This window comes from Abrus precatorius, unplaced genomic scaffold, assembly GCF_003935025.1.
Source record: "Abrus precatorius isolate BTA unplaced genomic scaffold, Abrus_2018 Scaffold7, whole genome shotgun sequence".
NCBI classification, from domain to species: Eukaryota; Viridiplantae; Streptophyta; class Magnoliopsida; order Fabales; family Fabaceae; genus Abrus; species Abrus precatorius.
Window position 1 is genome coordinate 19,456,152 of NW_020874417.1, and position 144,179 is coordinate 19,600,330.

The following is a 144,179-nucleotide window of genomic DNA, read 5'->3' on the forward strand; positions in this document are numbered from 1 at the left end:
GTGTTTTTGAGTTTGATATCTTGGTGAATCTTGGATACATCCTCTCAACTTGAATATTTACTTTTTTAGGAAAAACAAAATCACTTTAAGGGATTTCAGAAAACTATGAAATGAAACTTTATAGTGGGTACTATGTTATCCTTTGCCATGTTTGGATTGAGTTAATTAAAGCTCATATTTTTAATAATTCTTCTCATCCCTTATATTTAATGTATAAATTTTAGGTCTTTTTTTTTGTGGTTAACCCATGGTCATGTTAAAGATAATAATAAGCTAAATTAGCTCATCTTAAGGCTAAATATGACTAATTATTTATGAATAGTTAGTTTCTTTTCAAACTTTCCTAAGACCAACTTTAAAGTCGTATATTTAAGTACCATTTTTTGTTATATATTAAAACTCAAAAAGTACGGAGGATTCCAACTTGTTTCAGAATGGAATTTAATAAAGAGGGTTTCTAAACTTAAAAGGTATAGAAAAATAAAGAAAATTGTAAATGAATAAGTAAGCAATATTATTAACTGAACTCTCAATTTGGTTCTTAAGATAGTAAGCTTTGAGCATTTTAATCTCTGAAATATTAAAAATGTTATGTTAGAGTTTAGATCCCTCTTTCCTAACTAAATATATTAGTTACATATAACAATACAAAGAAAAAGCACAGAAAAAGAAGAAATGAAGAGTGACTCCATGAAAATTGATGAACTAGGCACTTGATTCTCAAAGATGCAAGTTCATCAACCCAAGGTTTGCAAGGAGAGAGAAAATTTTCAAAGATGAAGGTACTGACTATCAAAAATTGTCTACATCTAAAATTTTCGTGTCATTTATAGCTTTCACAAATATTTTGCTGTTAATAACACCAGTTTGAGCGTTATCATGCTATGTAAGTTGCACCATTATAACCTTATAGCATTACTGATGCAATTCTAGTGTTGATAACACTAGAAATATTTCTTTTTAGAATTTTTATTTCAAACTTTTTTAAAATTCATGATTAAAATAAAGTAAGTATAAAACAATAAAATTAAGATCATTTAATACTAAATACTTTACAAATCTAACTTAATCTAAATTATAACGATCAATTAACAAAAATACTAAATTTACATAATAAATACTCTTATAATAAAATAAATAATTAATTTTTTCATCATTTACATTTAATAAAGTGTCGTGTTTAACACTTATCACACTCCCAAATTTTACTTGTCCCTAAGTAAAATAATTATTAATAGAAAAATTAAAATTTTTATTATTAATTTATCTCAATTCACATCATTTAAGACCATTATATTTCTCTTTCACATACAATTTAAAGCCTCATTGAGTTCAATTAAAGGATTTCTAAATTCATATCAAAATAATCAAGACTTCAACTTATGACAATATCAAAGTTGTGGATGCAATAACTTCATGTCAAAAAGTATGACTTAAATATGATAGCTCACTAGAATAAGTGTTTCAATTAATTCTTATTGTGTTTTAGGGCAAGTGTTTCTCTCATTGTCATCAAACCAAGATTAAACTACCATAGGCTTGTCCCTATTTTCTATCTCCACTGTTTATTTACAAACATACACAAATTAAGAAGACTTAATTTAGGTTGTAACTTGGTTAAGGTAAAGGTAGAAATAATATAGACCATAGGAAGAACCAAAATAATCTAAGGAAACATTGGGATATGAGTTCAAATGTGAAAATAAATTATAATTTTAACTCAACCCCAATGATAACTCACTATTGTATAATTTCTGTTTTGCATACCATTGTTATGCACCCCCAAACTTATGTCAGAACTCGACCACTTAATGAAATCAATATTCTCCAAGATTTTTCGGTTAGGCAAAATATTTTTCACTTATAGGCTTGAAATGAGCTTATAGAGAATATAAGGCTTAAGAAGTTATGCAAGGGATGATAATGTACGGTAAGCTATTCAAGCCTATAGAGAATATATGGCCAAGTAGCTACGTACAAACAAGAAAATGCCTTAATCATATTCATGCATGTATGAGAAACACAATTTTAATTAAGAAAAAGGAAAAGTTTTAGAGTGAACATTTCAATTTGTGACTAAACACATAAAAAAGAATTTATAATTGGATAGGTCCAAAATCTCATAGTTAATTGCTATCAAATCTTAATCATGTCTCTTCAAGTTCATTATTACATTCCATAACTCAAAATAGAGATAAAAATATACTCAATCATACCACAACATAAATCTAGACAAATGAGTTAATCTACTCAATACACGTTTGAATTATGCTCAAGAGAATACAAATAGGTCAAAAATCATGATCAAGAGGGGGAGTGTGCCATATATTATTCAGCATTAATGAAGTGAAGGTTGAACATACAGTGAAAGTACATAGTATAATAGTGACAAATTTATACATTCCATGAAATGTAATTGTGCAATTGTGAAGTATATGACTCAACCTGCATAATTATTAGGTATTAATCAAGCCTTGAATAAAGTGCAGACAATCAATATTAACATTACTAAATATATACACGAACTGGTCCTTAAATATTTAAATGATTAATACCATATTTGAACATATTTTTAGCCAATAAAAGTGCTAAATTTAAATCCTAAAAGTAGAGTAAGCAATCATAGTTACACTTAAGCTAACATTATCTAAAGAAAGCTAATATATATTATTCTTCCATTTCTTTCTCGAGCATGTCATGCTCTCTTGATGGTCTTGCTTCAATTGAAAAATTCTCAAAGTTAATCCATTGTAATATCTGCTCATCTGTGAGTTGAGATAAATTTTCCATTCAATTTTTTATTCTTCTTTGTAGTAATATGTATTAATTACGCCATAGAACCTCCACCTGAGTTGTCAACTTATTAGTTGTAACTTTTTGCTCAAGGAAAATTGCCTTTTGATCAGCTAACATCTGATAAATAGTAGGTGGAAGTTTAGGACTTAGGTCTCTACGTGGTGGTGGTTCATGACTAGCTAATACGTGTCTTTCAATATGAGCACCTAAAATATTAAATACGAATAGACAAATTTCAAAGTATAAACTATTCTCTAAAGACAAATGTTAGATGGTAACATTAACTTTAGTTGAAGACAACATATTGGCTTTGAAAGTTGGTAACAAAAATGGAAAGAGGGCCAAATCTTGATTAGAAAGATCTAAAAGATTATTGATGAATAACACAAGGTCCGTTTAATTTTTGTTATGAGCTTTCTATGTTCAAAAACTAACCGACCCAATTTAAATTGAACCATCAATTGTAATTTAGTTGGGTGGGTCATTCGATTGATTTAGATCCAAATCCTATTAATTGATACCAATGTGAATCATTTTTACTTTGCAATTTTAGCGAATAATAATTCTTTTGATAATATATTTTTTTATATTTGAACTTAAAATTATGAATTACATTAAATATATATATATATATATAATAGTTTAAAAATATATATTTTAATGAATATACTTAAGTATTAATTTGTAATAGTTATCTTTTTAAATGATTTTTATTAATATACAAATTCATTTATCAAATAAATATATATATATATATATATATATATATATATTATTTATAATCAACAGAGCTAAAATAAGCTTAAAATATAAAACTAACAAATCAATATAAAAAAAAATATTTCCATATCATTCTCTCTAAGTTATATTATCAACATTTAATCCTAATATGCTATCAATTTTACTTATATGTCTTATTATATTATTAACTCAATTTATTCAAAATTATAATAAAAAATAAAAATAGTATATAGTATATAATATATATATATATATATATATATATATATATATATATATCCAAAAGATTATTGATGAGCAATACTGAGCAATACAAGGCCGATTTAATTTTTGTTATGGTCTGACAGATCCGATTTAAATTGAAATATTAGGTGTAATTGAATTGGGTATATCATTCAATTGATTTGGATCTAAATCCTATTAAAAAATCCTATTAATAATATATGGATGAAGATCTAAATCCTATTAAAAAATCCTATATATATATTTTACATTCAAACTTAAAATTATGGATGAAGTTAATTTTATGATACTTGATCCACGCATAAACACAAGCAAAATTTTCAATATTATATATATAATAATAATTTAAAATATTAATATTTTCAACAAATATATATAATATTTTAAAAAGTATATTTTAATTAATATACTTAAGTATTAAATTTGTAATAATTACCTTTTTAAATAATTTTTATTAATATACAAATTCATTTATCAAATATATATATATATATATATATACTATAGTATTAATTTTATTTTTTAATTTATAAAAATTATTCATCTAATAAATGAATTTCAATTAATGAATATATCTAATTATTTTCTTCATACTTAATATAACACTTTTAATTAAATTAATTACATATTACATCTAATAAAGATAACAGTAAATATTAATGTGAAGATATAGTCAATTTTGCTTAGATATGTACATAAAATATTGATTTAAATACAAAATATATTTTAAAAATCTTGAAAGAACACACGGTATATATGGTAAATCTTTGAGCATGTGGACCAATTTTACTTAACGTACGTTAGTTAGCTCCAATACTCAGAACCAAAAGGACTCGGCTAACTTAGGTCTACACCCCATATAGGACAAATGCAACTATTTTTTAATTATTTTAAATTTAGAAAAGAAAACAGTGTTTTTCTATGTGGATGTAACAGCCTGAGCTTTATAATGTTTTTATTGAAATGTTCCAAATTCGCCTGTATTGTGCAACATTAATTCAGTAAGATTATAGATATGGTTGAATCAACATCGTGGCCGAGATAAAAGTCTTTCTCCATGAAAAATGAAAAATGACAATTCAACATTTCAGTAATAATTGTGGAAACATGTTGATTGAAAAAACATGTTTAGCCATTCTTTCTTCTAATAGTGTGACGTTTTATTCGTGAGTTATGATCAACATAAAATGAAAGGCTTCAGTTCCATTGCATATCATATGTGACATGCAATATATGCACATAATTGGCTTCGTGATAGTTGCAACAAGTGTCTTTGGTGTGACATGTGAGATTGTGAATTGCTATATGCACCATCCGGTGTGCATCAACAAGTATATGGATCCTTTTCTTTGAAATAAGTTTTAATTTGGAAGAAAAGTTTCACGTCAGAACACGATTCTTTACATATTACAGGAATAAAAGGAGTGGAAGCTGTTTATCTATAATGACCATTATAGGAAGTGTATAATTGTATATTCATTATTCTACCAAAAACGGCTTGAATAGAAATTCCATCACTTTTTTGTTGAACAAGTTTAATTATTTATTTTTCTCACAGAACACCTTCATAACTAAATTTTTTTTCGAAACTAAAATATTATTTGATATAGGAGAGTTTCACAAACCAGTTCTCTTTTGCAACGAAAATTTTTTGTCGTTAATATATTTTGAATTAAATTGTTCTTTTGAATGTGGTATATGACGAATTTTTATTACGAATTTCATTTTTTTTTATTTTGAACAAAATTTTTAAGTTAAAAATATCAGGATGTGACTAAATATATAGATTAGACGCTGCTGCTTCTTTGAAAATTCAAAGTCTTCTCTAGCGGGCTTGAATTCAAGGTGAAAGTTCCTGCTAAGAAGAGTCAATTCAACGTGATTCTTTATGTATAGTGGTACAGTGGTAAAAATAGTGAAAGGTGCTGATTTTGTTCTTGGTGGAAAAGAAATTCATATTTGGATGAATCAAAATTATGAGACTGTTGCTTACTTTTGACTACAAACCTGAGCTATTACATATTCGTTTATCAAATTAAATGACCATTTTCACATTCCTTTTTACCTCTAGCTCTTAGGATAGTGTTGGCTAGTAACATTAATCCACTTATTCTTCTTCATCATTGACCTCCAGCAGTTCAGGCTATCTTTGCATCTGAATGGAATATACAAATGTCCAAAAGGTAAGAAGATAATCAGTCAAAGCAGAAGATGGCCTTAATTTAGTCCACTGTGACTCTTACAAATTTTAATAGCAGCCAGCAAGTTCAAATTTCTGGTGATCTTCTGTACATGCTTATTTCAGATTAATTTGATTTGCAATTCTCCATGAAATCTTTCAAATTGTTTGTTTTGCATGTAAATATAAGTATTCAACATATATATATATATATATGTGTGTGTGTGTGTTAAACTAAAAGTATTGGAATAAATTCATGCATAACATACTGTTTTAGGGGAAGAGTTGCTACTAAATGCTAGGAGTTAATATACTCTTTTAAATATATTTTTTAACCTTTTTTTATGATTAGTCTATTTTTTTAAAAGTGAAATAACTTATTTTGTAAATTATTTATTATTTTAAAATAAATATCTAAAAAATAAACTAATAACAAAACATGTATTAGCGAAAAAAAAAATGATAACTGCAATTCTTAAAATTGAGTTTAAAAAAATAAAATTTTATTTAAAAAAACTTTTATTATATAAATTTGTAAAAGTACATTAAGTATTTTTTAATAAATTATTATTATTAATTAGTTGCTTAAAAATTATGTTATTATAATTTTTCTTTTATCAACAAGAACAAAATATCTCTAATCATTTAATTTTATCATTACAATTATAGTATGATACTTTGAAGATTTGACATAAAATCAATATTTTGAAAAGGTTGATTTTTAGAAATTAGATAGGACAAAAATTCGCAATAGTAAGTAAGAGTGCTATGGAATTATACATAGGGACCTTGAAAAGGTTGATTCGATGGAGGGCCTAAAAGGTAAAAACAATCGATTAGGAAACCCATGACAACCATCAAAAGGAATTTCTATGATATCCTAAGAAAGTGGAACCTTCACAAATATAGATGGTCACCATTCGATCCTGTAAATTTGTAGCAAAAGAGGATGTGCACAGTCGATGTATGGCATCACTATTGGCTGGTTTCCCTTTTTTCTTTTTTGGTTCTGAATCAAATATAAAAGAAGACACGACAAGGCAATGACGAATATCTAAAAACTACTGGTTAGTACGTGGATTCTTTCTGCCTTCAAATTCTGTGATGTTTACCTGTCTAAGTTGTCTTAATTTGTTCACTTTGGAGGGTGCATGGAACATGTTATGCCGTGAAAACTGATGTATGAGGATTGATGAAGCGATGGAAGGTAGTTAAAGAGAGAGCTTAAACACCACATACATAAAGGGTTTGTTCAGAATGTTTATGCTAAAGCCACTATTGTTCTCACTCAATCAATAAATGTTTATAGAATACTAGTGATATTTCTGATTTATGTTCCATCCACCATGATTTTTCTATAGGCCCCTCTTAAATGATTATATTATTGAAGGAATCTTCAAATCCTATCTGCTTTGCATTTTTACAAGTTTATTAATTAGAGCCAATTACATCAAATTTAACAAATACGTATTTTGTGTTATTGAAAAGAAACAAAATCTATTAAAATGTATTTTTTATTATTTTTTCTTAAAAATTAATTAATCATGACATTTTGAAATTAAAATACTAACGCACAATATATGGTTTGTTATAAATAAATAAAATAACTAATAAATGGGTTCTTACAATTTTTTGGCATTCTTTTTTGGTCATGGTATGTTTTATTAGTGTTATTATTATTGCCCTTGGATTCTGAACTTTGCATATACTATAGTAGGGCATTGATATTATCATAAGATGGCACCTGTACATTCTAATTTTGACTAGTTCTCACTAGACTTGTCTTTAGTATCCAACACTGTCTATGTCCAATTTCTGAAAATTGTGGGTCGTGGAGTATTTTTCTTATCCTCCATTCACGTTTACGTTCATTTCCAAGCTCGAATCACCAAAAGGTAAATAATATAAGCGAGGAATAAAGATGGGCTGCAAAGAAAAGGGACATTCTATTTAGAACTCAAACCTAAAAAAGGACGTGAGAAAGAAACATGCATGTAGAATGTACAATATTGTGCTTTCAGGATACACAATCCTCCTCCACCCGTGGAAACATGTAGGATTCCACAAGCTGGCAATCACTTCTATTCTTTCTCAAAGATCTTTATATTTTCATAACAATTCAAGGAGAAGTGAATTGATTCTTTAGTTTCACCTTAATAATTTCAAAGTATTATAAGTTTGAAATTTTCAATAAAATTTAAGTAATGCAATGAAATAAATAAAAAGAGATAAAAATATTTAATAATATACGTATACAAACTTCTTTCATTGTTTTAGTATTCAACATATTTATGATATTTTCAATGTTAGAAAATGATTCTTTTCTCAATAAATTAATTTATTTTTAATTATAAACTATGACGTTATTTATATTTTATTTATAAATGTTTGTATAAGAAACATGAAAAATGAAAACAAAATTTATTTTTAATATTTTTGCATAAGTTTTTATGAATTAAAAATAAAATTAAAAAGATGTCAGTTTTATCATTAAAAAAAATATTTTCTAAACTAAAATATTGTTCACACACTCCCTTTTTCACTAAAAGAAAACACTTTTATATTTGTACTAGAATAATATTTCAGTAAATTTGTACTATAAAGCTTCCAATAGTTGGCGATAAAAATTATAAGGATAAATAAAACTTATTTTCTAAAATCACGGAATGTTCACTCCCTAAAATAAATAAACTTTACTATAATTATCAAGTTGTTTTGTAGTAGTTGCTAATTTATTTAATAAATGCTACTAGTGATTTATTTTAGATTACTAGCGATTATTTTTTTAGTTTTCATCGTTTTAGTATGTAACATATTTATGATATTTTAAATTTTAGAAAGTGATTCTTTTCTCATTAAATGATATAGAAACATTATTTCCTTTATCATGAATATAACACTAACAAGTTTTATTGTTGTATGAAGATTTTTAATTTAAATAAAATTTACAAATTAAAAGAACATTAGATGATTTCTTTTATTATTAATAACTATTCTATTATATTAAGTGAAACTAAATCAAAGAAATACAAATTTTATAATTAAAGAAAAATTAATTGAAATATAATATTTAAATAAAGGCACACAATCTTTATTGATATAGTTCTTCAAATTTTAAATTTTAAAAATTAAATTCAAGTTAACATTGTAATAAATTAATAATTTTAAAAAATATTTTGTATTTGATGTAATGCATCAAGATCTAAAGTTTAAATTTAATTTAATTTTTTTTAAAAATAGCATTTAAAAGGAATAAAAATTATTTTTTTAAAACAGTATTTAAATTTTTTTAAATTCAACTATTAATTTTTTTTAAGAATTAAGACTTAAACTTATAAAACCCCTGGATGGATAATTAAATTCCAAACATGTCTTCCACATAATAATGGATTCAACTCATTACAATATCTTTAAAATCAAATTTGAAATTAAAAAAAAATATCTTCTGTATATATTAAAATTAATTACAACGAATTAGGTGATTTAAGTAAATTAAATTAAACTTATATAAATATATTTTTATATGACTTATATAAATATATTTAAAAAATGAATTAGAACTAATAAAATAATTTAATCACATGTAATTTATTCAAATAAATACATATATTTCTTCTTCTTTTTTTCTATTAATGGGGCTAAGAGCCCAAACAAGTCATATCATATATTTCATCAACATACCGGTAATACATGCTTATTTTTTCTTTAAGTTCGAATAAAATTGTTTCTTATAAAATTATTTATAATTTAAATAAAAAATTATGATCTATTTAATAGTTAAGATATGATAAAATAATTTATTATATTCTATTTCATTTTTAACGCTTATTGATTAATGGGATATGATAACTTATTTTTTATTTTATCTTATCATCATAAGATAACTTTTTAATGCAATTTTATCTATACTTTATTTTTTATTTTTTTTTACAAAAAATATTATTTTAAAAATATATCATTTTAATATTTCATTAAAAAAATTATACGATCATTTTGAAATAATTTTTTTAAAATTATATTTTATTAAAAATCTATAATTTTTGAAGAAAAGTATATATTCTTAAAAAATTGAAAAATAAATATTTTAATCATTTTGTAAAATATATTTTTACAGTTTTTATAATATTTTCTTCTAATTATAATTTCTTACCTAAAAATTTTTAATTGTAAAAAAAATTGAATAAGATTATTATAATTTATTATAATATTTAATATTACATATATGTTCATAAAAAATTTAAAAATTATATATAAAAAGTGAAAATTTTAAATAAATTTTTTAAAAAAAATTTATGTTAATTTTGATTAAAAAATTATATAAAATTATTTGTTTTACTATCTTAATGTACAAACATAAAATAAGATAAAAAAAAATTATTTTCTTATTATATCGAACGGACATATATATTTTTACATGCCAGATTTTGCTTATTATTTTTCACTTTTAATAGTAATAAAAAACAAAATATTTTCTCAAACCTTAGAAGTCTTGCTATATCTTCCTTTCATACAAGCCTCGTATTACTTAAAAGTTGGAATAGGCTATTCAAATAATAAAAAACTTTACGTGAATATATAATAATTCATATATGGTAATAATTAAGGCCAAGTAATACAACATGAACTTAATGCATAACTCTCACTCAAATAGGCGTGCAACCTGTATATATTTCCCACAAAAACCTAGTCATGTTATCTTTTACATTGGATGTTCAAACCGTAGAACTTAATGTGTGTGTGTATATATATATATATATACTTGCACATGAAGCCCTGGAGAAATAAACACCGGAGGTGGAGGAAGTGAGGTGAAAGAAGTTATTCACCCAATGTGGAAGTAATTTCATTCATGTTTTCTCCATTTTATTTACTTTTAATCACAAACACATAAGCAAGTGGGTGTATGAATTAATTGAGATCCAGGAAGGAGTTAATTTATACTACGTATGTAACATGTGTAATGGCAATGCATCAGAAAATTACTATAAGACCTTGTGAATAGAGAGAGCCGTGTTACAGAAGAACTAAATTAACACACGTAGTTGAACATGAAAAGAAGTTATTCATTATTATTTATTAACATATTTTTAACAATACTACAAACTAGAAGGAATAGTAGACTATAAATGACAATATAGAGATCAAAATAAACAAATATACATATAAAATATTATTAAATTTATATTAATTATGCATTTTCGGCAGCGGGATCAACTTGATAGAGTGCAGATTCTGAAATACGTCTCTTGTAATTAGCAATGAAAGCTTCAGCTTTCTTGTCAATATCGTATTCAGCAACACCCCAGTTACCTTTGTCATCATCGCTGCGCCAAACCTTGGGGCCCGAATCAGAAGCATCGTAGTACCCTCCTCCTCTAGTCTTCTTAGATGTGAAGAAGTTGAAAAAAGAGAAGAAACTAGAAGAAGACTTGTTCTGCCTATGACCTCCTCCCATGATGAAACTTTGGATGGGCTGTGTTGGTTTTCAATGGAAAAGGTAAAATGAGTGATTTTATAGGGGAGGAAGCTTCAAATGCATGATTTATGAACAGTGAAAGAATATGATAAAGGAGAGGTAAGACCAACATAAATGGTTCAAATCGTGCTGACTTGGCTGGGTATTAAACAAGAGTTTGTTTTGTAACATCTTTGCCGAGGCACAATTGCTGTGGTCCGCTAGTTTCGTACTTGACTTAAACAAGTTTTGTAAGGGAATTCCATCAATAATGCACGATTATTGGCTCTGCTTTTGTACTTTCGCTCCTCTCAAGATTCACTTATTATTGGCACTTTTCCACTGCTGGGTGCACCATTGTACTTTCAATAATCTACCTACTTGCATGCATATCTGTTTTACTCTCGTGTAAAAATAATTTAAAATTAAAAAAATATTGCACACGAGTAGGTGATATTAGAGTTGAGAAGCTTTTGTTCCATATTTATGGATCCTGTAGGTTAGCTGTGTTTAATTTTTGGATTCATATATAAAAAATATTTTTAAAAAAAAAAAAACAACACTAAAGGTAAAAGAAACATTTTGAATTCTTCCATCAAGTATTTTACTATAAACAATTAATATGCATGTGGACTACTCTACATATCAATATATCAATCTGTGTAATCATATAGACTTATGTAAACTTGTGCTGATTTCAAGCTTATATTAGAACTTAAATTCAAATACTTTTATGGTCATAAGTATGCGGGTCCTTTTTCTGAAAGAGTGGGAGAGTACATTTGTGGGCTTTAGCTTGGGTGCACTGTACTCATCAAACTCTTAAATACTTTTTAATATTATTTTTTTGCTATTACTTTTTAATTATTTTAATTTATTAATATGAGATTTATTTTATAACAACTTATCTAAACTTATTTAAATGCTGCTAGCACCGATCTTATTTATAAAAAATTTATTAATACTGTTTTGTTTTAAATATACGAAGTGTTGCAACTGACGGTCGCAACAGTATGACAAATATATATTTAAGAAAAACATCTTTTAAGAATAAAAAACTTTTTCTAAAAAAAATTAGAGGAGTCGCCACCAAAGTTTATTTTTAAAAAAATTTGAATTTTTTTTTGTAAAATAATATGATCTTTAAAACCAAAAATGAGTTTGAAAGTCATTTACATGTAGGTATTAGTATCCTACAGCTATAAAAACGGTTACCTTAAATTAATTGTGCAAATTTATTTAAATTTTAAAAAATATTTATTTAACCCCTAAACATTTATTATTTTCATTTTAGAAGAAGATAAAAAAAATTATTTATTTAGAAGTTAACACGATATCTTAAAAAATAAAAAATATTATTTTAAAAATTATTTTGATTTAATAGGTACGGTTTCGTTCCTACGTATCCCCAAGTGTAATGGAGAACTCAAGTTCTATCTGAAAATTATGAAATTGGTTGATTAAAATTAAATTTAGTAAAGAAGATTTATTTTAAGATTAATTTATAAAATAATATTTAGGATATGAGATAATGCAGTTATACACGTATCTTACTAGAAATAATACAGAAGATGAAGGAAGATCACACAACTATATTACAAATCATTAAAATATATTTTTATTTGTAAATGAAATATTTAAATTTATATTTTTAAATTATAATTAACGTTGAAAGAAAATTTAAGATAACATAAGCTATACATAAATCTCTTATAGTTTATTGAATAATCAAAGGCAATATAAATTACAAATCTATGTAGTAGAAATTTGTATAAATAAATAAAGAAATGTTTAATTATTTAATTTATTAAAATTAGAAGTATGACTTAAGAAATTTTAAAATATAAAATTAATTTTATTTTAATAAAAGAAATAAATTTATTTAAATTGATTAAAGAAAATACTTATTTAATAAAAAGATTAAAAATTTTATTTGATAGATTTATATCATATAAAACTTAAGGTAACGTTAGTACACATAGATTTTTTGACAATTTATAACGCATAAAGGTAGAGTCACTATACGTTAGCATTATAAATTATTTTATTAATAAAATAATTTAGATTTAAATTAGTTAATTTATTCATAAGTTAGTAATTAAAATGAAAATATATCTTGATTTATTATTAAGGTGGTTAACTAATTAATTAAAGAAAATATATGATAAATTAATATTGCATAAAGTCTTGGTAACATAGGTACATATAGACTTTATCAATTTATAATACATGATGATAGAGAAGTTATACGTTAGTATTATAAATTAATGTAATTATATTATTATTTATTAATTAATTATACAGAAAATAAATAATTTATTATTCACAATATAAGAGAAAGTAATCATAAATATAAAATTAAATCACATCAATATTCTACAAATATACAATAAATGAAATAAAGATAACAATCCTAAAGAAAAAATAATCAACATTATAATTAAGATATAAACAATAGAATATCCAAAAAAAAAATTGAGAAAAATTTATTGTTAATGTTAAGATGAGATAAATTAAAAAAAAATAACTCAAATATAATATTTTAAAGTAAATAGTATCAAGAGAATTAAAATAAATAAATAAATTAAAATCAAAACTTTTTATTTAAAATAGGCTAACATAAAAAAAATATAATAAGAACTCATTCATTAAACAAATTAATAATTATCATAATAATAAATAATAATATTACTAAAAATAATAATGATGAATAAATAAATAAATAAAACTAAAATAAGAAATTGTATGTTGAACTAAATAATAAAAAAAAATAATTTCAAACCAATTTTTTTTTTTAAAAAAGATAAAATGGTCCAAATTTTAAAAATTTTATATTTGAAGAAAAAGAACTTTAGGGTTAGGGGTGTGTTTTTCTCAAAAAAATAAAATAAAAGAGATTATGAGAGGGGGGAGGTGAAGTTAATAAAGGCCATAGTTTTAGGTGGTGGAGGTTAGTGTGAGAAAAAGGAAGAGAAAGGAAAAAAAGGTAAGGAAGAAGCTTCTATGATGAATTTTGTATTTGTGGATGATTATGGATAAAAGAATGCGTGGAGAGGTCGTGGGACTTGGATGTTTTAAGTGGTGATTTGAATCTTTTTTTTTTTTTTGCCATTTGGGATTGATTTGATATATGAAATGTTTATTCAAAATATAAATATGCATGAAGAAGAAAAAAATGTATAAAATACATAATAAAACTTACTTGATGTTCTTGAAATTTTTGTTTGCCTTATTCTTCTTTCTTTCTACTAGCTCTCTTTTTTCTATATTTTTTGAAAAATCTCCTCCTCTCAAAATTATTGAACCCATTTCTTATGATTTCTCTCTCCTTTTATTGCTAAGATTTTCATAAAATGTCAAAGATCTGAAAATTTCTTTTTTTATGTATAAAGTAACATTGGTTTAATAATTTGATTATTTGTCATATTTTATTTTCCTTTTAAAAATTAATTCTAAATTTTTTTTATTTTATTAAAACAATTTTTATTTTTCCTTAAAACTATTTATTTTCATTCTCCTTTTGTAATATTAAAATTCAGATTTTTTTTTAAAAAAAATTAAATCAAAATTTTAGTGTTCACAAGAAGCAATTAAAGATTTATTTTTCATATGCATTAATTGGTAAACTTCTTTTTATACTCTTCTGTGTTAATAAGAATATTTATTTTATCCATGAAAATAGATATATTTATTCAGTTAATATTTATAAATATTTATAGAATAAATTATAAATTTATAATAATAATTTTGTTCTTAATCTTAACATATTAAGTGTTTATTTCTTATGAATAGAACTTGAAGTAATATTGTATACGACTGGTTTGTTAAACTTAGATATCGAAGGATCAAATTTAGATGTAATATCTTAAGTATTTTTTGTTATTTTTATTTAAAATTAAAGTTTTATTTTAATAATTAATATAATAAAGACTGATATTAAATATTAACACTAATTTTTGAATAAAAATCTAATTTTAATTTAAAAGCAATACCTAAAACACCACCTATATATGATTATTCTAAGTTTTTTCTATAGGCAAATGGCTATGACTTATACTCGAGGCACTCCAACTTTAGTCATAGAATTATAAAGTGTGTCAATTTTTTAAAAAGATATATAATTGACGAAAAGTAAATGAAGATAACATCTATCATGAAATATTATTCTCATGTTGAAGCAAGAATTATAATTAAATTTTGGGGTAATTACATTTCCTTGGTTTCATCGAAGTTAATCACCTTCAATTATATCTCTTATCAGTATGTTCCAATTTATGAAAAAAAAATTATTATTTTTTATACTGATTTTTTATCCTATAATAACTTTTCTAAAAGTGTACTTGGTGGGCACGTAATCCATCCAGTCTCTAATGGAAGTGTGATACATTTAACTTCAAGTATAATTTTTTTATGCAGAACTTTTTATCTATGTTCAACTAAAAACTTCACCCACACTTGACTTAGATTAGAATCTGTTTTCGCTAGGCATGTAAATGTTCTGCGAAGAATGTGGTTTTGTGTTGAAGAGAGAATAAATACTCAAACCAAATGAAAAGGTTAGGAGATCTAGCTTACCTAAAACAAGAACCCAACCAGAGATTTTATCCCTTATTTGTCTTCTCGTAAAATCTAGTGAGTTCGAATGGTTCAAAAATATCTTTTTGGCATATAACATGACAACAACATTTTGTTATCTATAGAAACTGAGTTAGATGAAAGAAAATGGTAGTAACTAGTTAGGATGGAATATTAACATGAAAGAGGTTTAGAAGCAACATGTGAAACGTACACAAACTTTGTGGTAGTCTGTACTATGTAGGATTCCAAGAGCTGGCATTCACTTCACTCGTCACGAATATTGATTGGTTATTTGTTATTGCCATACAATTGATGAACAACTGATGTACCCAAGTGTCATGTCAATCGGTATAGATATAGCAAAGGACGAAGCTGTGCCTTATTTGATTTGAACTTTGAAGGATCAAATCAAACCACTTGTGCTACTCTCAGAATGTTCTAAACGTGCCTTCCTTGAAAAAGGGCTCAACAAGATAGTCACGAAAATACGGTTTAGCCCCTTAAACAACAATAAAAGTGATGTTAGAATAAAAGAAAGAAAATACGAGTAACAAAATTTTTTGTTTAGATAATGGAAAAATTGACAGAAAGGAAAAAAAATTGCTTTCTAAAAATACTTATAAATTTTTTTCCTTTTTATTCTTTTCAATTCAACTTTCAAAGTTGAATTTAGTAACACTTGTCGGACGGGTCAATGTAAGTTTGGGTAAAAACATTTCTCTGAGTTTGTCAGGTCATGTGAGAAGTTTTTTAACCGATTATGATCGACCCGACCAAAAAATGTTATTTCTCTCTTCTCACAGTAGAGTCTCTCTAACTTGTCTTATTATAATTTTTTTCTCTGACATTAGTTTAAAGCATCTCATTACTCTTTCTTTACTCAGAGAGAATGGATGCATTGTACGTCTACTCCGCACTTTGATTTTGAATTCCTCTTTCTTAAAGCAAAATTAATCAGTCCAACAATTTTGTACTTTTATTTTACCATCTTTCATCTTCTTTCTTTTTTTCAACCATTTATGGGTAAAAGAAGATGAGTGATTTTTTATTTTATAAATGTAATTATCATTCAAAGAAAAAGAAATAAAAGAAAACAAAGAAGAAGAGCGTTGAGAAAGAGAAACTCTTTGTAGTTGCTCCTTTCCACGCCACTCCTTCCCTTTGAAAGGTGATGGTAAACATATCATAACCCGATGTAACTCATCCAAATATTTTTGTATCCAAGGAACCTATCACTCGAAGAATTTAAACAAAAATGAATAATAATTTGCAACTTGACAAATTAAAGGAAACTCTTCAAGTATTTAATATTATTTAATAGACGAAAATAAGAAAATTTATAAACCTGATATATACAGTAATATCGTTTTAAATTCATTCTATTTGAATTGGCATTTTTTGGATCACAATTATTATGAAAAAACGTTTACAATAATAAGTCTTGGGCAATTTATTTGTGAAAATGTATGTATAGTGCAAACGAAAAATGCACCATACTTATCAAGATAATCATTAAACGGTTGCCTTTGAATTGAATGATTTTAGTTCAAACCCGACCACATTCAACTGATGCTCAACCCTACCAATAATAGAATTTGTTCAATTACGTATCTACAATTTAGTTTATGTTCAACTTATTTCGTACTTCTTTACGTTCAGTTTAATACTTCTCTATTATCCTACTTATGTTTTAATTATTTGCTTTACAACATTGATTACATTGATTCTACTGTTACGTTGAAAATACACTTAAAATAAACTCAAAAGAGAATTTAAAATTTAATCTTAAATTATTCTTAAATTTATTTATTTACTAGTTATAATTTTTACCGTAAACAATGTTACATGATATTTATACTGTTTAAGTTATAAATATTTTCAAATTAAGAGTTGACATCGTAGTTAGATTATTGAGTTAAAGAAACCTTATACGTTTAAGGTTTATAAATATAAGAATTTATTATGTTTTTTATTACAGCTCGTAACCATTTAGATATAGTAGAAATTTGAATAAATATGTATGTTAGATATTTAAAATTTTGTCAGTATAAAAATTATAATGGAGAATGCTTATAATTTTATCTAAACATAATTTATAAATTTATTTGTGATTTTGTACATGTAGGTAAAAAAAGAATTAAACTAAGTTAAATTTCTTCTTTTTCTTATATGAGTAATTTTAGGATAAACCACATGGATGATTTTATTTTTTTTTTAACAGAGAAAACTAACTATCATTTTTATACATCCAAATTTGAAATCTTACTTAAAGAAAATGAGATATAGGTCTTATTTGAATGAATTATGGATAAATTTTTGTAAAAAAAAAATAATATAAAAAAAATAATACGATGGTTTAATTATCTTAATTTGACTGAAAATTTATAACAAAAGCAATAATTTTAAAAAATATATATTGTAATGCTTAGTTCTGCTCTTTATATTGAAAGCAAAATTAGTGATTCGCGATCAAAATTCTTTAATGCGTAGGCAATTGTAAACTCAGGCATTCCGCTGCTCTTAACCTTCCAACGTTTAGTGCAAATTGACGAGAACATTGATGAGATGGATAACTGGATAAGTAGACTGAAGAACAGTGAAAAAAAGTAATAGTTGTTGGAAGCAATGGACAGGAGGAGAGAATAAATTTGAAAGATTAGCTGTACTTCAACAACAAAGACATAAACTTCAGCATTGATTTGACAAAGGTTTTATTATGATAGCATTACTTACTGTGTTTTACATGTTATAATTGATAACTATGTACTTGTTCCCAAGTTTCATATAACCTTATTACAGATGTTATTATGGGTTTCGAAGTTCTCAAGTAAAACCAGTAAACTTACTTAAAAAATAATTTAAATACCTTCTATCGTTCTTCACATTAGAAGAAGAATTAATATTCGTAATCAACATTAATTCTTCGGTGTTGAGGTAGTTGTAATTTCAGAGCAGCTCTTGACCCTTGTAAAAGTCATGTCGTTAGAAGCAAAAGACATGAAGAGAAAATAAAACTAGAAAATTTTAATTTGGATAAATTTACTAATAACTACTTATAAAAATGAAAAATTAAAGAGGTAAAATGAATTACACCTCTCGTATGAGTTAAAATTAACTTGTATATCTTAAAAAAATTTTAAAAATTAATCATTTAACTTTTCTAAAATCTAATTAAACTTTTGAGAAATGTTTGATTTAATTATTTTACTTTCTTATTTCTTCTTGTTTAAGTATTTATTAAGAAGTTTATTTTAATTAAATTTAAATATAATAGTACTAGATAACCCGTTCCACTTCAACAAACGAAGACAAACTTTGAACTCATAAAGGTGAAACTTTATTGATGTCTTATGAACATTACTTATGGTGGTTCAGATATGATAATCAATAACTAATTACAACAGCGGCACAAACAAATTAAAATCCACAATACAGCAGAAGTTCCCTACTGTTGAGCAACTTGAGCTTGAGTTTGCCAATGGATTTCAGACTCAGAAACACGTTTCTTGTATTGAGCAATGAAAGCAGTAGCTCTGATATCAATGACAGGATCAGCTACCCCCCAGCGACCTCTATCCTCATCACTAGGCCACACTTTGGTCCATTGCTTTGGCCCATCATCATAAGCATCTCTATACCCTCCACCTCTTTGCCTGTTGTTAGATTTGAAAATGTTGAAAACAGACTTGAAAGAAGAAGATTTCCTTTGCCTGTTCCCTCCCATGATGGCTCTTGGCTAATGGAAATTAGCACTTGAGGGTAGAGTGTAGTGAGTGAGTAGTGAGAATATTAGGCTTAGTGAGTAAATGATTTGAATTGTCTTGTGTTCCAAGTTGAAGGCTAGGGGGTCTCTATTTATATAGCACTACTAGACGTCTTATGTTATGTAGAGACAAGGGAATCTGATTCAAACCACCGGTAAGTCCAATATTCATGGTCCAAACAACCTCACATGGAACAGTAAACAATGATTCAACTTTTGGGCAAGGCACATTTTCTATGGTCCGCTGGTTTCTTGCTTGACTTGAATAGTCATGTGATTGGTGTTTGTTCTGTGTTTTCTTCAATGATGCACAACTGTTGGGCCTTTCATTCGCCTCTTAGTGTTTTAGTTTCCTGTTATTCTTTGCATTGTTTTATTTTGTAAGAAACATTTTACTGTTTTTGCATGCATTTTTGCACATGTTGAACTAGACAGATACCTAGCAGATATGATTTCTCACTAATTGGGACAATCAAATTCTTTCTCTGTTCAGTCCTTTACCGATTGGGTATTGGCAACTGTTGAAAATGTCACTTCTTTGCTAGATTTATCTAAGAAGCTTGATCTATGATCATACTAACTTTAACTATCCTATAAATTATAGAACTAAATGTCAGGTAAGATCTGCATGGATATTTTAAAACTAATGATCGCGATTATAATAAAATATATTAGTGATCATAATTTTGCAATTTACCTTTTAAAGTGTACCCTTTACGTTAGAGTAACTAATTCAGGTTTAATTCTAACCTTAGCTAGGTACGCAACCAAATAAGATAATAACAATCTCACAAACAGCATAGTAAACTGTTTGAGATGGCAGTGTCAAGATAAAATGAACAGTAAAAGCATTTATTTAAGACAATTACCTGTTCACATTAACATAAACATGGCTAAACAAAATATAATTAGTGTGAGGAATAAGATCAATGGGTTATTAACTAAATGAAGAATGAAGAAAGGTAGTCAAAAAATAGCTTTGTTGATTTGGTTCATGCATGCACATCACACAGGATAGGATGGTTTAGGTGTTTTTGAAATTTTATAAGAAGAAAAGAGTAAGATTAAAGTGATTTAAAATTATTTAAAAACAAAAGGTGATTCTTCTTTTCTTACAAGTTATTCTCATCCAGGGAAAGTCCTCAGTGGCTACAGACCGGTGGCTGCCAGCTGCAGGAAAGATTCATACTAAAATATATACTAAATTAACTAAAATTACAAGTTTTTACTTGCGGACTACTTAAACCCAAACAAGCAGTAAACAAGGGTATTGCTGCTGAAATAAAAAAGCTTTCCCTTTTCTTCTATCACTACTTGCAAGTTGTCAAGCCTGGGAATCTGGAAAAAAAAATATCTAATTTTAAATATTTTGTAAGGGCCAGTGTTTGGCATACCCAACTCCCACTCTTAGACACGGCCCTCTATATTATATTTATATTCTTTCTTTGCATTTGAACTGCTATTTTATGTCACCCTCATTATGCTCCCTTGCTGTAATCACATTTAAGCATTAAAAGTAATGTAGAACTGAAGAATAATGTGCGTTTTGTGTTTAATACTTAAATTACACGCTTTGCATAATTCTAGAACAATAATAACAAATACTCTTCTTAGGTGAGCACAAGCCCCAAGGCGGTGGTAGTTTGGAAAATAGGCAGCACCACATAAAGTTGGATGGAATATATATATATATATATATAGTATAAATTTTTAGTTCTCAAATTCATAATATATACATACATATATATACATGTTTTCCACCATCGAGAAAAACATTGAAATTTTACCTTTTTCATTTCTGCAGAAATATTCTTGACTGCCCAAATATTTGAAAAAAGGAAAATGAATGAGAACTTTGTAGTTTACTCTCTGAGCAATTAATCATGCTGTATATATATTTTACCGGTTGTCATGCTGATAAACGAGAATTTGCAACAATAATTATAGTGAAAGGTTATTTTGAATCTGAGATCAATATAGTTATACCCACCAAAGAAGGTTGAAAAGGACACTTAGATGTCTTGGGTTACTTTTAATCCAAAAATTTCAAGGTTTCAAGCCAACCAGAAGACAAAGGAGATTAACGTACGGATAATGGCTGTTTTCAATGTTGTAATTTATTGATTTCCTTTTGTATTTCCCTATCTGATATATATCCAATATCAAATTTGTACGGATCCTGTGATTTAACTTTGAAATATTCGCATCTTATATGATAAACATGTTAAAGATTATCTATTTGTTTTAAAAGTTTGGTGTAGCTTTTTGAAAGAAGATAGAGGTTAATTCTTTTACATATTATTTTGTCTGGTCGAAACGAAAAGGAAAAAGTTGAACCAAGTACCAACCCTATAACTCAAACTAATCGTCTAATCCCATTCAAAGTGATATATATCCATTTACATTTTTTCTATTATTGTTTGGATTTAATTGGCTTCAAAATTCGATTCACAAAAATAATTGTAAATATGATTAATTATCGAATCCAACCAAATTATTTGGTAATTACTTTTGAAAAATTCTCAATTCAATCCGAAGTTACACTTTGTCATTGTACTGATTCTTTAAAAATTTTGATCAATTAGTTTTTTCAAAAAATTCTTTGTGTTATCACAAAGATTTTAACATCAAATTAGTTCTTAAAAAATTGATCTATTGCTAAAATAATATCTTCACAACTTTAGTCCTCCGCAAGGACGAACATAACAACACTTTAACCCTTTTAGAGATTAATTATAAATGTATGATATAAATTTACATCTTAAAAGTGTATATATTGTATGAATAAAAGTTTGTTTTTGCAATTATTTTATTATTGAGTTAGATTATGTATACATGTTTTTATAATTTTATTTTTTTCTTTCTACTTCATCAACCATTTTATCACATGTTTCCCATTCTTCTAATACTATCTTCTTGTATGCATGTGTGTTGCATGCTTTTTATTATATGAACAATTAAATAAATATAATTCCTTTTCATTAACCTCTATTATATAAATGAGAATTTACTATTTGAAAAATAAAACATTAGTTGAATTATTCTTTTTACATTTTTACACGTATATATTTTAAAATTAAAATTAATTAAAAATATTGTGTGAATTATGCTTTCTCTTAGTATAATTATTTTTTCTAACTCATATATTTGTTAATTTCATTCTAAATTTTAAAAATTACCTTATGTATTTTTTATATTTTTTGTGAATATTTATTTTTATATTTATAAAAATTATTTCAATTTACTTTTAAGAGTCACATCTTTTAAATTTATGGTTATTAATATATATATATATATATATATATATACATATATTATTAATTATTGACATTTAATTCAAAAAAAAATTTTACCCTATACAATAAAAGTATTATTTTAAAATTATTTAATTTTATTATATGTTTATCATTGTAAGACATACTATTTATAGTTATAGTTATAGAGTTAAATTCAAATATTTTAAAAAAATTATTTAAAATAATTATATTATTTAATTATATAATAAAATAAAATACCTGTGCATTCAGGCTAAGGGAGTTTGAAGGTCATTTACCTGTGTAATAATTAAAGATGGTTTGTTTCATTATGAGATTTCAACTACTTTTAATCAAAAAGGTAAAACAATTCTCCCCACAAGATTCAGCTTGAGATCGATCCAATGTACTTTTTCTTAATTTAACCTTTATTGATAATCTCATTTCACACTACAGGATATATTCTAACATGATAAACCAACGCAACCAAACTAGCATGCAAATTAATTGGTATGCCGATAATTGGGTTGCCTCGTGAGTTGAGAACCAAAACAAACCTAATCTACTTTTAAAAATGTTTCTGAAAAACTTTTGGGTCAAAACCAACTTATCCACTGTTCTTTTCATGACTTCAACTATTGGGTTGGGTTTAGGTTGAGCTCGAAGGCAAGCAAACCAACCCAATGTCTGTCATCCATAAATTGATGACTATTGAAGTGTTTATTTGGTGAGGAACGATTGAAAAAGATATAGCGAGAATTAGATTGATAAGTGTACAATAAATTTGCATTTTATTTTATACTTGATGTATATTATTAAAATAATACATTAGATATATTATGTTATAATATTTTGTTTATTTCTAACCTAGATTCTCTACAGGATAAAATTTATACTAGATAATAGGATAAAAGAATAGAGTTATCATATCGTGCTAGTTGTTAAACAAATACTAACAATACAATATGAGAAAAAAAAATTCATCATCCCAAAACCTTCCTGGCACCATTTTATATTCATTTTGAACTTTTAATCTATGGTTGCACTAGCAACAAGCACTCAATGTCAGCAACGATGTTCACTTCTTCCATTGGCAACCCATAATTGACTAGAGAATCTAAATAGAGCAGAAATTTCAAATCATCCACCTATTCTCATTGATACAGCACATAAGAGTACATTAAATACATTATCTACGGTTCAGCACGGCATTAGATGAAAATGGTCCTTCAAGTACAACCACACAATACTTCAAGTGAATAGTTTCACGGGTGCATCTATGAAATCTATAATGTGAACCTGCCCATGCTAGTTACAGATGAGCTTATTTACAACACACTAACAAGCTCATTAAAACATGCTAGCATAATCTCCCAGATGTCTCTCATCAGGCAGCTTTTGCGAAACCAACTCGGAGATTCCCATAGTCAAAGATTGTGTGATATACCCTCATGAAAACATCGCCGAGAATCCTTCAGGCAGATAGTGATTGCGGTATCAGAAAAAAATAAATTGATAAAGGGCAAAGCTTAGAACGTGAGATATAAATTCATGCGTGGATGTTTTGTACTATGCATAAATAGAACAAATTGGTGAACGTAGTAAGAAAAACATACCAGAGAGGACCCCGTGGAGGAGCAATGTCAAAAGCAATAAACCCACTAAGACAAACTTCTGCAAAGCCTTCTCCAGTTTTCAAAATATACTGTAAAGTACAGAGCATTTTAAGAACCAGAAAAATAAATAAATAAATCAAGTGTTGGCATATAGATAATGGTAATATCATAAATCTATACTTCAACATGCTCTCCAATTCAATTATGTGTCAACATCTTTCGGAAAGTTTTTATTAGTTTTTCTTTCAATTATAATTCCATATATATATATATTTCTACCCAAAAGCGAAAATATTCACAAATTTATGAAGTAGAAACTTCCTGGCCCCAATGTTCTTTTGACACTTCGTATATTATGGAGTATAATCATGTACCAAAGCTGCATTGCAATTTAATTTAACAAAATCTCAAAACCTAACCTGCTCTGGAGTGAGGATGAAAGGTTTATGTCCAATAGTAATCGTGATGTTTGGTAAATGAGAAATGCTATTACAGTTTACTACTGACTCTCCATTTGGGCTTGGCAAGCTCTCGCACAGCTGCCAGCGATCGGGTGAAAAAAAAAAAATCAGCACACCATATAATGGGATAAATTTAAACAAGAATTGGATTTCAGGATGGGATGATTCAGAAGGCCTACTTGATTTACGTATTCAAATACTCTATCCTTGGTTGACTTTTGTTTTAGTTGATTTTGGACCCAAATCACAAGCATCTGACAGGAAGTGCACAAAGCAGTATCTTTAGCCGACAACTTTCCCTGTTCCTTTTCAGTCACCATCTCGATTTCATTTCTGCACAGTATTATTATTCAAAGTAAACTTAGGAGTCTATATCAGCCAAAATCTTCCAATGGCAAAAGAAGAAATTTATAAACCTAATTGTAACTAAGGGTATCAATCCCTGAGAAATGGATTGGTAATAGAGGTTCATTGACAATTCTTTCTTTAATAGAAAACTCCTGCATATTATATACTTGATTATACTTAGACATTGACTTGCAGCTCATAACCATAATTATCAATCATTCATCCAACGTCTTCAAATCACTTACACTATTGAAGTGTACTGAATCAAATATGACAAAAAGCGCATAGAAATATTGATATATAAAATTGGTTATTACAAATAAAAAAAGGAAAAAAAAAAACTAACCTCTCTGATTGACCCCTTTTGGCAAAACATAAACCAACCTGTGAGCATACATCACTAGGTCGTACCTGCAAATCAAGATCAAACTCATTTAGGTCCAAAGAGTGAAAACGCATAAGGGGAACAAGCAAAGAATGCTAATCAAAGGTGAAAAGAAAACCTAAGGAATCCCATATCAAGAAAACTTACCCCTGATATCAAGAGATCCCATATCAATTCTCCATAATCAGAAACAATTTCCTTACATTCTACACTTAAAATTCCTTCGGCTCCAATAGCATGATTGATTTCAGTTACAACAGTCTGAAATTAATTAGCAGTCAATAAAAAGTTATCAACAATAAATCACCAAAAAGTTGTCAGCACTCACAGTTGGACCAGCAAGCAATGATGTTCCTGAATCCACAATAGCAGCACAGCCACCCTCACAAACACCTAAAAATTGCATTGATATATTCCACAAATAGATTCACTTGCTAAGTAAAGATTCTGGCTAAAAAAAAATGCAAAGATACACTTTGTACCCAGATAACATTTCTTTAAAATATACTACAATAAGAAATAGTCTTAGTGGGATAAGACTTGGTTGTTATTGTTGTTATATAATAAGAAAGAAGGGGGAAAATACACTTCAAGTTTGTTCCTTATACCAATTATAAATCCTTTCAACCACTCACTTGCTCACTTATTTCCGAATAACTTCCAAAAGAGAACTATCCTACTGTTCAAGAACAATTAAGTCACCTGTTGAGAAATCTCCAATAAATAAATCTCCCATTTCAATCTGAAAAAGAAAATATCCATGTAAGCTGCTTTTCCACAATAAAAAATACATTTAAAAAGTTCCTGACCAAACTAAATTTTTGTTTCACTAACCTGCCAGTAACCTTTTTTAGTAACTGGAACATAAGTATGATTTCCTTTGAAGTGTTTTGGATCAGCACCTCCAAAAACTAGTTCACCGCCCTTTTTTGCTTTTGGATCCCCATTGAGCCAAAAAGAGAACACCTGCTCATCTACAAGATTTTGCTCCACCATATTGTACCTGCAATTTATAACGGATAAGTAAATTAAAGGACATAAAAGATTCACAATTTGTCCTAAGGATAGGACGAAACACACCATACTGGCACAGAATTTCCAACTGAGATCTCCTGAAACCCAAGCCCAAGTAATCCATCAAACTTCGCTAACACAAAGGAAAGACTTCCTTCTCGAGTAGCCTCAATGAAATCCTACAGTTAAAAGGAAAATATAATAGTGAGTTCTCTCTGAGTATTGCTGCAAAACTGTACAGTCTAGACGTGGGAGCTCATATATAAAGAAGCATTCACCTGATTCTTGACAACAAGAGTGCCAACATTAACATTATCTTTACTGAAAAAACCAGATATTGATCCAGATCCATATCTTATTTTACATGATGTTCCTGATTGACAAGTAGAAAAGCGAGTTTGAACATATTAAATGTCATCATATTAAATGGCATCTGAATAGCATACAGTACCACGTAATAAACGAGTTGCATCATTGCTTCTACCACTACAATGAATATGAAAAGAAGCCGGCATTACCATTTTTAGTATATGTTTTGGATTTCTTTGACTTGTACCATCGATGGGTATAGCAGGCAAGCTGTAAGATAACAATTGTCAATAGGACTCTAATACATACCATGTTTGTGAAGAACGAAGGCATAGGAGCTAATTTGAAAACTCACAGAAAAGTAGCACTTTGATGATGGAACCCAGAGGTTGGAACTACCGGTATCAAATATGACATCAAATTTCTGTGGGGGTGTGCCAATTCCAATCTCCCCATAATATTGAGCATCCAAATAATTCTTCAAAGGTACTATACCCTCATCGGTTGGTTTGTCAATGTACTGATCATATGCACCCAACACTGGTCTGGCAAATCTTAGCTTTTCTCTAACCATTCTAGCTGCTCTTATACTATCAAGATCTAGACCTCTCTTCTTCAAACCAATTCTCACAAGTCCAAAGGAGAAAGAAGGGAGCAGTGAGCATGTTAAAGCCCACAAACAAAAAGCCAACCACAAATATTTGTGCCCCATAGTCAGAGAAAATCTGTCAGACAGGATAATATGAAAGTGTGAAGAGATGGATATAGTCCCCTTGTTACAGAAAAGGAAGCAACCATGAATCAGGGAATGAAATGAACAGTAACACACTAAGTCCTCGCAGCCTAATTTCCGCCTTAACAGAACCACATATAATTAAATATTTAATCAGATAAACCAATAAGATGATATTATAAAAAATATTCTCAGGGGATTCAATTATTCTTGCAATAATTTTCTTGCCCCCTATTTAGAATAAAGCTTCCTCTATCTTCCGATAGTAATTTTTTACACACAATAACAACCTCTGTATGGTAAGCTTTTATTAGAATTTACAAAATATCACAAAATTTAATAATCAATAACATTAACTGTTAGATTTTTTAATAAAAACTAACTTTTTTCTTTTATTTCTTAACACATACCCTAGTGTAAAAAACATTAGAAAAACTAATTGTTTTTCTATACTAAAAAAAAAAAAAGACAGTTAAAAAATGGGAAAAATCCACTCAGCAGCAATATACCTTTCCCAGATTTGGTCAAAGTAAGATGGATCTACAAACATCATATACAACGTTATTAATGATATTATTAGAATGCGTCCCATATCACTTCTTATACGCAGAGCATCAGTAAGCAGCACAGCAGACTAATTTTATAGAATCCGTAGTCTTCTTCATCTTATCTCTTTATTTTCAGTTGATTTATGTACTTCTACGTTCGTTTAACCCATAAATAAAAAACATAAAGGACAGGTAAAAAACCCTTTTAACAATATTCTACAGAATCCTGATATCCATATGCGGAATATTCGAATAGATGCTTCAAACGAAAAAAAAAGGGTAAAAGTGAGATGACACGTGTTACACAGATATCATGGAGAGAGATCAAAAGCAGTGGAAATCTAAAGATAAGACACCACCGGAGAGAAATCAACTGAACTGAACTTAACATGATCATAAAATGATAAACATAAAAAGGAAAAGAAAAATCAAAATGAAATCTGTACTAAAAGCAAAATTAGAACAAGGCAAGTCCAGTGGAAAAAAGAAGAAATCAAAGGAAGCAAACCTTGACTACAGGCTACAGCAGATGATGGTGAAGGAAGTAGCGTAGTACTAAGGTGGAAAGCTGAAACGAAGTGAGTGTAGACCGTAGAGAGTTGAGTTTATGGAAGGACAGATAACTGCAACGCTAGGAACAGCGACGAATGGAACAATTTATAAGCAAAAATATAAATGTATATGAATATGAATATTAATTGCTATATAAAAATATCTGCGATGACAATAGCAATGCCACGTTTTTCTTTTCTCTTTTATTAATTAAACCAGGCTTCTCGGCCTGATGCAGTAATTATTAGGTCTAACCCGTTAAAATAGCGCATCAAAATATCTAACATCTCGCTCAGTTTCGAGTTTAATTATTTTCACGCACTCACTTAAATATTCCATTTTTTTCTTATTATATTTTTATTTTTAAAGTGATACATTTTTAATTAAATTTATTATTTTTAATTATTTATCTTCAGTTCTGTAAAACGAGTTAATAATTTTTTAGGTAATATAAAATGTTTTTGTTAGATTATGTCCAATAATATTTTGTTATTTTTATTATGCAAGTTTGACTTGGTGTCGCTAGTTTTTTTTTTTCACAGTTGGATATGTTATTTGAGTAGTTTTAAATAATTTTGAATTGTATTCTTAAATTAAATTATGTACTTTTTATCTCTTTAAATATTAATACGTTTTATAATTAGGTTCATTTTCAACATTAATAAAAATTTTAGAGTTTTTTAATGTAATTCTTGACATAATTAGTAATTAATTTTGAATATTTGTTTTATATTCTATGATTTCAGAAGACGAAATAAAACTTTAAATATTTTTATTAATTTTAGAAAAGAAAAACTAAAATGTATTTAAAAATAGTCATTTGTGACATTAAAAGTTATAAAAAAATAAAATATTATTGAAAAGGTTATTTAGATTGAAAATTTTATTAATTTCAATATTTAAAATATAATTTTTCAAGCTGAATTTAAGTATTTAATACTAATAATATTTTTTTAAAAAAATAAATATTTATTATACTTTATTTCTTTAATATAATAAATAGTTTATTTAATAATTAGTATTATATTTAAACATTTAAACACAATCTTAAAACTTAAAGTTAAAAAATAAATTATTTAAGATTTTAATTAAAATATATGGTTTATATATATTATTATTTAAAAACTATCATATAATTAAAATTAGTTTTATTTTTGTCGTTATGCACATATGATAAAATTAATTTTATTTATAATGATTAATAATGGAAGATTTTATAAAAATTTGAATTTTATTGATAATTATTAAAACGATATTTAATTATAAATTTAATTGATATATATTGATAGTATAATGTTTTATATATTATCATCCAATTACAGATAAATATATTAGTAAATATTATTAATTTTTGTAATAACTAAAAAAGAGGTGTGATAGGGAATGAAATTATAACTAAAATTAAAGTCTCAATTTTATAATTGTAAAATAGAGATACAACCTTACTTAGGATAAAAATTAATATTATCATCATCAACATTACAAAAATTATATAAAAATAATTGTAACATTTTCAAATATAAAAAACTATAAAAGTTTATTATTATTATTATTATTATTATTATTATTATTATTTGTGTAAATTATTAATAAAATAAATAATTAAAATTAAATTATTTTTTCAATTTTTTATATATTATAAATAATATTTTTTAATTTTTATTTAATATAATATAATTATTATATTATATTATATCATATGATAAAGAGAGTCAAATTTATTAATATTATCTGTCAAACTTGAAAACTTACGCCACTTAATAATTTTGTATATAATATAAAATTAATTAATTTAATAATTAAATCATCTTATAATATGTTTTTAATTATATTAAATATCACATAAGTTGAATATTTATAAATATATCATTCAAATTTTAATATTTATTTATATTTTAAAAACATACTATACATTAAAATAAAATAAACACAATAAAATACTTATTCATTTTATTTTTTTATAAAATTTTATAAAGTTAATCATTTATAAAAAAAAATTAAATTAACAATTAAATTGATTAATCTTATATTTTTAAAAATATATATAAAGAAACTAAATTAAAACAACACTCAGCATAGTCTGCGACTAATAAAGAAAGGATAAAATTAGGTGGAGAAATATAAACAGTTAATTCCTCTTTTGCTAATCTATCTGCCACAAGATGGGCTTCTCTAGGAATATAAACACACAAAAATGCTGAAAAGTGAAAAAATAATTCTTTGATTTGTTGAACGAGATCGAAACATGGATGATGTCGAGCACACCCCTCCTCAATTAACTTAATTGCTTCCATGAATCTGATTCACAAGTGATTAGGTTTCCTACATGACGGTCCTTGAAAAATGGTCCACAATTCAACCATGAGGATTGAGACACGTCCTAATTTCCTGGAGAAGGCGAGTACATTCAACTATGCTTGAGTTAGCTTCAATATCATGGATCAATTGACAGACTGCAGGGCCTACAGTGCTCCATTAAGGTTTGTAGAAGATTGCTTCTAAACCATTCGAGCCCCGCGATTTGAAGCCTCCCACACGTTTCATAGTTGCCAGAACCTCCTCATCACAAATAGGCGCACCAATATGGGCTTTTATCATCATCATTAATGTGAAAACCAATTTTTTGCCACTAATTTTTTAGAGAAAAATGGAAATTTTTTGAAAAAAGAGACTGGTTTCCGGAACAGAAGTCTGCACTGTACAGGCTTATACTCCTGATATCAAAAACCGATTTTAAGCATAAAAAAGGAAAACTCAAGATTTTTGGCATTTTGTAAAAACATAAAGGAACTAGTACAAAGAAGCAAGTAAGAGATCCAATGAGAGTATTCTTTTTTCCTCTAAAAAAGAAAACAAAATTTTCAAATGAGTTTTCATAGGAGAGGAGAAATTTTTTAGGGAAACAACACAAGTTTTTCAGCGAGAGCAAAATTTTTAAAGACAAAGTGGAGAACAAATGAATATTAAGAAAGAAAAACACGAAATAGGAGACAGTACAATCAGAGAGAAGACTAACTGAAAAAGGAGAGCAAAGACGAAAACCAAAAGCTAAAAGAAGAAGAAACCAACCACTTAATCTCATTCTCTTTGTTCTTGGTTCAGATGCTAACTGTATTTAAGGTATTCTATTTTTTTCTTCTTTCTTTTTCCTTTGCATTCGAAACTCATCTTGCTCTAACTGGAACTCTAGTAAACTCTTATAAAAATGAACCGTGGAGTAGAAACCAAATAATACAGACATAAAGTTACTTATCTCAAACCACTTCGTAAAGCTTCATATTCCATTTTTTATTTTATATATATTATTATTAAAATAAAAGTTGAAATGACCTCTCGACATTCAATATGTCGAGAGTTATAAATGCTTGCACCCTCAACATTAATTTTCAATGCTACTTTTGGCGCTTTGTTCTTCTTCTTTTTTTATTGTTATTATATCATGTTAAATTTCTTATTATTATTATTAATTTTATTTATTTATTTTAGTTTTGGGCTCAGTAACCCTTGTTAAAAAAAAACAAAACATTTTAAGTCTAAATTTTTTTAGGTTATTTTTTTTCTATTTTGACTATTATTTTATTTATTTGTCTTTAACTAATTTCAGTGAAATTAGTTTATTATTATTTTTTATACCTTTAAATTCAACTTACCTTATTTTATGTTACTTTTATAATATTAGTATTTATTTTGATATTTTATTTGATTTCTATTTTCACTTATAAAAGGTTTTCTCTTCATAAAAATTAAATAAAAATAAAATAAAGTAAATTACTTTTTTATAATTCTTGGATTTTCTTTCTTGTATCTATTTCATTATTTATTTATTATTATTGTAGCATTATTTTTCTTTGCTATTTTATGTAGATTTAGAATGTAATTTGATATTCATGTGTTTTGTTTCTATTTGTTTTGGTGAATGACTTATAGTTTTTTTTTTTTTGTTATATAATCAATTAATAAATAATAATATAATTGCATCAATTTATAACACAAACTTATAACTTCTCTATTGTCATGTATTATAAATTGATGAAGTTTATGTGTATCTACGTTGTCAAGACTTTATGCAATTTTAATTTATCATATATTGTCTATAATCAATTAGTTAACCATATTAACAATTAATCAAGATATATTTCTCTTCTAATTACTAACTTATGAATCAATCAACTAATTTTAATTTAAATTGTCTTATTAATGAAACAATTTATAATGCTAATGTGTAGAGACTCTGCCTCTGTGTGTTATAAATTGTCAAAATCAATTTGTATCAATGTTACTTTAGGTTCTATATAATATAAACTTATCAAATGAAGTTTTTAATTTTTTATTAAATAAATATTTTCTTTAATCAATTCAAATATTTATTTATTTTTATTAAAATAAAATTAATTTCATATTTTAAAATTTCTTAAGTCATATTTCTAATTGTGATAAATTAAATAACTAAACATTTTCTTACTTATTTATACAACTTTCTATAAAATCGATGTGTAATTTACATTACCTTTGATTATTCAATAAATTATAAAAGATTTATGTATAGCTCACGCTATCTTAAATTTTCTTTCAACATTAATCATAATTAAAATTTAGATTTAAATTTAAATACTTAGTTTATGAATAAAATATTTTTAACGATTTATAATATAGTTGTGTGATCTTCCTTCACCTTCTGTATTATTCCTTATAAAGTACATGTATAACTATGTTATCTTGTATCTTAAATATTTTAATTTTATAAATATAATTTTAATCTCAAAACAAAATTTTTTTTTACTAAACTTAATTTTAATTAACCAATTTTGTAATTTTTAGGTAAAACTACGTGACTTTTGAGTTTCTCATTGCACAGGATACATAGGAGTAGGGAACCGAACCCATCGAGTCAAAACAATTTTCAAAATAAATTTTCTCTTTGTTAAGATACCTAAACAATATCTCAATAAATAATTTTTTTTTCGTCTAAAACGAAGAGAAAAAAATAATTATTGTTTAGAGGTTAAATAAATATTTTTTAAATTTAAGATAAATTTACACAACTAATTTAAGGTAATTATTTTAAAACGGACGTTGTAGGTGCTAATACCTTTCCGACACGTAAATAACTTATGAACTCATATTTTGTTTCAAAGATCATATTATTTTTAAATTTTTTTAAGGTTTTCTGAAAATAAACCTTGGTGGTAAGTTCTCTAATTTTATAAAAAAAATATTTTTATTCTTAAAAGATATTTTTCTTAAACAAGTTTTTTGCGATCATTTAGGTCGCGACAATTAAGCTTAAGGAAAATGTTTGATAGACAGAAAGGTGCAACATCACTTGTATCATAGAACAAGATTTTATAGAAGTTAGTTACCAATCTTAAATTATTTTTTGGTGAGACCCATTCATTACTGTCATTCAGTAGTTTTTCAACTCTTTCTTTCTTCTACATACGATGGTTGATATGTGAAAAAATTGACTGTTTCAATGACCCATCTGAAGCCATTTGTAACGTGATTTTTGGAACCATATTATCTCTTCTCGCTTCAAGATAAGGTCTAGTTCAGATCATAGCTCAACCTAAAGTTTTTCCAAAAAATGGTTGAGGCCAAGAAGAAGCTCATATGCAATCTCATTCAAACGCCTAAGAAGCCTTTGTTTTGCATAAAACACGTTCCCAAAAGTAGTTTTGTCCCACTCCATTAAAGTTTGCTTTGTATGCCCAACCTGCTGGTTCCAATTAATTTTTGCATTCCATCCATTCCGTATAACATTATGGAAATCTTCATGAGTAAGCTAGGCAGCCTCAAAACAGAAAGGTGTCCTAGACTGACGCACTGAGTGAATTATGCTTAATCGCAAAAGAATTGGGGAGTGATCAGATTTTAGAGGGTTGAGATGTGTTAACGATGCTTCAAGGAATATTACTCGCCAGTTATAGGAAGCCAAAGCTCTGTCCAAACATTCAAACAAATTGCCTCAACATCACGTGAAAGGAGCGCTTGTAAAGCCCAAGTCCAAAAGGTTACATTGATTTATACAATCATGGAATGCAATGTCTCCTCTAATAATGGATCTGCCCTTACTGTCTGATCTTTCTTGGTTAAAAAAGACCGCATTGAAGTCTCCTATTAACATCCATGGACCAACAACTAGATTTGCAAGGCAGATGAGGTCTCTCCAAAGTGGTATATGTCCTTGACTGTGGGGACTTGCATATACCATGGTGTAGAACCACGTCGAGTCATCATTATGGATTTTAAGATGAATGAATTGAGTGATGTGTTCAAGTACGTCAATTTGCCATTTACTTGAGTTCCACATACACCATAAACCCCTTGCGTGGCCTTGCGCTTGTACTATGAAGCACTTATCAAGCGAGATTCTACGTGTTATCTGCGATGCCTTGTCCACACTCATGTGAGTTTCCATTAAGCAAAGAAGTCCAACCTTGTATTCATTAATGATATCATTAACCAAAGATTAAAACCCTCGCCTGTCGGCTCTCCTACAGTTCCAACTTAAACAATTCACAAGGAACCACTAATATAGGTGGGTTGTAAAACCCCTGACATATCTGCACTTGCTTCATTAACCACTCCTTGATTAGTAGCATCACTGGAAGAGCACGTAAAGCTTGGGTCCAAGTATTGTAGCATCTTCATTGCATAAGACTTCAATTCAGCCTTAGCCACGATCAGTTTGGTCGAGAACTGATTCACAAATAGGTTAGGGTTAAATTCAGAAGCCACGGACTGAATGCCTGCAAGTACTCTCCTGGTATTCTCCTTCTATTCCATGGCCATGTTTAACGTGGATCCAGATTGAGGATTCGCATCTACCGCGGGTGCAGAAGGCAGTATGTTTATAGCATTGAGATTACTCTCCAAGGTCCGAGGTCTTTGATGACCACAGTGCCCATCTTTGGCTTTAGATGGTTATTTTTCGCTTGTTGGTTATTTTTCCCCGCCTTAGGGTTACGAATTCTTGTTTTTTGAATCTTGTCTTGGGAGGATATGATAGTTGTGGGTTGTTGCATGGATTGTATGTCACTATTCATGTAGGAAATATTTGGAAAGAGGGTGTTTGCCCCTTACAGATGTGGCAATGGAGTCTTAATAATGGTTTGGTTTAGGCGCAAATCTATTGCATTCTGTGAGTATCAGGATTGGAAACTACCACTTTTTAAAATTGAATTAGGTAGATTTTTTCCAGATTTTCTCTTCCGTTAACCACCATCCAAGGCCTGTAGAATGCCTCAGAATCGGGGATAGTATTATCTTCTTCCGTGATGTGCGCTGCATCATCAACCAGAGGTTGTGCATCCTTGGTTTGGGTGGACTGCATTGTTGTGTGTTGATCATCCACATGCAAGTCCATGGTGCCCCTATTTGTTGTATCGTTGACACCATTCTAAATGGAATTATGGGCCACTAGGTCAATGCACATCTCTTGTCAGTGCCCATATTTTCCACATTTGAAACAAATTGCATGCAAACCTTTGTACTCTAATTTAATAATATGCCCCAAAACGTTTATCATAGAAACCAGTTTTTTATTGAGGTTGATCTCTACACAGATCCTGGCAAATTTCTCACGTGAATAGATCAAGGTCAACTTGTCAATCTTCAACATTGATCCTAGTTTGTTTCCCACACACCATAGAAAACGATCGTTATAGAGCTCAATGGGGAGGTCAGGAATACGAATCTAAGTAGCCACTTTCCTTGTTTGAGATATCGTCACCGTGAAGAAAGGCCTCCATCTTTACACCTGAATGTAGTGGTCAGCAATCATCTAGGGGCCTTCATATAAGGCGTGGCGATAGTCTTCTTCTGCCGTGAATTGAATCAAAAAATAGTCATTAGGCATATCAATCATGCGCATTGATTCTATCTTGATCTAGTCTCTATTAACTTTGTTCTCCAATGCCTTGAAAGAAATATGTTTACCCAGTATATGGATAATAAGCACATTCTTCCAGGGTGAGTACTATTCCTCAAACTTCTCTTGTGAAACATTAATGATAAGGCATGAGTCAGGGTTAGTCTCCTCCTTCGCCATGCAGTCATTCTCTTCAGTGAACATTTTAATATTTTTTTTATATTTATAACTCAAAGAATAAAAGAAAAATTAATAATATTTTATATCTAAATGTTTTTAAGATTTAAATAAGATCTCATTTCTATAATTTTTTTTAAAAATATTTAATTTTTTAATCTTTATTTTATTAGTAGGTTATTAATTTATTTAATTATTTACTTACATAAGATTTGAATTGATATATATAATTTAATCAAAATTGAAGCAAATAAAATATATTATGAATAAATATTATATTTTTAATAAAATTTTAAGTTATAAATTTAAAATTTTAAAATTAAATTAACAAATTATAGTATACTTTTATTCATATTAATTGTGTATCATATTATATAAATTAACATACGTCACATAAATAAATAAATAAATTATTATTAAAAAATAAAAATAAACTCAAAATTTCCAAGAATCAAAATCCTATTTAAACTTATTTTAAAAATGGTTTTTGGTAATCTCTTTTTACTTTTTATAATAAGAAGACAAGAAAACACCTTCACAATATCAAATAAATTGTGAGCCCAAGTCCACTTTCTCCCAGCACGGCTGTGTTCTGTTGCACAAGGTGAAGGTAGAGAGCAGTAACGCCTTTGTTTTTTGAGGTAATTTTTATTACTTGTGTCAGTCTGAACTGAAGCTTTGATTCAAATTCACCTTCGCCATTGAAGAATTCTCTCCGTTAGCTGTGATGTGACCACTATTCTCTTTCCTTTCATACCCACTATTCCTTTCTTTATGTTAAATCTCAGGTTGCTGCAAACCGATTGTCAATTCATTTTTTTTTCTCTTTCGGCCGTTATTCTTTGGTTCTGATTCTACTTACAAATTAAAATCTGGTGTTACCTTTAATTTGATTGTTTGACGACCTTGCTTTGTCTCACGTGCGCTCTAACTGTTCGAGGAAATGTCCCATTTTTATTGTCATGGTCTTTTTCATATGTTTGCTTGCGTTGCGAACGCTGATGCATAATGACTCTGTTATATGCTTATTGTTGTATTAGAGTGATTCAAGTGACCAATGGGTGGTAGAGATTAGTTATGATGTGTAATAGTTAGTTGGTTCCATGGGCTATATAAGCTTCCTATCTCCTCTTGTAATCTAACCTCTTCACTCATTTAGATTAATACAATTTTATTTTTTTCTCAACTTAGTTTACTTATTCTTCCATTTTAGTTTCTATTATTTTCTCTGAGCCATGTTTCTTGACAATGGGGATAATCAGGTAACCAAAACGATGTCGCTGAGGCGTTTCTTAGGGTATTCTGATGGTGAGCTCATGAGGCCTGATGCAAAACCTTGTTCTAGGCTAATGAGGCACACGGCCGCAATCTATAGTGTTGGTGGAGCATTAGGATTTTGGGTTCTTTGCAGAATGCACTATGGTTTAGCTATTCCCCTCCCTTTCTTCTGAACTTTCAGTTCTAATTTATGCACACACAGATACAATATACACATCGAAAATCTCTTTCTATAATTTTTGAGTTTTTTCATAACAGTTCATCATTTTTTTTGCTTTGTTGGTCATGTAGGTCCTCGAATTACAATTCCTAGGAGTCTTCGTTGGGCAGCTTGTGGAGCTGTGACTGTGAGCTCAAGCACGGCTTTGCTGGTTCGTTTGTTTAGTCCTGAATGTGAGCCCCAGAATATAGCTGCTTATGACAATAAAAAGTAACACTCATTTTGTTACCCCTTTCCTTTTTCCCTACTGATTAATACAAAAAGGGGAAAATGATTCGTTTGTGGTGATGTTATCATTGTTTTTTTATTTTTTTGCCGGAGAGATGAACCAGCGAGATTGAAATCACATCCCTCTGGTAACTTTATAATATACGAATATCCTGCATGTGTAAGTTTTATGGTAAGAATGTCGTCTTATGGGATAAGAAAGGGAAAATTAGGCTAATTACTCTCACTATATTTAGCTATTACAAAGGGTAAAACATGTTAACTATGATTAGGTTTGGCTAGATATTTAATTTATATATAGTTTATTTAATTTAAATAGACGTGTTTAGTAGATGAGCTTATGTTTCTATTTCCATTTCTTTTCTATATGTTACATAAAATATAGTGTTTAAATTTATGGTTTATAACTTATTGTTTTTTACCCTTAATGTTTTTATAAAAAAAATTCATTTATTGTCTTACTTTAAAAGATAAGACTACTCTAAGGGTTCATTCTTTACTTCACTTTACAAACAATTTTCCTTTCGAAGAACTTCTTTCACACGGACACAATTTCAGTTATAATATTTTAAATAGATGATCATAATTTTTTTAATGGAGATTCACCAATTTTAACAAATTTCTTAAATATAAAATTATATTTTATGACTATTGTATTTTATTTTTTAGCATAAAATTATATGTAAAATACTAGATCAATAGACAAATTTCTTTCAAAGAGAAAATTAATAAAAAAAATATTAATCAAGTCATAAACAAAGTATTGAGTTGTTTATAAAGGGAAAAAAAAGTGACGAATTAAGCTCAAACTTTAGAATATTTATTTGAGATAAGCTTAAATATTAAATTTGCTTCATTTAAATAAATAAGTTGCACTTGAATCTTCTTTTTATTCTCCTTTCTCCCAATTTACTGTATTTTTAAATCTAGCTTGCTAGTTGATATAACCCTGCTTATACTTAATGCATCCTACTTATGATCATATTATTGTTATTATATTTCACACATATCTCAAAATAAATATAAAATAAATGAATACATACATTCGAACACCCACTTATTTGAGAATAAATTCATTGATATAAAACAATTTTTTCAAAGACAAAATAAGTCACTCCTTGATCATGTTTTTAATACTAAATGTAGTTTCTTAGCTTTCATAGCAAGTATTTTATGTGTTCTTTAACAAGATTGTTAGGCTAAATCATATAAAAATCTTAGAAGAAAGTATTTGTAGTTACGTTGGATTTTATTTTATTTTTTAACTTCAAGATGCTTACAGTTCATTTTTAATTTTTTTTTTCCACATTATTTTGTGGGATAAAGTGAGCTGAAATAAAAAGAAAGAAAAAAAAAATGGTGAAAACTAGAGCTGGTTTATTATAAATGAATAAAGCTAGCAAAATGATTCAGTCATTTCAATTAAGTCTATTTTTAAGCTCAATTAATTATAATTTATTTATTTAATTCATTTGAGTTATTTTAATTAAATTTGAACTTATTTAATATATCTAAATGTAAAACGTCAGTTTGAATTTTACTTAAACTCCTATTTTTATAGCACAAATAAAACACAAGTTTTTTTTAATCCGACAGGGTTCAAAACTCAACCTAAACTTGTGCATAACGTATTCCGAAATTTGTTGATTTTTTAATCATTTTTAAACATTAATTATTAAAAATATAATTTAATGATTAATATTTTTAAAAATTTTATTTTAATAAATACTAAAAAAATTATGGTGTGATAAAAAAAAATTGTAATGTATACAGTAAAGGCTCCATTTAACATGAGTTAACATTTAAGTAATGCATGTGTGAATTAGCATGTTATAATCATTAAATATATTTAAAATTAAAATAAATTAACAATTGAAGTCTTTTGTCTTTATTTAATAATACTAATTTTTATAAACTTATTAGTTAATCCTTTGTAAAATTTTGAAAATTTCTCTTTAGATATTTAGAATTGTTATTTAGATCTTAATATAATTGGATTTATAAAATGTTCAATTTTATTTTAGATTGTCTTAGGGAAAATCATGCATCCAGTTGATAATTTTAAGAATTAAAACTTTAACATGCATTTTTACAATTTCAATTCATTATAAAAAGTAACATTTGTATTATTAGAACTTTTAAAGTCATTTTATATCTTTTCTACATAAATCTCTTATATAGTTGGTAATTTTAAGAATTAAAACTTTCATATATATATATATATATATATATTCTTGCATGTTCAATGCATCATGAAAAGTAGTTTTTTATTAACAGAATATTTAATGTCATTTTAGATCTTTCTCATGCATTATACTCTCCTTGCACACTTGTTATATTTGTGTAGCATATTTTCTATAAAATTTGCTTAGGTGAATTAAGGAGGAAAACAAATTACTAATTAAAAGAAATTGTCTAAAGCTTGCAATAATTTGCTTAAACTAAAAAAAAAAATTTCACTGTGAATAAGTGTTTGCTAAAGCAAGCGAAAGATAATCGCTTAAGCGAAATTGTGGCTAAAGACTTTTACATTGTATTATTGTATGATTTGATTATTGAATAGATGTATTTGATAAAATTTGTTTAATCATTCAATTTTCTTGAAGTAACATATATATCAAAACTGAACTAGTTTCATTTTTGGGAGGACAACCAAAGTCTCTAAGCATGTTCTTGTAACTTTTAGGTAACTTACATTATTTAGGAATCAAGAGATGTAATAGAAAAAAAAAATACTTTTCATACTCTTCTATTTTGAGATTGAGATTTAGGACTATAATATATGAGTTGAGTTCTAAATCTCAATCTCTACTCACTTGGGCGAGATCTCTACTTACTTGAGTGAGATCACTTCTTGCCTAAGTGAGAGGACAGATGAGCCAAATTTATTTTATCTCGCCTGCATGAGACTTATTTCGCTTGAACGAGATTATTATGAAATTACGTGGTTCTGGATGCTCAGTCTCGCTTAAACAAGACATGTCTCTCCTAAACGAGACTCCCTTTAACCATAACTTTATCAAACATTCATCAATTCAAATTTAAACATATTCCATCATTACCCAATATTAAAATAATTATTTAACAATAAATAAATAAAAAGAGGGTGTTACAAATGCCATAAACACAATCTATTATGCACATTTAGTCACACTCTATAACATTTCTCATCGCCACATTCCCATTGGTAATAATTGATACTTGTGTCTTATCTTTCATTACTTCCATGAATTGTTATGATAATCACACATAAGTTTTTTCAGTTTCATCTCTTATAATTGCAACAACAAATATTGTAGTTTGGTTGTGATGATTTACACCTAAAAATACCACAATTGGACAACGATACATATTCTTTCTATATGTTGCATCAAATGTCACATTATAAAAAATTTATAATCCATCTAACTAAAGTCATATCACTCCAAAATAAATGTTTCAATTCATATTTCTCATCTACTGATGTAATGACAAAATATTAGTGGACCAATCAATCTCAACTCAATAAGGTATTATAAAGTAACTCATAAAATTCAATTCATGCATTTTTCTTTGCCTTTCAATATGATTATATATATATATATATATATATATATTATATTTTACAAAATTTTATTTTTTTATATCTTCCCATTTGGGTAACAAAGGAACAATATATAAGATAAGACTCTATACTAGCCTTCTTGAAGCTATTCAATTGCATTACATCTAACTTGCTCAAATTTTTATATGTCAGAACTGTAACAATAAATTGTTCATGTAGTAATACATGATTATGGTCATACAAAAAATGGACTATATACCATTGACTAGAATTCATATCTATAACCATTTTAAATTTTTCTTAGCAACCACACCTTGTTAAAGATCTAATTTGACACTCACTATTCTCATCTTATCTATAACAAATGAATATTTGTTATAAAATTTCATGTTCATTATTTTAAAGGATCGTGCTTTTTTAGCAACAAAATCATTTAGTCTTTCATACCATGTATTAAACAAGTACATTGCCTTCAAACTTATGAAATGAATATTTCTTAGTTAGTGAGGGCTAAAGTTTTTACGATCCAGGTTAAGAATGTCTTCCAAGCTATTAATGTTAATTATCATATCATTATTATCTCCTTTTCATATTTCATCATCCATGTCATCAACACAAGCTTTATCAACTTCACCCTCATTATCATCTTCAAGATTAGAATCACCTTCATCTTCTAAGTCTAATAAAATTTCCTTCAATCCCTAAAACAAAATCAAATAACATATTAAAAAATTAAATTTGAATCATGGTAAAAGAATACACTAGTATTCAAGTTACTTTAATAATACCTTTGTTGATGTAATTACTTTGAGAAAAAGTAATCTATTACTTCATTACTCATGTTATTCTCCATCTATTTAGTCATATATTACTAACTTCTGAATAATTTTTGCAAAATTCAAACTATGCCTACTCTTAAGAAGTATAGTGATTAATCATTTAGTAATTAATAGGATGTAGGAGATATATGATAATTTTTAAAAATTCAATTAAACAATATCTTTGACTAAAAAACTAATAACATAAAATGCTATTATACTTTATAAAATATTTGCATCTTACGTGATTATTGAGTATATTTGATTAGTGTGATTTTTGTTGATAATTTAGAATTTTTATGTGTAAATAGTAGAATACTTATAGAAAAATGTTAAAGAAGTGATTATATTTTTAAAATAGTATATTGTTCATTTTTCGGTGTTCAATTATCTCTATTTAGTTATTACTCCTATTTTTATGTAGACAAGATGTTTATTATTAAGAAAATTAAGATAAGTATATAATGTGTTTAAATTTAATTGATTCTATATATAATATCACAAATTCAAAATATGATAATGTATAGAGAATACGATTATTTAGCTTATTGAATTTGAAAAATAGGGTTCATTTGCTACTTAGGAGGGAGAAATTATAATTCTACATGTAATATTAAAGTAGGATAAGAAATAATTGGACAAACCTTTATGTTATTATTTTTAACGAGAATTACCTGATTTCATTACTAACGGGGAGTAATGTTGATCGACAAGTTAAACGAATGCGCAAAAAAAAACTTTAAAAATATTTAATATGATCTTTTAATTTGAGTTTATCTTTTAGTCTTTTAACCTTGGACTTTAGTCATAATTCGTGAATCATTATGTCAAACTAACGAGTAAAAATACAAAGAAAAAACTCAAATTATTTTAAAAAATAAATGTAAAAAATAGTAAAATTGAGATAATAAAATTGAATGAAAAGGAAATAAGAAGAATAAATCTATTATAAATTATTAACAATTAGGTTTATAAAACAATTGTCTTAAAAAATTAAAAAAACTTCTTATAAATATATAATAATTTAATATTCTTAATTTATAAAATAATCCAAAGACTAAAATATAAATATCCTAACTTTTAAAATTTATTATAACATGTCAGTTACTAATTTATGGTTGAGTTCACATTAGCCATCACCAACACTAAAACCTAGTTTATTTTGACAGCTTAATATATATATTTGTTGTGTATAAATGGACATGGTGCTGATTAATAGAAAATTAAAGCCCAGTGTGATTCGGGCCCTTCCCTAAACGCTTGACACGACTTGGTAGAGAGAGACGGAATGTCGTTTTCAATGAACATTTTTTTTTTTTTCGATTTTTCGTCTGTGTTCTGCCTTCTGGTTTAGTTTCACTGGCAAAGGCAAAGCAAATTTGACCCCACTCTCTCCGCCGATGACTTTGCGAACCTGAGAAGCGTCTTCTTCACATAATTCGCTTTGGTTTGGGGATTGGCAACCCCTATTCGCTTCTTCTGATTCTCCATCAGGTATCTCTCCATTGTTTCTCACTTGCATTCTCTCTTTTTCTAGGGCTTCCTCTTTGATTGCCGGTCACGCCTCTTCTAAATTTCAGTGCAAACAAAGCCAACCTCTCTCTATCTCTGCTTATTGGGTCCCTAAATTCCATTCCTTTTGGGAGTTGTTGAATTCTAACATTATTATTAATTTTTTGCCCCAATTTATCTATGGCCTTGTGATGTATTTTGGAAGGATAAAAATGCAATACCAGGCTGTGGCAAATATTTGAATTATCCATTGATCATAAATGATTGAATTTTGCGCTTAGAGTTTTTGGTGTTTCTGAATTTGTTGTTGTAATTATGCCTGGAACATTCTTTGTACTGTGGTAGGTCATGGCTGCCACAAAGATAATTGCAATATGTCAGTCAGGAGGCAAGTTTGAAGCTGGGAAAGATGGTTGTTTGTTATATAAAGGTGGTGATGCTCATGCTATTGATATTGATAATCAAATGAAGTTTAATGAGTTCAAGGTGGAAGTAGCAGAAATGTTTAATATTAGAGCCGATGCCATGTCTATCAAGTATTTCCTTCCTGGAAACAAGAAGACTCTCATTACAATTTCTAATGACAAGGATCTACAACGAATGGTTAAGTTTCATGGAAATTCTCCTACTGTTGATATCTACATCCTTATTGAAGAGCTGGCCATCCTTGATGTGTCAAACATGCCTGCCAGTAGGTAGTTATCTGTGTTTTTGAGTTAGTATCTCATTGCTATTTTATGGGGCTTTCTAGGGTTTAATTTTGGAATTGTTGTTCTTTTAGGTCAAGCAGAACAACCTTGTCTGAACCAGTTAATACATGTCTGCCTGATGGTGATCATGATACCAATCAAATTGATACAAGTATGGATATTGTTCATGAAGTTTCACCCATTGTCCCTCTTATTTCCTCAAATGATGAGAAGTTTGCTAAAGGGGCACAGCAGTGGCAGAATACTATCACCGGTGTGGGTCAACGGTTCAGCAGCGTGCATGAATTTCGGGAATCACTGCGTAAATATGCCATTGCTCATCAATTTGCCTTTAGATATAAGAAAAATGACAGTCATCGTGTAACTGTTAAATGCAAAGCAGATGGCTGCCCTTGGAGAATTCATGCATCTAGGTTGTCAACTACTCAGTTGATATGTATCAAGAAAATGAATTCAACTCATACTTGTGATGGAGCTTTTGCAACAACAGGTCATCAAGCTACTAGGAGTTGGGTGGCCAGTATTATAAAGGAGAAGTTGAAAGATTTTCCTGATTACAAGCCCAAGGACATTGTCAATGACATCAAGCAGGAATATGGAATTCAACTTAACTACTTTCAAGCATGGCGTGGAAAAGAGATTGCAAAGGAGCAGCTTCAGGGTTCCTATAAAGAGGCATATAGTCAGTTACCTTTCTTCTGTGAAAAATTAATGGAGGCTAATCCTGGAAGTCTTGCCATGTGCACTACCAAGGAAGACTCAAGTTTTGATCGTCTCTTCGTATCATTTCATGCTTCATTGCATGGCTTCCAACAAGGTTGCCGACCACTGATCTTCCTTGATAGCATTACATTGAGGTCAAAATACCAAGGGACATTGTTAGCTGCAACCGCTGCAGATGCAGACGATGGTGTATTTCCCGTAGCCTTTGCCATTGTTGATGATGCCGAATCTGATGATGGCTGGCATTGGTTCTTACTTCAACTTAAATCGGTGCTGTCAACGTCTTGTCCCATAACATTTGTAGCAGACAGAGAGAAGGGGCTGAAAACTTCAATTGGTGAGATATTTGAAGGTTCTTTTCATGCATACTGTCTACAATACTTGACTGAGCAACTTTTTAGAGACTTGAAAGGGCAGTTTTCTCAGGAGGTAAAGCGACTGATGATTGAGGATTTATATGCTGCTGCTTATGCAACAAAGCCAGAAGGCTTTCAAAACTGTATGGAGAGCATTAAAAAGATTTCTGCAGAAGCCTACGATTGGATTATACAAAGTGAACCCCAGAACTGGGCAAATTCATTTTTTCAGGGTACTAGGTATAACCACATGACATCAAACTTTGGCGAGCTGTTCTATAGTTGGGCAGCAGATGCAGATGAGCTGCCAATAACACAGATGGTTGATGCAATTAGGGGTAAGATTATGGAGTTGATTGTTTCCAGAAAGGCAATATCTGATCAGTGGGAGACTAAGTTGAGTCCATCCATGGAGGAGAAGCTTAAAAGGGAAAACCAGAAAACAAATTCACTTCAAGTTTTACAATCAACCTGTAGCACATATGAGGTTTGTGGTGACATAACTGAGGTGGTTGATATTGACCGGTGGGAATGTAGTTGCAAAGCCTGGCAGCTGATGGGTGTGCCTTGCTGCCATGCCATTGCCGTCATTGTAGGCATTGGCCAGAGTGTTTATGATTATTGCTCCAGATACTGTACAACTGAGAGCTACAGGTTGACTTACTCAGAGGCTGTACTTCCAATTTCAGGCACAGATTTGATGGATGTGTCTGCGTCAAAAGATACTCAGCTTGTGGTAACAGTAACACCTCCTCCCACCAAAAGACCACCTGGTCGGCCAGCTACAAAGCGATTTGGATCTCAAGAAGTAGTCAAGCGCCATCTACATTGCAGCCGATGCAAGGGACTAGGGCACAACAAGTCTACTTGCAAGGAGTAATTACAATGCCGTAAGTGCATCTTTACTAGAACAATTTATTTAGCTCTGCAGAATCCTGAATTTGCTGTTGAGTCTTAAAAGAGCAATGTTGGGGTTGACAATCAACTTATTTATTTCCTCTTTTATTTTATCAACAGAGTTTGAGCCAATGATTGGTGAAACAGAGAATTATGTGTACAACGTATCTAACTGCTCTTCTGAAGGAAATGGAAGAAAATAAATTAGAATTACTATAGTTTTAGTTGTACAATATGCATGGTAGTTCTATGGTATTGTTAGCCTAAATTTATGAGGTAAGCACTTCTAGTTATGCTTGGAATCTAGAAGAGTTTGATTCTCCCTGTTAGAAATCTCTCCTTAGTGCGGAAATGTATGGCAGACATAAAATTAGCGAAGGACCACTCTGTCTGTCACCTGTTTTATATAGGTCCACATCACATCACATGGAACCATCCTAGCTTCAACCGATATATTCCGCTTCCACATTTGCAACTAGATTGTAAATATAAGGTTTAACTAACATTTTGGTCTGCTAAAATTTTATGATTCTTTTGTCTAGTCTCCTGTTTTTATTTTTTCAAATGCATTTTTTGTAATATATTTTTTCTTCGGCAAATGGTTTTTTACTAACTTGTATTTAATTCTTTTGAATAGTGTGGTTTTTTTATTTGGTCTTTTCGAATATTATTATTATTCATTTATGTTAAAGGATCAAATTAAAAAAAAAAAAGATTAGATTTCTTATTCGCTATTAAGAAAGCCTAATGACATTTACAACCCTAGCGACATTTTCTACCTCGGTAAAGTTATATATAACCACTGTAAATAGTTAGATATTATGTTGCCCTGAAAAATTATAACGCGGAATTAACAAAAGCATAGCCGATTCCAACATTTTTGTGATTGTTTCCAGATTTGGCTGTTTTAATAGTATTATTGTATTTTTTTTTTAGAAAAAAAAGTGGACTCACTACTCTTAATTATTTAGAAGATTAGATTTTGATTATTTTTTAATTTATTATATATAATATTTTGAATTAATTTTCATAATTTATGTTATTTTAACCTCACCATTTATCTTAAAAGTAACTTCTCGTTTTAGTTTAATTTCTGATTTTAAGAGTAGGTTTGTATTTATATTTATTTCATTTGTTTTAGTGATGCCTTTCACACCCACAATTAAAACTATAATTCCAATAATACTAAAAATCTAAAACACTATTTTGTAGCCAAAAATAATACCTAATGTATTTCATATACAAGATTTAATTACTGTAAAAGAGGAAACAATGAGAGTGCTTTTATCTTTTGCTATTGAACTAAACAACAACATAACATATTTTTAATATTTTTTTAACGAATAATATATATATTATCATCATCATCATGATATTGCTAATTTTTTTAATATTTTTATATAAAAATTACAAAAGTAATGCAACATTTTACTTTTTAATATTTTTATTTTTAATTTCTTAAATAGGACAATGATAACTAATTATCTTTTTATTATTATTATTATTATTATTATTATACAAACATGTAATATCATAACGTACTATATATAATTTTATTTTATTTATAGTAAATTTTATTAAATATTATGTGACATCAGAGTTTAATATATTAATAATATTAAATATTTTTAAATTTTAATAGAAAAAATATAATTTATTCATTTTGGAACTTGTGTGGAAAGCGATTTGCTAATTATACGGGTAAAGTTTAGTTACGTTTGCATTGCAGGACAGGCAGTCATCACACCGGATTAGAAAGGGATCCATCCTTCCCAAATTGGTTTGATCTGCAAAACCCTAAAACCTTCCCAATTCCAATGAACATTCCGCCGACAAAACCCACACCGCAGCCTCCGCCGTCGCCTCCGCTCTCCGCCATCGAGAAAGGCGAATGCGCCAACTGTGGCTCCAAGGAGCCCTGGCTCTTCCACCGCGTGATGGTTCGCGGCATGGACAGGCGCGTGTGCACCTCCTGTACCCTCCGCCTCCACCCAACGTGGTTCTGCCCCTCATGCTTGGAATTCTTTGACCACTCTCCCTCTTCCTCTTCCTCTTCCTCTTCCACCTCAACGCAACGTTTCATGTCGTGCATCAAATGCCTCTCCTCCACACACCTCTATTGCATCCCTTCCCCTCCTCCTCCTTCTTCTTCCTTCCTCTGCATTCCTTGTTCCAAACCTAACTTCACCTTCTTCCCCAATTCCAATTCACCCATCGATAAAACCCTAGCTCTCGTCCTCCTCTGTGCCGCCAAAATCTCCTGTGTTTCCATGGCTAAGCATCTCTCCACTGTCAGAGCCAGAGCTGATAGAGCTGTACGCGAGGCTGCCATGGCTAGAAAGAGGGCCAAAGAGGCTTTGGATCGTTGCGCTGTGATTGAGAAGGCTAAGCGCGTCGAGGGTTCACTCGAGGTTTCTGCCTCCAGAAATTTGGGGGTGGGAATGGGAAATACTAATAATAATCACAACGTTGTGGTGTGTAAAAAAGAGGAATTTAATGGGTTTATTGGAGGACAGGGTAATGTTAGGGTTCCTTCCGAGGTTTTGCCTTTGCCCCAACCTGGGAACCAAAATGGGGCTAATGGGAATGATGGCAATTTAGATTTGGAACGTGTACGAAGTTGTGGTAGAATAGTTGATATTGGCTCTGCTACATGATTCGGACTTGTCAAGGTTAGCCTAGTTTTTTTTTTTTCAAATTGACATGGATGGTGCTGGTTTTCACTTGAGAAAATATGAACACCTTGTGTTTGAATGGTTGAAATGCAGATAGATGAAGCCAGTGACTGTTTCTAGTGTTAGTGCTGTGGAATTCTGAGTAAGAATTAAGAACATATTTGACTTGTTTTGGAATGTTTTTCTAAGGCCGTTCTCTCACAGCTGATACTTTTCCTGTATCCATTCCATTTCCCTTGTAAAGTCTCCGTTCCAATGTGACTGTGCAATTCTATTGTATTTTAATTGACCGGTTGTAATTAGGTTATGGGCATTTTTTCCCTGGTAGTGAGTATTAGGTTCAGATGTTAGTCCATTCTTATACTTTCTCTCTCCATTTTTTTCCGTTTTCTTTTTTTGTTAAGTTACCATCGGATGTCAGATTCTTCACAATTATCTGGGATTTGATTATAGCTATCAATTTTGAAATTGGTTGGATTTGGAAATTCTTTTCAATTGGGGAGATTTTTTACGTGTGTTGCATGTATTTGAAAACTGGTTTATTTGCTAGAGATGCTGTCTACAGTATTTAAAATGCACTTTGGTGTATGGCCTATTCCCAGCAAACCCAACAGCTGATAAGCATCAGCGTAAACCTGAGCATTAAATTAAAAACCACTTTATCCTCCATTGGCATTGCTGTTCAGTTTAATTCTCATGATACAAATTATATGTGGCGTTGTTGTAATTCTCAAATATGTACAACTTGTAATAATTTATTGTTGTCTTCTGAGAAATCAAATCATGTCAGTTTTTTTTTCTCTTTTCTAATCTTAAAGTTATGTTTTTTCAAGGCATTTTAATATATGTATGTAAGCTCTCTGCGTGACTTGGGGACGTGGTAATGTTATTTTATGTTGCTTTCTTGTCAGAGTGGGCTGCAATATTTTGCAGTGGTCACAGTCAAATTGCACTCATAATTCTGGTGCTACCCTCAGTAGAACAGCCCATATTTCTGTTTTTCTTTTGCTGGAGAAACGGGTGGGAGAGGGAGGTTGTTTAAATTCTGCTTAGGTCCCTGATCATTAGTTATCAGCATAAATATGTTTTAGTCCCCAATTTTTGTTAGATTTTGATTTTCATCTCTGAAAAATTTTTCATTTGGTTTTAGTTTCTGATTTTTCTAAATTCGCCATTTTTGGTTCCTCTGGCGCAATGGAAAATTGACATGTTACCAACAACTTATTCTTACTTAGCTACATCATCAGTAAGGGCAAACAATTGATTTTGAAAAATCAGGGATTAAAAATTAAAAAAAAGACTAAAAAATTAAAATTTCTCAAAAATATAAGTACTAAAAATATATTTAAGTTTTAATTATTACATTATTTTGTCCCACAGATATTTTCAGATGCTATCTTGACTATCCTTTTGAATGAGTACACATATTTGGTGGTGAATGGTAATGTGATATCAATCCTTATCTTGCTCGAGTGTGATGGCTGATATCTTTGATAGGGAGCATTCAGTGCTTTCGATGCGAAAATCGAAGTTACTTTAAACTTGAAAGAATCTGTTACGGACAAAATAAATCAGGACAAATACTATTCACTGCTTTAATTGTTTGATAGTGTACAGAGAAGTATAAGGCCCAGACCCTGCACGACTGGGAAAGCCAAATCAAATCAAAGTTGTAATTGACAAAAAAAATTGAAAATAAAAATCAAAGCATGTAGTCTTAGTTTAAATTTGAAAAAACAATAGTTTTAATTTAGATCCGGATCTTTTTCAGTTTCAAGAACTAGATCGTTTGTTTATTTTCGTTGAAGTGATTTCAGATTTTTTAAAGCAAATCGTGTAAAAAAATGCAAAAAGGATGCAAACTGCATGCGAGTAAGACGGTAGTAATAGTTGGGCTCTCGGACTTTGGTCTCGCCAAGGATAGTCCAGAAGGTGACAAAACCCACATGTCCACTTGAGTGATGGGAACCTATGGTTATGCAGCATCAGAAAATGTCATGACAGGTAAGTTTAGTTGGATATGGCATGTCCAAATCTTGAAGTTTTAGTTGCTATCTATGACTAAATTCCCACATGTTCACACTTAATTGCTATTTCTATATGATTATATTTTGTTGGACTTTTTTTTCTCTGGAGTCGTTAGTGTTGTTATCGATAATCCCACATTTTAAAAAATTTCTGAACAAAAAATTTGAAACTAATACCCTGTCTGTGAAGTTTAGTTGTGTCGATGTGTTTGATAAATTTTGTTGCATTCTAACCATGTTTATAACTTTGGAAGCATTTGGTTCTAAAGTTCAGAAAGCTGCCCAACTGGCTGCTCACCGCCTTAGTAGAGATCCAAAAGGCAGACCCCTAATGAGTGAAGTTGTGGAAGCTTTAAAGCCCCTTCCAAAAACCTTAAAGGACATGGTACGCTCTTCATACTACTTCCAAACATTGCAAGCTGACCAGCTTTGGGACGAGTCCTAACATAAGAAATGTACTTGGCAAATTCCCTTGAACAAAATTTGTATGCTTTTTACACTTTTTTTACGTGATTTGCTTAGGTAAATTTTAAATCATTTAAGTAAAAAAAAAAAATTAAATGATCATTTTCCTGCTTAAATTAGAGAGGGTCTAAATTCGTTTAATTTGAGGTTTGATGAAATTGATTTTGATAAAATTTATTTCAAACCATTAAATGTGGTTAAGATGTATATCTAAATTTGAATAATATATTTGTGTTGAAAAGCTTGTTTTTTATTAAAAGATGTGAAAAATGATTTTCCAACTTAAAAATAAAGCGGAGCTTTATCTATTTGCAGACAAGGTAAGTTGAGTTCTTTTCTTTCTTTTTGGTTAAGGGAAGGAGTTGCAGTTCCCATTCTTGAGTCAATGCAATATATAATGTAAGTCAAATTGGCATACTATCTTAGATATATGTCTTTTTTCTTTGTTGGTCAACTAGATCTATGTATTTAGGTAGGAAAAACAACCCTCCGAAAATGAAATTGCAAATTCTTTAAAGATGCAGTTACTCCAGACCAATCAGTAACTGAATGAGATGACAATATTAGTTTGTTATCCTAAAAAAAACATGCATTTGATCATTTGTAGCTCCTAAATCCGATACTCCTGCTCACTTTGAGATTGTTAACGGCCACACGATGGAATTGAATACAGAATCCAATGGTGAAAAACATAAGGGTGGTAAAAATTGCAACTACAAATAATCAAGAAGACAACAGAATTTGACAAATACTTGTGAAATTGTTTTGGTTATTTATTTAATAACATCAACGAGGGGACTTATCAAGAGCATCGATATTATACAAGGTGTCTTCTTTCAAAGGTAACACGACCCCGCCTGGGAATGTCTGAAGTTGACAGCTTGACATGCTAATCTGCTAGATTAAATCAGCAACAACAGTGGCTTTCCAGCAATCTTCACATCACCTTCAGCTAATAAGAGTTTAACAACGGACTACTTGATTCAATACGAATTCAGATTCCATCAAATCTGGCCAAAAAGCCATTTTTAATCTGGTCTGCAAAATATAAGTCCAAGAATACCCAAACCTGCATTTCTTACTTAAACAAACCAGACCGGCCTGAAGAAAAATTCAAAGATTCAGGCTTATAATTTGAAGTCCAGCCCTGACGTTTTAATAGGATTAATCAGATTGACACGGTCAAGGCAGACCATTTTGCCATCATACATTTTGAATCAGAAATATGTTAATACTCAAAAATGTAAAGAGAAAAGTAAACCATATCAGCCACTACAAATAATATTTCTTGTCTAAATAGCAGTTGGTAGCGTTATCAAATCATCATGGATATAGCAACATAGGATAAGGCAAGTCATCTGCAACATATAAATAGAAGAAGTGAGTTCCTGCAAATCAATGAAACAAGAATATAAGATCAAACTTTTAATGTGTGCGCGCATGTGATTGCCCGCATGCATGGAGTAATACATCAATATAGTCCCGAAAATTAGTGGCACTAATCAAATTAGTCCTTGAGTTAGAAAAATATCATTTAAATCCCTAATATATCAATCGACAATCATTTTATTATTTGAAGTTATAAAATGATCATCATTTTAATCTTTGAAATTATAACAATAAGGATTAAAATGACCTGTATTTGAAGTACTAAAATGATATTTTTGTAATTTTAAGGACTAAATTGCCTGTTACTTATAATTTGACGAACTAATTTGATGCATTACTCTTCATGCAAGTGTTAACGTAGAGAATCTAAAACCATAGAGTTTCCTTATTGGTGGGCACTAGCTAATAATAAGCCAAAAACGTGTAACTAAAATAACCTCTTTGACTGTTTTTGAGATCATTCGATTCACAAAGAAGAAAGAATAAAGCAGGTTCAAGATAAAGCATGTCATATACACACTGTTAAAAATTGTAAATCTATCCTGTAGCACAAGCCATTCCACGTCTTACCAATACCAAATAAATCTGATGAAGCTAAAATCTGCCAAGCTGCATCTCTTGAAGGGATTTTCTGTGAACAATAGTTTTGGTTGCTACTAGACTGCTGAATATGAAAATCCTTGATGAAAGAAGCAACAATCGTGCTGGAACTGGCATGTTAAGCAAATAAGATTCTTTTCATAAAATGCAGAAGTTTCACGTATCTCCAAGGCCTTCGGCAAGTATATTGCTAACAGAATCTTCTGTGGCAGAATTATCAGACCACAATATTGCTTGATTCCTTCCTTCTCTAACATCAGATCCAATCAATAAATTATGAGTGGTTGCTTCAGGAAGCCAACCCTTTTCTAACATCAAATCCAGTAATTGATGGGCCTCATGTTCCTTCCCCTCTTTCCACAAACCAGTTATCAGTAAGTCACACATTGCTGAATTCAAAATTTCACTATCAGAAATTCTATCAATTGCACTAGAAATCATAGATAACTGAGAATGATTGGCTATAAATGACAATTGATCAAATAGTTGGTCTGGATCAGGTATCAAACCTTCATTGACCATCATATTGAAAAATAAAACACATTCCTTTACTTTATTTTGTTTACTCATGCCATGAATAAGAATACAATATGCTTCTACATCAAGATTGCTACCCATCATCAACATATGTGAGAGGAATACTAGCAACTCTCTCGCCGTTCCGGATTTAGACAACTCACGCATGATAGCAGTGTGTGTGGCAATACTGCAAGAAATACCACAATAATAAGCTAATTGCCATAGTCTTATGGCTTTGTTGACCTGCCCTGAGTCACATACACATTTTATCAGCTTGTAGAAGGACAAGGAATGAAGAGAACATCTCTTCATTGACATATAGTGAAACACTTCAATGGCATCTTGAAGGTGATTAATGTCACAGAGGTCACCAACTAATTCAGAATAAGAGGCAAAATCTAAAAGCCAGCATCTGGTACAAATCTGATGAAATAGTTCCATTGCTTCTTCATACTTGCCCAATCTACAGTTGCCAACTACAAGAGCAGAATATGTAGCATGGTCAAGAATAACAGAGGATTTGATCATTCTGCCAAGAAGTATATACGCTTTCTTGGTCTCTTCATTTTCACAAAGCCATCTAATAAGAATATTCCAAGATTGACAATCAGCTATATATTTCTCAGACATTGTCTCCAGCAGAACATTTGCTACCAGAATTTTACCAGCATTGCAGCAACCTTCAAGCAATGCATTGAAAGGAGCAGTTTCACAAACTTCTTTATCTTCTAAAAACAATATAGCCTCATTTATTTTCCCTAATTTACAAAAGCATTTTATTATATCAACAAGGACATCATGTTTTGGTGCCATCCCACTTTCTATCATCTCATTAATGAGGCATATAGCAGAATCCAACTGCATGTTTTTGCACAAGCACCGTACTAGAACCTCATAAATAAAAGGATCTGGCACAAAATCAGAATCTTGCATTATTTTAAATAACTTTACTCCCTCCTCTACCTTTTCTTCCCTGCAAAAGAGAGGTATACAGCAGGTATAGAAACTCAAATCTGGTTGACATTTGACATTGAGCATTTGCTCTAAAACAGTTGTAGCTTCATCCACTCGACCATTTTCAATGAGACCCTTTACAAGAATCTCAAAGGTCTTACTATTTGGATCGCATCCTTTATTGTTCATTCTTCTAAATTGATCCAAAGCCAAGTCAACCCGATTGGTGGCAAACAATACCTCCAACAAATAATTCAAAGTGCGGACTGTGGGTAGGACACCTGCCTTCACCATCTCTTTATAAACAAACAAGGTGTTTTCAAAATCTCTTCTCTCTTCTTCCAGAAGAGCACCCAACAAAAAATTAAAAACTTCAATTGGGGGCTTATAACCACCCAAATTCATGTTCACTAAGACAGTAATAGCTTCTTTAATCCTACAATTCCTCAAAAATGTGTGAACCAATGCTACAAGAGCTTCTTCAGTACCTGGGCACCTGTCCTTCACCATGTTTTGACAAAAATCCCCCAATTGTAGAACATTCCCAGCCATACCCAGTTTCAAAATTATCCTAAAATATGTGTTGGAAGTGTGGTGAAAACTTTTCTGACGAGAAGCCCATTTGAATATCCTCACTGCTGAGTTCAAATCGCTGGCACGGTCCAAAACCTGGATTAAGTTATCTGGGGCAAGCTTATTCCTCAAAAAGTTGATACTTTGGTCGAAGTCAGATGAATCCTTGGGCTTAACAATCTCATTGGTTTCTGAAATATCTGCAATACAGCTTGAAGAAAGATAAACCCATTGGAGGAATCGAGTAGGATATGCCGAAGAAGGGAGCTTTATTGCCATAGAACCAAGCATGAATTTTTCCAAAAGGGTAATTGAAGGAATGAAAAATGAAGACAGACATATACAAGGGGAAATTGGAATCTGACCTGAGAACCGAGAAGAACGTTGTCGAGAATCATGTATCAAGTAAAGTAAGTCAAAGGCATGAGTGGGTTAATTATCAAGTAAAGAGCACTGCAAATTTTGTCTGTGGACTAACAATTTTCGAACTTGCTTTTAGTAAATTTGGTTTTTAACAATTTTTGTACTTTTTACATATAGGGATGGCAATATAGGGATGGCAATGGGTAAAGTACCCAATGGGCACGCGCAAAATTTATCCATAATGGGTAGGGTATTTATCCGCTATACGGGTATGGGTATGAGTGTGAGTAAAAACCCGCAAATTTTAATGGGATGAGTGTGGGTATGGGTATCTAAGTACCCATCCCGCCCCATACCCGCATATATATATATATATATATATATACTTGAACTTTATTCTACAATTATACATTAAATTTTTGTATTATTATATTACTTATGTGAAGTTATATAAGATTAATATAAAAATATATTTAATAATAAAGTAAACCAAAAAATTTATTTTGGTTTATATTTTTAATAGAAAAATTTATTTACTATTTTATATCATTTAATTAGGCTAACACAATTTAATTATTACATAGTTAATATAAGATTGACTTTTTTTAAAATATTATTTATATATGACACACATAAAATATTTTTTACACAAATATTTTTGTTAATAAAATCATATTGATGTTTAAATCATAAAGTGAATGATAAATAATAAATATTTTATAAATTTTACAATCACCTATTATTACTGTAAACTTATTATTTATTAATAATATTTAAATTTTATTTTTATATTTTAATTTAAAATAATATTTTTCTATGTAACATATGTATTAGAAGCACAACTATAATCTATTGAATCTAAATAATATTATTCTTACTATTTATTCACATTCAAAAAAGTTTTTGAAAAGATATAAATATAAAAAATTATTGTTAATTTTTATTTGTTAATTTTTTTAAGATAAAAAAGTATAATTTTTTTAATATACATGTATATTTCTTTATTATAAAATTTTATTGTAACTATTTATCTTTTATTCAAATTCTTTTTTTTTAATTTATATACATTATAAATATTTAATTCACTAAAATAATTTTTCAAAAATTTATATTTTTGATAAAATACTTTCGTATAGTATATGAGTTAAAAAATACTAGTATTAATATATATATATATTAATTATATTATATTATTTTAATTAAATCTATTATTTTTCTTACAATTTCAAATTCAAAAGTTAAAAAAAATATTTTATGTATCAACTTTCTGTTATTAGTATCGAACTTCTCTACTTTAACTCTATTCTCATTCTCAATGTCTGTCTCACTAAAACTTAATAACTATGAAATGTTATTCATTAGAGTTAGTTGTTAATGTCGTCACAAGAGGTTACTAAGTGATCCCACACGAAGGGACAACCATTGTATAAATCTATTTCATTGTCGTTTTGACATTACCAACAATCAAATCTCACACAAGATAGAATTATCATTGACAAATAACTTGTGTGTTTAGTTTTTGCTTATTGTTTCTAAGAATTTTACTTTAGAAAATTATTATATTAAGATACATTTAACATTTATTATCTTTGAATATTTGTTTTTTATCTATATTTGTACCTTGTTCGGCAACTACATATTGAATTTTTTGTATTATTATACTATTTATGTGAAGTTATATAAACATATTTTTCTTTATAAATATTTTTTTCTCAAACAAGCGCGAGTAATGGATACAAGACGGGTATGCGGGTACCTAAAGGGTACGGGTACGGGGATTAATATTCATACCCACGCGGGTATGAGGCCGGGTATGGGTATTTTTTTAAAACGCGGGTACGGGGATGAGTACTGTAATACCCTACCCATACCCTACCCATTGTCATCCCTATTTACATTTGGGGCTGTGAAATTAAGATTTAAGAATATAAAAGTAAAAAACTTAATAAAAATTTGAGAAAATTTATTGAATTTTACAAATTGTAAGTTTATGATTTAAAGAAGAAAGTTTTAAAATTTATGGAAGGTGATGATCTTTTTGTTACAAATGTGATCATTTAATCGATAAATTTTAAGTGAAAAACAGTTTAATTGTTTCAATTTATTAAAAAAATGAGTGAAAAAATTAAGATTTTTAAATATAAAAAATTGACAATTTAATTTATTTAATTTTAAAAAATTAAATTGTTAAAGTTATGAACAATTTAAATTATAACATAAAAAATTATAATTAAACTTTTATTTTATTGATCAAAGAATTTTTATAACTTTAAGATGCATGTTGTTAAATATTTGAAGGAAGAATTTGGTCTTTTATTATGGTCCTAACTCCGATGTCTCTAATAAAAAATTCCTGTAGTCCAGGAAAAAAAATTAACTAAGTATATATAATATATAATCAATTAATTATAAAATTGAGCGATTATGATAAAATTTCACTTTATAGTATAAAATCGCCAAAGTAGCAAATATCTTTCCCAAAATTCTTAAATAATCCAAAATGTATCCCTTAGACCTGACAGGTGATTACATTAATACAATTTAATTTAATCATTGTTTCATTTTTTATTTTGTTAACCAAATAGTGATTTTAAGAAAAATAATCCCCGTTAGGTATTGAATTAAAAATGATTTTATTATTTTGTTTTATGTTCAAAATAATTATCATCAAATATTTCTAAGAAAATTAAAAAATCAATTACCTTAAAAATGTAAAATTGTAAGCATGTATACGAGTAGAACCTTTTTTCTAATTTACTAATAGGTTATAAATTGAGTCTAATCCAATGTTTTTAAACCGATGAAGGCATTGGTTCATAATTTATTGGTTCTATTGTAGTTAAATTGAAATCAAACCCATAATAATAAATTTTTTAAATATTATATTAATATATTAAATAGTAAATTAATATGAAATTATAAAAAGTAAGTTAATTAAAACTTTTAAAAAAATGTACATATTATATATAATAAAAAATTATAATAAATAACCAAATATTAATAAAATTATATATAAATATGACGTATGAATTTTTATTTAATTTAAAAATATTTTAGAATAAAACTATTTTAACAAAATAAACCAAAAAAAATTACAGTGACCGGTTCGAACCAGTTTTCTAGCGGAGTTCTTTTTCGATTTTGACCAGTTTTAACCAATTTTCTGCTTCACCGATTTTCTAGGCCGACTGACCAGCTTCAGATTCAACCGGCCAGTCGAACAAGAGAAGATTCAGTCTCGCAGCACTGCAGCTTCGCTCAGCTTCACTATATATAAGCTTGCTAACACTGCACCCTATTTCCAAACCTATAACTAAACGATCAAACTCAACTTATTTAAATAAATAAAGCAGTATTATTGTGAGCTAATTCCAAATTAATCAAAATTTCTAACAGCATCAAATTAAAATTCATTGATTGAACCGAACCTTAGGAGCTTGTGATGGCTCTAAAACAGCTCGGTTTCACTTACCCGTGATGAGCAGACTGTGTCAACATCCATTCAAGTGCCAAGTGCAAATATTCGAAAGACAAGAAAATTTGTATTAAAGAAGACGATTTGATCGTTATTCAAGGTTCTATTTATGCAACAAACAAGATTAACTTCCAACAAAAAAAAAAAGTTGCAAGTAAATTTCAAATGCGATTAGCATACCCTTAAACTATTTACATTATACAGTGTATTTATTCAGACAGATATGATGTACTGGGTTTATACACAAAAGTTACTAACACTACAGGAAATAGAAGGCTGCAGGGCCGGAAGACCAATTCCCGACTGAATGACCCAAATTCCCGATTCTAATTTGATAATAAATAATAAAACATTAAACATCACAGCTCCATAAGCACCATCACTGCAAAAGATGACCTTTTGGTTCCACGATCTATGATCATTTCTAAATACTCCATTTACGTGATTGTTCACACTGAAAATCCCCCAGAAACACACTTGTTGCATGTGTCAATGTAGTAAACCATGAGCTTCAGGGAGGATCTTAAAGAGTACAGTTTCCTTCAATCTTTAGCAATTTAAGTGTTGCTTGACCGGTAGTTAAAAGTCCTGCAACATTTTGAAGATATAACCAATAAAATGTAGGGCACACAAGAAGCTACTGGATTGCATTCCACATTCTCCGGAACAATATGATTTGGTAGACCATTTCTCTAGTGATACAGGAAAAACACTGGATTATCACCCAACTTTTACTGCCAGCAATGCATACTTGGCCAATATCCTCGATGCTATTTACGAGGCTTAAGTCAAATGATCCAAGGAGTTCAGTCAAATAAGTCAATCTCAAAGCAAAACTCAAATGTTTTGGTAGGCAGAACATGAGCGGAAGCCAGAGTTTACAGAGGAAGGGATTCCGATTCCAAGATAGATCCACTATGATGGATAACAAGTCCATAGAGGATGAGAATTTGGAACCACAGCAACCAAAAGAGACTTTAGGGTTCTGTATGTTTCAAGTTTCATATATTGTCCAAAAGCTACTTTCTTTCTCCCTTGAACAGAACAGAAGAATCTTGCCAATAATCATAATAATAAGATGTAGCATTCAAGGTACTAATCATACTATAGTTCATCGTTACTACCTACCTAAAAAAAGCGGTTTATTTAAATAATTTCTAATTTCCTGGTCCAACTGGCTGTTAATATATATTCAGTGACAGTAACATTTTGAGTTTCACAGCATGCCTATTGCAGTTATGGGCATGCTATGACCTCTGAATCAGAATTGTCCTCAGCAAGAATGATGTTAAGTGGTTGCCAGCCTGACTGATGATGCACCATCCATTTTTTAAGGGTAATCACCATGTTCAAAATTTGAAGGACATCACCTAAAGAATGATTTTTCAAGCACATATTCTTAATCACAATACCTGCTTCATACCTAGAGAAAAGACAAATATAGATATGAGACAGAAAATTTTCAGTAAGTGAAAATAAACAAAATTAGAAGATCCTTACTTGCACAGAGTACCCATTATCGCTGATCTTCCAGAAGGAGTACTTAGAAATTTTTTAATTTCATTCCATGTTTCTTGTGAGTGCTGCTTAGGATTTCCACCTATTGGGTTTACACACTTCCAAACCTTATCATTCTTACCAACATACAACTGCAAAGCACCTACATTCTGCTTAACCACCATCTGCTGCTCAATAGCACTGTCCAGGGCCTTCTTGATGTCAGTGTTGCGGTGCTTGGGATCTCCATATCGAATGCAATCTGTTATATTCGATTCAGTTGGCATAATTTGTTCAGTTTTTAGTGTGTTCAAAGCAAGTAAAACAACCCCTATTAGACCTTGGATGTATTCAGAAGGTTTAGTGCATCCTGAAGATCCCCACATATCATTTCCAGGAAGGTTATTACTACCCATCGATGCCAATGAAGACGGTTGGTATTCTGGACCATGCGGATAGCCATTATACAATTGCTGTACACTATGTACCATATGTCCATTTTGTTCGTCAGTTGACCTTACAGGATTTAAACCATTACTGTTAGAACTCTTTTTAGAGTCTCTATTCCTTTGTTTAACAGGGTGAGGATAGGAAGCATTACTAGGATATCCAGAAATGTTCAGATTGCCAATATCTGGTGGTGCATTTGTAAGTGGTCCTGCAGAGAGGATGGGTCCACCAGTCCTATGTGGCACTATTGAAGTTGCAAAAGTTTGGGAAATTGAAGAAAATGAATTACTTGATGCCAAAGGAGGTTGCAAAGGAAAACTGTTTGATCTTACTGGCTGTGAATAGGAATTTTGATGATTGCTCTGTAGATTACCATTATTTCCCCACAACTGATCAGGGTTGCTATGAATAAAATTTAGGGAAGATCCACTTGGGGGAACATTAGGGCTATAGTTGCCAGGTCGTGAAGAGTTTATATTGGCACAATTTTCTTGAAGTCCAATAGGGGCAGCATGCATGGCCTTGGGTCCATTTGGTTTACCTGAATTTCTCCCAGTCGTTTTCCCATTTTGTCTAGAATCAAATTGCCTTCCGGTGTTTGGAAATTTCTGATTTCCTGTATAAACTTCTGAGAAGGAATCCACGTGCTGCGGTATCTGAACAGCATTAGAGACTGGAATTGATAAGGTGTCAGAAGATGATTGGATGCTATTATTACCAAGTTGTTGTGATTCGCCATTCATAAGAGGAGGTCCTCCAGCTAAAAGACTAGTCCAAAGCCATACACTCTTAGCAGCTGCAACTAAGGGTGCAGAAGCGTTTTGAGGTTGTGCAAGAAGAATATTATACCTCCTCAGCCGCAATTGATGAAGTGCATTGGAGAAGTCTCGGTCACCAGAAATTAATAAGTAATTAGCAGGTGCAGGATTGTCCACTGCCCAGAATAGCATGTCAACAAGAATCTTTTTGTCACTTGCATCTTTGACGCCTAGTAGCAGATATGGAAACATCAGTTAGACAAAATCATAATTCTGAATTCCAAATTATCGTGAAACAAATAAATTCATGACAAATTATTCCTGGAATGCTTATGAAACGTTGACAAGGTTATTTGGACAGAGGAGACTAATAAATCCGGTAAATTTATAAGCAAACCTCTTACTAAGTCACTTATAACAGATTGCCACCCAAGCTACCCATATGACTGTTCAAATTCCCTCTTTAAAATAAAAGATAAGCACAATTAAATACAAAGAAAATCAAACATACTAAAAACTAGAGAGGCAGAGAAGAAAACCTAAATCTCACTGGTATAACTATAAACCACGGCATTGAAAAAAGGATTTCTAACAAGCAGAGCAATAAGCAAAATTACGGTTTGAAACTCTTCTCTCTCTCTCTCCTTTTTTGTTGTTTAAAAAAAACACAAAATCTAGTGCTTCATAGATCTGATTAAAACGCGTGTTGTTTGATCATAGAGGCAAGTACGTTATAAGGCTTGGTTACTGGAAAGAGCACATCGCGGGATTGTTCTTCCAAAATCGGAGTAGCACAAATCACAGAATCGAAAACAACAAGTACACATATAGAAAAAAAAAAACAATGATATCGATAAGTCAGGTTATCCCTGCGATTCGCAATCAATTATATTCAAGGAATTGAATATTTGTATAGCAATGAAAAAGTAAAGAAACCTAACTTAAACTGATGCATTCAACAGTCGAGTGGAAAAAGAAGAATAGATAGATAGATAGATACCGGCGGGGACATGGTTGAGGGATATGCCGGTGCTGGAGAGAGCGTGTTGAACGGAGGCAGTGATGCGAGTGGTGTCGCCGTAGGCGGAGATGGAAACGGGGCCACAGTAGTTCATGCGAACGAGTGCGGAGCTAATGTTCTGCGCAATGGCGTGGGGATCGCACCCTTTCGGAACATGGCAGTTTTCAATGTCCCACCACACCGACGTCTTCGCCGACGAATACTGCGCCTCTGCGAGCGCCGTCGCTCCGCCTCCGCCCCCGCCCATCAAGCAAAATTCTCGAACCTTCTTTATTAGTTCTGTCTACCGTACGATAGAGTCAAAGGGATTCTTCACTTGTGGTTACAGTTACGATTGCGGAAAAGTTTGATGCATAGAGGAAAGGAACTGTCTCCAACTCACCATATGTGATTTGTCATATTTGCCCCTGGGCTTGGAATATTACAAGTGATTGACTTGTTCCTTGATGGTAAGTCACTTCCTCTGCCCTCTTTCGCCTCAGCTTCCTACGTGGGACATATTCGCATATTTCGTGTGATACACTGCATATAACGGTATTAAAAATGTTCTTTTTATATTATTTATTAATTATAATAGAAAAAAACATTTTTATATCAGTATAAGTTTAAAAAATTTTACACTCAATTTAAATATTTTATTTAATTTATATATAATAATAGTAAAGTAATAAATTATAATCCATTTAATATATGAATAATTGTATTATTATAATATTCTTAATTTTTTATTTAATTTATATAATAATTTATAACAAGAGAAGAAAATAAAGTAAATTTTTTTTTATATTTATAAATTAAAGAATTAAAGAAAAGTAAAACTTACATTTCTATTATTTAATTCATGAAAACTCAAATGCATATAAAAAAATTAAAAGAAATAATTTCAAATTTTTAAATAAAATAAAAACTAAAATTTATATCTTAACAATTTACTTAATTCATGTTACATGCACGTATAAGTTTAAAATATAAACAACATTGTCTTTCAACAGAGTAAATTTTTATCTAAAATTAAATATAAACTACAATCAAAATGTCTAACTATCAAATATTACATATACATTTTAAATCATTAATTATAATAAAACTATTCAAAATAATATACATTCAAAATAAATAATATAAAAATGATTACATATCCTTGTCAACTTTAAATAAGAACTTAATCAGAATTATTATAATCTTCAAATTAATCTAAAACCTAATAAAACAATTCTTCCTTACAATCACATTGAAAATATGATTCTAGATCGAATCAACTTTCTTTAATTTCTTTAACTTCACTTCCTAAAATAATTTATAAGGGTGAATATTCTCCACCCCACTAAATACTTTATTTTATAAATGAATCAAATAATACAAAAAATATTATTTAATACAAAAGCATTATTTAATACATAATATATCAAAATAATGCTAGCTCATATACTATATTCATGAATTTACAGCAAATTGAACGTGATAAGAATCATTTCATCAATATTCTAAATCATACACTAAAATTATAACATTCCATAAATTCTTACATCGACCAGTATGTCATAATACATGTGTCATAATCATATTAAATTGCAATACATGTATCATAATTACACGTGTCGATGTATTACAATACCTGTATTATGATCACACTAATGAATTTGTTATAACTCACTTATTATAATCACACATATCATAATTCTTTTAGGCCTATGCACACAGATAAAACATATACAATATAGAGCTCATTAGCAAATGTATAGTCAAGAAATAAGTGTGAGGCGATGTGATGCATTTGCATTCAATAGATTGTGCACACACATAAGTGAATGTCATTCATCATCCTATATTTCTCTCAGATTTCTACAATTGGCTCCATGTTCTATATTCTCAGTGTATCTCTGTAACTACCCATACTCATTTTAGTCATTTTTTCATGATACATTTTCTTAGTAATTCTCAAATATTCACCTTCATTTCCTTTCATCACTCTTCTCATCATTTAGTTAAATGAAATGTGTCTAAGTTCACACACATCCAAACTTAGTCCAAGTCACATAGATATAATAAAATACATTTCACCATTCAGAAACAGTCAAACACTCTTCATCAATTTTACGTAATCAACCAAAATTCTCATTTACTTATATATTCATAACACGAAAAGCATACCATCATACAAATCAATATAATGTGCTGAAGATCACTACAGGTTACGTAGTCAGAGTGAACAAGATCTGATGTTCCAAATCCAGATCCGCTGCTAGTCTTTGCTTCAGTTGGTCTACCTACTGTTTGCAAGATCCAAGGTTTATTATGCTTAACGCTCTCTAACACCATAGCGAAGAAAGGGATTCTCCTCCACTTCTTTACCTACCTTACTTGACTACATTAATCAACTTAGGAATTCTGACTGTTTTAGAAAAAACTGCTATTGAACGCTAGTCTTTCTCTTGTGAACGACTCCGCTGCAAGAAGAGTAAGCGCTCTTTTCAATATCCGGTGTGTTCGTAGCGTAGGAGCTCTAAGCCTATCTGCTGTTGAATAAGCGGTGTGCAGATGAATAACCGCCGGTGCACTAATAGGAGTTTACTAAGGAATAAGAGCTGTTGTCGGACGTTAATCAGTAACCGGTGTGATGTTAGCAATTGAATGCGTATCGGCTGTGATCCTTTCTTTTCTGCTGTGATTCAATTTTGAAGCGCGGGTACAGTAAGCGCTGCGGATCTGATCGTATGAAGAATTATACCCTCATTCGATCTCAGATGGGATGAATACAAAGGAAGGCAGGGAGTAGCACTAGTCTCAGGGACAAATGCCACATAAGAAGGAAAAGTAGCTGCTCTCGAATGCCCTCTTGCTGTTCTCGAATAAGCTGTTGGGGGAAGAACCGCAGTAAGGACAGACGTCTCGGGGGCATGCCCTGAATCGTCTTGATGCAGAGAATCGTCTTTAATTCGTATGGGAAAACTTTAATATGACTATCCTGGGATTCCTAGTAGTGCACTCACTCCCTTTAGAGTAGGGTTAACACTAACTAAGGGCAAGCTCTTACAAGTGCATGTATGCACCAATATTCTCATTAAGGCAAAACGACGGAAAGAGAAAAAAGACTAGCGACAATGTCCAATCGGGGAAAAATATTCATAAAGGATGTTATTGGCTTATTATAAATTCATTTATAGATACAATAGTCTATTGACTGAGATGGATGTTGCATCTAGCTATTTCTCTACTTATACTTAATAAGCTCAGAGGTTTAGGAGACTAGGAATGGTATAAGTCCCTCTCTAACTGTTGAAGAAAGACAGAACGAGAGTCAAGAAAGAAGGGGAGATCATTTCTTGCGGTAGCCCCTAGGCGACATTTTTCTGTGAGATGCGAAGAATAGCTATCTTAGGCCTATGATGCGTGTTATCCGGGAATGTATATCGCTTTAACTTAACATCCTAGGAAGCTACTACTTTGTCAACGAGACTCCTTTCCTACAGAAAGACCTAACCATTGGTCGTAGCTCCTACCTACATGTAAAAGGTGGAGTCCGGAATTTCCTCCCCCGGCAGAGCTTCCGACGATTCAGCTATTTCTTATGCCCCACCTCTATGACCGGCCGGTAAGCAAGATCCGATATGTCAGTTCCTTCCCTCCCACGGATGCTGTCTCAGTCAAGAGATTCGGCCGGCTGAGTCGCCTTTGCCAGGTATTCCTCTTCATTGAATCTGATTTTTCTTCAAAGGCTGTAAGGACAGGAGATGCTCTTTCGTCGGCTGATACTGGTACAGCTAACTTATTGGCATCTGCTATAGGATGAACCGAACGGTAAGTCAATAGTAAGCGCGAACGGCTCACAGACCTCTCCGAGGCAATGACTTTGTAGCCGTCATCCACAGGTAATGGGGCAGGCACAACAACTGCAGAGCTAGCCCATCCTTCTCACTTCACTCCTCTTGCCCTAAGGCTTGGAACTGAAGGTCTGGTAACTTAACTTCGCAAGCTTAAGGGTAAAGAGAATAGCCGGCTTCTTTTCATCCCGTTCTAATTCTAGTTTTGGTACCAGCTTTATGTGGTGATTGTGGTGTTATCGGGCACAAACCCGAGCATTGTAAGGCTGCGAAGAAGAAAGCCAAGCAGGTTTGGGTCCAAAAGAGCTCTCAAAATATCTCCAATCCAGGTGGGGACTGATGTGATCACCCAGGCGATGTGATCACTAGGCGAGGGCGGGGAGTGATTGTCGGTGCAATGTGGCACGGACAAGGAGCGACTACCTGGCAGACTTCTAGCGGTAAGGGGCACATGAATGAATCGAACTTATATTGGAATAAGAGGGAAATCCAGAGACTGTGTATACAGTTAATGATAGCTTAAAATAATTGATTAGGAATACATATACCAACAAAATGCATTTACTTTTTGGTGGCCTATCCCTTAAGAACGCCAAAGTTAAACGTGCTTAACTTGGAGCAATTATGGGATGGGTGACCTTTTCGAGAAGTTTTCGGGAAGTGTGCGAGTGAGGATAAAACACACTGAAAAGTCTCGTGTTAGTTTGTGGGGACAAATTCCTATAAAACATCCTCTAGAGCAATGCAAGGATCCCTTTCAGTAAAGTAGGCCGCAAGCCGTGCTCCATGTGCAAGGTCTAGCACAAGCGTTTCACACATTACCTTTAGGGGCTAGACCAAGATCTTCTGGACTGGGGAAGCGTACAAAAGAAAAAATAATAAGCATGCAACATATCCACGTCGGTTTTTTGAATTCTTTTTTTTGATCCATTATTTTTATAACTTCAATTGGCACGTTTTCTAGGATAAGAAGAAGAAGCTATAATAACCACAGGTAGAAATCTCTGACTTTTTAGGGTATCTTTATTAGGCTTTATTTTTTTATTTCGTCGTTATTGTTTGAGTTTAAAAAAGAAATATGGCCCTAGACTTGTAATATATATATGGTATTACTCATCTCTTTCTATTGCTATTCTCTTTGCATATATATGGCTTCTATTTTAGGTCCTTATGTGGGAGATCTTTTCTCTAAAATATTCAAAGTAAGGCTAGGGCAAGGACTTCCAGCCCCTTCCAGCCCCTTCCAGGATCTCAAATTCGTCCTTTGAGGATTCTTTCGAAATCAGTGTACTTATGGAACCCTTCCCTCAAGAAGGAATTGTTCACAATCGGAGCCTAGAAAGCTCCATGCAGCATCGAATCATCAGACTCGAAAATGATGGAATTATTTTCTTGCTGAGAAAATAAAATGGAGAGTATCGGCATGATGTTAAGGGTGCATTGGATCAAGCTCCCTCCCAAAATGAATATAATGGATTAGTAGCCTTCGAAAACTAGGATCTCCAGATCTGGAAGCTTAGACATAATTGTGTTCGACTCTTTCATGACGTACTCTTACAAAATCCTGAATTGACGAAAAATGTTGCGTACAACCCGCAGGAAGCATTCCATGATTTTTTAAATGAGAAACGCCTTAAATTCGACCAACAAGAACAAGGCTTTGATTTAGAATTTACTCATAAGAAAGAGATGGAATTTCAAATATTTTTATTTGAGGATCTACAAACACATAAACAATCCTTGGCTAATTTGAAGAATATTTTAGGAGGTTTATTAAAATGAATACATATAAATCTTTGATGTTGAAGTCAAAAAAGTAAAGTATAAAGGGCTTTTGCAAGAATAATCATAGGGCTCGTTTTTTCACTTTAAACTGACACAAATTTCCTATCCCAACTGCTTAATCGTAATATTCAATTTGGGGAGAATCTAAAAGATAAGCTGAAGCTTAGGAAATTATATAATTCCTGGTCGATGGGTCAAGGAGAAGAACAGTGGAAGAATTTTATTATAGTGTAAACTCTGGAAAGAGCCCTTGGTCTTAAAGGGGCAATAGCACGATAGCAAACTGAAAAAGAAAGCTAAGTGCGCAGAGAGAGCAACATATTGCGCGAAAGAATACGGATATCCCTTGCTTGCATTCTTCCTCCCAACTTCTTCTTTCGAGATGCCTTCCTCATTGGCAAAAGAAAAGGGAAGTAGGGCAGGCTTCTAGAAAGCGGTTTCTATTTGACTAAGGTAATTCCCTATAGCTTGGTAACTGAATTGGCCCGGCCCTTATCAAACTAATTCATACCGATTACAAGCTTACCTCCTCTCCCTATCGGTCGAGTCGGGAAGTTGATTGCTCCTTCCTTCATGTATTCTTCTTAAAAGAATTCTTGTCCCCTTCGGTTCAAGGGATAGGTCTTCAATTCAATATTCTATCACTTCACACAGTCTATTAAATTTTTTCAATTAAACAACCTTTTTCTGTTCTATTGATAAAAAAATATCCAGCTGCGTCATGCCAGGTATATCCACCTCTTCTAAATTGACTTTCTATAATCAAAATGAAAGAAAATTTTTGATCTTTTTTGAGAGGCCTACTCCTTGCTTCTGGGAAGATTCAACTCGAGTACGGTCCGCGCGCGCTGTTCATCTTTTCTACCATGACAAATTAATTGATGTCGGAACATTTTCTCAATCTAAAAATAGATATTGCGATAGGATGCTTATTTATGTCATTTTCAATGTTTGTTCTCATTCCTATTTATTTCTTTCCTATTTGTCATTGAACTGATCTTTCAGAGAGGGAAGATGATGTTCTTAGCTTGAGAGATAGCCCTATTTTGCCAACGTTCAGCCCTCTCCCTATGGTCAAGCAACTACGTATCTCTCTTTTCTAGACCTTATGTGGGAGAGGTATGATGTTACTGCTTGACCTATAACCAGCTATCCTTGGGAAAGAAAAGAGCTTGACATACGAGACATGTCGGAGAAGGCATCTGTTACTAAAGAAAATCTCATTTGCCAATATTCCCTTGCTTGGGTATTCCCCGTTAGAGGCCTTAACAAAGAAATGAAAGTGGAGCAGCTCATTGGCTTACAAAGAACTCAGTTAAAGAAGAAAAGGTAGAAAGAAATCTATAAGTTACATCGAACTCTCCTCCATATGCTTTTCTTAATCTTTCCCGTAGGAGAGTCACAAATGAGAAAATTGCATAGGTGACCAGGGAACAGTCATGATCATGATCAGAGGGAGAAAACTATTCATTCATCATCATGAAAGGCAAATAAAAGGCTTTAGCAACCCATTCTTGAACACGAACATGAACCCTGATCCTAGTACTATACTAGTAGGTAGGGTTTATTATGGAATAGGAATAGAAAACCTGAGAGGTCCCCTCGTGTTTAATAGCATATCCTGTTTCTGCCTAGTTTGCTCTTTTTTTGCCGCGGACCAATGTGAGAAGCTTTATTAAGTAACTAATTGTGTTGAGTCGGATACTTCTTTAGAACGGAGTTTACCTCTACTATAGTACTAAAAAAACTTCGTTCCTTGAAAGTGCTCTCTGCTTGACTTGCCCCATGGACAGTTCGAAACCAAAGCTTTGCACGATTTATAGCTTTACTGACCTTGCTCTCTTAGACCTACCGCTTATCCCTGTATCCCTGAGATTAGGTGAACGAGCACTTTATCTGTCTTAATAGACATAGACAAGCAGGACTACTTTGGTAATAAGAAAATCTTATTCGCGGGGATTGCTTAGCTTGGTGTACTTGCTTCCCTCTAAATAAGCAGAACCTTAATTCAAGTCTTAGGTCAATCACTAAATTCTTTTTGTAACGACCTCTTTCTAAGCAGTATTTACCTCACCAGCCTATCTTGTTTAGTCTGAACTAAGATATCAAGTTTCTCTCTGAACAAAAGAAAAGACCAGAGTTGAAGGTTTAGTTAGATTGCATTCTAGCAACTATGATTCCTTTTTACTTTTCTTGTGGATATCCCGTGTTATGAGCACCCAATCCTTCTAAAAAGAGAGATAAATAAGGACATATGTAAACTCAGATAGCCTTGTGGCATACCTTGAATCCAAACTAGGCTACCATCTTTCCTCTATTATGAAATATCATTTCTCTTTTTTTTATTTATAAAGAAGCCCTTCCTATCGAGCAACTTCTAGTTCGTAGCACTGGAACCAGGTATCACAATCTCAGACCTGATCGAGTATGCTAATCTACATGTAGAAAGCACTACTTCCGTAGTCTATGGTCCCACTAATCCTAGCGGAGAAATTCACCAAGAAGAGATCCCAGAATCAGTCTATTCTTTTTCTTTCTTCTAGTAGGATGGTAATTTATTTCTTACTTACCAGGCTGGGATATAAACGAAGGTTAGGTTGCTTTCTATGTAGGTAGGAGAGCTTAATCTCTGTACTAGCGCTATCTATCAAGGAAGAAGGGACGACCTTATAGGAAAACGTAATCTTAACCCAGAAATGAAGTCTTACTCAAGCTAAGTAGCTGAACCAAAAAGAACATTGAGAGTTTTATTTGTGGAAAGGATCCACTCCCTTAAAAAAAGGAAGGGCAATCCAATTATTCCTTTAGAGGTGGGTTTCAGGGGAAAGACACCATGTACAGATATGCATTCGCATAGACGCAACCTCAAAGGAAAAGGCCGACTTGACTATAGAAGAAAAGAAGGACAACTGCTGATGAATTCACTTTTTATTATATTTTTACTTGCCTTTTTGGTGCTCCTTAATAGAAAAAAATGGACCTAGATAGTGCAAATAATATAGAAATCACATTTTGAGTAAATATCATAGGTTTATTAATTTTTGGTTAATTTGCATTTAATTACATAGATATAGATTGCAATTTTAATTATCTTGATATTTTTGCAGAGTCCCTAAGTTAATTTTGAGAAATCTTGGTCCTTGGATGAAAGTTGCCCCCAAAGTAACCACTTTTAGGAGCAAAAGTGACAACTACAGCAAGTCTGGGCATTAAAGGTCCCAAAGTTCCCACTTTCAAGCCCAAAAGTGGCAACTCCAGAAGCTTCAGAGACGTCAATTTTGAAGCATGATGCGCGTGGCCACTATTGCCTTTCAAAGTGGCTACGCGCATCCAAAGTTCCCACTTTCAAGCCCAAAAGTGGCAACTCTAGAAGCTCCAGGGACGTCAATTTTAAAGCATGATGCGCGTGGCCACTATTGCCTTTCAAAGTAGCTACGCGCATCCAAAGTTCCCACTTTCAAGACCAATAGTGGCAACTCCCGAGAATTGACAGATTTACGAGAATTGCGCGTGCACACTTTCAAGGCCCAAAGTGGACACTTTGCTGACATGTCATCTACTATAAATAGAATTTAGGAATTAGGGTACGGGACTTTTGACACTTTACACAATTTTTCTTTGCCAAATTGAGACATTTTTCCAGAACATTGGAGTCTTGGGTGACAGCCAAGGGTCCTCTATAGGTTTTAATTTCTAATTTTCCTTTTGATTTTGGTTGAATTTACATTAATGTTACTTACGTTCTTGCATTTCTTTCTTTCATTTGTGAAGCCCATCCACATGGAGGGCTAAACTTCCTTGTAATTCCTAGTCAATGCACATGAATCTTGAATTCTTGGGATTAATTGCAATACAAATCTTTCTTTCTTTGAATTTATTGACCCCAATCTTTGAATGAAATGGAATTTGCATGAAGGGAACATTGCTTAATGAACCCTAAATTACCCAACGAAATTCTAATTCAAAATTGCTTAATTTTGATTAATCCTTGAGGTTGCTTAATCTTAGGGATAGAGATTGGAGCCCATTAAGATGCTTAATTTTAATTGGGATGTTAAAGTTAATTTTCGCTTGTTAGATTAACTTAATTCAAGGGAAAGAAAGGGGATTATTGAATCGTTTGATAGAATAATGATGGAACTCATTGATTGACTAGGAATTACTCATTTTAATTGATTGAATTTCACTAGTTTACACTTTGCTCTTGATTAAAATCTGAAAATTGACAAACCTCCCCCAATTTACTTGCTTTAAAATACATGTTCACACTTGTTCGATGTATGTTCCCAACCAAAAATTCCTTGGAGACGACCTAGGATAACACCCTAGTACTGCATTTATTTCTTTGCATATTTGATGAGGATTAACGACAATCTTTTGCATGACGAGTAGCTAAAATCGTTTCATCAAATTGGCACCGTTGCCGGGGAAACTTTTTGGTGCTGAACTTATGTTGAACATGCTTGGTACTCTGTTTTTGTGTCTTGCATGTTAGTGTGCTTGTTTCATTTTGAGTTTTTGTGTTGTGTTGAAAGTCATACGAATTTAGTAGTCTATTTCTGCATTGTTATTGCAAGATTTTCTGCATCATTTCCTTCATTCAAGTGCTGAAATTTTTCAATCACTCACTTCCAATTTTCTGCACTCATTTTGCTGCATATTTCTCTGTTTTTCTGCACTTTTGCTGCATAATTCTGCAGAGAGATTTTTAAACTACTCTTGTTATTTCATTTACTTAATTTGCTTTCAATTTAGTTAGTTGATATCTAGTGCATGACCCGATCAAACCCTGGAGATTTGTATCCATTAGACCAGGAGATTGATAGGACTTTTTATAGAAACATTAGGACACATAGAGATCACTCCGAACACTCTGAATCATCATCATCACCTACTGCATCTTTGCAATCTGTGACACCAAATTCTGTTTACTCTTCTCCATTTTCACTTAACTCTAGTTTTGGAGCAATGGCAGGTGATGAGAGGACTCTTAAGGAGCTAGCTGCACCGGATGTCACATACCAAACATTGTGCATCCAATATCCAGATGTGGATGCCCCTTTTGTTTTGAAAACTGGATTAATTCACCTTCTACCTAAATTTCATGGTTTTGCAGGTGAAGACCCTCACAAACACTTGAAGGAGTTTCACACTGTATGTTCCACCATGAGACCTCAAGGTGTTCCGGAGGAGCATGTCAAATTGAAGGCTTTTCCTTTCTCATTAATGAACACCGCGAAGGATTGGCTCTACTACCTTCTTCCCGGATCTATTACAAGTTGGGACAACCTCAAAAGATTCTTTCTAGAGAAGTTCTTTCTAGCCTCCCGAGCTGCATCCATAAGAAAGGAAATTTGTGGAATTAGACAGCTAGAAAGAGAAACTCTCTATGAATACTGGGAGAGGTTTAAAAGACTATGTGCCAGCTGCCCCCACCACCAAATTAGCGATCAATTGCTGATCCAGTACTTCTATGAGGGATTACACCCAATGGATAGGAGTATGATCGATGCAGCGAGTGGAGGAGCTTTGTTAGATAAGACCCCTGTGGCAACCAGGAACTTGATAGAAAACATGGCTGCCAACTCCCAGCAATTTGCAACTAGACATAATTCTTGTGTTACTAGAGGTGTGCATGAAGTTCAAGCTGCAGAACCAAACAAATTGGAACACAAGATTGATGAGCTTGCTTCCATGGTAAAGCAATTAGCTGCAATGCAAAAGAGTGCTGTCTCTGCAACACCTCCACCACCAGTTCCAGCTACACTTTGTGGAATATGCTCAGCTGCAGATCATTATACAGACAGCTGCCCTACATTGCAGGAGTCAGATACTCCTGAAGGTAACCCCCAAGCCTATGCTGCAAATATTTACACTAACAAATTTCCTTTTCAGCAGCAGCAGCAACAACCAAACTAGGACCTTTCTTCAAACCGGCAAACCCGGGTTGGAGAAATCATCCAAACTTGAGGTGGGGATGAAATTCTAACCAGCAAAATCAGCAAAGCAACAATTACCAAGATGGTCATGGTAGGCCACATCAGCCACGCTAATGGAATGATCAACAACATGGGTAACAACCTCACCAACAACAACAAGCGTCCTCATCCCAAGCCTCTTCTTGTAAGAAGAATGAGCCATCATTGGAGGAGCTTGTGAAGCAGATGGCCATGAGCAACATTAATTTTCAACAGCGAACAGAGGCCAGTATCAGAACAATTGAGAACCAGATGGGACAGTTGGCTTCCTTTATAAATCAAATTCAGTCCCAAGGTTCAGGCAACCTCCCAGCACAGACAGTCACAAACCCAAAGAATGTCAGTGCAATTACTCTGCGGTCTAGGAAGGTAATGCAAGAGCCTGAAATGCCTAGGGAGAAGGAGATCCCATGCCCCTTGGTTGATGAAAGGGAGGAAGAAAATGCACCCACCACTCAAGAAGTGGTAGAAGAAGCTGAAAGGGCAATTCCACCACCTTTGCCTCAAAGGGTTATGATCGCCAAACCAAGTAAGAAAGCTGAGGAGAGTGACAAAGAAATCTTGGACACCTTCAGAAAGGTTAAGGTAAACATACCCTTGCTGGAGGCAATTAAACAAATACCCAAGTACGCCAAGTTCTTGAAAGATTTGTGTACACATAGAAGGCGTCTGAAGGGTAATGAGAGAGTCAACATGGGTAGGAATGTTTCTGCACTTTTTGAGAAACAGAGAACCACAATGCCTGAGAAGTGTAAAGACCTATGAACATTTACTATTCCATGCATCATTGGTAATAATAGGATAGACAATGCCATGTTAGATCTAGGAGCATCCATTAATGTTATGTCATTGTCTATTTTTTCTTCTCTATCTCTTGGTCCCTTGCAGCCCACAGGTGTAGTAATTCAGTTGGCCAATAGAAGCACAACACATTCAGCTGGACTTGTCGAAGATGTGTTAGTGAAGGTAAATGACCTCATATTCCAAGCTGACTTCTACATCCTCGACATGCAAGAAGAAGAGTCATTCAAAAATTTTGCACCGATCATTTTGGAAAGACCGTTCTTGAAGACTGCAAGAACGAAGATTTATGTACATGCCGGTTCACTCACCATAGAATTTGGGGATAACATTGTACGCTTCAACATATTGGATGCCATGAAACATCCGATTGAAGAACATTTTGTCTTCCATATTGATGTATTTGATGCATTAGTGGATGAGAGCTGGACCGAAATTTTGAGAAACTCTTTTCTTAATTTTTCCCATTGTGTAGATGCTTTTGTTTGTGAATCATATGAAAATTCTTTGTGTGATACTTGTGCTGAAAATTCTGATTATTTGAATGAAAGTTCTGAAAGTTTTAGTGTTGATGAAGTTGATAATTCCATAGGGGTGGAATGTGAAGTATTGGATTTAGCAAATACAGTTGAATCTAACCCCTTTGATTTGAATGTTGCAGAAATTTTGTCAAATGAAAATGCTAAATCACTTCCCTCTATAGAGCAACCTCCCACATTAGAGTTAAAGCCTCTACTGGAGCATTTGAAATATGTCTATTTGGAACCAAATGAAAAGCTCCCAGTTATCATCTCTACCAAGCTTGATAGTGATCAAGAGGAGAAGTTGCTAGAAGTGATCAAAAAGCACAAAAAAGCCATTGGGTGGACACTTGCTGATATACCAGGAATTAGCCCCTCCATGTACATGCATAGAATTTTGTTGGAAGAGGATGCTAAACCGGTGAGACAACCTCAAAGGAGGGTGAATCCCATCATCCTAGATGTGGTAAAGAAGGAGGTCACCAAGTTGCTTCAAGCCGGGATCATATACCCAATTTCTGATAGCACCTGGGTTAGCCCTGTGCAAGTGGTCCCAAAGAAATCTGGACTTACAGTGGTCAGGAATGAGAAGAATGAAATGATACCTACCAGAGTCCAGAACAGCTGGAGAGTCTGCATAGACTACAGGCGGCTGAACCAAGCAACAAGGAATGACCACTTTCCACTACCCTTCATTGATCAAATGCTTGAAAGATTGGCAGGTAAGTCCCACTATTGCTTTCTAGATGGCTACTCTAGTTATTTCCAAATATGTATTGCCCCTCAAGACCAGGAGAAAACCACATTTACATGTCCCTTTGGCACCTTCCCTTATCGAAGAATGCCTTTTGGCCTATGTAATGCTCTTGACACATTCCAGAGATGCATGTTGAGTATTTTTTCTGATTTAGTGGAGCATTGTATAGAGGTATTCATGGATGATTTCACAGTTTATGGCACATCCTTTCATGCATGCTTAGTCAATTTAGAAAAAGTCTTGAAGAGGTGTATTGAAACTAACCTTGTACTTAACTTTGAGAAATGCCATTTCATGGTAGAGCAGGGTGTAGTTCTAGGACACATAATCTCTGAAAAAGGAATTGAGGTTGATCCTGCAAAATTGGATGTTATTTCACAACTTCCTTACTCCTCATGCGTGAGGGAGGTTCGTTCTTTTTTGGGCCATGTAGGATTTTATAGGAGGTTCATTCAGAATTTCTCCAAGATTGCAATTTCTCTTTCGAAGCTGCTGCAAAAAGATGTTGAATTCGACTTTGATGAGGACTGCAAAAAGGCTTTCAACTTCCTTAAAAAAGCCTTAACCACCACACCAATTATCCAACCTCCAGATTGGTCAATACCCTTTGAGCTGATGTGTGATGCCTCAAATTATGCAGTGGGAGCTGTCCTTGCACAGCGGGTTGGTAAGGTCCCTCATGTCATTTATTATGCTTCTAGGACCTTAGACACTGTACAATCCAATTACACCACAACTGAAAAGGAATTGTTGGCCATAGTGTTTACATTAGATAAATTCAGATCATATCTGTTGGGATCAAAAGTTGTGGTGTTCACTGATCATTCTGCTTTGAAGTTTTTGCTAAAAAAGACAGATTCTAAACCCAGGCTAATAAGGTGGATGCTCTTACTCCAAGAATTTGACTTGGAGATTAAAGATAGAAGTGGAGCACAAAACTTGGTAGCAGACCATTTAAGCAAAATAGAGGGAGTCCCTGAACTCATTCCCCTCAAGGATGATTTTCCTGATGAACAACTCTTAGAGTTGTGCACATCACATGTACCTTGGTATGCTGATTTGGTTAATTTTTTGGTTTCAGGAATTTTCCCTATAAATGCATAAAAAATTCAAAGGGACAAAATCAAGAGCGATGCCAAATATTATGTGTGGGACGACCCTTACTTATGGAAGTTCTGTAATGATCAAGTGATCAGAAGATGCGTCCCTGCTGAAGAGATCCCATCCATATTGCAGTTTTGCCACAATTCGGTTGTGGGAGGACACCTTGGACCTCAAAGAATAGCAAGAAAGGTGTTGGACTCAGGATTGTACTGGCCCTCCATTTTCAAAGACTCTTGGCGAACATATTCTGTCTGTGAGAGCTGCCAGAAGTCAGGAGGAATGATCACCAAGAGACAGGAAATGCCTCAGCAACCTATCCTATACTGTGACATCTTTGATGTCTGGGGTATTGACTTCATGGGCCCCTTTCCCTCTTCTTTTGGTTTCTTATACATTTTACTTGCTGTTGACTATGTTTCAAAATGGGTAGAAGCTAAAGCTACCAAGACTAATGATGCTAGAGTTGTTGCAGAATTTGTTCGCTCCAACCTATTTTGCAGGTTTGGCATCCCACGTGCCATCATTAGTGACCAAGGGAGACATTTTTGCAACAAGACAATGGAGGTTTTGCTGAGAAAATATGGAGTTCTGCACAAATTTTCCACAGCCTACCACCCGCAAACGAATGGCCAAGCAAAACTTTCCAACAGAGAAATAAAGAAAATACTTGAAAGAGTTGTACAGCCCCACAGAAAAGATTGGAGCCGCAGGCTAGATGATGCCTTGTGGGCACACAGGACTGCATTCAAAGCACCTTTGGGCATGTCTCCTTACAGAATAATCTTTGGCAAGGCTTGCCATTTACCAGTGGAGATAGAGCATAAGGCATACTGGGCAGTAAAGGCTTGTAATCTGCACTATGACTCAGCTGGAGAGTAAAGAAAGCTTCAATTGCAAGAGTTGAAAGAGTTACGTCTAGAGGCATATGAAAATTTCAGAATTTATAAGGAGAAAACCAAGAGGTTCCATGACAAGTTAATTGCCAGGAAAGAATTTTGTGTTGGTCAAAAGGTGCTCTTGTTCAACTCCCGCCTCAAATTCATGGCCGGAAAGCTTCGCTCAAGGTGGATTGGTCCATTTATAGTCACACAAGTGTTTCCTAATGGTGCAGTGGAAATCAAGAGTGAATCCACTACCAAATATTTCACAGTGAATGGACATCGCTTGAAGCATTTTTTAGAGAACTCAGTTCCTGTGGAGGAGATTGAAGAGGTGGATGTGTATTCCCCCATCATTTCTTCCAACCAAGACCCTTGCCACGAGTAAATCACTTGAAGCGCTCTGTGAGAGGCAACTCACAAGTGAATAAGCAATTTTGTATTTCCCTTATTTCTCCTTTGCATTCCTTCAATTACATTTTTGTCTTCATTTGAGGTGTAATGAGCTAAGCAATTTCTGATATGCTTCAATTTTGTGTAAATAAATTTTTGAGGATTCACAATTTTGTAGGAATTCTAACAGCAGCACCACTTTGGGCACTCATTCTTGCTAGGTGCAATTCATCCTTCATGAAAGTGGCCACTCTCATAGGCTATAGTGACTACTTTGTCTCAAGGTAAGCAACTCCTTCTCTGTAATTCCCACTTTTAAGAGTGGGAGTGTCCACTTTGGCGCCAGGAGCTCAGTCATTTTGCGCGTGGACACTTTAGAGACCAATAGTGGCCACGCGCAAATCTCCTTGCATTGTCACTTCATTGGAGTTCCCACTTTGAAGCTCCATAGTCACCACGCGCATTTGTTCCACAAAATGACTCACTGGAGTTCCCACTTTGAAGCTCCATAGTCACCACGCGCATATGCCCACACACACCCTCACTGTAGTTGTCACTTTCTTGGATGAAAGTCACCACGCGCAAATTGGAACCAAAATTTAGCCTCTTAAGTGTTCCCACCTTTCTTGTTTGGAGTAGGCACGTACACCATTTGCACTATTCCCCTTGGGCCCAACTTAAAGTACCCACTAATCCCTTTGAAAATAAACACGCTCACCATTTCACACTATCCACCCCACACAACGCCCAACACGCACCATTTTCACGTCACCATTTCACACACCCACTCACTCCTAGGGCCAAAATGCACTTTCCCTCACCACACCCAAGGCTTCAAGCAAGGCAATTCTCTCAATTTCTCTCCATTTATGGTTAAGGTTCATAGATTTCCCAATTTGGGACTTTTCAATTTTACTTGTTTTTTCTTGAAATTGAGGTGTAATTCTTGTGTAATTGAGCATTCTTACTTGAATTAGAGAGGGTGAGGTCCCTAAATTGCACCCAAAGGGGCGTATTACTCCCATCCAATTGGGCGTTCCCACTTTTGGCCCCAATAGTGGCCACGCCCACTTCCTCCTTGCCATGACTTCCATTTATCGTTTTTGTTATGCTTCCCTCTTTCATTTTTATGCTCTAAACATGCCAATAATGCTATTAAACTTCTTGTTCATATATGTTAGTGCCTGAATTTGATTCGTGCCCAATTCCATTTAGTTTTGACCCCTCCATTTTGCTGTTTTGCTTTTCAATTCCATGCCATTTTACTTTTGCTGCACTTGATTCTCATGCACATTACATAATTAAGCATAATTGTTGATCTTTCTGGGTGTTGAACATGTTTTTCATGACTTTAATTTCACTAATTGCTGCATTACGGTCCTTGAGCTTAGAATCCATATTCTGCTATACATTGGATTGCTATACATAGTGAACGTATGCCACACCATTCTCTGTGCTTAATTGTTCTTGTCTGTACCATTTGAGCTCTATGCTTTGCCCACATAATGCCTCCTTTTATGGAATGGAATGTGTGTATAGGCTATGTACCATGATTGACATTAGTTGCCCTCTGAGTCTGTAGCACTATACCCCCTTTTGCACACACATTACTTAGGATGGTATCAAATTATTTTGCAGCCCCTGGTTTGATTGTTTGTTGTTGTGTGTTACTATGAAGGTTGACCCAATTTCCTTGCACTACCCATTCACATATTCTTTCTCCTCTGCAGATAATGTCAAGCAATTCTAGAAGGAACACACCTAGAACCAAGAGGAGTAGGACAGCTGAAGCCTCTTCCTCTCAACTCCCTCCTACTCATGACCCAAGGTTTAGATCCCCAGAGCACGAACAGTATTTCAAGGAGAACATCCTGCGGCGCCAGATGGTCTAGGACAGGAATTTTGAAATCCAACAGGGGACATTTCCACAGTTTCAGGAGGAAATAGACAGGCGTGACTGGGGACTTTTCACTTCTTGTGCAGGCAATGAGTGAAAGGACATCACCCAGGAATTCTATGCTAATGCTCTGCGCCTGGAAGATGACATTTACCCCCCCAGGCACACCATGGTCAGGGGTAAGCAAGTTAACTTCACTCCAGCCACCATCCAGAGGGTTTTAAACATCCCTCATCTGCAGAAGCAACCTGGCCAACTGGACTTCACTGCATTCTGCAAACAGAAGGAAAAAGATTACCAACCTATACTTCAAACAATCTGCATGGAAGGAGAAAATTGGGAATTTGATTGTAAAATGCAGCCCAAGAATCTGACCACCAAACACCTTCTCCCTCCTGCCAAGTGGTGGAATATCTTCGTTGTCAGCTTATTTATGCCCGTCATCCACACCTCCACCATTGCAGTAAAGAGGGCAGAACTCATCTATGCTATTCTCACTGGCATGCCCATCCATGTTGGGGAGGTCATCAACAGCGCCATGCTGGAAGTCCTTAAAAGGAGTAGAGATTCTTTAGCTTTTCCCTCTCTAATCAATATGTTATGCCAGGATGCAGCTGTTGATTTTGGAGACTACCAGCAGAGAATTAGAGCACTTCCTCCCATTTCCACTGCCTTGGTGAAGGACCTATTTAAGCCAAAGAAGTCTTCAGACCCAGGTCTCAGCTTGCCAGCCGAATACAAGAAGGAGACCCCTGCAACACTCAAGGAGCAGCTGCAGCAAATAGCACAAAGGCAGACTACCATCCACTCTGGTCAAACCAGCATGCTCCTCCTCATGGAGACCATGATGCTGAACATTGGCAAGAAGATGGGGATGACTTCAGACTAGATATATCAGGCCCACCGTTTCCCTGCCCCTTTCCTCCGAGCTGCTGTTCAGAATGACCTGCCCCCATTCAATCCTAATGCCCCTAGAGATGTCCGCAACTCCAGTTCCTCTGAGGAAGCAAAAGAAGTAGAGGAAGATGAAGGCGCCACCTCATCCACCTCTGATGAAGATGCCATTTAGTCCACCTTTCGTGTTTTCTTTTATTTCTCTGCTTGTAGTTATTTTCTTTTATTTTCCCAAGTAATTAGGAACCACTTGTCCTTTTATTGTCTTTCCGTTCCTGCTTTTATGTTACTTTCCTTCAAACAGTTATGTTACCTCTCTTTCGTTCTTTTTCTGAACTCTTGTTATCATTGTGCAGAGATGCCCTCAGTTCCATCAAGAGGAGCATCATTTTATCCTGAACTTTGAATACATCATCTATAAAAGGGGGGTGAACTCTTTGTCTCTATTTTGCATTTATTTGTAGCTTACTTTTCCTGCACTGTACTAGATAAAAGACAAAAATATTTTCCTTATTTCATTTCTTCTCTTTTCATTTTAATCTAGTTCTCTTTCGTATTTTGCTTTTATGCTCTAATTGAATTTCCCATCTAACTCCTACTCATTCTCATTTTTGTACATATTTACTGTCCCTACCATTTTGAACATATTTTCTTGTCGGGTGAATTGTACTCTCATTTTGCAAGTTATTATCACTTTTACCATGGTAGTGAATTGAGCCTTTCTTCTTCTTTTCTGTGTGCATATTACATGTATTTTTGCATTCATCTTCTAGAACTTGCCTTGTTTCTTAATTCAATATGCATTGTGCAATTTTCCATCTAGATGATTGAGGCCTTCTTTGCACATACCCCCCACCCTTGCACCTCCTTTCCCTTGTTCCCCATGTCTTACTTTTACCAAACTTAGTCTGCACCAACAATTTCCCTTCCTTAAGAGAGGCATTTCTTTTGAGTTGCCTTAAGATTTAGTGCAAGCAACTAAGTTTGGGGTGCCGATTATGAGTGTAGTTGCTTGAGGACAAGCAATATCTTAAGTTTGGGGTGGTGGACAGCATACATGTTAATAATACATGTAAAAAGAAAAAAGAAAAAAAATGATTGTCAAAGTCCATGACATCACAAAAATATGAATGAATGAAAAAGGAGAAAAGAAAGAAAGAAAAATATAGCAAGGCATTTGAGTTGAAAAATGATCTCCACATAAGGCAAATAAAAAATTAATGTGGTGAAAGAATGCTTTAACCTCTTAAGCTACATCATTTAAGGCATTCCACTCTAGTTGTTGCACTAAATCACTCAAAAAAACTCCCTCCTCTTGAGTACCCACTTGATCTTGTCACCCTCCTTGGTTAAATTTGAGCCTATCCTAACCCCATTTGTGACCAACAAAGCCCTCATGATAGGTGGTTCATTGTGTGTAGGCAAAGGAGATTGAGAATATGGGCAAGCCTATGGTATGGTGAGGCTAAATGCATGGATTGAGGGAAAACACTCAGCCTGAAATGTTATTGAGTGATGAGTGAAACACCACCTTGTGAGATGAATAATTTCTTTGCATTATGTGAGTCACATGAAACCTTGCTTGATTCTTTTGTTTCAATTTAGTGGGACTTTGCATGGAATATTTGACATGAATATGATTCGTCCGTTGAATGAGTCTATGGTTGTGAAGATGTTGGAAGTGCTAATTAAAGCATGAAGTTGGAATGAAAATCTCTAAAATTTATTTTGGATAAATCCAACCGTCTTCATTTGCTTTGCTTGAATTTTGATTTGCTTGAGGACAAGCAAAAGTTTAAGTTTGGGGTTGTGATGAATTCACTTTTTATTATATTTTTACTTGCCTTTTTGGTGCTCCTTAATAGAAAAAAATGGACTTAGATAGTGCAAATAATATAGAAATCACATTTTGAGTAAATATCATAGGTTTATTAATTTTTGGTTAATTTGCATTTAATTACATAGATATAGATTGCAATTTTAATTATCTTGATATTTTTGCAGAGTCCCCAAGTTAATTTTGGGAAATCTTGGTCCTTGGATGAAAGTTGCCCCCAAAGTAGCCACTTTTAGGAGCAAAAGTGGCAACTACAGCAAGTCTGGGCATTAAAGGTCCCAAAGTTCCCACTTTCAAGCCCAAAAGTGGCAACTCTAGAAGCTCCAAGGACGTCAATTTTGAAGCATGATGCGCGTGGCCACTATTACCTTTCAAAGTGGCTACGCGTATCCAAAGTTCTCACTTTCAAGACCAATAGTGGCAACTCCCGAGAATTGACAGATTTACGAGAATTGCGCGTGGACACTTTCAAAGGCAAAAGTGGACACTTTGCTGACATGTCATCCACTATAAATAGAATTTAGGAATTAGGGTACGAGACTTTTGACACTTTACACAATTTTCCTTTGCCAAATTGAGACATTTTTTCAGAACATTGGAGTCTTGGGTGACAGCCAAGGGTCCTCTATAGGTTTTAATTTTCAATTTTCCTTTTGATTTTGGTTGAATTTACATTAATGTTACTTACGTTCTTTCATTTCTTTCTTTCATTTGTGAAGCCCATACACATGGAGGGCTAAACTTCCTTGTAATTCCTAGTCAATGCACATGAATCTTGAATTCTTGGGATTAATTGCAATACAAATCTTTCTTTCTTTGAATTTATTGACCCCAATCTTTGAATGAAATGGAATTTGCATGAAGGGAACATTGCTTAATGAACCCTAAATTACCCAACGAAATTCTAATTCAAAATTGCTTAATTTTGATTAATCCTTGAGGTTGCTTAATCTTAGGGATAGAGATTGGAGCCCATTAAGATGCTTAATTTTAATTGGGATGTTAAAGTTAATTTTCGCTTGTTAGATTAACTTAATTCAAGGGAAAGAAAGGGGATTATTGAATCATTTGATAGAATAATGATGGAACTCATTGATTGACTAGGAATTACTCATTTTAATTGATTGAATTTCACTAGTTTACACTTTGCTCTTGATTAAAATCTGAAAATTGACAAACCTCCCCCCAATTTACTTGCTTTAAAATACATGTTCACACTTGTTCGATGTATGTTCCCAACCAAAAATTCCTTGGAGACGACCTAGGATAACACCCTAGTACTGCATTTATTTCTTTGCATATTTGATGAGGATTAACGACAATCTTTTGCATGACGAGTAGCTAAAATCGTTTCATCAAACTTCCCGGACAGAAGATATACATTGAAGGAATAAGAGTCTATAGCTGAAGATGCGAAAATCCCGAGTATGATGTCATAGGAAGTGTTCATCGATGGGTTGGGGAAGCAGACTAGTCATTGGTGCTTAGCTTTCTTTCTTTGGCTTCTTTCCGGTCTAGCATGACTAGCTTCGCTGCTGGTCCCGGGTCTGCTTTCTTTCAAAAAATGAAAACTACTACTCCCGCTAGTAGTAAAGGAAAGAAAAAAAAAAGCATTTTGCCAGAAAGGTTAGACTTCCCTCCGCGCACAAGCCGTACTCAGCTACAGACAGGGTTCACCCTCTGGGCTTTTGATAACCAATGCTTCCTACGCTCCAGTTCCACACCCGTGAGTAAAGAGCTTCCTTTGGGTGAATATCATAAGTCATCACTGAACCTTAGGTACGGATAGTAGAAAAAGATATTCGTCCTTATTCTATGAGTGGTTCTTCTTAAGAGATGTAGTTTCACCGTCTTTATACAAATTTCCTTTCACGAATAGCCTGATTCACAGCATCTACCTTATTCTCTCCCCAGTCACACTAGAATGTTCACTTGTCCGCCTACCAATGTTAACCTTTCAAACATCATTCCAATATTGATAGTCAAGTGAAGGAGATCCACATGCCCACTTCTCCTTCCCTGTCCCATTTTTAGGACGGGCCTCATTCTTATTTGAGGATACCCCCGCTCAAATAAAAACTACAACCCCCGAAAAACTAAGAGCCAGAATCTTAAACCCATGTATCTTTTACATCATATTATAGAAAACAGTACCATTGATTTGATATTTAATTTAATTGGTGTGTATATCTACTACTAATTCCATTTTTAATCTTGCCCCTCATTCATTCCCCTCATATCCACCAACGGCAATCAAGCCAGCCAAGCCCAGGGAGCAGCTTCACCTTGTCCCCTCTACCATTCCCACCTCTTTATTTTTTTCACTTTTGTTAAAAATAGTTTAGAAGAATAGATGACATCTATAATATTCTTATATGGTTGGCTCTGGTGGGTCCCAAATTCAACTTCTTTGACATAAAACTCGTATTTCCCTAAAGAAAGAAGTTTCCCCTTAGGATAGAATAAAAAATCACGAATTTCATTTCATTTGTTCCTTGGTGAATAGGGCGAAAACTTGAACTACACACGTACATACTTTTAAAAAAAGGTAAAGCCAACAGACATATAAAAACTGCTGCTATTGCAGCTACACCTCCCGATTTGTCAGGTATACTACGAAGAATGGCATGGATCGGTAGGAAATACCATTCCGGCACAATATGAGGCGGGGTGGGCATCGGATTAGCAGGTATATAATTGTCGGGATGGCCCAAAACATTAGGAGCATAAAAAATCCAAATGGAAAAAAAGATAGCAAAAGCTACCCAACCTACTAGATCCTTTACATAAAAATAAGGGTAAAAAGAAATTTGATCCATCTCTGAATGTACACCCAATGGATTATTTGATCCATATTGATGCAATGCGGCCAGATGAAGAAGACTGGCGCCTACTAAAATAAAGGGGAGTAAATGATGAAGACTAAAAAAACGATTTAAGGTGGCATTGTCCACGGAGAAACCACCCCAAAGCCAAGTCACTATGGTATCTCCTACTACAGGTATGGCGCTAGCTAAGCTTGTAATTACTGTAGCTCCCCAAAAGCTCATCTGACCCCAAGGTAGTACGTATCCTGTAAAAGCTGTCACAATCATTAATAGGAAGATTACAACTCCGAGACACCGAACAAATTCCCTAGGACTGCTATAACTCGCATGATATAGACCACGAAAAATATGAAGGTGAACCACAATGAGAAACATACTTGCCCCATTAGCATGCATATAACGGAGCAACCAGCCCCCTTCAACATCTCTCATAACGTGTTCTACGCTGTTGAAAGCTAGATCCACATGAGGTGTGTAATGCATAGCTAAAAAAACGCCAGTCACTATCTGAATGACTAAACAAATACCAGCTAACGAACCGAAGCCCCACCAATAACTAAGATTGCTCGGGGTTGGATAATCTATCAAATGTTGATTAAGTGTGGAGGATATAGGTTGTTTAAGAAGAGAGAATCGTTGGTTCCTTATAGTCATCTTTTTCTCTTTCCTATCGTGACAACTCTGGTTCCCCCACCTTTTTTTCGTTCTGGGGCCCTACTTAAAAAAAAAAAGAAAGAATCCATTATTTTATTTATAGTACCTTTTCTTTCTTCCACCTACCTCCGAAGGATGGAGGGGGTATACAGCGAAAGAAGCGAGCGTCGAAGGGGTCATCCTGGGTTACTGAAGAGTCGTCCGACTGCTCGGTGACCGAATCAGAGGGGTTTTTACCGCTTTCTCTTCTCTCCAGCACTCTCGGACTGATCATCTTACTGCAACAAAGCAAGCTTAGGAATGAATCTAATGGAAATTTAGGTCTCTGTCCGCTTGGAAGATTCTTCTTTCCTCTTCAGTGAAAGAGGGCAAAGGTGTGTGGGAGAAAGAATTCTAAAAGAAGAGAAGATTTCATTTCATCTACCAAGCGGGACAAAGTGCGACCCCTAAGCAATTGGGGGTTCATAAAATAATTCAAATATATTTTATAAAAGTTTTTTCAAAGACAATGCCTTAAAATTACCTATTTTTATAAGCTATAATTTTAGGTAAGTCAAAGTCAAATATAAGTCTTGTTGAATACATGTCATTTGACACTATTTGAGTAGCTAAAGAATAAAAGAAATATAAAATATAACATGAATAATAAATTATATAAAAGGTTCAACTTTGAATACAATCACAAGAATCAAATAATTAAAAAGACAATAATAAATTACTTCAAATGAAAGGTTTAACTCTAAACATACTTAGAGATTTTTTAATCCAACACCATTGTGTAACTATAACCATAAGATCATCTTTTATACCCAATCATCATTGAAGTCTCATTAGTATATTTTTCCTACAAAGTATAACAATAACAATGTTTTTGAAAAAATTACTTATAAATCATTAGTAAAACTATAGTAATAATAACATTTAAATATCACATGATTAAAGTACAGAAAACATTACTTAATATTTTTAAGGTGAAAAATCATCTTTTTCCTACACCTGCTATATTTGCAATCTGATTTATTATCTTTAATTTCAACATTTCCAATAATACATGTAATCACATAAGTTTAACTCTAAAACAGGGCAGAATCTTTTCACACTAGTGTAAGTCTAAAACTCTTACATTCAATCTAAATCTTTCATTTAACTTGCATCTAATGAGTTATAATTTATTATTTAACTAACCGTTAGATGCAAGTTAAATGAAAGACTCAAATTAAGTATAAAAGTTTTTAGACTTACATTAGTGTAAAAATATCGTTCTCCCTCTAAAATATATTTTAAAAAATAAATTTTATATACTATGAACATCAAAAAAATATAACTTACCAACTAAGATCCTATCATCTACTACATAATTTGTGATATCCTTAAATTCAATAAATTAAAATTCATAATGATCTATAACACTAATATTTTCACATTCATGCACTTATATGTTGTAAAAAGAAATTTTATTTTGTATATATGACTTGTAGGTTGAAAATCTCCCACCTATGTTTTGACCAAGAGTGAAATTACTTTTAGCATACACCATCCTTACTTTTAACTCAAACTTGAATTTTTTTAAGAATGTTTGTTGGTCAATATATGAATATGTCACTCTATTCAAATTAATAAGTGTGAATTCAAATAATATATAAGAAATTAACTCTTAAAGTCTATATAAAACAGTTTCATATAAAAATACACATATAAATAGTTCCTTACATTTGCGTTTAACAAAATTAATTCTATATTATTGATATCATTCTCATCATTGAGACTCAATCAAGTATGTATTATCCAAAATCTTATCTTTCATCTTGAATCAAGAGTACTAACATCACATCACATACATCATTAATTCGAGTTATCACGTCTGTCAATAACAATTAGAAGGAATAAAACAAACTATTTTTTACATAAAATACTCAAGAAAAATATAAATATAACCTTATACAACAAATATTTTTAATAAAAAATACAAAAAATGAAACCTAAACATAAAGTATAAGAGGGAAACAACTTTAGAACTATTATTTTAAAATATTCACTTTATCCATGCCTCCTACAATAATTAAAATTTAAACAAGACCTTTTTATAGTTTCATGAAATAAAATTGTACCAATTTTTATTGATACCTATTAATTAGTCTTCTTTCATTGACTAATTACACACTTTTCAAAATAAAGAAAACTTATCCATAAATAAAAGTAGTCAAATATTTGGAATAAATAGCTTTGTATATTTAATAAACTAAGATTCAAATCAAATAACGTAATATTTAAAATTTTAATTAATATTATTATTATTATTATTATGAACAAAAATTTAAATTATGAACACCATGTCCAGTTCCAATATCTAAGCGTAATGAATATCAATTTTTTTTTAAAACATGTTGAGTTACCAAAATCAAACAATAAATATTGTGTTAACTTTCACAAAGTATACATTTACAAAGAATTAAATGTACACTTTTTAAAATTTTCAGAGAACATATATCAATATTTTTTTTATATTTAATAGTATATTTAAGCATTTAATATGGTTAAATTTTTGGTAACATGACCCATTAAAATAGTAAAATATTAAAATAAAAAATTGAAAGAATGACACATAAAAAAAACACGGAAGATGAAATTTATTTTATATATATATATATATATATATATATATATATATATATATATATATATATATATAACACTTTAGTAGTTATTAGATGAAAGTCTAAACTAAAATTTTATATTATTTTATCTTTTCAATATTGAGTAAGACTTTTAAGAGATAAAAATTGTAAATAATTTCTCTTTTCTCTTAACATAATTTAATGTTTCATTATGTTAGTTGTGTTTTTTTAATATTTAGCTTTAAATGTAAAATTAAAAATAAAAAGTATTTGATTAAAATAAAAACTTAATTATTTTAAAAAATAATTTTTAAGTTTCATTTTAAAGATAACTTATGAATTATTTATTTTTATTAAGGTAATATTAGTGTTTTTATCCTTCAATTTTAAAGGAAATTTTAGTTTTATTTTCTCCTTAGATCTTCACACTTCTTCTTTTTCTATCTTTTTGTTACTAACACTAAACACTTACCCCTAAATTCTAATTCATACATAACCTAACTTTATAAATACTCATTTCAAGTTGCTAGTTTTCATTGTTCACACTGTTATTCTAGAATTTAACTTTGTTTGTGTGGATCACGTTTTAGGTATGTAATTAGTTGTTGCTCTTATCTTCTTAAAGATTGGCCTTCAACCTCATCTTTGATATTATCTTTGTAGTATACTCTACTTAAAATTATAACTAATGATACTTCTCATAGTATGAATTTAAAATTTCTGACATTAGGACAACTTGTGAATGTTTGTAATTTACACTTGTTCAAAGTTGCACTATTTGTACTCTGTCATTTAGTTATGGAAGAAAAAGTTTGTAATAAGAGAGTGTTTAGTATTAGTGGCAAGAAAATGGGAGAGAAAAAGGAAGATGTGTAGAATATAAAGTTTAAAATTTGAAAAGACAGATAATGAAAAATATAGAATTAGAATTTTTAACAGAAAAAAATATATTTAAAACTTTTATAAAAATTAAAAGATTAAAATAAAAAAAATTAAATAACAAAACCAAAATCTCTTTTAAATTATATGATTAAAATACTATTTTTTTTTATTAAAAATCCTAACTACAACATTTAGAGTTAGTGTTATTACTATTGTTACTACTATTATCTAAATATTATTATCAGTCATCATCTTTTATCATCAATTTAATTATCATTATCTCTCTTATCACAATTATTATTATTATTATTATTATCTTTATCATCTTATCAATTATCTATTCTTATTATTATTTTTATCATATTTATTGTCGTTCACTATTTGAATTATTGTTCTTATTATTATTGTTAGAAATGATAATAATTGACTATACTTAAAATGTTATTTATACTAATTTTTTTTATATTTATTAAAATTTTATGAATGTAAGAATTAAAAGATGTATAAAAAAAATTAATTTATTTATTTTTTATTAAAATTTTTAAAAAAATCTAATTTGATAGATGCAACTTAAACCGACCTTACTTTATCACCCTAAACATTATTGCTAATTATCTATCCAACGAATATTCAAATTATTGTTACTATCAGCTATCAATCTTTATAATCAATAGTGATATTTTATGCTTTAAAATTTAATATTAAAATTCAAAATTTTAAAACTAAAATTTTAGAACTGAAAACTCATTTAAATTTTTTAAAAATTAAACTGAAATCTAAAAGTCAATTTAAACAAGAGAAATTATTATTGGATTTTCTCATTATATTTTCATTTTAATATAACGTCTTCAACGTAGTTTAATTTATGATAGCTTATATATATATATATACTTATTGAATTATATTTATTCAATTTTAGCCCGAAACCTGATCCGTGAAAGTCCTTATTTGTTGTCCACTGAAGATACGAGGATGAAATTCAAAATTCAAATATTGACATCCATTTTGATACTCCTCTGGTGGATGGTAGCTTCAGCGTTCACGTACGAATGTACATAAAACCCCACGTCCAATCCACGTGCTTCAAAACGATACGCCCAGGCCAAAATTTGTATTTGCCGCGCTCATCGTTTGGGGTCAACACAACCCACCCTAGCTGTAGCTTTGGAATTTGTCACGTCGCCAAACCCCAGGTTCGGAAACTCCGAACGTAACCTCTTCACTCCAGGACAGAGAGCCACAACCCTTGTTAAATATTTTAATCATAAAACTATATTAAATAATTTTTTATTTAATAGATTTTTAACGTTCTCTAAATATCAATTCACATTTCTTTAAAAAATTAATAATAAATTTAAAGTATTTAATTTAATATAAAATATTAATTATTCCATTTTTATACTAAATATTCTTCTCTAATAAGTTATTCAGTTGACAACATTTATTGATAAACATTGTTATTAATATATTATTTTTAGAATTTAATTTAAATATATTAATAATGTGTAATTTTTTTTACATTACTATCTAATCATAAATTATTATATTTCTTTTCTCATTTACCAAAAAATAAATCATAAATGGTTATGTACAAAAATCATATTAATAGTATATTTTTATTAATTAATAATGTAAAATTTTTTACATTAATAATATACACTAAAATTAAACTCTTATTTTTAATACAGTTTTTTTAACAATTTTGTTAATTTTATTTTAATATAAAATTTAAACATATAAAAATATCATTTTTAGAAAAATATTAAGTATTTATTATATTTTTAGTATAATAAATATTTTAATAAAAAATTACTATTTTAGATGTTTAAATTTAGTCGTATAAATTGAAATTAAGAAACTTATTTTGCCAATTGAGTAAATTTACATAAAATCTTTTTTAAAAAAATGTAAAATCTATTAAATAAAGTGAGTATTTTTCATAATACGTAAAGTAGATTTTACTTTTCAATTAATGATTTTGCCTTTTATCAATGAATTATAATGTTAAAAAATGAATTTAGCATTATGTTAGCGATCCTTTCTCAAATTCATTTATTCAAAGTGAAACACTCCTGCTCCGAGCCTAACCTAACCTAACCTGGTTCATGCGAAAGACACGGACATGTCGCGTAAACCCAGCCAACTATTACTCGCAGATGAGACAAGAAAACAATTAAAAAAATCCTTAAAATAAAAAAAAAAGAATAGTGAAGTTGCGGCACGAGCCTTTGATTCCCATTACTCAATTCGTTACTCATTCATTTCATTTCCATCCATTCATCCACCTTCTCATTCTGCTGCGCTGCTTCACGATTCCCTCGCCATCACAACCAGATAGAGCTTCACTGCTTCTGCTCAAGCAGAGAGAAGATCGAACGCAGAAACTGGTACTATGCTACTTCCATGTTTCCTTCTTTATTGGATCAGTTATCGATATCTCTGTTTATGGTGAAAGTTGCTGTTTAATTCGATGGATTTGGGGGTTTGCTTTAAATTATTTTGAATTTTGGGAGCAGTAGCAGACCGTAACCATTAATTTCGTTCACGTCTCTTCCTTGACCCTATTTATTATTATTGGAATTATTTTTTATTCGATAATGACAGATAGACCCATGGAAGGTCACTTCGTTTCTCTCTCCTCTCAATTATGGTGGGATGGAGGTGTATGCTTGGTGCAATTAGTGCCAGAAATAAAATTAGTCGAAGTTTCATTGGAATTGAATTTCGAGCATAAGGTTACTTTTGAATTTGAATCTAGTAGTAACCTTTTCGTGAAAATAAGATCCAGTACTTTCTAAGCTACTTTATTGTTATTATTATTTTTAATTAAATATTTTTTTTTCTATATAATTTTAATCAAATTAAATGCTCAACTATCGTGTTCACATGCAGGAATGAAGTTTTAATTGCTTTCATTTCAAGGACCGTAAGTATCCTTGGTGCATAGGATCTGATTTGGTGCATACAGCGTAGTCCACGTTCATTACCCGGCAATCTCAAGTTCCCATGTCAATTTCTGAGAAACCATCTTCATCGTTGACATCTATAGACGCCCGAGATGTTGATCCGTTGTTAAAGGATTTGAATGAAAAGAAGCAGAGCTTTAGGCGCAACGTGGTTTCGTTAGCGGCAGAGTTGAAGGAACTTCGAAGTCGCTTATCGTCACAGGAACAATCGTATGTTAAAGAAACTCAAACAAGACAGGTACCATACTACCTGTTTTTCGGTTGTTTCCTGCGTCTTTTTGTTCCAAAACAACCATTTTTTGTTTCCTTTATTTTTTCTCTTTTTGGCCGTGCTACAATATTACAACTTTGCTATCAATCATTTCTACATTTTTATTTTAGTCTCGTAGGGTCAGGGAAAAATCATTGGAATTTTTTAGTCAGGCAAGTTTTTATGAATACTCTTTCACAGGAAGCAGAGACAAATGCCAAGAACATGGAATTGGAAATTGGCAAATTGCAGAAGAAATTGGAAGAAAGAGACGAGCAGCTTCAGGCTTCAGCCTCTTCCGCTGAAAAGGTTTCACACTTTTCACCTAGGTTTACCATTCATTATTATTATACTTTCGCCTAAGTTTACCATTACTTAATATTATTTAATAGATATCTCTTGATGTGGAAGTGTTGTTAGCTTTTATTTATTTTCTTTAAATTATTGCACGTCTTTTGCCTGCCTTTCATCGATGTTCATCTTTTAGGATATATTTTTACTAGTTTGTCCTCTTTCATTTTGGCGGATCCCAGTGGAATGAATTCTGAAGAAAAGAGTGACTAGATGCTTTGATCTATTATTATTATGATCCCTTTCTAACTTGGATTGTTCTTCAATTTTTTCTCTGTCACATTTTTCTGCAGTAATTGTTAGGTTACTACCTACAATTAATAAAATTACTTAAATCGACTTTGACGTAGGGATTAGTCCATCATGCTTTTCTAAGTTGGAAAATCGCTGATATAATTTTGTATCAGTTTTGTCTTTCATCGTAAACCACCTAGTTGATTTTGAGTACACAAAAGCATAAGGAAATTAACTAATGAATGCTAGTGACTCTTCTAGTGCGAGAGCGGCCTAGTATTGTATGCCGCTAATTATTTGACATCTATATATAATTAAATAAAGCCAAGCAATAGCAGTTCTATTCAACGAGAACTTGTCCTTATCTGCACCAAACTCCCAGTAGATGCTTCCAGCGTCAAATTTTCTAAATTCCTTCACAATGGATGTCACTTGTTCACTTTGTTGGGCTCAATAAATAAATAAATGTTGTTGCTAAGGTGTGGGTTAGAAGAGGTGAATCTTAACTAGGTAACAAAAACCAACGGATGAACGGAGGTTGGGTTTAGCGGAAGGGATTAACTTTCTACAAAATAGCAAATCTCGATTTGACTTCCTGTTAGGAGATGCTCACTTTCAGTGTACTATCATGTCTTGAGTAGAATTCCTTCTTATGGTGAACTAAAACGATAAAATAAAAAAGAACTGGGGAGTAAGAAGTTTATGGTATACAGACTATAAATCTGATTTCAAACAGAAATTCGCGGCACATAAAACAAATCAATTTCATTTTTGTTTACTAAATCTGTGTTATACCAAGCACATTTGTTATGCACACCAACAGACCCATAAACTTTTATTTAGTGGGTGGATATTTTCTCTCCCCTTTTGGTGATATATTAGAAAAGAGATAAATGCATCTACCTAGCTATATATTATAACTACAAATCTTTTCATAAAATAAAAGCTAGGATGCTGGAAGTTGAATATGGAATGAAAATTATGTAAATAAAACCAAGTGCGATTCATATTTGTGCCGAGACTTGAGCGAGCATTAACAGTTTTGTTATTTGAACTACCTAAAATTGATACAGTATATTATACACCATTGTATATTATAATTTATATTTCTCTTTTACTTTTATCTTTTATATAGAACTCATCTTAAAAACATATCCCAAATATAAAGGGACACTTAAAATGTCCACTTTAACATACATTTTCCTTTTGGATAATTACTTCTCTAATCAGTAATTTTAACAATTTTATCGTGAACATTAAAGGCTTGTATATCACGAATTCCAGTGTTAGATAAGCATCTTATCTATACTATAATAATTGTAACATTGGTGTAATACAAATTATAAATGAAGTGAAAATCTTGGAAAGCCAATTACACATTTAACCTTTAATGAACAACATAGCATAACGGCGCAGAGTAACTTGCGCTTTGTAAGCTCAAATTCTTTGATTGGTGCCATACCCCTCATGGATTTTATTTCTATCTTGAAGAATGTAACAAGTTTCTAATTATTTTGCCAGCATGTATGTGACTTTATAAAATATTCTCGAAATCCACTAGATTCTGCGTGACTGTTTATCTCTTGCAGGTTGCAACATAGATTAAAAAGTGAAACCATCTCTGAAACATGTTGATTTACCCAGGCAATAACCTATAACATATTTTTTAATCTTGATACAGTATATGAAGGAGTTGGATGATCTTAGAACACAGCTTGTGGCAACGAGAGCAACTGCTGATGCAAGTGCTGCATCAGCTCAGTCAGCCCAACTCCAATGTTTAGAACTTGTAAAAGAATTAGATGAGAAAAATAATTCACTAAAGGAGCATGAGGATCGTGTCCTAAGGCTAGGGGAGCAACTAGACAATTTACAGAAGGATCTTCGGTCCAGGGAATCATCACAAAAGCAATTGAAAGATGAAGTTGTGAGAATTGAGCACGATATTATGGAGGCTCTTGCAAAAGCCGGAGAGAACAAGGATTGCGAACTACGGAAAATATTAGATGAGGTTTCACCTAAAAATGTTGAGAAGATGAATAAGCTTCTAGTTGTTAAGGATGAAGAAATCTCAAAACTTAAGGATGAAATTAAGATCATGTCTGCTCACTGGAAGCTTAAGACTAAGGAATTAGAATCACAGGTAAACCCATTCTATTTTGCTTGTGTAATTACTTATTCATTTATTTAGTGTTTTCTTGTCTCTTTTTATGGTCCTTGGCTAGTGTATTTAAGGGCATTGGTGTTTTGACACAGTTGGAGAAACAACGGCGTGCTGATCAGGAGCTCAAGAAGAAGGTATTCAAGTTGGAATTCTGTCTGCAGGAAGCTCGTTCTCAGACACGAAAACTCCATAGGGTAATTTTAAATCGTGCTGGATGAGGGCTTGGTTCAATTTATTTTGAAAAAATAATCTTTTTTTTGTTAATTTCATGAGTAAGCTAAAATAAGCGATTGTTTTCTTATGAAAAACAATTCTCAAACATGCACTATATATATTTTTTTTCGTTCAAAATACTGAATGTTCTTCTTGTTTACCGTTAATTGGGCTCTTGTAGTACTTTTTTTCAAAATTTTGATTTTGATTTGAATTAATTGATCAATTGCTTTACTTTTTTTTGGGTAAGAAATTGCATTGAATTATGAAAATACGAAACACATTACAATTTGACCTGACTTTTTATCTACTATTGGACCATTATTCATGACTTTTTATGGATGCCTAGAATTTTTTTTCCGCTCGTGCTTCCATGCATGCTATCATCTAATTCCAGGATCTAACCCTTCTTGCGCCCTAGTCAAATAACATGTTTCGTTGTATGGGTTTGTGAACAGATGGGAGAGCGACGGGACAAAGCTATTAAAGAACTTAGAGATCAATTAGCAGCAAAGCAACACCGAGCAGTTGTGGCTGCAGATAAGCAGACTCAGAATTTCTGGGACACTTCTGGATTTAAAATCGTCGTCTCCATGTCTATGCTGGTCTTGGTGGTATTTTCAAAGCGGTGAAACCATTAATGTATAACAATTCGTGTATATAGACGTACCGAATACCTTCAAATTCTAAGAGTCTAGAGAAATTGTAGAAGCGCCGTTTAATGCAGTTTTATAGGTAATATAGCTTTAGCTTGTTCAATATGTACGTGTAGCGTCAGGATCACGGCATTTTTGCGATGTTCTATTATACTAAATTGCAGTAGTTGCGTTTATATTGATTTACGGTCGCATTATTAATTTATAATTGTATTTATTTATGCTGGCTAGAATCGCTGTGGACCTCGTTCACAATCATTTATATAGAAAACTATGAAGTCGAAGACGCTACAAATTTGTGTGAAATGAAAACTGTCTATACAGCCAACTACAGTTGATTTATGTCAAAGTTCCTATTTTTTATTTAATATTTGCCCAGTAACTTATCAACATGTCGTCTAATACCACGTTTTGTAGATAGCAAATTTCGTACAAGGCATTTTTTTGAAGGATTATTATTATTATTTTATATCCACTTCTTGATATTTACTATCTTTTTTTATTATTTTATTTTTATCTTTCTTATCTCTTCACTCATTTCACATTTTATTTAGAGTGTGAAATCATCGTAACCCTTCAAATATCGGGGACTTAATAATGTGCCTTAGGTATGTATTGCCCTGCTGGCAAATGTCTAGTCTGCTTCAGATATTAGAAAAGCAGCTCACATGCGTCGGTTTTAAAGTCAAGGCATTCGGTGGATTTGGCTGATTGGCGATACTGCTTTCTCATTACGTCTTTGACAATTGAATAAGCTCTAACGTTAGAATCGGCATCCAATGCATTGAGAATCAAGTGCACGTAGGTGTCTTGACTCGGGTGGAAATGATTTGCTTGATTCCTAAATTTAAGGTTTGAGTTTGATTACTTTATTTGATATAACTAATCTCTTTGAGTTTTGATAAATATTTTTTCATACACATTTCTCTTAATTTATGATGAGATGAACATGAAAAAACCTAAAATAATATAAGAAAAAGATGAATCAAACGAAATTTTGTTCAACCTCAAGGGCTTCAAACATAATTTGTCCTATATTTTAATAATTTCATGATGAGATGAAACGCCATACCTCTTTGCAATGAATTTCACATTTGTCATGTATCTTGAGTGCTCTGTTCAAGTGTTTCTTCTCCTCACTGTCAGAGTCGTAAACCTTCATGATTTACCGTTGCTGTTGCCTTCATAATTTATGGGACCTTCTCATGAATCATAATTGACACTTTTCATAAATTCTAAAATGGGCTATTTTGATGAATAACAATCCCCCATAAACGCATATCAATTTACCCAAAAACTACCAACTCCACAAAATTGAAAAAAACTACTTGCTCTCAAAATATATGTACATGATCAATATCGATTGTCTGTTGTACAGTGTAGATGCCAAAAGCAGCACAGAATTTATTTCCACAGTACAAATTCCCTCACCTTCACACCTAAGCTTAAGTCTAGCACATTGATGATCATTTGGCTGCTCACATTCACTCACCTTCTTCTGTTCCCTTCTTACTCTATTGTCTTTGTTCACTACACCTATACACGACATCTAATTTAACGTTACAATACAACTCTAACGAATAGCTAGAGATTCTATTGAGCATCTCACATACTATATCTATAGGTGCACACTTAGTCTTGTAGTGACAAATGATATCATCAGAACAATGCAGCCAAGAGAAGGTCTCAGACCTACAGAATGCGATGCCGAAGTGGTGTTTACAACTGGAGGGCTTTCGGACCCAAAACCTGGCATCATACCTGATGCTGGGTTGCTTGAGTTTAACACTGAAGGCGGGGTACCATACCTGCAAAAGGTAGTAATTATACAGCACCATGATTAGTATGCATATTGGTGCTATAGATTATGAAGCCATGCAAAAATTGCTAGTTGCTGTGTCACTTACCCGGAAGTACCTGCTCCTGAAGATGCCGATGTTGTTGGTGGAGCTGTTGGAATAGATGGTGTTGGTGTTGTTGGAACTGATGGTGCAGGTGTTACTGGACTCGGTGGTGGTAGAGATGTTGGACTTGATTGTGTAGGAGGTGTTGGGAATGATGACTTTGGCGTTGATGATGGTGACGATGATGATGGGAAAATGCACGAACCCGAGCCTATTCATAATTCAGAAGAGCCAGTTTAAGAAGGTCATTAATTTAATATTAAAATAAAAAAAGGGTGTTAGTTAAACTATTAAGATCTTACTTGGATTAGTATTAACTAAGGTGGCGGTTCCTCCAAAGTCACAGCTTGTTGGAGCTGGATTCTTCTGATAGTAACTGTTGAAGGCAAAAGAAGCATGGTTCTGCAAAGTTACTGGACTGTAACAACTCCCACCTTGCTGTATTTGAGAACAATCTGCACCCCCCATTCCACAAGCATAGTCCAATGCTGCTTGAAGAGAAGATTCAGGAGTTCCTGTTTTTGCCACACACCAACTCTGCCCCTGAATGGCTGGAGCATTTGTGTTTGCTGGGGGAGGTTGTGGGTTTATGACGGGAACACTCGCTGACGGTGATGGAGGTGGATAAGATGTCACTGGGTTGGTTACTGGTTGTGTCCCTACAGGAGTTGTTGTAGCTGGATTGGAAACTGGTGGTGCTGGTGAATTGGCTGGATTTGTGGGAGGTATAGGCACAGGTGTTGCAGAAGGAACTGTTACAGGCATTGCAGCAGGATTGGTGGGTGAAATTGTGACTGGATTAGTGGAAGGGACTGTGATGATTGTTGGTGTATCTGGGGGTGTGATAATTGGTATTGATGATGTTGGATTTGAGGGGTAAATTGTGTTTGTTGGGTTGGTTGTATCATCTAGACTTCTCCTTTTGTTGGATTTGCTTAGGGTCTCTTTCTTAACTAAACCTTCTGTTGTATGCACTTCTGCATATAATGCAGCTATTCTTTTTGTAATATGAGTTCTTGCTTCTATATATTTTGATACCTTTTCACTAAATTGAGCTGCTTCTGTTGAACTTAGGATAATTGGGCACTTGATTGTCAGAACGATCGGAACATCTTTGCAAGGAAGAATAGAAGCAGCAAAAGTGGCTCGTTTGATAATAGACTGAACAAAGTGATTCCCCATGCTTAGTTCCCCTTCAATGCTGTCTTCTATCATGACAGAGGATTTTATTTTCTGTATAAATGAAAGAATCATACGAATTTCGTTTTCATGTGATGCATTCAACTTCTCTAAGAATGATAGTGGAAATGCTACTGAGACTTTTACTTCCTTGCCTGTGTGAAGCTCATTGAGAACTGAATGAATTGATTTAAGGGCATGTAAAAACAAAGGCATCTCATTTTGGGCTAAGCACTCACTGCCACAGCTTGCAATGACGGTTTTGACGTTAAAATGAGGGAGGAAGTTTAGTAGATGAGCTTTTAGTCTAGAAAATCCAGAAGGTTTTGAAGTAATGAAATTGTCAAGTTGGCTTTTGTTTAAGTAGACATCAACTGATACATTGGAGTTGATGAGAGTGCTCAAAGTCCTATGATCTGTGACAAAAATTCGAATCTGAGATAAGGAAACCTTGCTTTGTTGGAGGAATAATATAGTTCCTTCAGATGTTGAAGTCTCTCCTCTCTCACGATAGGAAAAACCCACCGGAGCTCCTACAAAGAATGAAACAAGTAGATTAGAATAAGCACAAGTCCAATTGGTTTATCACTTGAATTTGAGCCGCCTCCACAGATTTTGCTACAAGAACAAGGTGGCGTAATCCAAAAGCTAAAGATAAAAATTCATCGTCATCAATTAGATGGAAATGATTACTGTAAAACTCAGCAAGACCAAGTGTTGAAGTTTCAGAAACTGAAGTAAACAAGGAGAAACTGCTAAGTTTGGACTTTTGCCAAGAACAATCACTGAAAAAATATGATTATTCTATGATATTATCAGTGTCAGATACTTACCAGAACAAGAAATAATGAGAAAGGAGAGAAACAAGAGGCACAAAGAAGCTTCCTTGGCCATTATGAGAAAGGGTAACTTGAATGTAGAAGAATGACCCAGTTGGAAGTTCAGTGTTATTCATGCAGTAGCAGTGCTTTAAAGACATAGCATAGAACTTGAATAAAAGCCCACAGAGGCGGGGGCTGTTGAAGATAAAGGTGATGAGTGAGAAGGGGAGAAAAAGGTGTCAAAAAAGAAAGAGGACCAAGTTGTGATGATAAAAAAGAAAAGATATCATATTATAGATTGGATGTTGCTTTGTGACGAAGGATTGGGTTGTAAATGCTTTGGTCTGATAAACAGTATGGAGAATCGTCATGCTTTTTATTGCTTTATCTATCATTACCATAGCTTATACATGAATGTGCATGACAAATATAATGGGACACATTGCCCTTCCATTTAGATTATGCACATGTGATTATGTGTTGGTGTTCCTCAAGTAAGGGCTTGTGCTTTTGGAATCCGTGATTGGCCTTTGCACAAACCACGTGTTTGAGGCAGCGATTAGTTGAACTCAGCTTTGAAAAATTAGGCAAGAAAACCATACTTGAAAGACTAAACTTTGCTACCCAATAACCTACATTTTTTTTTCTATTGAGAAGCTGTTTTGGACCACTTTTATAAATTAAGAAAGTAATATTTTGTGTGTAACAACAAAGAGGGAGAAAAAGGCAGGAAAAAGAAAATGCTTTTGCTTTAATTCGGATTAGATCAGGCGGTAATGTAGATTACTGTTAGCTTTTTTGAGTATCTACTAGCTATCTAAAGTTGGTGGACAACAATTTATTTATTTTTACCACAATTAGTCTTTGTTGCGTAGCAAAACCAATTACTAATAGATCAATACTTAACAAAAGTATAAGATGAAATTGCAAAGAATTAATTCAGCTGAGTAGGACCAAAAAGTATATTTTGGTTCTTGGCTTTGGCTATTTCTTTCTTCCCCCCATAAAGTTTATGCTCTGTACTAGTCATATGCAGCGCATGTTTAATTTTACAATATCTGGACAACATGGTGGGACAACCCATGTGTAATGATCTTAGTCTGTCTTCTCTCATTCAAGTTTCAACTTAATCAAAAGCATTGTCTGACTAGGTCTCTAGCCGAAAGCAAAGCAATTTAGAGACAGAAATAGAGAGTGGTTGCACTGTCACCCTTGACATGGCTGATGCATAGTATACGCAAAAAGTGCCCCTTCTAAATCTCTAAACCACAAAAATGGAAGAACACAAGTGTTTGGGGCCTTTTGAGTATCAATAAATTATTAGGATTAGCAGATTATATGTTCATTTAAGAGTTATTAAAATAGATTATATGTTCACTTAAGAGTTATTAAAATTTGAAAATATTCAATTCATCCATAAAATTGCTATATTGGAATAAGTTTAGTAGATAGTATCAATAAATTATTGTTTGTTATGTAAGACAACTTTAAAAAAGAAAATTTAGATGGGTAAGGATGAACACAGCCATTAGACCACTGATAAGTGAGAAACTGCCTCCCTATTGAAAGAAAGGTAAAGGAACAAAGAGAAGTGCTTTCCGTTTCCGTAGATAATGCAATAAAAAGTGTTGTTTGCTATTACATGAATTCAAAATCGAGGGATATCAGAGTGAGCTGTAAGTAGGAGGATGCGGATCTTCTTTCCGGATCTCCAATTTTATTTTTACTTTAAATAAAAATAAATTTATTTAAGTAAAAATATTTAAAAAATTATATAAAATCAATTTAAATAAATTTTTATTTAAATAAATTATTTTAATTTAAGTAAATTTTTTTTTCTCAATTTTTTTTATGCTTAATACTCTTTTCTCAATTTCCGTATTTAAATTTCTTTTTTTTTTATCTAATTCATAAATTTTATACTTATTTTTTTTTCATACTTAACTCTCTATCTTCACGATTATTTTTATATCACAGCTCTCTTTACTTTTATTATTATTATTTCTTTTTTTTTATACTTAATTTTTATCTCGTTAAATATATAAATTTTGCATAAATTAAAAAAATTTACTTAAATTAATTTTATATAATTTTTTTTATATTTTCTATATTTTTGTTTAAAAAAAAAAGTGGTACTTGCATTGAGTGGCGGATTTACGTGGTAAGTATACAAACGTCACCACAAGACAAACACATCATTTCATGCAGCTTGCAAGATATTTTTGCTTTGTTTAGTGTGTAACTTTATTAGTAGTGAGGGCGGAGATTCTCTAATTTCGATATTTGACATATATTAATAAGGATTTCCAATGGTAGTTGAAATGACCTATCAATAAATGACACTAATAAAAATGGTTTAATAACATTTTGTGAACATTGTTTTGACAAAACATGGAGGGTGTAGACACGTGAAAATATTTGACAAGTTTCCCCATTACAAATGGGATACACTCAAAAGTATCGCCACTACGATACTTTAAGTTTATTGCACAAATTTTCTTTTATCCTCTTATTATTTTAATGCAGGTGCATTTTGTCTATAACTTTTTCTCTATATGGGAGATAAATTTTCCATTTGAAAAAAGTGGAAGAAGAATTTTAAAACACTACTCATACAATATTAGTTCTATTTATATATTTTTTTTTTGTATCATATTGATATATTTAAATTATAAGTATGAAATTAATTACTATTGTAAGTTTAATTTAAATAAATATATAATAGATAATATTTTTAGAAAAAAATAGAATATTATTGAAATTTATTTTTAGCCGTCTCAAATTTTTATTTTGAATTAATTATTTTTATTTATAAAAATATAGGATGAGTGAAATTGTTAACATTATATATTAAAATAGTAAGATTTATGAAGGAAATAAATAAGTAAATTTCAAAAAGTAAATAAGAAAGTGATTAAAATAAAATGCGGATTAAGTTTTAAAGCATTAAAAAAAATTCATTTGAAATTTAATTTTGGTTATAATCACATTATTTCTAGATTAATTTTATGTTTTTTTTACTTGATGGAAATGCTAGATAGTATACACTAATCATGAGATGCTTGAGAGGTAGTCAGAATAGTTTGAGTATGGTTTCCTTGCATACAACATACTACACAAGTTAGCTAGACTTAGTTATTTTCAGTACTTGGATATTTTACTTTTGTCCTACACTTATACCTAGCATTATTCAACCACTTTATTTGTAATTAATTTACAATCACAATATTAATCAAATACAAATCACAATTAAAATTTAGTCCATATGGTACATATTTAACTTAAACACAATTTCCTTATACAAGAGAAAGATTCATTATCATGAACTTAATTGATTTCATATTTTTTCAGATTTTATGCATCACATTATAAAATTCATAACTCATTTAATACAAGCCCAAAAATTATGAAATCAGCGGAGTTATTTTCCTTTAAGTGTCTATTTTCATACAAAAATACAATAATAAATTAGACACTCACATAATTTAATATGAAACTCAATTTCTCCTTCACAAAATATCATTTTTCAACATGAGTTTAGTAGAAAAATAATAAAAAATTCAATATAAATCCAAAAATCATGAAACTAGTGAGGTTATTTTTCTATGAAAGTCTATTTTCATAAACAAATATAAGTATAATTTAGACACTAATAGAATTCAATGCGAAACATAGTTTAGTCCTGTTGTAGTCATTATAAATCAATATTTACTGAAATCAAATAGTAATTACTCCTAAGGCAATCCTTTTTCTAAGAAAAATATTTCTATAATTTATTTAAAAACAACTCATGCAGTTTGCATAATTTACAATCTAGTTTCCAAATTTCATTATTTTGCAAAAATGTCATTTTTATGCAAATTGATTAATCTTAGCTAAGTGCCACATTTTTTTAAAAAAGATTTTCAAGGTATTTTCAGACCTTAAACATAACCAAATAAAATATTATGGTTTCACACATCATATGGTCAAGGTTCATGCAATTTAAAGTTAATTTAAAGTAAAAAATATGGTACTATTTTACCCTTAGGTTTAATCTTTCAAATTTGGTCAATTCTTCCTTAAAATCTCATATTCATGTCATGGTTTAGTCCATATAAAAAGGGTCCAAGGTTCAAAATTTCATTTACATGGTCACTTTCTAATTTTTTTCTATTTACCTTAACCTCAGTCTTATTATAATTTATAAAAGTTCTCTTAATGTGTAATTGACTGTACATAAGCAGAGGAGATTAAGAATATGAACAAACATATGATAAGGTGAGATAAAGTTAATGATCTTGAGGGTAAACATTTATCTTAAATACTTATAAGTGAGAGGAAAATAATATTTTATGAGCTGTGATAATATCTTTTATTAATGTCTCACATGTAACTTTATTGTTCATTAGCTCAGAATTAGTAAGATGTTGGTAAAAGAATTTGTTTGAGTGTGACTCTCATTGTAATTAAATATATGAATAAATATGCTAAAAGGATAATTAGAAGGAATAGTGTGGAATGAAAGAATTTTGTATAAACTGAAAATAAATTTTTGTAAAATGATTTTCATTGTTTTTTTTATAGATTGATTGACTATCCCCATTGGTGTGTATTGATTTACTTGAAGACAAACAAAAATTTAAGTTTGAGGTGGTGATAAATCTAGATTTTGTTAGATTTATAGTTAGTTTTCTAGTAGCTTTTTAATAGAAAATTATAGTTAAGAAGATTAAAATCTCATAAAAAATGATAATTGTTCAAATACTTCAATTTTATTTATAGTAACTCAATTTGTTTGGATTTAATAGTGTTTTTATGCAAATTTTGTTGTTGAATGAGTTTTGTACGAAATTCTAAAAGAAAAACACATGAGTTAGAAGCATTAAGAGGTCAATTGAACTGAGCGTAGTCATTTTTCGTGCTAAAAATGAACATTTCAGAGGCCTAGAAGTCAATTAAGGTTGAACATTATCACTTTTAGTGGAGAAAGTGATCATTTCAAGGACTTTGGAAGTGAAATATGATGAGTGTAGCAACTTTCAACACTAAAAGTGAACGTTGCAGAGCTTGAAATGAAGAAATGGTATGAGTGTGAACTCTTTCTCCCCTAAAAGTGAATGTTACAAAGCTAGAAAAGGAGAATTAATCTGTGTGTAAACACTTTAGACATCAAAAGTGAGTCTTCCAGAGCTTTAAGTAGTTGAATAGAGCTGCTTGTTAACACTTTTAGTGTAGAAAGTGAGTATTATAGAAGCTGTCATAAAGATATACCTTATGTGTAAGTACTTTTCCTATTGAAAGTGAGTGTTGCAGAACTTGAATTTAAGATATAACTTGCACATAAATATTTTTCCATTAAAAGTGAATGTTGTAGAGGAATTTTGAAATAATGACACGTGTATATACCTTACATGTTTTGTTCGTATGATAAAACTTTGTTTAGTATCAATAATGTCATAACAAAACTTTCATCTACTAGACACGTGACATAGTCTTAGCTATTTTGCAATTTTTATAACAATAGTCAAGACATGTATCCAAAATTTTCCTAAAAAAAATTAATTCTAAAAAAAATAATTTAGTAATTTATTTTAAAAATTATAATAATTAAATAAAAAGGCCTATAGACATTTGACAAGTTATAACAACAAACGTTTCCCCAAAATTGTTCTTCAAAAAGCATTACTCATATCACATTTTATCTCTTCACTTAAATTTTAAATTACAACAAAAGCTAAAACTGAATTATCGTCCCCACTGCATATGCAACGAATACAAAGGAGATAAAGAAGTAGCTTTTTGGGGGCAGAATTGAACTTGTTCAAACGCTTTTTCAAGGAGTGTTAGATACTATTTTTTGAAAAAAATACGTTCCTAAAATAACAACAGTTCATTATATACAGCCCAATGGTTAAAGAAGTTCAGTTTATCGTAATTAATTCGTTATTGTCCATGTAAATTGCTGTGGCATCTAACATGCTTTGCTTCCTGTAGACAATGTTTTTTTTCTAACTCACTTTCTTCAGAATCTATAGCCCTTCGAATTTTCAAATCTCATAAAGTTGTTAGCTTTCTAGTCAAGATTACTCAGCATAACCAATCAATTGATTTCAATAAAAAGACTCATGATCTTGTCAACAGATCCATCATCTACTTTCAATCAAAAACATGATTCCAAATGGTTGAAAGAGCATTTTTGTTATTACCAAAATTTGATTAAACAGTGTATGCTTATAATTCATTATTGTTCTTATCGAAAAATTGTAAAACTTTTATTTGATGTTAAAAGCAAATTTTCTCAAAGTTTAATAGGGAACGAGAGAGGGATCTCCCTCAACCCTTGTTCACCAAGCATGATCAAGTATGCATGCCGCCACTCACATGCATTGTTTGCTTATTTTGATAACATGTAATTATTATAAATAACCAAAAAAATTATCTCCTGTTTTTTCTTCTAGTATCATGTTTCTGCGCATAGGCCTTTTAAAGAATGGTTAGTTTTATAATATAGTTTTACAATATTTTCGATATTTAGGACAGCACCCAGTTTGTGAAGCTTAAGGGCTGAAAACAGCCCATCACAAAAGGCCCAAAGCTTAAGGATACAAGGATTGAATAAGCTGGATCAACGAGGACTATAATGTTAAATTGATAAATTCAACCATTAGTTTAAACATTTTTATAAAGTATATTAATTTTATAAAGAAAAATATCTATGTTTTACGCTCAGCAACAATAGATTCTAACTCAAGTTACTAGCATGTTAACCAAAAACAAGTTACTCAATAATATAGCGTTGATTTTATTTTTATTTTACTATATTTTTTTTAACCATGTTACCCTGTTTTGAGAAATAAAATTTCAAAATATATTAATCAGTTTAAAATATTATTTTTAAGATACCAAAAGAAATTACCAACAGCGCTTCATATTTAATTGGCCCAAAAATCTCAACTTGGAAGTCTCCAGTAGAGCGGTCCTTACAAGGTTAGACCATATAAACTGTTTTAATATTTAAGAAAATAATTTTTTTTTTAAAATCCCATATTCCCCTTCCCTTGAACTAAAAGAGGAAAAAAAAAGAGCATTTTATTTCTGAATATTTTTTTTACCGCATATATATCTATCCTTGCTACACAGTTGTTTTATTTTTGAAATTGAACCGAAGATTATCAATTCAAAACATTAGAATCCCTTTCATTCAAGCAAAATTTTTATATTATAATAGTAACTACTCGTCTACATAGTTAGTATCTTTATCTGTCTAAAGAGAAAAATATTTTTATTTATTTATCTGTATATGTAAAAATTTAAAATAATAAATAAATTATTTATATTAGTTCATTAGTGTAAAAATAGAAAAGAGATTCACTAATAAATAATAATAAAAATAATAAGTGTATATATGTGTGTGTGAACTGAAGTATTACATATTATATATCATAATTTAAAAAGAAAAATACGCGTTCAGGCAACAATTAATGCATTTGTTTTCTGGTATTACTAGGAGCAACAAATGTGCCTTTGGGCTTATAATTATTACAATGCTGCTTCAACCCTTAAAAAACATTTGCATAATTGTAGGCATTCTGCTAATATTTACAACATTCAAGTCGCATTGTTTTGACGTAGAAGACTCGAGATTTGATTAGTCACACGATAAAATGTCAAATAAATAACATGTGACTTGTTACCTTTGTACATTGTTGTTTTAAAAGAATAACAAATGAACCATAAACTATAATATACATATTAGTGGCTTATGATGACTGAATTCATAATTTGCTTGCCATTTGTTATTATATATTTCAAAGATTTCTTTTTCAATTTAATTTTTCAGATACTACACTAACCAATATGCTTTTTGTTGCAGCAATAAAATTTAATATATTTGGTAAATAATTGATGCTTTTATTATATTAGTTAAAATTTAATTATTAATTATATCTATGAAAAAATCGTTAAAAAATGATTAAATTCACCTCAACTTCAACAACTGTAACATCTTGAAAGGATCGAATAGAGTTTTCTTGCTTTAATTTACCAAAAAATACCTAATAAATGTTTTTCTGTTATTTTATTTTCAAATTTTCTTCCACAATTGCTCCCAATTATGCCTAAAAAAAATGCATTTGATAGTTTTATGTGCATACATTTATTATTTTACCATAACTGTGTTTATTTACTTCCTCCCCGCCCCCAAAATCATAACTTTTAAATTATTTGCATATTTATTTATGAAACTTAATTAGAATATATTCATAATATATTTTTATATTATCATTTAATTATAAATTGTTATATATATTTTTTTAAATTTTTAATAATTAGTTTAAAAAGTACATTTATAATATATTTTTATTCATTAATAGTATAAAATATTTTAAAATAATAATGCACCAAATAATACTTTGTTTGCGTGAGCATAAATTTGTTTACAAAAATAATAAAACATCTTACAATACTTAAATTGTTCAATATGACATGACAATAATAAAACATAACTATAAAAATCAAACTTTAATAATGTCAACCTCATTATTTCCTTTTCTATTATCAATGAAAAGAACTACTTCCAATTTTTGTTTATCAAGAAAAAAACTAACAACTTCAAGCATTTCAACACCTTCAAATGGATCCTATTTATCACTACTAATATTTTACATTCTAGTCTCACTCTCAAGATAATTCTTACTTTTCCTTTAAAGAAAATAAAGATTTGTGTGTACAAATACTAAATCTTTAACCTTTTTAAGATTAAGTTTATTTCTTTTCAAAGATTAAATAAAGGAATAAGTGCTCCAATTTCTTTTATAACAACAAAAAAAACATGGTTGTGAAAGAAGTTTCAAAATAATGGACTAAAGTTTGGGAATTGTAACTCTATACATAACTCACCTTTCCTTTGGTTTTAAGTCCACCTATCTTATAAAGAATCAAAATGACCAACTTAGTAGTTGCTTCTAACCTTTCCTTCAAATATAGAAAGTAACTTTTTAAGTACTTATTTTTCTCTATGAAAACCTTATTATCCTTATACAGGAGAACTTAATTTGGAGCTTCCTCAAGCTAATGTCTACAATAATAGCTATTATACAAATTATAAAGTATATAAATAAGTTAATTGAAACTTCAAAGAAAAAGTAAATAAAATAAAAGGAGTAAATTAATTAAATTTTACTAAGATTGAGTGAATGAGCCAAACAATGAAGTAATGTATAGCTTTTAGTCCATCTATCAATTAAAATGTTACAAACCACATCATGGAAGGATGAATGTTGATTCAACTCCTTGCCCCCTTGTGGATATATTGTTAACTTTACTTGTTCACTTAAAAAATATTATTTTTTATAAACTAAGTGAAGGCTTAACTTATTAGTATCACAAAAACAAAACATATCATAAATGTACTTTGTCAAACTTATAACATAGTCAACTATATCCCACCAACTGTTATAAAATTATTTCTTTCACAAAAGCATCTTTCTGAACATCATCCTCCTTATAGTAAAGCTATTATTTATTAATAATCATAGATTTGAGACCATACTTAATAGTTCTCAATTTTTTAAACATAACAATTAAAGGTAAGCAAAAAATTCAAATATAAAAGCCCAACCCGTAACCAAGCCTAACTGGATTTAAAAAATCAAATTTTTTTAATTAACTAAATACCCAATCTACAAGAAAATAAAATCTAGATATAAATTGGATATAATTTATCAAAATTGGATTTAAAGTAAGAAAACTAGTTTTTTCTTTCCTCTTCTAAACCCTAAATGTTAGCTTGCAATAGTAATTTGGTCGCTAGCATCTCACATCAAATAGTGATTAGGTCACTCGCATTGAAGCATTGCAACGTGATTTGCTCGTTCCTACTATAGCATTGCAGGTGTTTTCTCCATCTTTTCAATGAGTTTTCTAACATTTGGCAAATACATGTTAACTTTTCGGTTCATACATGTTACTTTTCAGTTTCAATTTCAATGTTTGATACTTGTTAGATGGTTCCTTTTTCAATGTATTAAAAGAAAAAAAAAAGAAGATAATCTTTAATCCTTTTTCAATGGCAAATTTAATTTTGTCAAATTAATTGTATAGCCTTTGCAAATTGGTTTTGTCTTTTTTGCTAATGCATTTAGTTTTATTTTCTACTCATTGTCAGGCTTGTAATCTATTATTGAGTATTTTATAATATTTTATGTTTGTTAAATGTTAATTGAAAGATTATTTAGTATTGGAATAGATTTAAATGGAGTTTAAAATTATTTTAAAAAAAGTGAACAGTGTCAGTGAATAGTAACGTACCATGACGTCACATACGCGTGCACAATGTTTCCGACGTGAATAGTATTCTGAACAGTGTTTCCGATGATGAATAGTAATTGTGACGGTGAACAGTAAATTTTTAAAAATTTCTATAAAAAGGGGGCTTTACATGAAATTTTCATTTCTTCACTTCTATCCAAGGTTCTCAAAGGTTACAAGGTCATATACCATCATTTTCTCTCATATTAAACTCTCATAAACTTAGATTTCTATCCAGATCTGTGATTCTGCATCCGTTCTAAGGGATTTGAAGTAAGTTTCTTTAAGTTTGAAGTTAGATTCACCGTTCGTTTCTCTTCTCCTTCTCTTTCTCATAGAAGTTCATGGTGTTATTAGGAGAAATTCCGATCTAAAGCCAAATCTTTGGTGAATCTTGTGATAAAACAAGTAATATTCGGTAGATCTGGAGTGAATCACCGTTTCAAGGTAAGGGAAGCTTACTTTAGTCTATGAACTATGTTTTGAACGGTTTGATATGCTATTTAAGAAAGGTTTGAGTTAATTTTGTTAGATCTCTTTGGTAAAAGCTGAGATATAAAGGATTTAATACTTGAAAGTTATTTTTCTATGTTGTAGCTGCTGATAACTGATTTAATAACACTGTGATTTGACTGATTTATTATAAACTTGTCTTAGCTGAGCTGTTGAAATGATTTTAGTTGTGTTGCATCATGTTGATATATATATCTTACATTATTATAGAGTTGAGTTACACGTTTAGGTGGGTAGATGTGTAACGGTAGAGCATGCTGAGCTATGTGGATCTAGATACCAGAATGGGTCGCTCCCAGACCAGCTTGGTTCCTTATGAATTACTTAGGCTGTGAAACCAGTTGGAAACCATTTTTTATGTTGTGCATTAGATGAGTTGATAATGCATGGGGCTGTTACTATAAGTAATATTTTGCCTGTTACTGTAAGTAATATTTTGTTGTATATATACGATTTTATTTTACTTTTTTGTAAGCTCACCCTTGCATCTGTCTATGCCGTTGTGTGCGTGTGTATTGCGATGATCATACGGTAATACGTGAGCAGATGTAGCAGGTATTACATCTACTTCACAAGCTGAGAGGCCAGTGGAGAAATATTAGAAGCTGGAGTTGAGTAATTTTGCATCAAAGTCTTTTTTCCTTATATTTTGAGACTTCATGTAGAGGGAGCTACGTAGTATAATTTGTGTAATTTGAATATTATGAACTAAATGTAATATTATGTTGTTCTATTAGATATTTGTTGTAAGAAACTTTATTTTATTTGAAGTGAATTTTATACTTATATTCTCTATTATTTATTTATCTTAAATAAGTATGTAGTGTAGAAACAATGTTTTCGATTCCTTATAAAAAGGGTCATGACACTCATAGTTTCTACTCTGGAAAATAATCAGTGACTTGCTATGTCATATTGTGATGGGATGGTTCTGCATCTTTATCAGTGCATAACATACTATTTATATTAAATTAATGATTTATTAGGCATAAACATTAGGAAAGTGCAAAATTTGGCTGTGTGCAACTCAGAACATATGGTAGAAAAAATAACTTTCTTTCAGGTTATTTTTTATATAAGACATATTTGCAAAATATTTCAATTGATTCGTCTTTGGCTTATGATTTTTTTTTGTTGCTTATTCCTAATTTTGAGTTTTGCATGCAGATAGGGTTTGCTGCACTACTATAGATTGGAGGTACAAAGTTCTTGTGCATTCTCTCACATTACCTGAACATATCATTAGTTTATGTATTTTTTGGTATATAAATATTTTTGAAGACAAGATTTAAAGTGTATACTACACATGGTTTCCAAAAAATATGAGGATAAATAGATTTAAATTCAACAATTGATCCAATTGCTTTATAAATAAAAGCATTATTAATAATGACTTAAACAACATTTTGCGGTCCAATCTTATTAATAGTAGATAAAATTAAATTAGCGATGTAAAGTTTATTTTTGTATTCACCTAAATTATTGATAGTTTTCAAGAACATAGATCCCAAGTCCAAAGTTGCCATAAATTGTAATTAAGTAAATTTTACGCTATTCTTAGAAAGTTTATTTATTGAATTTACATTTTATTTAATTAAAAAAACAGAAGTGTTGATTGAGTTCCGCCATAACGGGTGTGTAACTCTATTTTTTGACAAATATTTTAAAGTAATAATTTAACATAAAAACAATGTCATTTTAATTAAAAGCAATATCACCCCTCGTGCTGATTAGAATTTATGGGGTTTAATAACATCAAATCGTCGAGCTTATATATTTTGATTAAGTAAATTTTATATATTTTCAGAGGATTTGTTTAAGTGAATTTACATTTTATTTAATTAAAAAATAGAATTAGACGTGAAGTTGGAGCTATAATTGGGGTGTAATTGTATTTATTGACAATTTTGTTGAAGTAATGATGAAAAATGTGCTTGATAATCTTTGTAATGGCTGTTAATGACCGTTGTAAGGTAAAGGCATTTGAAAACAATAGATGGATGCTGGCGTCCAAAAATGGTGGACCCAAAAACATTATATATGGAACTGAGAAGAGATGTTGGAGATGAGATCGACCAATAATTCCAAATTGCCAGCAAGCACTTCCTTTTCATTCGCTCATGCATCTCATTTTTCTTCATTTTCTATTTATTTCCATGTCTTGAAAACGATTGTAACTTGATTATCAAAAATATAAAAAAATGATTGTAACTTGATATGTCAGATATTGCATTGTTAGGGGAATGTTATTTTCGTATAGCATTTTTCATTTTCTTTCTCACGTAATCATCGTTCAAAATGCACGTAATTATTAAAAGCTAGGCTTTGGATTATAAAAAATGGACAGTCATGAGAATGACTTGTGATAGAGACTAGCTTTGAGGGAAGGGATAAGCTTGTGGCCAACTACCTTCACAATATTGATTATCCATAACAAATATGAATTTCATATTTTATGGAACTTAAGCTTTGCATGTCTCAACAATTTCCAATATGAGTTGGTGTTAGAAATGATTGGATACTGGAAACTGTCACATTTTTCTTTTAATTTAACCGTTTCCCAATAGGTTAATACGTTGAGCCGTAATTTTTAAGATTTTTTTTAAATATGTTTAAAGATATATAATAAAAAATTGTATATATAGTAATTTTTATTAAAAATTACACAATAAGATTCAATGCACTTGTACTTCAAGATTACATAATAAGCTTTCTCTTCTCACCATTATTAAATAAATTTAATTAAATATAATGAATAGTTATATATAAAAAATTAATATATAAGTTATATTCATAATGTATTTTAATTGGTTAATAGTGTATATTTTTTTACAATGATAGTACACTAAAATTGAACCATTGTCAAATTGTAATTAATTAATAATGGATTGTTTTAAAAAAGAAAAAAAATAAAAGAGGGAAATTAATGAAAGAAATAATAGGACAAATTAAAGAATAAAATTTCTTGATAAGTTAGGGAAAATTAAGACAACCATTTAAACCATTCTTAATATATATTTTTAATTAAAACTTATATACTATCTTAATAATTTATATAATAAAAAATAGTATTACAAATTAATATTATTCATAATATAATTTATGAAAAATTAACATCTATTTTATAATTGAGAATTAATTATTTCAGTATTAGTGAAATTATTCTCTTTCAGGACATATATATTTTAGAAGTAAAATTAACAGAAAATGATACATGAATTACACTTTCTTACAATAATTTTTTATTTATTTATGTCTTTGTTAATTTTGTTTTAAATTTTAAAGATTCAAATTGTTACTTAACTTTTTTTTATTACCTTATATTAAATTTTACTTGTTATCTTATATTAACTTTTATAATTTTTTATAAATACTTATTCTTATATTTATAAAATTATCATAATTTTTTAAATTTATTGATTATTGACACTTAACTCAATTTTTTACACTATATAAAGAAATTATAATTTTAAAATAATTATATTTTAAAATTATTTAATTTCAATAAATCTTTATTATTTTGATACATATTATTTATAATTATAGAGTTAAGTCAAAATATTTTTTTTAAAATTATTGTTTAAAATAATTTTAATAATATATAATTATTTATAAATATATAGATAAATTTGTATTTAATTATAAAATTATATACATTTATTATAAAATAATTCTTATATATTATACAGGCTACTAAACTAGTTAATATTAAAATCAAGATAAAATAAAATAGCAAAAAAAAGAAAGAATGATAAAATAAGAATATATAAACATATCTTATTTTATATTTAATGTAAATTGAAATATAAATTGAAATATATTAAATTGTTTATTCAATCAACTTTTAACTAGATTTTTACCATATAAAATGTATACTAAAATAGATAATAAGATCATAAAATAAATGTATAATATCTTGTTGATTTAATAAATGTCAAAAATAAGATAAGATAAGCAACGTATTATATCTTATTTTTATATCACATCTAATAAAAGATTCTTAAAATATTTAATATGATATATATCTAATATATTTATATCATACATCTATAAATATACTAGTAAAAAATTCCGTTAAAATTTTTTCGTTTTTAGACATATTTTTATAACATAATGAAATATTAAAATTAACTCTTTCAGCGAGAATTGTTTTTATATACAATGTTTAAATACGAAATTTTAGGTGTGTACGGATGAAGTGGTTATGCAGTAATCTTTTATTACCCAAGTATGTGTATTATAAATTTGATCATAAATTTTGTTAAAATAAGTTAAAATAATTATTTGAATTATTCATATAATAAATTAGAAAAACTTATAAAAATTATAAAACTATGTTACAAACATTTCGAAATATCTAATAAAATTTAAATAGGTATCCCTTGAATAATCTCGTAATGAAAAGATGAGTTTGATTAAAAGAAATATAAAAATAAATAGAACAAAAATGAGTTACAAGTTTGAAGAGTTGGTTAAGAGTAATGACTTGGATCTGTTATGGAGCGCAGAGGACGATGGGAAGTAAAATAAACAGCTAAACATTAGGTCAAATGAAACTATCAGCAGAATAAAAATGGAAGATGAAAAGAGTGAAATGAATTGCTGATATTAGTATTGTGATGTTCATAACCGACCAACAATATCTCTCAATACGACTTTACACAATTGCATGCTTTATGCTTATGCTTCTCTTTTCTTTTACTGCACTGGAAATTTTGGAATTAGATGTATGCGTATGCATTGTAAGGTATCTATTCCAAACTCATCACCTACCACTCATTCATAACTCCACCCTTTCTTCTTATCATCCCCATTATTGCCATTCACTACTTACATTTACACTCCCCGTAAAACCCAGAAAGCATTTTCAATTTTCATCTATAAAGTTTCTTTTTTTTTGAGAACTGGCAGATTTGGGTTCTTACTATTTTATGCATTTTGGGTGCCAAAGATCTGGGCTTTCTGGTTTTGGTAACTGGGTAACTCGTGATGAAGTGATTTGTGAGATCTGGGGTTTGGGGCATGTTATCGTTGTGAATTTCGTTCCGTATAGATAGGTAGGACTAGGAAGTCTGTGCCTTTGTGTTTGGGGTTCCTTTCATGTTAATTGTCTTCTTTCTTCGTTTTGTGGGTATTGTGGCTGTTTGAGTTCTGAATATGCGTGTGCTTGTGTAATAAATATTAACCAATCAAGGGTGGTTTTGGTGTGTTGAAGTTGAACATTCTGTTTGTCTTTTACTTCATAGTTTAGTTCCAAGAGAGTGTCTTCTGATGTTTGTTCATATTGCTTTGAACGACAATGTAGTGGTCTGATAAATATATAATCAGTTACAAATGAATTGAAGAAATTTGAATGTAATGTAGCTTATTACTTTTTGTTACTTGTATATTGTAGGCATCAGGGCTTATAAGAGATGGGTGATGATCTTAAAGCTGAGTTGTCTGAGAAAACTCCGGTTTGGGGTCTTAAGGTTTGGGAAATAATTGGAATTGCAGTTGGATTGTTTATTATTGTGATCCTCTGTGTGCTTTCATTTTGCCTCACTTCAAGGAAGAAATCTAGAAAAGCTAGGGAAAGGATTCCTGTTAGTCATATACCTGCTGTTTCAAAGGAAATAAAGGAAGTGAGGGTTGAGCAAGTACCGGCAAATGGATTTGTTCCTCGTGAAGGAATACTTCTTACAATTCACGACAAATCCGGTGACAAAGAATCAGACAAAGTTATGGTTCATTTAGGTGTTGGGAAGATGATGCCTGGGGATAGCGGCAGTCACTCAGATTCGTTTCATTACTTGGAGAAAGATGGAGGTGGCTCACAATCAGGGGAAGAAGTTAGCTCTGGCACGGTTAGGATGTACAAGGCCTCTTCTTCATACCCCATAACAGCTCCTTCACCCCTCTCTGGCCTTCCAGAATTCTCTCACTTGGGTTGGGGTCACTGGTTTACACTGAGGGATCTTGAACTTGCTACAAACCGTTTTTCAAAAGAAAATGTGATTGGTGAGGGTGGGTATGGAGTTGTTTACCGGGGACAGTTGATCAACGGGACTCCAGTAGCAGTTAAAAAGATACTCAACAACATGTGAGTTCCTGTACCATGTCTAAGGTTTCCAAGTTACTTTAATTGGTTTATTTTTATTCCTCGGACTTTTGCCAAACTTCTGACTAGTTTTATTTTACCCCTTTTCTGGCAGTGGTCAAGCAGAGAAAGAATTTAGAGTGGAAGTTGAAGCTATTGGACATGTCCGACATAAAAATTTGGTTCGTCTTTTGGGGTACTGCATGGAGGGGACTCACAGGTACCCTATTTATCAATTATATTGCAATCTTAATATCTTTCTTAAAGGAATTGAATTATAGTTGCCGGAATCATGAAAATACCTATGTGATTTTCATAGTGAGGTCAGTTTCAAGTTCAACAGACAATGGCTTCAATGTGTTGTCTTAATTATGTTTCTTCTAAATGGGGTATATATTTGCAGGATGTTAGTCTATGAGTATGTCAATAATGGAAACTTAGAGCAATGGCTTCATGGAGCTATGCGCCACCATGGATATCTTACCTGGGAAGCACGTATCAAGATTCTCCTTGGCACAGCTAAGGCGTAAGTTGTTGCATCTCTGCTTCTTCAGGCTTTTCTTGTCCTCGTTCTTAGGTTTATCTCAGTCATAAATGGAAACATACTTGTTTCAGGTTTGCATATTTGCATGAAGCGATTGAGCCAAAGGTGGTACACCGAGATATCAAGTCAAGCAACATATTAATTGATGATGACTTTAATGCTAAGGTTTCTGATTTTGGCCTGGCCAAGTTACTGGGTTCTGGGAAGAGTCATGTTGCAACGCGAGTTATGGGAACCTTTGGGTCAGTATTTTTGTGCTCTTTCCTTAGAAATGTTTTTTTTTTTTCCACACTGAATTTTGTTAAGAGGAACTTCAATCCTTATATTTATTCTTTCTTTCTTTCTTATTCCATATTTACAGATATGTGGCTCCTGAATATGCAAATACTGGTCTTCTAAATGAAAAAAGTGACGTTTATAGCTTTGGTGTTGTGCTATTGGAGGCAATTACAGGAAGAGATCCAGTTGACTATAGTCGTCCAGCACAGGAAGTGAGTAAACTTGACTTTTATGTTGGAAGAAAATCCATCTTGGAGTATGTGTTCTTTTACAACAATTCATTAAATTCAATGAATAATCCAAAAGCGTTAATTTTGTGAGTTTGACTTATTCAACCAGAAAAAAAGTAGTGTGCTTGTCTTGTACATTAGGTGTTAATCACAAGATATGATTCCTTTTTTATTTTTTTTTTGGCCTATTGTCTCAATATATGTTTTTAGACATGCAACGTTACCATCTTCCCAAAAATTTTAGCAACATACTTTTTGACTGATTTTTTTACACTTTATTGTTGGGTGAATTCCCATGTGTAACTCAGAGAGTGTAGGCCAAAGTTATTTAATGGGCTTGGATGGGAACTCACCCAATAATAGTGTCAAAAGTGCATTGCTAGCATTTTTTCTACTTTATTATAACCAACTTAAGGATTGGGTTATCCTATTTTCTCAATTCTTCCACCTAGACATTTTTAAAAATGGTCCTATTTTTACCCATTTGGTCCTAAATTGTTGATGTAATGGAGTTCTGTTTTGATATGCATGACTAATTTATGAAACATCTCCAATTAATTTGTCAATCCTATAAGAAAATCAAGTCATGGGTCATTATGGTGAAAAATCAGTGACTGGATAAAAGAGCAACAGGAGTTAGTTAATCTTCTTTCACTTTGTAAGCTGTACATTCAATCCATGAAAAACTAACATTCTCAACAATGCTAGTAATGTCTTGTTTGCATTGCTTTAAGTTGCTCTAACATCATGGGTGGTTGGAAAAAATTTAGGATATAAAGTTGGGGAGTCCCTGATCAATCCATTTGAGCTCCGCAATATATGAACCCTGGCTTGGCACCTGCAATATTTATTTTTGGATGCTAAACGTAATATAGTTTTTAGGAATTTTAAAGTAAGTCTGTATAATTTCAAAATTGTGGATGGGTCTGTATTCTCTGTAATTTCAAAACTTACTCAATAGAGTCCCTGAATAGTTTACTGTTAGATCCCTGTACAGAAAAAATGTTTAACATGACCAATTCATACTTTTTAAACTACAAGGATCCATTGAAACTTTTCAAATACAGGAACCTACAGGTTACTTTAAAACTTCTCTTTTTAGCTTTCCTCATTACTTGTTTATTGCTTGAACTTGCAAACTTTGCAACTTCAGACCTTACTTGATATTGATGAATCAGTTATATATTGTTCATTCTTCTTTCTACTCTCATTTCTAGCATCATTATGATCACAGTTGCTGCTGTATTATAGATTGCAACTATGATGCGGGATTTAGATGACTTGTCTATTTGGGGCTTCCATTTGGGAATTTGAGATTTAAAGATAACTAGGGATTGTAACTTTATCAGTTAGGGATTTATCATTTGTTTTGGATAGGGATATTCAAATCTCAGTATATTGGTTGTTCAGTTATTACCTTATTTTCAGTAATTAGTTTATGTAAAGGGCAGTGATTATCCCTTGAGGATCTCATGCTTGATTATTGACAATAAAAATAGTTTTGGTGCTCTTTGGGCTGATATTTCTTCAGTTGCTTGTTTCTGGTCGAAGAGTTTTGACTGACATTTACAATGCCCCTCAGGTTAATATGGTTGATTGGCTTAAGATGATGGTTGGAAACAGGCAATCTGAAGAAGTGGTAGACCCAAACATTGAGATGAGACCATCTACCAGATCTCTGAAACGGGCTCTCTTAACTGCTTTGAGATGTGTAGATCCAGATTCTGAGAAAAGACCCAAGATGGGTCAAGTTGTGCGAATGCTCGAGTCAGAGGAGTACCCTTTACCAAGAGAGGTTTGTTTTTTTCTACTTTGTCACCATTAACATGATCTTTTCTTTTTCTCAAAGCTTTGTGTTTTATTTAATTGTTTATACTGCCCTTGATATTCAAGTCACTTTGGGCCACAGCTAATCCTAGTCGAGCTTGTTGGACCTAATTAGGAGTTGATGACACAGTTCATTTCTCTGGTCCTTTTTCAGCGCATCTTTTCTCAAAATGAACTTAATGGTTTTCTCATTTGCCTGCAATGCATCAACCTTTCCGTTTCTTATCAGATCATAAATGGATACATATCTCAATATTTAAGGGATGATTGGTTTTACGGAATGATTTTAGAATGACATTTGATTTATTTCATTATCTGGATGCTCAGGACCGTAGGCAGCGTAGAAATCGTGGTGGCGTTAGCACAGAAATTGAATCTCAGAAGGATTGTTCTGACACAGACGGGAGTGACATTCAGGGTTCTAGATCAGAAATTGGAAGGTAACAACAGGCATGACCGAAAGAATGAGATTCTTTTTTAGGGTCAGTGGGATGTATAAAGTGAGTGATTTTTTTTTAATAAGATTTTTATCTTGTTAGATTCTTGGATTCGCCTACCCAAGATGGGCATGGCAGAGGGGGGTTGACTCAGCAGGGTATAATATTGATTTTTGGGATCTCTTTTCTTTTGTTGTAGAAGGATAGGCATTTGTTCTAGAAGGATATATATATTGTTTGTGTATGAGGTGGGTGATATTTATAAGAACCCAAAATTGGGGTGTGTACAGAATCTGATAGCTTTCCTAGATTTATTTGATAAATATGTGGGCATTGTCATTGAGGAAAGTAAAATAAACAGTATGATTTTACTTTCTTAAAAATCTTTATGCTAAGATCATTCCGGGTCACACTATTCCATTCCTTTTATAACATTAGTTTATCATAAATTTCCCGATCCTTGTGGTCCCTTTATTGGGTAGTATATTACGAGTTAAGTGCACGTCGTTGAGTTGTAATTATTATTGTTGTTAAACTCTTAACACATACTAGGGAGAGGAATGAAGCAATTTCCAATCATGGTGTGTGGTACTTTGTTGTATGAACAGTAAAGCCAGTGAGCTTATGAGAACATACGTTACTGCAATGTACAATCACCGTAATTTTGCCCTTCCACTTAGTTAACGGTTAACTGACTTGATGACGTCTAAACTAATAGAATGAAGGTCCAGTTAATTAATGAGACTCAAGATTCTGTCAGGTCAGTATGTCACTGTGACCAGGTCTCTCATCAATTGAGAGCAAACATAATGCATAGCAAACTTCTAATAGTATATTAATGCTGCTCTGCAGGTCCTTCGTATTTTCATATACTTCTATGTATATAATTTTTTCATGTGAAAAAGATCTTAGAAGCACTGGTGATGGAGAGAAAATGTAGAATATTTTCTTTTCCTTTTTTTTAAAGAAAGATACAAAAGAAAGGCAAAAGCATACCACGTATCTTAGGTGTGAAAGCAACAAGAGAACCAACATATTACCATTTTATTGGCAAACAACCTTACTCTTGAGGCTTCGCCCACTTGAGAGGTTTCACCACCTCCCATGTGAAGTCAGGGTCATCTCTTCCAAAGTGGCCATAAGCAGCAGTTTTCAAGAACCTTCCATTTCCACCCCTCTTAAGGTCCAAATTAATGGAAATCATTCCTGGCCTGAAATCAAAGATCTCCTTCACAAGCTTCAAAATCTCCTTGTCAGGAATCTCTCCAGTGCCAAAAGTGTCAACAAACACTGATAATGGGTCAGGAACACCAATTGCATATGATATCTGCACAATGCACCTTCTAGCAAGTCCATTAGCCACAATACTCTTGGCAGCCTGTCTAGCAATATAGGCTCCACTCCTATCCACCTTGGTAGGGTCCTTCCCAGAGAAAGCACCACCACCATGAGCTCCCCAACCACCGTATGTGTCAACAATTATTTTGCGCCCTGTGAGACCTGCATCACCATGAGGGCCACCGATGACAAAACGGCCTGATGGGTTGAGATGGAAAATTGTCTTCTCATCCAAGTACTTCTCAGGAATAACAGGCTTAATAACATGCTCGTTAAGGTCTGCAGCAATCTCATCATTGGTAACTGTTTCATCATGTTGAGTGGATATGAGAACAGTGTGGACACGTACTGGGACCATAGCACCATGTTCATTAGTATATTCAACAGTGACTTGGGTTTTCCATCAGGTCTCAACCAAGGACATGCCTCATTCTTGCGTACTTCACGTGCACCCAGCTTGGTTGCAAGGACATGGCTGAGAGGCATAAACTCAGGTGTTTCGTCTGTGGCATAGCCAAACATGTGACCTTGATCACCAGCACCTATCTCTTCAGGTTGCTTGGTGAGGTGGGCATGGACTCCCTGGGCTATGTCAGGGCTTTGCTGCTCAAGGTAGATCAATACATTGCAGTTGTCAGCATCAAGGCCAACATCACTGGACACAAATCCTATAGAACGGCACGTGTCACGCACAATCTTCTCATAGTCTATGTTGGCTTTTGTGGTGATCTCTCCAAATACCATGACCAAGTTAGTCTTGGTGCAGGTCTCACAGGCAACCTTGCTTTCAGGGTCTTGCTCCAGGCATGCATCAAGAACTGCATCAGATATCTGATCACACAGCTTGTCAGGATGACCTTCATTCACTGACTCAGAAGTGAATAAGAAGGTATCCATTCTCCTCAAGTTTCAAGCTACAAGAGGAAAACGAAGTGACGTATTGAAAATATGATTCAGATGGTTCCTGCTGAAATGTCTGGTTTACTCATAAATAAAGCAATGATAAAAGTTTGAGATATCATGTTTAAGCTTTGAATAACGGACATTGAACAGCATATGACACAAATTTGGAACATAATTCTCTAAGAATCATAGATAGATGCGACAATCTTTTTCCCATATGCTAATAGCAGAATAGAATAATAGATACATAAAAGTAAAAGTGATGTTCCACCAGGAGAAGAATATTGAGACAATTGATTAGTTAGAAGAGACAAAAACTGATGTCATAGACCTTAAAAGCGCACACAGTTTTTCCCCAAAAGAAAAATAATAATAAAAGAGAAATGCTTCATATTCAAGCAATCAAAAGGAATTTAACCATCTTCCAATAAGTGGCAAAAGATCTAGAGAATAAAATATATTCAAGAGTACACACAAAAAAGCTGGAACATGAGGGTTGTTAACATGTTCAACTTTTTTTTTTTTGGAACTTTACACAAAGGTGAAGGATGCTCAATCCAGGAAAAGGATGCTTATGATCAGAATTACTGGATCTGTTGGTTTGAGTTGGAATAACAAATGACAATTCACAATTAGCCATGAGATTTACCAGTTTGTTTGATTTCTTGCCGGATAAACAAAACATATACAAGCTCTAATCAGATTTTTCATGCTGCTAAATAACCGAGGTTCAAGGTGGATGATTAATTCAAGCAAAACGGAGTTCCATCTCCATAAACTGAAGAAAAATACTACTTCACTCAAAACAGTTTGATCAAGTTCAACAAAGAACCAAACGCATGCAAAGAAAATGAGATAACACAAACGTAATAAATCGAGCATTCATCATTTACACGAGTAATTTCATAACCAAGCATGAAAGAAAACAACTTATTATGGTTTAGAGATATCATTATTGTAAATAAAGTGACAAAATGAATATGAGAACATGAGCAGTGAGTAGTGACAACACAAACCTTAATAACAAGGTTTCAGAGGGTCTCCACTCTACAACTGCTTCTCCCCTTTGCTAAATGCTTTGTGAAGCCTACGCATGGGATTTGGGTTGGCATTTATAGAGTGAATAGAATAGATATAAAAATTATTTCAAAACAAAGCAATCAAAGAGTACATTAATTATTGCTCAAGGTTTTACATGAAAATTTAAAAATTAAAATTTAATATAATACTTATTTTTTTAATAACAAATCTAACCGTTAATTTGAAAAATCTTATTGAGTTTATCAATTTTATAAAATAAAAAAAAAACGTAACTAACAAGTACCTCACCACATAACTTTATTTTAATCAATAATTTGTTTTTAAAAAATATGAGTAAATATTAAAATTTAGATATTATATGTACAAATGTTAAAATATTTTAAAATTTTATATACATAATCATGAAAATAATATAAGATGATTAAACATTTATATTATTAAATTTTTATTTTATAAAAAATATTAAACAAAAAATAATACTAGTTTATTACCCAAGAGTCGTGAAAATTCCAACGTTTTACTGATGTATTATTTTAATTTAATATGTTGTGAAAGCCATTTTTAATTTTTAATTTTTATTTCCCTTCCTGATGGGTGATTCTAATTTTTATTCTTCTCCCGACATATGCAATGGTCTATGTTAAGACTTGCTTATCATTGACGTCAGCAATGTATATTAATATTATTGATTTGTCAGCGATGTGTTGAAATAAGGTAATCTTTATTTATGACTCATTTTGTGAGTTTTCACGAAAAAAAGAAACGTGCCTAAGGTGCCCTTTAGGTAATCTCTATTTATGACTATTTTGTAAGTTTTGACGAAAAAGAAACGTGACTAAGGACACTTTTAGTGATATAACCTAAATGGGTTTTTAAATATATTTTATGTGAATCTAACAATATTATATGTATTTAAAGAATATTTTTATTTTTTTAGTAATAAAATTAAAGTTTAAATTTTTGGATTAATTTTTGTACGTCTCATTAAAATTATTATATTATTTGTTTAAAATTAGCGGTTGATGAATAATGCTTTAATTTATTTTTTTTTGAGAATAGTGTAGTTATTCCTAATTCATGGTTAAGCAGTCATCTCTAGCATGAAGCACTCTTACTTGTGATTACTAGTAGTTATTGTGGAGAATTAATTTTAGATTAAGAATAATTTTTAAGAACTATCACTAAAGATACTCTTAGTTTTATTATTTACTTTTCTTTTTTTTTTGAATGGGAACATTGAATTTTCAAAAATAATTTTCACAGTTCTTATAAAATGTTTTTTAAAAATTATTTAAAAAATAAGCTGCACCAAAGCGAGTGTTGCATCTAGTTGCATTAATGTTTTATGTGAATGAATCGTAACACTTCTTTTTCTTTTCTGAGTGACAGAGATATTCGCGACAGTTGAGGATGGTCGATATTTGGGACATGGTGGAAGTGAGAAGCACATTTGAGAAAGTTTGTGATATGAACTCAGATGATGAGGGTGGTGCAGTAGAAGAATATGAAGGAGAAGTGAACTATTCTACTGTTGAGGAAGAAAATTACCTTAAGTCCATAGGAAAGCCCAAAAGAGAGAAGTGTCAGCCCATTTGGATGAGCAATTACGTGGTGTCAGTCCAAAAGAAGAAAGACAATCAAGAGGGAATAATAAGATTAATTGTTGAGTGTCATTTTTATTTTCTGTCATTTTCTATTTTGGCTATTATCTAATGTTATTTTCTGTTAGTTGGTTACATCCTATATGTATAGCCTTACCATTGAATAAGGATAACAAGAAATGAAAAGATTCTCTCAAATCTCCCTTTTTTCTCTCTCCCCAACAGTAATATCTTTTCTGCTATTCTCTCTCTCCCTACAAGTTCTTCTTCTTCTTCCCTTACTCACATCATTTTGAGATTCGTTTTAATTGGATGGACAAAATCATTCATATCCCATATCCCAAATATAATGATTCGTAACAATTATTTAAAAAATAATATATATATATATCACAAATTCCATTAGCAGATGCACTAAAATGTTTATTTTTAGTAAAAATCTGACTAAAATAAGATAATATCGCATATCAAGTATATTTATAATGAAATATAATTTATTATTTTTTTCTGTTAAATATAAATTAAACGAAAGATTTATATCAAATATTATAATTAATGTAAAAAAATTCTTTTCTTTTTTATATATATATATTTATATTAGAAGTAAGCTCTGAAATTATTCTGTTAATAGAGAAATTCCTTATGACAGTTTTAGCTATGGTCAACTTAGTGCTATTATTGTCAAGAATGCTATGAAAGTTTGTCAAGAAGACAAACTCCATAAACAACTTGCCAAAGAAAGAGCCTTGAACACAAAAGATTTAGGATCTTTCTGCGAACAATTTGGTCTTCCTTCTTGCTCCACCAAAAAGAAAAAACAGACTAATAAGAAAGATATTGTTGAAACCTACAAAACCCCTTATAAAATGAAGTTCAATAAAAAGCCTCCTAAAAAGTCTGGAGAAAATGTCATCCCAGCAATGTTCCTAAAAAACCCAGATCTGGTATAACCTGCTACAACTGTGGTAAACCCGGTCATATCAGTAGATAGTGTAGACTTAAGAAAAAGATTAGTAATCTTAATCTTGATCCTTCAATTGAAGATCAGATTAACAATCTTCTGATTGAATCTTCTGAAGAAGAATCTGAGAAAGAAACCAATGAAGATATTAATTAGATCCAACAGGATGATCAAGTTTCTTCCTCGAATAATGATGAAATTCATGAAATCAATGTTTTAACAAAAGAACAAGATCATCTTATTGAAGCAATTAATTCTATTTCTGATCCTCAAGAAAGAAAAGAATTTCTTAGTAAGTTTAAAGATGTTTTAGAAATAAAACAAAAATCTAAAGAAATCTTTAGTGCTAATAAATTTGATATTACAAATATTTTCAAAAGACTTGAAAACAACTCTAGTATCAAACCAACTACTGTCTAGGGTCTTCAAATTGAGATTAATAATCGCAAGAAAGAAATTCGTGAAATTAAAAATCAACAACAAATTCATCAAATTATTCTTTTACAACTAGAAGATGATAATGATTCTGGAGTTGTAGAAGAAAGGATTTTTGAAAAGAATGATTCTGAGAAAAAAGATTCTGGTGAACTAGAAAATTTTTTCATGAATTTGATCAACAAGATCAAAATTCAAAAATTTTTATATTAACATCAGAATCATTATTGATGATTTTGTTCTTGATACTTTAGCACTCTTTGATATTGGTGCTGATTCAAATTGCATCTTAGAAGGGTTAATTCCTATTAAATATTTTGAAAAAACTTATGAAAAACTCAGCACTGTGAGTGGTTGAAAGCTTAAGATTAATTATAAATTATCTAAAGCTATCATTGAAAACCAAGGATTTAAAGTTGAAACAAACTTTCTTCTTGTTAAAAATTTGAAGAATGAAGTTATTCTGGAAACTCCTTTTATTAAAGCTCTTTTCCCACTTCAAATTTTAAAAAAAGGTATTTCTACCTATCATTTAGGTAAGCAGATAACCTTTAATTTTTCAAGCAAACCTTTTACTAAAAATATTAATTTTATCCAAAATGAGATTAATCAAATAAATTTTCTTAAAGAAGAAGTCTCTTTTGCTAATATTGATGAACAATTGAAGAATACATCACTTCAGAAAAAGATTAATTCTCTTTTAGAAAGTATTCAATCTTCTATCTGTTCTGATCTGCCGAACGCATTCTGGAATAGAAGAAAACGTATTGTAAATCTTCCTTATGAGACAGACTTTAAAGAAAGTCAAATCCCTACCAAAGCGAGACCCATTCAAATGAATGAGGAACTCCTCCAATACTGCCAGAAAGAGATACAAGATCTCTTAGATAAAAAACTCATTAGAAGAAGCAAAAGCCCCTGGTCTTGTTCTACCTTTTATGTTAATAAACAAGAAGAACTAGAAAGAGGTACTCCCAGGTTGGTCATAAACTATAAACCGCTTAACCAAACTCTTTAGTGTATTAGGTATCCTATTCCTAACAAAAAGGATCTTCTTAACAGACTCAATTCTGCTAAAATCTTTTCAAAATTTGACATGAAATCTGGATTTTGGCAAATCCAAATTTGTGAAGACGACAGTTACAAAACGACCTTCACTGTTCCCTTTGGGCAATATAAATGGAACGTAATGCCCTTTGGTCTTAAAAATGCTCTTTCTGAAATTCAAAAGATCATGAATGATATCTTCAATCCTTATTCCAAATTTGTCATTGTCTATATTGATGATGTTTTAATCTTTTTTCATTCTATTGATCAACATTTCAAGCATATAAATGTTTTTATTAATGTTGTCAAACAGAATGGTCTAGATGTGTCCAAATCAAAAATCAATCTGTTTCAGAGTAATGTCAGGTTTCTTGGCCACAATATACATCAGGGAATTATTATTCCTATTAGTAGATCCATTGATTTTGCTAATAGATTTCTTGACAGAATCCTTGATAAAACTCAACTTCAAAGGTTTTTAGGATGTCTAAATTATGTAGGTAATTTTATTCCTCACCTTAGCAACATCATTAAACCTTTATATGATAGGCTTAAGAAAAATCCTCCCTCATGGACTGACATTCATACTAATGTTGTCAGAGAAATTAAAACCAAAGTTAAGGAAATAAGGTGTCTTTATCTTCCTATTCCTCAAGCTTTCAAAAATGTTGAAACAAATGCTTCTGATATAGGGTATGGGGGCATTCTCAAACAAAGAGTCAATTCCCATGAGCATATCATTGTATACACTTCAAAACATTGGAATTCTGTACAACAGAATTATTCAACTATGAAAAAAGAAGTTTTAGCAATTTTTTTATGCATTTCAAAATTTCAATCTGATTTACTAAATTAAAAAATTCTTATAAGAGTAGATTGTAAATCTGCTAAAGAAATTTTACAAAAGGACGTAAAAAACCTTGCCTCTAAACAAATATTTGCTAGATGGCAAGCAATTCTAAGTGTTTTTGATTTCAAAATTGAATATCTCAAAGGCACTTCTAATTCTCTTCGTGATTATCTCACTCGTGAATATCTACAGGATAAATAGTATGCTTAGAAAGGCATTGACCTCCTCCAGAGGAGGAGCCACCAGCCGAGGAAGAGTTAGGCTAGCTGTGCCTCTAAAATCAAAAGCAAAATCTGCTTCAGTAGATTCTAATTCAATCTCTTCAGGGTCATCAACCCCAATTGAGTCATCAACTCAAAAAGCCATCCAAATTATTGAGTCATCCACTAAGCAATCTGGAATTCCTAAAGAATCTTCCAAAAAGACTGATTCTTTTCAAACCAAAATAACCAAAACAGACTAAAACAGATTGTGTTTTACCCATCAGTACCCTTTTGGCCCTCCAACAAGGAAGCCTGAGTACTTTACCAAAAAAACCTTTGGCAGAAATTGCCTCTGAAGACGAAATAGAGTTAGACTTATCCAGCCTAAACACCATAGTCCAATCATTAAACAAAACAATTACCCAAGAAGATACCAGTAAAACTGCTATTCTTCAAAAAGACAAACAGGCACAAAACCCAACTCTAAATCCATCTCATTACCTAGCTAAAGGAAAATTTTCCTCAGTAATCTAGATGGAATATGAATTCTGGGATAAAAATCCCTATAAAGCAATTTCTAAAGTTTTTCCCCCTGGTTTTCATTTTAGACCATATGCCTTAAATAAAACCAGACAGTTTTATGAATTTATTTTGGTATATTCAGATTCTGTTTCTATTAAACATTACAAAGACCAAAAAGATCTCTCAATTATTACCCATTCTACAATCCAGATACTTAAAGTCTTAACACCAAAAATTTTTGGAAAAGACCTAAATTCATTTAAAAAATTTTCGTAACCCTTTGACCCAGCAGGATACAATTACTGGGACTATATTGATGCCTAGACAAGAACCTTCTGATTTCAAAATAAACTCAATCGACATTCTTGGTTGATTTATTTTAAAAAGAACCAAGATTATAACTTTCCAAACTGGTTTCTTCAATGGTGAGACTTATTTGGTCCTATAGAAGAATTTTTCCTTCTCCTGTTAAAGAAGGATTTGAAATGTTTAAGTGCAGATATGCTCCTAACAAGATAAATGCAGATCTCAAATATTTCTCTGCCTTTGCTCTTGCCTGGGTATTCTCTTGGCAGTACAAATAGAGCAAGACAGAAGAAGATGACATTCTTCCTATGATTCACAGACATGCTTTTGTGAAATGGTGGAATCAATTTAATACAGATCATGCAAGACCTTAAGGAGTTAATGAATTTTTTGGAAATAATCCAAAGCTTTTAAAGCTAGCTGATCTAGCAACATTCCAATTCTTAAATCAGAAATCCAAAATTGCTGCCTTCTTGTTAGGTTGCGATTTCAAAGAGAAGATGAAGAAAAATTTGAAAGAAGTGCTTCTTCTCCTAAATCAAGATGAAGCTGAATCTTCTACAAAACAAAATTCCAAGATAAATGTTGGTGACATATATTAAAATGAAGATGATTGCTTCGGAATAGACATTCAAGAACTTTGACTTATACTGTAGTTAATAGTTCCAGTAACCAACCGAAACTGTAGAAACAGTATGTTAATTTTTCTTTATAAGGAGTCATCGACCATGTTATGAGGCACCCTTACATTTACGCAAGTTTAGAGAGTTTTAGAGAGAGAAGCTCACAGTGAAACATTCCTTGTAAGCCTTTTCTCTTTGAGATTTTCAATAAAAGTTTGCTGTTTCAAATTAATTTTCTCTCTTCTCCCTCTTAGTCGGTTCTGTTTGGACTACCGTCGTCTGGCTTTCTTCTCTTCTTCCTCCACTAGATCTGTGCTGGTTCTACCGCTGTTCTAGTTTCTTATGTTTTAATATTACATATTTATTTTCTTGCACTCTATATTCTGCATTACATATAATAGTTCTACTACTGCCTACTTTTCTTTATTTCATTATTCCTTGGTTCACTTAAGGAATTCTGGTATCAGAGCCTCATGGGAAAGTATGAATATATCTGTTAATCATTTATGATTTATCTTTTAGATCTGGATTTTAGTGAACTTTTTTTTAAGGGTTTATATATATATATATATATATATATATATATATATATATATATATATATATATATATAGGAAGAGAGATTAAGTTAGAACTACTTAAATATATAATTTTAATTAACAGAAACTTTTAATAACATTGCAGCCTTAAACATGACTTAAGTAATAATTAATAATTCCTTTCTTCATTCTCTAACAGTGGATTGATTTTATATATTTTTATACTTGATTTATTGAGTATTAAATAACCTAAAAGTGTAGAAAATTTAACTAAATCAAATAAAAGGAAATAAAACAAAAAATTAAATTGGTGGTAATTATTTTGAATTTTTTTATTATTGTTTTTTAAATATTGGATCATGGGGGCAATGTCTCACATATCCCTTTGCTTCTTAGGATTGGAAAAGGTGACTTTAAAATTTCAATTTGTTTTGATAAAGTTTGTACCCTATATATATAAACTGAAAAACCAAGATGGGACCATGTTGGACGTTTAATCAAGCACAAGCTGGTGATTTCCATGCCATTTGCCATGGCATCATTGGTAACTGTGTCGATGTCATCCTATTTAACCAATTATTTCCTTTAGTAATTACTTTTATGAAAAAGTTTTAATTGAGCACTATTTATCATAGGCATTTAAATTGTTATTTGTTCGAGGTGTAATGGTTACGTGAGCCAAGTTAAAAAGGAACTAAAATTTTTTCCACTACCCAAGCATTGTAAGCGTCTCTGAATGGCAGAATCTAAAATATAATAATTCCCTTATTCGTTCCATAGGGAGCATATTCTTTTGCACCAGGCAACAACCTCAATTATTTGAGTCATATTTATATTTATGTATAATAATATAAATATAAAACGTGAATACATATATCTCGTGTTCTAGTCCATGCTATTTCCAAGTCATTTATCAAAATGACATTCAATTGATTCACTAAAAAATAAATTCTAATTTAATAATTAATTTTATTATTAGTTAAAGTTTGTTTAAAAACTAAAAAAATTACGAGGGAGATATTAAATTGAGAATGAAAAACCGTGAATTTTTGGAAAATGAAACACAACTTGAAAGAATGGCGAGTTTTACTCTGGCTTTTTATTTCATCGGAACTAGTGAAACAATAAAATGGGAAACAATGATATATACAGCTAATCATGATATAGTTAGTTGTTTAACATACCAAGCATCATTGGTGGAGGGTGTCATTTGTTCAGAAATAGAAATCTTATTGGCCATCAGCATTACTTATGAGCAACAAGCAATGCAGTAGATCAAAAGTAACAACATCAATATGGCATTTTTAGCATCATATATTGATCATAGAATCAATAAACTATTTCCATGAATTGGCAGCTTCCCATGAGGGTCCTTATTTCCATCTAGGTGTTCTTGTACATGACTATGAGAAGGATCTGAATCATTGAAGTCTGAAAGGGCAGCAACATCATTGCCAAGACGTTTCCTTAGGAACTTTGGCATCTTCTTCTGCTGCCTGTTACCACCTGCTCAAGTCCCTATGTTTTGTTTTGATCCAGTGCCAGCTGACTTATAACATTGTTCTTCACTGGCTTCATCTGTGATGGTCTAGCAGAAGCCAATTTGCCTGTTTCATCTTCATCAGCTGAAACCTTTGACTTAACTTTGGTAGAACAATGATCATGCTCTGACAAAACATTTACTTCCTTGTCAGCGGGCTTACACTTTAATTGCAATTTACTCAAGCCATCTATAGAATTATTGATCAGAGGAAACTTTATCTCGTCCTCTCAGCATTTCTCCTTACCTTTTCTGGAGTTCTTTTGCTTTTTAAGCTGACCATGTCATTGCTCAAATGAACTTTTATGTGACAATTTCTCACATTAAGTTGTAAGTTTCAATGAGTTATTTTTGCTTCTGAGCATTAGGACAGAGTCTAGCTAGGTCAAGACTAAGATGAGACAAGCCAAATTCATTCATCTTGGCAATAAATTCCCTAGAATTCATTGATCCTCGGCAAAACCCAGCAGATACCTCCCTAAAAGCAATGAATTTGTCGTCATCAAAATCCCGAGAGGCACGGTTTTTTCCATGAGCAACTTATTGGCTGTCTTGGCATCTTCTACGTTTAGCCCCAGGTGCCTATTTGACTGAACCTCATTATTTACAAAAACCAATAAGGGAAAGGGTTTAGTAGATTTTCTCAAAGTCTCTTTCTCTGTAGGGTTTGAAGCAGATGCAGAGTAGTTGGCCTAGGCCATGATAGTCCCGTTGATTTTTTTTTCAAAAACTACTCTTAAGGTTCAAAGATGAAATCAATGAAAATATTGGAGAAAAATAATGGTTCTATTGGTCACTTAAAAAGAATTTGGATTACAAAGAATCTTCCAGAGCTAATAGCTCCTGAATAGAGAATGAAATACTCCCTAAAACAATAACCAAGAAAAAAACCCTCTTAAATCTTAATGGAGAACTAACTCTATTTATAATATCAGTTAACAATATTACCAAACTAATTAACATATGACTCTTTTCTATCATTCCTTCTGACATAAACCTTCCACATTTTAGGTTTATTATTGATATCAATCATCTGCTTCTCTACCATGTTCTAACAATATCTCCATCCGATAAAACAACTTTGTTCTCAAGGATTAAATGTGGAAATTGATTCTGCAGAACGAATCCATCCTCCCAAGTGGCTTTAGTAATAAGAAGACCATTCCACTGAACCAAAAACTACTTAACCTTCTTACCCTTAGCTGAAACTCCTTCATACTTATGTCAATTGACAAGTGTCACAGGTTTGGACAAACTCTTTGATCCTCTTCTTCATGCCAATCTAGTATGCATTTCCAGTCAAAAGTCTATAAGTTCTAAACAAACTAGCATGTTGATCAATTGGATTTTTATAACCTTATTTTCTCTCATTCCTAGCTCATTAATCCTCTTTTGTGCCTAATTGGCTTGAATTGGATCATTTTATGATGTTTGAATTTTATTTGGGCTTTATTTAAATTTTCCAATATTTGGCAAATTCTGATACTGTTTTAGTTTCTGGACCATATCTTGAGTTGTAGAACTTATTTCATTGTGATTCTTGATTTGTAGGAAAGTTAAGAGAAAAATGCACAATTCTTATAAAAAGGAATTCTGATGATAAGAAGCTAAAACTGGGCTTGAAAAAAGTCGAAACGCTGCACTCGCAGTTTCTAACCTTGGTGCAGTATTTGGACCATATCTCAGTCCACATATGTTCGTTTAAGCCCATTCTAGTTGTGTTTTGAAGCTAACATCCAGGGCTACAATTTCTCTTCATATCAGAAATCGAATCAGATAGATCTTCATGGCCAAAAATAACACACAATATCTTCATGGATTCAGCATGGATGTTGGACAACAATTACAAGTATAATTTTCCCTCCAAAATTCAAACTTGAACAAATAAGGATTCTAGAGACAGCTATTGAGTAGAGGATTAATGTAATTGAATAAATATTAATTAGTTTTTACGTTTTGACCCTTAAGAGCCTGTATTTAAATTTAGGGCAGCAGGTTGTAAAATGGTTGGTTGAGACGTTAGGAGATTAGGTTTTATGTTTTAGGGTTTTTGTTTTCTTCTTCTTTTTCTCTTCTGTTTTTACCTTTCGTTTTCCTCCATTAATGGAGGCTTAGACTTTCATCTAGTCCAAGGATTGAAAAAGAGTTAAGACACTCTTGAGGATCGGTTTCGCAATTTATTCAACAACAAATTCAGTTTCATCTCTTCCTTCTTTCTCCTTTTACTAACTATGATTTCGAATTGAAGTTCTTCATTTGGATTGATAATTGTGCAGTTGTTTGATTACATATTATTCGGTTGATGTATGTAATTAATTCTTGAACGAGTGTGAATTAGATTTTCAGGTTTGAGATCTAAGATTAATGGCATTGGTGAATTAGATTAACACAAATCGAGTAGGTTCTAGAGGTTTCTGAACTTTGAGCCAATTGTGTGTTAATCAAATACATGAGAGTTCTCGTGTGAATGCTTAATTTGAATTAAGGTTTCATTTGAATTTAATGTTAATCACTAATTTGTTGGTTGATGCATCTTCTTGAAATCCAGTGATAGAGTGGTCGTAGTTCTTCTAAATTCTTGGATTAGAGTTTTTAATTATTTTTAACTTTTGATTCTAATTAGTTATTCTATAAATCAAGCCCCGTCTAAAAATTTTATAATCGTATGACATTATCATCGCTGGGAGCGACTCGGATTGCGCCTTACTACATAATTTTTATGCAATTCGATTTTTATTAATTTGTTTGAGAGCGACACTCGCGATCAAATTTTGGCGCTGTTGCCGGGGATGATGATGTTATTTGATTATATTATTATGTGTTAATTTGATTGCATTGCATATTCTGTGTTGCGTTTTACATCTAATTAGGATTATGCATAATTAGCATTTTTCATCGAATTAGGATTCTGCATAATTAACACTTTTCATTTAGCATAATTGTGTCTATGCATTCTGCTTTAGTAGCCTTTGAATAACATAGTAGGTAGTCATCTATCCTTACTTAGTATTACATTATTCAATTCTCTACATTCTGTATTGTGTTTCTGCATTCGTTGAAAAAGTACACAGCTGTGTATATGACCGTGTAGATCACTGCCCAAAAATTCCAAAAAAAAAAATGTTACACAGAGATGTACACGGTCAAGTATACGGCCATATATATGACCAAGTAGATCTCTGCCCAACAATTTTCAAAAACTACACGAGCGTGACATAACTTTTTGCATATAGCTCCAATTTCTTATTATAATATATGTAATTCATATAGCTCGATGAGATCTACGCAATGGAAACTAGCCAGAGGCCGGTTGATGGTTTCTAAGAAAAAAATTTTATTACTTCTTTTTTTATTTTGGTTTAGATATTATGGCTGTTAGAACTTTAAGGGAACTTGTTTCACCTGATGTGTCTATTCAAACACTATGTATCCAATATCCTAATATAGATACACCTTGTATTCTAAAGTCTGGATTGATTCATTTGTTGCCTAAGTTTCATGGTCTTGCAGGTGAGGATCCATTTAAACACCTCAAAGAATTCCACATTGTGTGTACCACCATGGGACCAGCTGGAGTTCCTGAGGATCACATAAAGTTGAAAGCATTCTCATTCTCATTGCAAGACATAGCCAAGGATTGGTTTTACTATTTACCAGCTGGATCAGTCACTAGCTAGGATGGTCTAAAGAGGATATTCCTAGAAATTTTTTTCCCTGCATCCAGAGTGACTATAATCAGAAAAGAAATTTGTGGTATAAGGCAAATGGACAAAGAGAGTTTATATGAGTATTGGCAGAGATTCAAGAGGCTTTATGCAAGTTGTCCACATCATCAAATTACTGAACAACTTCTTATCCAATACTTTTATGAAGGTCTTATATCCATGGATAGATAAATGATTGATGCAGTCAGTGGAGGAGCTTTGGTAGATAAAACTCCTATTGCAACAAGGAAATTAATTGAAAATATGGCTTCTAATACTCAGTAGTTCAGTGCCAGAAGTAATCTAATGGCCTTAACTAAAGGAGTTTAGAAGATAGAAAATACTCATGTCGTGATCATAGAAAACTAGAGGATAAGCTAGATGATTTAGCTTCTTTGATCAAGCAGTTGGCATTGTCACAGAGGGCTGCAAGATTATGTGAGATATGTGCTTTACATGAACACCCCACTGATTCCTGTCCTACATTGTATGAACCTGCAGGTTGGATGAGTCACCTGAATTTGAAATGGGAGAATTTTACACAGTAGCAACAACATCAACCTCCACCATAAACTGTTGGACCTTGCAAGAGTGAGCCTTCCTTGGAAGAATTGATGAGGGAAATGGCAGTTAATGATCTGAATTTCCAGTAAAGAACAGAAGCAACTATACAAAACTTGGGAAATCAGATTGGACAGTTGGCTTCCGCTTGAATCACTTGCAATCTCAAGGTTCTGGTAATCTATCTGCACAACTAGTTGTCAATCCAAAGATTGTTAGTGCCACCACCTTGAGATTAGGAAAGGTCATTCAAAACTCTCAAGAGCAGCAACCAATGGATGAAGATCCTAATGCTACCACTCCAAAAAGTGATTGCAGTCCAACAAGTGCAAAATTTGCTTCTACTCCTCATGCTACCGCTACTAATGCAATAGAAAATTTTGAGCAAACTGTTCCTCACTCATTTCATTCGGTTTGCCATATTAATTTGTTAAATAATTTAATGGATGATAATTTGGCTGAGTTTTTAGATTATATTGATTATCCTAGCTTCGCCAATTACTCTGATTCCTTCACTTGTGATGCATGTAATGATTATGTAAAATGTAGCATTTGTGTTGAGATTGATAAATATGTTTATGGTAATTTTGATGCAGCTATTGCAGATTCTGAAAAAGTAAATCATGATGCATCCACGACAGATCCAGCTTTAATTTTTACACTGCCTCCTTCTCTAAAGCTGCCTACTGCATCTGAGTTGAAGCCATTTCCTAAGCAGTTAAAGTATTCAAACTCTCAAAATTAGTAAAGGATTTCTTTTTATGAAATTAGGTTTGGTAACAAAGTGTTCAAGACATGCAAATTCACGGTTCCAAGGTCTCAAGGGTAGATTTCCGTTTATTCAAGAGATTTGGCAAGAAAACCTCTAGACCGAAACTTGTACAAAAGGTTTCCAACATATTTTCAAGTCCAAAATTTCGTACAAAGGTTGGATGTCACATGTAAGGGTTAAAAATTCAACCTTTCTAAAGAATCTCTTCACACAAAACCAAAACCAAAACTTTGAAAGTGAATCAAGTAATTTTCAAGCGAAAATCCAACAAGCAAGTGAAGGAATACAACATGCAAATTCATGGATCATGGCTTTGAAGGTGGATCATCATAGAAATCAAGGATTTCAAACATGCAAAGGCAAAATAGAAATACTTTCAAGAAAAGAAATTGCAAGCACTAAATAAAGTTTCAAGCTTTGAGAGAAATCAACACATCTAAGCATGAAACCAAAAATTTCAAAGAGATAAAGTGGAGTACAAGACAAATACTCAACATGCAAATGAAAGATATTGCCATCCAAGCTCATGGTTACTTAATATCAAGGGTGGATCATCATTGGAACAACAAACCCATTCAAAGAAGTGAAAAACCGAGAAATTCACAAGGAGTAAACAACATGCAAACGTTCAAAATGCAAGCCTTTAGAGAGATTACCTCCTTTTCACATAAACCGCAAACTTAGAAATAAATACGGTGAAGAAATCAAGTAGAATTTAACATGCAAATGGTACAATGAGCTTGATCAAAGTTATTGGAAATAAAGATGGAACCTTTACAAGATTTTACATAGTTTTCAACCAAGGAAGGCAAACAAAGGAACAAAGGATGAGAACTCCCCCTTGACTTTGAGTTTTGGGCGTGAAATGGTGAGGGAAAGGACTGGATTTTTGTGGATCTTCAAAGATAGCTTGCTGGACCAAAAAATAGTAACCAAGATCTTCAAGTTCTTCCTCCTAGATGAGTTCTTTCAACACGAAAATTGCAGGGATGATGGAGGAAGAAGTTAGTGATGGAAGGGTGAAGTGTTTGAGTGATTTGGATGAAGAAATTTTGGTGTTTGAAGGGCTGGAAGCTCTCAGTTTTCTTGAGAGAAAGTGAGAGATCTTGAGACTTTGAGATAATGAAAAGTGTGAGAGAAAGGTAGAGAGAAAAAAGAGAGGGATTCTCGATTTTTTGGCTTCCAAAAGGCTTAATCTCAATTAGCAAATCTATTTATATGGAGGGTTCAAGCTTTAAATGACCAATTGCCACTTAACATGTGTATTTTGGCCTGCTTGGCAAGACTTCCAAACTAAAAAATTGCACACGGTTTTAATTGAGTAAAAGCTGAAGTGAATTTGGTAAATTGGTGCAAGGAAAGAGGTGTCACGGTTTTTAGTGCATGAATAGCGAATTTTGGGAAAGCTTGTAGGCAAAATTAGTAAAATTCAGCAAGTTAAGTGCATGGAATACCCTAGGCTGCATGCACACGGTTTGGATATCACAAATCCCAAAATTTTGCACAAAAATCCAAAGCTAAGATTTTGGACAGCAAATGCATGAAATTTGGTTGGCCGAGAAAAATGCGACATGACTAGGTTGTCACTTGGACGAGACTTTTGATGTGGTGCTAAATTCAAGAGAATGTGATTGGTTAGAATAAATTATGATGTCGGCAATTTGGAAGACATGAAAAGAAAGTTCCGAAATGACTTTGCTGGCGAATCGGGAGGCAAGAATCTCTTGCATGTAATTCTAGTGGTCGATACTAGATTTTGGAAGATTCGGGTAATCATGGTCTTTGCACTTTAGGGGATAAGAATTTTTTGCATGAAAATCTAGTGGCCAATACTAGATTTGTAAAGATTTGAAGTAATGATTACAGGACTAAGTAATGATTACAAAATCTTTTGAAATGATTATAAAATCTTGTGAAATGATTATAGAATATTTTGAAATGATTACAAAATCTATGTAATGATTACAAAATCGTTTTGCAGTAATTATGTTGTCAGGGGTATTTTTGGGTAATTAAGTTAAAAATAATCAGGGAAATTTTGGATGATATCGAAGCCAAGTGTTTTGAATGCAGTTACTCTAAAATGCAAAACTTAGAGATTAAGTCACTATTCTCCTCCGTGAATAAAAAAAGAAAATTCAGCATCTATCTAATTATTCCGATACTAGCAAGCCATAAATAGAAATCAAACTAGATCTAAGAGCCACTAGCTTAGTTGACGAATTTTGGGGCGTTACACTCTTTGTGACTTCTTCTATAATTCTAGCATTATTGCATGAGTTTCACTCTTCCACTACAAAAGGACATTTGATGGCGAGTGTCGCTCTTGGACAAATTAATAAAAAATAAATTGCATAAAAATTATGTAGTAAGAGGTGCAATCCGAGTCGTCTCCCAACGATGATAACGTTATACGATTATAAAATTTTTAGAGGGGGTTTGATTTATAGAATAACTAATTAGAATTAAAAGTTAAAAATAATTAAAAACTCTAATCCAAGAATTTAGAAGAACTAAGACTACTCTATTACCGGATTCCAAGAAGATGCATCAACTAACAAATTAGTGATTAACATTAAATTTGAATGAAACCTCAATTCAAATTAAGCATTCATACGAGAACCCTCATGCATTTGATTAACACACAATTTGCTCAAAGTTCAGAAACCTCTAGAACCTAATCAATTTGGGTTAATTTAATTCACCAATGCCATTAATCTTAGATCTCAAACCTGAAAATCTAATTCACACTCCTTCAAGAATTAATTACATACATCAACCGAATAATATGTAATCAAACAACTGCACAATTATCAATCCAAAAGAAGAACTTCAATTCAAAATCATAATTAGCAAAAGGAGAAAGAAGGAAGAGATGAAACCGAATTTGTTGTTAAATAAATTGCGAAACTGATCCTCAAGAGTGTCTCAGCCCTTTTTCAATCCTTGGACTAGATGAAAGTCTAAGCCTCCATTAATGGAGGAAAATGAAAGGTAAAAACAGAAGAGAAAAAGAAGAAGAAAACAAAAACCCTAAAACATAAAACCTAATCTCCTAACGTCTCAACCAACCCTTTTACAGCCTGCTGCCCTAAATTTAAATACAGGCTCTTAAGGGTCAAAACGTAAAAACTAATTAATATTTATTCAATTACATTAATTCTCTACCAAATAGCTATCTCTAGAATCCTTATTTGTTCAAGTTTGAATTTTGGAGGGAAAATTATGCTTGTAATTGCTGCCCAGCATCCATGCTGAATCCGTGAAGATATTGTGTGTTGTTTTTGGCCATGAATATCTATTCGATTCAATTTCTGATATGAAGAGAAATTGTAGCCCTGGATGTTAGCTTTAAAATGCAACTAGAATGGGCTTAAACGGATATCTATGGACTGAGATATGGCCAAAATACTGCACCAAGGTCAGAAACCGCGAGTGCAACGTCCTGACTTTTTTTAGGCCCAGTTTCAGCTTCTTATCATTAGAATTCCTCTTCATAAGAATTGTGCGCTTTTCTCTTAGCTTTCCTACAAATCAAGAATCACAATGAAATGAGTTCTACAACTCAAGATATGGTTCAGAAACCAAAACAGTATCAGAATTTGCCAAATACTGGAAAAATTAAATAAAGCCCAAATAAAATTCAAACATCATAAAATGATCAAATTCAAACCAATTAGGCACAAAAGAGGATTAATAAGCTAGGAATGAGAGGAAATAAGGTTATAAAAATCCAATTGATCAAATTCCTCCACACTTAGCTCTTGCATCTCCTCATGTAAGACACAATCAAGCAAATAAAAACATGTAACCTAAAAAATCATAGAATAATCAAAATAAATAAATTCTCTAATGAATCCTTAGAAGTGTTGAACTTAGGGACACAAGATCAAATAAAGTATCAAGAGTTCTACAACAATCAAACATCCAACTCCTAACCTCTAAAAAATGCAAGCCAAGCAATATCATTCAAAGTGTATAGATCAAGCATGAAAGATCTCACAAGATGGTGTATACAACTCAACTCTCAAGTGTATGGTTCAAAGTGTTTCACTCAAGTCACCTCAAAAGACAATGCATTACCATAAGCTTGTTAATCTTCTACTTCTCCACTACTTACAATCATATGCAAACACAAATCAAGAGGGCTTTATTCAATGGTTGTAATGGGGCTAATGTAAGGGTATGAGGATATGACAAGATACAACCGAAGAGAATAGGAATAACATTGGTCCTTAGACAAATCAAGCCATAACACACATTTACTTTCCTTGGACTTTCTTTTCCCTTTATAAAAAATTCCCATTTTCTTTGTAAATTTTTTTTTTATTATCATTATTTATTTTTTTCTCTTTTTTTTTCTTTTTCTTCATATTTTTTTTTCTCTTCTTGCATTCTTTCCAAACCCCCACACATGAAATGCAATAACATTAATGAAACCAATGCACTCCCTATTCCCTAAGGTTAGGTATAACATGATTTTCCACTTAAAGCTTATAATGTGCTAGAAGCCAAAGAATGGTCAATAAGGCCCAAAGGGGCTAAACAAAGGGCAAAATGCAAGGTAAGCTATATGG

At 31.6% G+C, this 144,179-nt stretch overlaps 10 protein-coding genes and 1 pseudogene across 16 annotated transcripts; 5 read left to right on the forward strand and 6 right to left on the reverse strand.

The window, feature by feature from the left end:
• Positions 1–23,992: 23,992 nt before the first annotated feature.
• Positions 23,993–29,106, reverse strand: LOC113873403 (aspartic proteinase-like). Of its 3 annotated transcripts, none has more exons than XM_027511508.1 (14): positions 28,932–29,106; positions 27,498–27,867; positions 27,352–27,412; positions 27,112–27,206; positions 26,900–27,012; positions 26,654–26,822; positions 26,522–26,561; positions 26,148–26,212; positions 25,967–26,080; positions 25,781–25,845; positions 25,266–25,419; positions 25,045–25,164; positions 24,626–24,714; positions 23,993–24,481 (listed from the first exon to the last, which is right to left on the reverse strand). In XM_027511508.1, exons 2-14 carry the CDS (start codon positions 27,852–27,854, stop codon positions 24,397–24,399), a joined length of 1,527 nt encoding a protein of 508 aa, XP_027367309.1. In that variant the 5' UTR covers positions 27,855–27,867; positions 28,932–29,106; the 3' UTR covers positions 23,993–24,396. The 3 variants fall into 3 exon arrangements, with proteins under 3 accessions (XP_027367309.1, XP_027367308.1, XP_027367310.1); XM_027511507.1 differs by lacking the exon at positions 28,932–29,106 and adding an exon at positions 28,385–28,927 and having other exon boundaries at positions 23,995–24,481; XM_027511509.1 differs by lacking the exon at positions 28,932–29,106 and adding an exon at positions 28,370–28,394 and having other exon boundaries at positions 23,995–24,481.
• An 8,500-nt stretch (positions 29,107–37,606) lies between these two features.
• Positions 37,607–38,868, forward strand: LOC113873587. 2 transcript variants are annotated; one of them, XM_027511771.1, is made up of 3 exons: positions 37,607–37,663; positions 38,285–38,444; positions 38,592–38,868. In XM_027511771.1, exons 2-3 carry the CDS (start codon positions 38,297–38,299, stop codon positions 38,732–38,734), a joined length of 291 nt encoding a protein of 96 aa, XP_027367572.1. In that variant the 5' UTR covers positions 37,607–37,663; positions 38,285–38,296; the 3' UTR covers positions 38,735–38,868. The 2 variants fall into 2 exon arrangements, with proteins under 2 accessions (XP_027367572.1, XP_027367573.1); XM_027511772.1 differs by lacking the exon at positions 37,607–37,663 and adding an exon at positions 37,699–37,810.
• Positions 38,869–44,393: 5,525 nt separating this feature from the next.
• LOC113872164 lies at positions 44,394–47,918 on the forward strand. 3 transcript variants are annotated; one of them, XM_027509488.1, is made up of 4 exons: positions 44,394–44,604; positions 44,968–45,317; positions 45,404–47,301; positions 47,429–47,918. In XM_027509488.1, the coding sequence occupies exons 2-3, from the start codon at positions 44,971–44,973 to the stop codon at positions 47,289–47,291; spliced, it is 2,235 nt and encodes a 744-aa protein (XP_027365289.1). In that variant the 5' UTR covers positions 44,394–44,604; positions 44,968–44,970; the 3' UTR covers positions 47,292–47,301; positions 47,429–47,918. The 3 variants fall into 3 exon arrangements, with proteins under 3 accessions (XP_027365289.1, XP_027365291.1, XP_027365290.1); XM_027509490.1 differs by having other exon boundaries at positions 44,968–45,313; positions 47,429–47,885; XM_027509489.1 differs by lacking the exon at positions 47,429–47,918 and having other exon boundaries at positions 44,429–44,604; positions 45,404–46,898; positions 47,101–47,240.
• A 1,118-nt stretch (positions 47,919–49,036) lies between these two features.
• Positions 49,037–50,482, forward strand: LOC113873218. The gene is made up of 2 exons (XM_027511258.1): positions 49,037–49,980; positions 50,077–50,482. Exon 1 carries the CDS (start codon positions 49,126–49,128, stop codon positions 49,963–49,965), a length of 840 nt encoding a protein of 279 aa, XP_027367059.1. The 5' UTR covers positions 49,037–49,125; the 3' UTR covers positions 49,966–49,980; positions 50,077–50,482.
• Positions 50,483–54,197: 3,715 nt separating this feature from the next.
• Positions 54,198–56,908, reverse strand: LOC113871593 (pentatricopeptide repeat-containing protein At1g62910-like). Its single transcript, XM_027508685.1, has 2 exons — positions 56,876–56,908; positions 54,198–56,777 (listed from the first exon to the last, which is right to left on the reverse strand). The coding sequence occupies exons 1-2, from the start codon at positions 56,906–56,908 to the stop codon at positions 54,621–54,623; spliced, it is 2,190 nt and encodes a 729-aa protein (XP_027364486.1). The 3' UTR covers positions 54,198–54,620.
• A 3,490-nt stretch (positions 56,909–60,398) lies between these two features.
• On the reverse strand, positions 60,399–64,496 carry LOC113870952. The gene is made up of 3 exons (XM_027507555.1): positions 64,054–64,496; positions 61,849–63,283; positions 60,399–61,771 (listed from the first exon to the last, which is right to left on the reverse strand). The coding sequence occupies exons 1-3, from the start codon at positions 64,319–64,321 to the stop codon at positions 61,585–61,587; spliced, it is 1,890 nt and encodes a 629-aa protein (XP_027363356.1). The 5' UTR covers positions 64,322–64,496; the 3' UTR covers positions 60,399–61,584.
• A 17,352-nt stretch (positions 64,497–81,848) lies between these two features.
• Positions 81,849–88,222, reverse strand: LOC113871594 (cytochrome b). Its single transcript, XM_027508686.1, has 3 exons — positions 87,234–88,222; positions 82,258–82,305; positions 81,849–81,924 (listed from the first exon to the last, which is right to left on the reverse strand). The coding sequence occupies exons 1-3, from the start codon at positions 88,220–88,222 to the stop codon at positions 81,849–81,851; spliced, it is 1,113 nt and encodes a 370-aa protein (XP_027364487.1).
• A 5,722-nt stretch (positions 88,223–93,944) lies between these two features.
• On the forward strand, positions 93,945–98,897 carry LOC113871131 (nuclear envelope-associated protein 2-like). The gene is made up of 6 exons (XM_027507937.1): positions 93,945–94,106; positions 94,612–94,923; positions 95,137–95,244; positions 97,202–97,663; positions 97,777–97,878; positions 98,356–98,897. The coding sequence occupies exons 2-6, from the start codon at positions 94,726–94,728 to the stop codon at positions 98,527–98,529; spliced, it is 1,044 nt and encodes a 347-aa protein (XP_027363738.1). The 5' UTR covers positions 93,945–94,106; positions 94,612–94,725; the 3' UTR covers positions 98,530–98,897.
• A 904-nt stretch (positions 98,898–99,801) lies between these two features.
• On the reverse strand, positions 99,802–102,704 carry LOC113871130 (mucin-5AC). Its single transcript, XM_027507936.1, has 4 exons — positions 102,470–102,704; positions 100,760–102,169; positions 100,461–100,668; positions 99,802–100,361 (listed from the first exon to the last, which is right to left on the reverse strand). Exons 1-4 carry the CDS (start codon positions 102,528–102,530, stop codon positions 100,172–100,174), a joined length of 1,869 nt encoding a protein of 622 aa, XP_027363737.1. The 5' UTR covers positions 102,531–102,704; the 3' UTR covers positions 99,802–100,171.
• A 15,057-nt stretch (positions 102,705–117,761) lies between these two features.
• On the forward strand, positions 117,762–125,110 carry LOC113873233 (probable receptor-like protein kinase At5g18500). Of its 2 annotated transcripts, XM_027511276.1 has the most exons (9): positions 117,762–118,007; positions 118,656–119,342; positions 119,455–119,559; positions 119,743–119,865; positions 119,955–120,125; positions 120,245–120,374; positions 121,975–122,187; positions 122,547–122,659; positions 123,509–125,110. In XM_027511276.1, the coding sequence occupies exons 2-9, from the start codon at positions 118,675–118,677 to the stop codon at positions 123,594–123,596; spliced, it is 1,611 nt and encodes a 536-aa protein (XP_027367077.1). In that variant the 5' UTR covers positions 117,762–118,007; positions 118,656–118,674; the 3' UTR covers positions 123,597–125,110. The 2 variants fall into 2 exon arrangements, with proteins under 2 accessions (XP_027367077.1, XP_027367079.1); XM_027511278.1 differs by lacking the exons at positions 117,762–118,007; positions 123,509–125,110 and adding an exon at positions 118,010–118,317 and having other exon boundaries at positions 122,547–123,297.
• LOC113873234 lies at positions 123,717–125,998 on the reverse strand (annotated as a pseudogene).
• Between the last annotated feature and the right edge of the window lie 18,181 nt (positions 125,999–144,179).

Coding starts and splice junctions, on each gene's coding strand:
- LOC113871131 (XM_027507937.1), top strand. CDS start 94,726: ATGTCAATTTCTGAGAAACCATCTTCATCGTTGACATCTATAGACGCC. Junction 97,664..97,776: donor CTAAGGAATTAGAATCACAG/GTAAACCCATTC, acceptor GTTTTGACACAG/TTGGAGAAACAACGGCGTGC. Junction 97,879..98,355: donor AGACACGAAAACTCCATAGG/GTAATTTTAAAT, acceptor GTTTGTGAACAG/ATGGGAGAGCGACGGGACAA.
- LOC113873233 (XM_027511276.1), top strand. CDS start 118,675: ATGGGTGATGATCTTAAAGCTGAGTTGTCTGAGAAAACTCCGGTTTGG. Junction 119,343..119,454: donor AAAAAGATACTCAACAACAT/GTGAGTTCCTGT, acceptor CTTTTCTGGCAG/TGGTCAAGCAGAGAAAGAAT. Junction 122,660..123,508: donor TCTAGATCAGAAATTGGAAG/GTAACAACAGGC, acceptor GCTGCTCTGCAG/GTCCTTCGTATTTTCATATA.
- LOC113872164 (XM_027509488.1), top strand. CDS start 44,971: ATGGCTGCCACAAAGATAATTGCAATATGTCAGTCAGGAGGCAAGTTT. Junction 45,318..45,403: donor TCAAACATGCCTGCCAGTAG/GTAGTTATCTGT, acceptor TTGTTCTTTTAG/GTCAAGCAGAACAACCTTGT.
- LOC113871593 (XM_027508685.1), bottom strand. CDS start 56,908: ATGATTCTCGACAACGTTCTTCTCGGTTCTCAG. Junction 56,778..56,875: donor ACGTTCTTCTCGGTTCTCAG/GTCAGATTCCAA, acceptor ATGGCAATAAAG/CTCCCTTCTTCGGCATATCC.
- LOC113873587 (XM_027511771.1), top strand. CDS start 38,297: ATGTCGCTGAGGCGTTTCTTAGGGTATTCTGATGGTGAGCTCATGAGG. Junction 38,445..38,591: donor TCTTTGCAGAATGCACTATG/GTTTAGCTATTC, acceptor TTGGTCATGTAG/GTCCTCGAATTACAATTCCT.
- LOC113873403 (XM_027511507.1), bottom strand. CDS start 28,467: ATGGGACGCATTCTAATAATATCATTAATAACGTTGTATATGATGTTT. Junction 26,823..26,899: donor GGAAATTCTGTGCCAGTATG/GTGTGTTTCGTC, acceptor TATAAATTGCAG/GTACAATATGGTGGAGCAAA. Junction 25,420..25,780: donor AAAAGGGGTCAATCAGAGAG/GTTAGTTTTTTT, acceptor AATACTGTGCAG/AAATGAAATCGAGATGGTGA.
- LOC113871130 (XM_027507936.1), bottom strand. CDS start 102,530: ATGGCCAAGGAAGCTTCTTTGTGCCTCTTGTTTCTCTCCTTTCTCATT. Junction 100,669..100,759: donor CTTAGTTAATACTAATCCAA/GTAAGATCTTAA, acceptor AATTATGAATAG/GCTCGGGTTCGTGCATTTTC. Junction 100,362..100,460: donor TCAGGAGCAGGTACTTCCGG/GTAAGTGACACA, acceptor TACCTTTTGCAG/GTATGGTACCCCGCCTTCAG.
- LOC113870952 (XM_027507555.1), bottom strand. CDS start 64,321: ATGGGCGGGGGCGGAGGCGGAGCGACGGCGCTCGCAGAGGCGCAGTAT. Junction 63,284..64,053: donor CCTCAACCATGTCCCCGCCG/GTATCTATCTAT, acceptor ATCTGCTACTAG/GCGTCAAAGATGCAAGTGAC. Junction 61,772..61,848: donor ATAATGGGTACTCTGTGCAA/GTAAGGATCTTC, acceptor TCTTTTCTCTAG/GTATGAAGCAGGTATTGTGA.
- LOC113871594 (XM_027508686.1), bottom strand. CDS start 88,222: ATGACTATAAGGAACCAACGATTCTCTCTTCTTAAACAACCTATATCC. Junction 82,306..87,233: donor TTTCGCCCTATTCACCAAGG/AACAAATGAAAT, acceptor GTATAGGTTGGT/AATCTTTTTCCTTCTGTTTG. Junction 81,925..82,257: donor AGTGAAGTCCAGTTGGCCAG/GTTGCTTCTGCA, acceptor GGTCATGAGTAG/GAGGGAGTTGAGAGGAAGAG.
- LOC113873218 (XM_027511258.1), top strand. CDS start 49,126: ATGAACATTCCGCCGACAAAACCCACACCGCAGCCTCCGCCGTCGCCT.